The sequence below is a fragment of the Musa acuminata genome, chromosome BXJ3-10 (genome assembly GCF_036884655.1).
Source record: "Musa acuminata AAA Group cultivar baxijiao chromosome BXJ3-10, Cavendish_Baxijiao_AAA, whole genome shotgun sequence".
Taxonomy (NCBI): Eukaryota; Viridiplantae; Streptophyta; class Magnoliopsida; order Zingiberales; family Musaceae; genus Musa; species Musa acuminata.
The window spans coordinates 16,868,633-16,987,861 of NC_088358.1; the positions used below are offsets into that span (position 1 = coordinate 16,868,633).

Below are 119,229 nucleotides of genomic sequence, written 5' to 3' on the forward strand. Positions count from 1 at the left end.
CAAGTGGATCTTTAAGAAAAAGATCGCAGTAGATGGAAAGATAGAGACCTATAAAGCAAGGCTAGTGACTAAGGGGTATCGTCAAAGGCAAGGTGTTGACTACGACGAAACCTTCTCACCCGTAGCAATGCTAAAATCTATCAGAATTCTATTGGCTATTGCAGCACACTATGATTATGAGATCTGGTAGATGGATGTGAAAACTGCATTCCTCAATGGGAACCTCGAGGAGGAGGTGTATATGATGCAACCTGAGGGATTCGTGTCCAAGAACTGCTCAGATAAGGTGTGTAGGTTGCTTAGATCCATTTATGGACTAAAGCAAGCTTTCCGAAGTTGGAACATAAGATTTGATGAGGCAATCAGATCTTATGACTTCGTTAAGAATGAAGATGAGCCTTGTGTGTACAGAAAGGTAAGTGGAAGCACTATCACCTTTTTGGTGTTATATGTGGATGACATTCTCATCATTGGGAACGATGTAGGAATGCTATCCACAGTAAAGGCTTGGTTATCTAGACACTTCTCCATGAAGGACTTAGGGGAAGCATCCTATATCTTGGGGATTAGAATCTATAGAGATAGATCCATGAGGATGCTTGGCTTGTCCCAGTCCAGGTACATAGAAACCATTGTCAAAAGGTTTGGCATAGAAAATTCCAAGAGACGTCTCATACCGATGAGACATGGGATATCGCTTTATACGAGTATGTCCCCAAAGACTCCAGAAGAAAGGACGAACATGAATATGATACCTTATGCCTCAGCAATAGGGTCTATCATGTATGCTATGCTATGTACTAGGCCTGATATAGCGCATGCTCTGAGTGTCACAAGCAGGTATCAGGCGGATCCAAGCTTGGAGCATTGGAAAATAGTAAAGTGTATCCTTAAGTACTTGAGAAGGACTAAGGATCTTTTACTAGTATATGGAGGTAATAGCCTTAAGGTTGAAGGCTACACTGACTCAAGTTTTCAATCTGATATCGATGATTGCAAGTCGAATTCAGGGTATGTGTACACCTTGAATGGAGGAGCAGTGTGCTGGAAGAGTTCCAAGCAAGATACCACTGCTGACTCGACCACAGAGGCGGAGTACATTGCTGCATCAGATGTAGCAAAGGAGGGAGTTTGGGTGAAGAAGTTCATCACAGATTTGGGAGTCGTGTCGAGTAGCGAGGAGCCGACTTCCTTATATTGAGACAATTATGGGGCGATTACTCAAATAAGCGAACTCGAGTCTCATCAGAAGTGTTCTGAGGAGGTTCCAACTTATCAGAGAGATCGTAACACGAGAAGATGTAGCAATGGAAAGAGTTCCATCCGAAGATAACATTGCAGATCCACTAACAAAGCCGTTGTCTCAGATTATCTTTGAGCGTCACAGGGGGTCTGATGGGGATCAGACACATAGGTGATTGGCTTTAGGTCAAGTGGGAGATTGCTAGTCATAAGTGCCCAGCAAGCCAATCACGTGAGTGATGGCACGTGTGACTTGATATAGAATCTTTTTGCTTATTACATTTTGGCATATATCACTTTATAACTATTGCATAAATGCATATATATATATATATATATATATATATATATATATATATATATATATATATATATATATATATATATATATATATATTGTGATGTCCTTGGATTTGTGCAATAGGAATCGAATCGTGATGAGATCACGATAATGAGATCGATTCACCTTTAAACACATATCCTAAATAATCCCGGTCATAGGTTACTCGAGAGGGACATCGTGATAACCAGACAGACTGGTGTGCTGTATACCCGTCCATATGATGGATGCAGTTGGTCCCATAGCTGCTCGTGTAGGGACACTAGGGATACAGTACAGGTGCTCATTGGAGAATGAGTTCACTGATTGATCCGCTTACGGAATGCTGGATGGTTGATGATGTCTTATTGTCAGACAGCGATTCCGTAGTCCTAGTGGTGTATTTGGTCCTTAGATTTGAGACACCAAGGATGTCTTGTATGAGTGCTCCACTCTTTGATACCAGACTTATAGATTTGGTTGTCCCAAATCTAGTACAGCTGGTCATTGGGAGTGGTAGTCGACCTTATGAGGGCTATTGAGTGTCGATAGAGGATCATCCACTCTCGGCATCATGAGAGGAATATCCCATGTGTTCTTGCTCAAACAAATCCCTGGCCAGGGTCATTCGGGTTGAGAGAGAAAGAGTTCTCCGGGAGAATCCGATTAAAGCGAGACTCAAGTAGAAACCGTATGGGTCTAACAACACCATGCTCGATATACGGTCTCTGGGATATTAGATGGATGAGGGACTATAGGTACATGATAACTGAGGACAGACAGGTCCAATGGATTGGATTCCCCTGTATCGTCTGGGGACTACGGCATAGTGGCCTAGTACGTCCATAGTCGATGAGTCAAGTGAATTATTATAGAGATAATAATTCACTGAGTTAGAAGGAGTTCTGACAGGTATGACTCACGGCCAGCTCGATATTGGGCCTAGAGGGTCACACACATATGGTAGGCATTGCGATGAGTAGAGGTTCGAATATGAGATATCCGACGGAGCCCTTGTCTTATTGGATGCAGATCCAATACCGACTAGGGGAGGACCCATTAGGGTTTGATAGGGGACCTCTATAAATAGGAGGAATTCAGAGCCTCATAGGCTAGAGTCTTTGCGTGTCTTTCCTATTCTCCTCTCCCTCTCCACCTCAGAGCAGGCCTGGAGTTTTGAGGAGCATTGTCGCAACCCTACTGTGTGGATCACCGCTAGAGAGGAGGATGCTTGACCTCCTTCACCCTCTCCTAAGGATCTGCAAGGAAACAGGAATATACGATCTCCCTAGGTAACACAATCTACTCTATACGTAGTTTTAAGTTTCGTGGATTTTGCGCACCAATCTTCGCATGACGACGAACATCTTTTTGGGAATCGGAGATTTTGTTTTCTTGTTCTTCCGCTGCGCATGTGATGTCGCCCCCAAGATTTCCCAACACCTTTATGCAATATAAACTAAATCAATATGAACTAAATCAATAACATCTAATCTTCTAGATGATGGATATGTCTGAAATGCAACTCTATGTGTTTTTCCAGCTAAGCAATGATCATAAGATTTAAGATATGTACCTTGCAACTCTGGTAAGAACTGCTTTCTAGCAAGAGTTTGAAGTCTCTTCTCACTGATATGACCAAGCCTCTTGTGCCAAAGATCTATACTTTCACCTTTTTGAATTGCATTAATCTCTCCTTTGTGTAGCTTAGCTTCCATGACATCAAAGAACCTTTAGTGAGTTTCCATTTGCTTTCACCAAAATAGTGTGCAAAGCCCTCATCATCAAGTCTACCTGTAGATATCAAGTTAAGACGAATATCTGGAACATGTCTTATATCTTTGAGTATCAATTTGCTCCCAATACTGGTCTCCAAGCAAATATCTCCAATACCCATAATCTTATATGTACCACTGTTTCCCATTCTGACATTACCAAAATCGCCAGCAGTGTAAGATCTAAAGAAATCACCATGAGAAGTAACATGAAATGAAGCACTAGAGTCAATTACCCAATTACTGTCCTGAGCTACAAGACTAACACAACCTTCATCATAGACAATAGTGATATTACCTTCAGCAGCAACTGTATTGGTCTCTTTCTCATTTTTCTTCATTTCATTCTATTCTCGCTTCCAAAACCTACACTCTTTTTTCATGTGACATAGCCTATTATAGTGAAAACATTTGATATCTCTTCTAGACGTGGATCTTCCTCTATAACCATATGGATTTCAGCTATGACTTCTTCCACGTCTTTCTTATTTTTCAGTAACAAATGCACTAGAAGAAGATTCACCCTGTTCTTTCCTTCTAGTATCTTTATTTAGCAAACTGTCTTTAACCATATCTATAGGTAGAGTCCCCTCTAGCGTGGAGTTACAAATTGTCACCACATATGTTTCCCAACTTTCTAGTAAAGAGCTGAGAAGTAGTAATCCTTGCATCTCATCATCTATATTCATTTTCATAGCAACCAACTTGTTTGCAAGACTCTGAAATAGACTTATGTGCTCAACAATGTTACTACCATCTTTATACTTCAAATTTACAAGCCTTCCGAAGAGAGAAATTATATTTCCCACTATCTTTTTCGTAAAGAGGTTTTCTAATCTTTGCCAAACAACATCAGCTTTGGTTTCATCTGAAATATGCTCATGCAAGTTTATATCCATCCATCTTTTAATATAGGCAATAGCTTTTCTATGTTGAACTTCCCATTCTTCATCGTCCATAGTAGAAGGTTTATCTTTAACCTTGATAGGCTTATACAAATCTTTGCAATAGAGCAAATCTTCCATCAGACACCTCCAAGTGGAATAATTTGATGAGTTCAATTTAATCATACCATTTGATTGCTCCATTTCAATCACACAAGAAAAAACTAGCACCAAACAATCTGTTGCTCTGATATCACTTGTTGGGAAAAAACATGTTAAAACAGAATATTCTTTTCCCTCTTTGTGTATCAAAATGGGTTCCTCATCAAAATACCAACTTGATATCCAAATGAAAATATCAACCAGTACAGCATAAACAATAGAGCAAAACTTCAATCACAAAGTGAGACCAAATCTTTTAACATGGAAAACCCAATGTGGGAAAAACCACGGGACCGTAATCCACCTCAAACTTCCACTATCAATTATAATGATAACAGATTTATAGTAGGTCTTCTCTAGAATAACTAAAGGATCAGAATAACATCAAAAACATAGATCTTGGCTCTAGCATATCATCATATAGGATGAATCTCCTCAAAAGAGAATTCTAGGTCTCACAGAGTAGATATAGCAAGAAAGTACCTTAGAGAGGGTAAACTACAGATCAACACCATTAGGATTGTAGAGTTTGCTGCAAGGATTCTCCACATAAAATTTGAGCCGAAATTAACAACGTTTGGCCATCGATCGTCAAGTAGAAAACTCAAAAACCTAATCTTTCTCTCTCCTCTTTTCTCTACACGCCGCCGCACGCTACACGCTGCACCCCCTCCTGCACACACGCACACTGCACTCTATTTCCTATCTCTCTTTTTAATTTCTGCCTTCAATTAGTGATTTGGGCTTAATAGACCCAATTGTCCAAGCTCACATATGGGCTGGACCCAACAAGTATAAAGGCTCTTTCTTGAGCCTGTGAAAAGGAGAAAAAGTTATAAGGATAGTTGATATTCACTCATTAGAAAGAAGATCATTAGTGGATGTAGATCATGACGATTGAACCACTATAAAACTCGGTTTGTATTTCTATTTTGTTATTTACCTTTATTGTAAATTGCTTTACTTGCTCGTTACATTCTAAACATTTTCAAGTTAAATATATTTCGGATACGATTTTATCGAATGAAAATTTTGAATCGACGTAACTTTTTTGAAAGCACTAATTCACCCCTCCCCCCTCTCAGTGTCAATTCGATTGTAATAGTTGGTATTAGAGACAAGGTTTTTCTCGTTTGGTTTAACACCCAAGAGGAATTGCTTTTACTAGTAATCAAAAGGATCTTTCTATCACTCGTCCTCCTATGTTCAATGGGACAGAATACACTTATTGGAAAACTCGAATGGGAGTTTTCTTGCTTTCTATGGATTAGAATTTTTAGAATATTGTTGAAAGTGATTTTCATAAGTCTTCTAATGTGCTCTAGATAAAAATGAATTTAATCGGGTTTCTATATGCGAAACTATGCATGATATTTGGCATACACTCAAAATCATATATGAAGGCACAAGTAGAGTTAAAGAGTCTAAAGTTAATCTTTTGATGCATACTTTTGATGCATCTTTTGATGACATGTACACTAGTTTTATTGACATCGATAATAGTTTGAAAGCTCTTCATAAATATTTTTCTAATCTTGAACTTATAAACAGGATTCTAAGATCCCTTCCAAAAAGTTGGGATCCAAAAGTAACGACAATACAAGAAGCAAAGAAGCAAATGACCTAAACAAATTTTCACTTGAAGAACTTATCGGGTCTTTAATGACCAATAAAATAACTTGAATTGAATATGATGAACATGAGAACTACCTTCCAAAGAATATAAAGGATTTAGTACTTCGAACAATAGAAGACCACTCAAGCGAAAGCTCAAAGTGATGATGACCTTGAACTCCTCACAAGAAAATTCAAAAAATTCATAAAACATGAAACTAAGAATAAAAATAAATTTAAAAAGAAGAAGCTGCTAAAGAAAAAAAAAAGCTCTCGAGGTTATTTAGGACAAATCGAATATATCTGAAGACGAGGAGCAAACCGATGAAGACAAAGAGGCAAACTTTGCATTAATGGCTCTCGACGATAAGATAAATAACTCAATCAAAATGTCTTTATCTTATAATGAATTATTTGATTCATTCAATGATTTGTATGATGAATTTAAATTAGTTGGTAAAAATTTTAAATTGCTAAAAAAGGATTATGCTTCTCTTTCTAATAAATTTAAAAAATTTAAAAATAAGCATGATAATTGCATGTTAAGCTCTTGCACTAAATGTGAAGAGTTATATTTACATAAATAGGAAAATTTATTCTTACAACAAACTTTAGAAAAATTTTAAATTGGTAACAAATCTTTAAACATGATTCTTGCTAATAAGAGTCATATTCATAGAAAGGAAGGAATTGACTTTGTGAGTAGCACTCAACTAAAGCCAACTATCTTAGTTAAAGAACCCACATTACATGTTTCCCATAAAAATAGATGTAATTTTTATGGTAGATTTGGACATTATGCCTATAGATGTTCATTTAAAATATATAACTCACATAAATTGGTTTGGGTTCCTAAAGGAACCATAAATGACCTTATGTCAAGAAACAAGATAGGTAGATCTAAACATAAGGGACCCAAAGTAAAAGGGGTACCTATAGCAAATCCACCTTTTTTTATAGACAACTCTACAATCGAAAGCTAAGAGCAAAAATAAAATTTTGATAGTGGATGCTCAAGGCTTATGATCGGAGATCCAACATACTTCACAAAGCTCACTAGCCGAAATAAAATGATTTTGATTGAAAATATTTTATATTTAATGAAATCATGCTTGATGATTTAATTATTTAATGATTTAATTATGCATGATTATTTGAAGTAATGATGATTTTTGTGATTTATGGTTTATTGAGCTTGATGATTTTTTGATAAAACTTATTTTTTAGTTTTAAATAATGATGCATGTTTTGATTTAGCATAAAAGACAATGACATGCTTATGTAAAATAAATCATATAAATTGAAACACATACAAAAGAGGAATGCATTATTCTTGAAAATGTCTCTATCCCTAAAATCTTATTAAGTTTTCAATAAGAGATTAATGAATCTATTTATATTTTTTTGAATCTCTTGAAAGTGATTTTGATGATTTGAATTTAAATAAGTTTTTATGCTAATTGTGATATTGATTTCTTGATATTTGATACTAGAGATTTTTTTTGTAAATCAAGTATCTTATTTGATCTCTTATGTTTCTCTTTGCTATTTACTAAAGATGAAAATTATCCATATGAATCATGGTTTCTCTTGATTTCTTGGAATTATAACTTGAGAATTTTTTATGTATAAAGATCTTTTATATCCTATGTTTCATTTTCACTATTTACAAAAAGAGAAGTACTTAAATAAATCATGATTTTTCTTTTGACAGTGACAAAGGGGAAGACAAAATTACTAGCTTATACATCTCAAAAGAGAAGCAAGGATTGCTAGCTTGCACATCGTAAAGAAAAATAAAATTACTAAAATGATATAAAATTTAGTAGCTTGCATATTCTATAATGATGTAAAACTTACTAAATTTTCTAGCTTGTAAATTGTAAAAGAAAGCAAAAATTACTATGTTACCCATTTCAAGAAGCAAAACTTGTAAACTTATTTCAAAAGAGAAACAATAATTGCTAGCTTGCAATCTCAAGAGAAGTAAAAATGCTATCTTGCCCATCTCAAGAAGCAAATAATTGCTAAACTTGCACATCTCTAAAACTTGCTAACTTGCATGTTCAAAACTTTCTATCTTACTAACTTGCATATTTCAAAATTTTGCTAGTTAAACTTTTCTCCTATATATATATATATATATATATATATATATATATAAGTTATTTTTGTTGGGATCAAAAGCACTGGGGGGAGGGCGGGGTGGGGGGGTGTGAATTAGTGTAGCGGAAAACTTTCGTCGATTAAAACGACACTCGTACGATGAAATCGTTTTCGATGAAAACTGTTTCAGAAAGTTCTTCAACTTAAGGCTAAACGGAAGTATAGTTGACGTACAGTAACAGAGGCAGTTTGCAGTTAAGATAAGGAGCAGAATGTAAATGCAAACCGAGATTTAGAGTGGTTCGATCAATCTTGACTTACATCCACTTTTGGCTTCCTCCTCCGACGAGGTCACTGACGTCCACTAGAGGCCTTCCTTCAATAGGCGAAGGCCAACCACCCTTTTACAGCTTTACTCCTTTTGACGGGCTTAGGAGACAACCCTTACAGATTTCCACTCCTCTCTTGAATGATCAAAACTTAGAAGAAAAGAGGGAGAAGAACTTCTAGCCTTTTACAACACTTTTAAGCTCTCAAATTCTCAGAATAAACGTATGATTTCGGTTTTCTTTCATGCAGGAAAGGGTGGGGTTTATATAGGCCTCAACTGGTTTGAATTTGGAGTTCAAAAGTGCTATCTCCCGGATTTTCGGGGTCTTGGCGGTACCACCGCCAGAACTGGGCGGAACTACCGCCTGACACTGCTCGGAGACTGAGCTCAGGTGGTACACCACCTGACAGGGGTGGTACCACCGCCTGACTTCGCTCAGAGACTGAGCTCAGGTGGTAACACCGCTTGACTTCGCTCGGAGACTGAGCTCGGGTGGTACCACTGCTTGACAAGGGCGGTACCACTGCCTAACTTCGCTCGGAGACCGAGCTCAAGTGGTACCACCGCCTAACTTCGCTCGGAGACCGAGCTCAAGTGGTACCACCGCCTGACAGGGGTGATACCATCATTTGACTTCGCTCAAAGACTGAGCTTCTGGGTGGTGCTACCGCCGACCAGGAAATCTGGGTCCAAATGGGCTGATCCATTCGGCCCAATTTGGGTCTATCAAGGGCCCAATTGGCCCTAGATTAAGTTAATTGGATCAACTCCCATTCCTAACTTAATCATCATGCTAATTATGACATTTAAGATATTAATACTGTAACTCGTGTTCCGGTGCGTCAATCGCTTCTTCCAACAAGCTTTCGGCGAACTTCCGGCAAACATCTAACGAACCCTCGGCGATGCTCCGACGGACTTCCAGCAAACTCCTGGACTTGTGATGATCCTCTTGGTGAGTCCTGATAAGATTCTTTGTCAAGCTCCTGGACTTCTCGGATTTGTTCCCGTAGAACCTCCGACGACCGTCCGAACTTCCGTCGAACTCTCGAACTCCCAATGTGATCTTAGTCTTGACTCCGGCACAATAACTACTGCATGTCTTACTACCATCATAGTTAATCCTGCACATGTAAAACAAACTTCGATCTAGACAATTAATACTAAGCATTAATCAAGTTGTCCAGCATGTCATTAGCCCCTCGACACTTCATCTGATTCTTCGGCGCATCGTCCTCTCCTACGGCCTATTGCCCAATCGGCCAGTTGACTCCGCAACTCCGATATCCTTGGCACAATACCCGCTCTTCTTGGCTCGATGCCTAAATCCACGACCCGAAGCCTTCTGTCGATACGTCGACCGATCCACCGGCTCGACGTCCAATTTTTTGACATGTTCCTCCGGCCCAACATGATTTTTCTTACTTTAATTGTCTCATCCTGATCGAAGCATCCCATGTCACTTAAAATGTAGATTAAAATATAAACACAATTATCAATTGGTTTCATCATCAAAATATGAGATTTAACAATCTCTCCCTTTTTGATGATGACAACCAATTGATGACGGAGTTAAACTTAACTCCCGGAGTTTAAACAAACTCCCCCTATCAATATGCCATATTGATAGAAACTCTTGGATTCAAAAATCCAAGCAACATGTCACGATAAAATCATGACATATAATCAACATACTTCTCCCCCTTTGTCATAAATAAAAAGGAGAAGTACCACAATCAAGTGTTTATGATATAAGTTCAACTCATTGCATGAAAAACATAATATCCATTTTTACCATCATGCAAGTTTGCTATCATCAAAATACAAGCTAGCAAAGAAAAAATTTCAACATTTTAAAACGTGCAAGCTAGCAATTTTGAGATGTTCAAGAAAGCAACTCTTGCTTCTTGAAATATAAGTTTTGCTAGATGTGCAAGTTAATTTTTTACTTCTTGAGATAGGTAGCACTCCTTGGTAATGTTCAAGATAGCAATTTCTTCTCTTTTGAGAAGTACAATTTTTTCTTTCTTCTTGAATTATGCATGCTAGCAAATTAGCTTTCTAGCATATTTTACTCCCCCTTTGTCATTGTCAAAAAGAAAGGAAGACCCTTTATGTTAATTTCTAAATTATGACAAAGGTAAATAGCATAGATGAAAATTCAAGTTATGAATGTCAAAATAATTATTTTATCATGAATATTTCATCATTGCATGCATCATTATCATAAGTTAAAGTATTGAATGCATAATTCCAAATCATCATGTATATAAAATCATCATTACATGCGTGATTCCAAATCATCATTTATTTCATATCATGATGGTATCAATTTTGTCAAATTACATCCTACTATGCATGATCGAAACTTCTTATTTGTATACATCAAAACAAATTAATGAATATTTCATGTATTCATATCATCACATAAGGAATATCAAAAAGAATTATTGGGTGATGAGATAAATATTTTATGAACACAAGGAATTATATAAAAATCATATCATGAAAAGATAAAATCATGTGAATGCTAAAAGACATGATTCATTTTGATACATCTCCTCTTTAAAAAAAATGAAAGGAATTTTTAGGAGATCATGATATAGATAAAATTCATTCAATCTTGTAGGAGAACAAGAAATTAACTCAAGCATATAAAATTTCTCAATTCATTATGAATCATAAAAAAAATTGTGGTTCCGAAAAATCATGATTCATTTAGGAAAATTTTCTCTTTAGTACACGACAAGAAGAAATATAGCAATGATACCAATCATGATTCATTTGGATGGTAGATGGCAAAAAGAAACATTGAGGATAAAAATCTTGATTTTTATAGAGTAAATCTCAAGTAATAAATCTCGAAAAATCAAGATAAAGCTCATTCAAATTCAAATCATCAAATCAAAATCATTTTCAAGAGATTCATAAAAAGATGATAAAATAGATTCATCAAAGTCAATAACATAGAGAAAAAGAATTTTGAAGAAAAATACTTTTCTCTATTTAGTTGTTTCATACAAGCATGCCTTTGTCCTTTTTATGCCAAAAAATATATATATCAACAATCGTTTAGGATCAAAAAATAAATTTCATCATAAAAACCATCAAGATCAATAAACCACAAAAATCATCATGTATAACTTTAAAATCTCATGCATAAAATCATCAAATCATAGTATCAAAATTTTAATATTTTCATTACAACTTTAAAAGTATACAATCGTCATGACACTTACATTATTTCATATAAGTATGCCTATTTCATTTATGTCAAATCAAAACATACATCATTTTTTTTAAACTGAAAAAGCCACTTTTATTATCATGAAAATCGATAATCCATAAATCACAAAAATCATTATGCATCATTTCGAAAAAAAACTCATTAAGCATGATCATTATGCATTACTTCAAATCAAACATGATTTCATTTATTTTCAAAATATTCATCATGATAGGACATACAAGGCAAAGAAATCATTAAACATCAAGTATATTCATCAATCATGGTTTCATTGAGCATAAGATATTTTCAACCAAAATCATTTTATTATTTGTTGTAGTCATGCATTTTTCTTTTTAGGTGAATCTATCTTTTCATGCTTAGTTTTTCATACAAAAGCTATGCATCATCATTAAGCATGATATTAAACTTCTTAATATTTTCATTAAAACATCAAGCATGGTTTCAATCAAAATCGAAAATCATCAAGATACACATTTTTTTCTTCTTAAGAAAAACATACATATGATCATTATATTTAAATCTAACATTTTATTTCATTAACATAAACATGTAATTTTTATTATTATTTTTAAAATTACGAGCATGATCATATTCTTACATTTTAAATTTTTTAAACATATAATTTTTAAGAAAAATAATTATTCAAAAAAGGAAAATACATCATGGATAACATCCAAGTAATTTCAAAATAAATTAAGGGGTTTTCGATTACCTCATCATTGAATGTCGTTAAGGCGTAGTTTGCCACCTTGCCTTTCTTGATTTTCTCATCATCTTCGGAGGAGCTTGATTCATCCTAATTTTTATTTTTCTTCTTGCGTTCAAAGTAAGTAGTTTCGTTCTTTTTGTTCTTTAATTTTTGTTTCATTAACTTTTTAAATTTCTTAGTGAGTAGTTCTTGCTCACCATCACTTGGGCTTATGCTCGAGTGGTCTTCAAATATTCTATGTCCCAAATCTCTTTGGAAAGTGGTTTTGTTCATCATGTTCATCAAATGCATTGTGCACGATTTCATATGTCATCAATGTACTGATAAGTTCTTTAAGTGGAAAAATATTTAAATCTTTTGTTTCATGTAAAGCTGTTACTTTTGAATCCCACTTATTAGAAAGAGAACGCAAAATCTTGTTCATGATTTCAAAGTTTGAATAATTTTTACCAAGTGCTTTTATACTATTGACGACATTCGTAAAACGGATGTACATGTCTCCAATAGTCTCTCTTGGTTCCATATAAAACATCTCAAAATTATGCATCAAAATATTTATTTTAGAATTTTTTACACTACTTGTACCTTCGTGTGTGATTTCAAGAGTACACTAAATATCGAAAGTCGTTTTGCACAAAGAAACCCAATTAAATTTGTTTTTGTCTAAGGCACAAAATAAGGCATTCATAGCCTTTGCATTTAGAGAAAATATTTTCTTCTCCAAATCATTCCAATGGTTCATTGGAAAAAAAGACATTTCAAATCCGTTTTCAACTATGTGCCATAAATTCAAATCCAAAGAAAGTAATAAAACTCTCATTCGAGTTTTCCAATCAGTATAATCCGTCTCATTGAAAAAGAGAGGATGAATGAGAGAGTAACCCTCTTAAAAGCCGAAATGAGCTATTTCTCTTGGGTGTTAAACCAACTGAGAAATAACGAGGCTCTAATACCAATTGTTGGGATCAAAAGCACTAAGAGGGGGGGTGAATTAGTGCAGCGGAAAACTTTCATCGATTAAAATGACGTTCGTACGATGAAATCATTTTTGATGAAAACCATTTTGGAAAGTTCTTCAACTTAAGGGTAAATGGAAGTATAGTTGACGTACAGCAACGGAGGTAGTTTGCAGTTAAGATAAGAAGTAGAATGTAAATGCAAACCAAGATTTAGAGTGATTCAGTCAATCTTGACCTACATCAACTTTTGGCTTCCTCCTCCGACGAGGTCACTAACATCCACTAGAGGCCTTCCTTCAATAGGCAAAGGCCAACCACCCTTTTACAGCTTTACTCCTTTTGACGGGCTTAGGAGACAACCCTTATAGATTTCCACTCCTCTCTTGAATGATCAAAACTTAGAAGAAAAGATGGAGAACTTCTAGCCTTTTGCAACACTTTTAAGGTCTCAAATTCTCAGAATAAATGTAAGCTTTTGGTTTCCTTTCATGCAGGAAAGGGTGGGGTTTATATAGGCCCCAACTGGTTTGAATTTGGAGCTTAAAAATATCATTTCTCGAATTTTCGGGGTCCTAGCGGTACCACTATTAGGATTGGAGCGGCACTAAGAGGGAGGGGTGAATTAGTGCAGCGGATTAAAACTTTAGTTTTGATAAATCTTTCGTACGATGAAAAGCAATATCAATGGAAACCGATTTTAGAAGCTTGATAACTTAGAAACGTATGGAAGCGTATTAACTAAGTAGAGAAGTTTGCAGTATGTAAATGACAAGAGTAGGATGCAAACCAGATAACATAGTAGTTTTTAAAGTGGTTCGGTCAAAATGACCTACATCCACTTGCGAAGCCTTCTTCGAAGAGGCTTCAAACTTCCACTAGCAAATTTCTTGTAGGGGAAGGACTAATACCCCTCTTACAACCTTTGCTAGTGGTTCACACTCTTACAATTCTTTTCAACAAGATGGGAGGAGGTGAACACTTAAGCAATATGAAAAACAAGGCTTGCAAAGACTATTCTAAGGCTCTTAACTCAAACTATTCTTTTCAAAAGGTTGTAATCTCAGCTGAGATTTGAGAGGTATTTATAGGCCTCAAGAGGATTCAAATTTGGGCTCCAAAATTTGAATTCTCTTTGGTTCCCGATGCTAGCGGTGCCACCGCCCAGCCAAGCGGTGCCACCGCCCAGCTCTTGGGTACTGGGCGGTGCCACTACCTGGCTCTCGGGTGCTAGGTGGTGCCACCGCCAAATCTGGTGGTGCCACCGCCTACACTATTTCAGCTCACTTGTTGGGCTCCAAAATTGGCTCAAACCAGTCCGAACTAGAGCCCAATTGGCCCCTACTTGGTTTATAGGATTAACACCTAATCCTAACCCTAAGTAACGTGCTAACTATGAATTTAAAGACATTTTCTAAGCTATTACAAAGTCCGTAAGTCAAGACTTCTTCCGGCGAGCTTCCGGCGAACTTCTGATGGTTTTCTGATAAACTCTCGGAAACCATTCTACGGACTCCCGGCAAGCTCCTAGACTTCACGATTTGATATTGACGAGTTCCAACGAGCTTCTTCGGCAAGCACCGATCTTTCTCGGCGAGCTCCGCGAACTTCCAACGAACCTTCCGGCGAGCTTCCGAAAAACCTTCGACAAGCTCCCTACTCATTCTCGGCTAGTTCCGGCAGCATTCCCGACGAACCTTCGGACTTCCGTCGAACTCTCGAACTCGTAACGAATCCTTCGTGCTTGACTCCGACACTTTGTTTTGCTTTATGTCTTCGTCGTTATCGTAGTTAATCCTGCACACACAAGCTAAAACTCTACTCCGATCTAGACAATTATTACAACGCGAATTGACATTCTGTTGCCCGGCACATCATTGGTTGGCGCTTCGTCCGATTCTTCGGTGCATCATCCTCTCTTGCGGCTTATTGCCTAATCGGCGGTTGACCTCCGCAACCCCGATATCCTTGGCGCAATTTCGCTCTCCTTGGCCCGATGCCCGACGTCCGAAGCCTTCTGCCGTCCAATATCTTGATGTGATCTCCTCCGGCGCAACGTCAATTCCTCCTGCGTTAACTGTCTAATCCTGATCGAGTAGACCCGCATCACTCAAAATGCAGTCTAAATTATAAACACATATCAAGTGGTTTCATCATCAAAATACAAGATTCAACAATCTCCCCCTTTTTGATGATGACAACCACTTGATGATGGAGTTAACTTTAACTCCCGGAGTTTAAACAAACTCCCCCTATCAATATGCCATATTGATAGAACCTTGAATTCAAACTGAATTTAAGTCATTGCAATATTCATCATGAATACTTGCAACACATCATCATGAACATATATATAAACTTATGCATCACATGTCATGTCATCAACATACTTCTCCCCCTTTGTCATCAACAAAAAGAAGAAGTACCACAATCTAAGTGTTTGTTATATGGGTTCAACTCATTGCATGAAAAACATAATATTAAATTTTTATCATCATGCAATCTAGCAATTTTACAACATTTTAGAACTTGCAAGCTTGCAATTTAGAGATGTTCAAGAAAGCAACTCTTGCTTCTTGAAATATGCAAGTTTTATAAGCTAGCAAATTCAAATATATGCAAGTTGGCATATTTGCTTTTCTTGAGATAGGCACGATAGCACATTTTTGCATTTTCTTGATGTTTCAAGCTAGCAATTCTCGGTGATATTCAAGATAGCAATTTCTTCTCTTTTGAGAAGTATAATTTTTACTTTCTTCATGAATTGTGCAAGCTAGCTATCTCCCCCTTAGTCATTGTCAAAAGGAAGGGAAGACCCTTTATGTCAATTTCTAAATCATGACAAAGGTGAGTAATCATTCTTATTTAAAAATTCTATAATTGAGATAAACCTTGAATTCAAATTAGGCAATATTAATCATGATTCACATCATATGTAATACATCACATAAAAAGCATAAGTATTGCATGCATCATTTTAGCAACAAATCGTAGCATTTCATCACATGACAAGATATCAGCAAGTAAAATTACAATGCAAGTTCTTGATATCTTAATATGATGCAAACATGGCATATGGCAATCATAGCATTTTGATTATCAATTTACCATATATTTCGATGCAAGCTTCTTTTGATATCTTAACATAATTCAAATTCAAATATGGCATTCTTTTGATATCTTAACATAATTCAAATTCAAATATGGCACTTATAGCATTAATTCATATATTTATCATTCAAATATGGCACTCATAGTATCAATTCATATGTTTCTCCCCCTTTGTCATTACCGAAAAGAAGGGAGAAATCAGTGGCCAAAAGATTTTAATCATTATACAAGCCAACTTACAAAATCATGTCATGATATCAAGAAAATTCAAGAAGGACATGATTCATTCAATAAATCCTTTTAATAGAGTAAAAGAATTATACAATCAATATATCAATATCATAGATCAAGTCATGATTCGTGATTCATCATAAAGCAAATTAATTTTTAGTCATCTCATAAGGCTTTTAAAGAATTTTTGAAACATAGGAGAATGATTAATTTAAGCATGCAATGTTTCAATCAAATTCAAGTCATGAATACCAATACTTTCATATTGTGAGTATCAATTCATGAATACCAAAAGATATTATTTGTGATTCCAATTTTGCAAGATCAAGATTATGATTTAAATAAAACTTATTCAAATCAAATCGGTAACTTGAAACTCATAATCAAGTCATCAAAATCAATTTCAAGATTCACAAAATATCATAAAATCATTAATCTCGATCAGATGGGAAAAGCATTTTTTAAGTGATTCTTTTTCATCTAAGCATGCCTTAGTCTTTATGTGCCAAATCAATATAAGCATGAAAGTTCAAGACGTAAAGGCAAAATCTTATAAGACAACTCATTTATAAAATATTCATCATGTATATTTTCATGAGATTCACAAGATTGGTAAAATAAATTCATTAATCTCAATAGGATAGAAAATTATTTCCATTTCATACAATTGATTTCATGAGGGTATTCAAGTCTTTTTGTGAAAACAAGTATCATCATTTAAAATTGAAATATAAGTTTCATCATGAAGCCGTTAAGACCAAACACATCATGATATCACGTCTATCATCAAAAGACTATCAAGAAATTCATACATAGATGTACATGCACTATGTCATCTTAATATGTCATGAGAATGTCATCTTAATTCATCATAAAAATGATTAGACCAAAAGCATATTAATCTAAAATGAGAAGTTCAAATCAACATTTACTTCAAAAACTCATGCATGACGTATACATATGTATGGATTAATCCTAAGCATTATCACATATCATATTATCATCCCTAATATTGCATCATTCAACATTTCAAAACATAACATGCATGAAACCTTTGCAATATACTTTTCATGATCAAATTTTTTAATTTTTCAAAGATGCTACAAAGAAAAACATGATATGATTTTTTAAAAACAATTTTTTTATTTCCTATTCCTACTATCTAAATTAAGCACTCATGAAGGGCTTTAAGTAATTTCAAAATAATTCAAGAGAGTTGAGTTACTTACCTTGTAGTCGAAGCCCATCAAAGCCCAATTCGTCGTTTCGCCTTTGGAAGTTTTTGATTCATCCTTGGTTGCCTTCCTCTTCTTTGGCATCTTCCTCCGTTCAAGTTCATTGTTTATTTTAGATTTTTGTTTAATAAACTTATTAAGGTTTAGTGTTCGAAGTTCAAGTTCAACATTGTCCTCATCACTTGAGTCATCGCTCAAGTAGTATTCATTTGTCCGGAGTTCCAAATCCTTCCTGTTCTTTGGAAGGTGATTTTATTCATCATGTTCATCATGTGTATTGTGAACCATTTCATGTGTCATCAATGAACCAATTAGTTCTTCAAGTGAAAAAATATTTAAATCTTTTGTTTCTTGTATTGTGGTTATTTTAGGATCCCACCTTTTTGGAAGGGATCTTAAGATCTTGCTCACGAGATCAAAATTCGAAAAAGATTTACCAAGAACACTTAGATTATTGACGACATCCGTGAAACGGGTGTACATGTCGCCTATAGTCTCGCTTGGTTGTATTCGAAAAAGCTCAAAATCATGCAATAAAATGTTAACTTTCGAATCTTTGACTCTACTAGTTCTCTCGTGCGTGATTTCAAGTGTTCGCCAAATATCAAAAGCCGTTTTGCACGTTGAAATCCGATTGAACTTAGTTTTGTCCAAAGCGCAAAATAAGACATTCATAGCCTTTGCGTTTAAAGAAAAATACTTCTTCTCCAAATCCGACCATTCGTTCATCGGTTTAGAGGGAAGTTGAAAACTGTTTTCAACGATATTCCATAAATCCAAATTCATAGAAATCAAGAAAACTCTCATTCGAGTTTTCCAATAAGTGTAGTCCAATCCGTTAAACAACGGTGGACGAAAAACCGATAAGCCCTCTTGAAAGCCATGAAGAGTCATTTCTCTCAGGTGTAAATCAGAAATGAGAAATACCGGACTCTGATACCAATTGTTAGGATCGGAGCGGCACTAAGAGGGGGGGGTGAATTAGTGCAGCGGATTAAAACTTCGGTTTTGATAAATCTTTCGTACGATGAAAAACAATATCAATGGAAACCGATTTTAGAAGCTTGATAACTTAGAAACGTATGGAAGCGTAGTAACTAAGTAGAGAAGTTTGCAGTATGTAAATGGCAAGAGTAGGATGCAAACCAGATAACGCAGTAGTTTTTAAAGTGGTTCGGTCAAAATGACCTACATCCACTTGCGAAGCCTTCCTCGAAGAGGCTTCCAACTTCCACTAGCAAATTTCTTGTAGGGGAAGGACTAATACCCCTCTTACAACCTTTATAAGTGGTTCACACTCTTACAATTCTTTTCAATAAAATGGGAGGAGGTGAACACTTAAGCAATATGAAAAACAAGGCTTGCAAAGACTATTCTAAGGCTCTTAACTCAAACTATTGCTTTTCAAAAGGTTGTAATCTCAGCTGAGATTTGAGGGGTATTTATAGGCCTCAAGAGGATTCAAATTTGGGCTCCAAAATTTGAATTCTCTTTGGTTCCCGATGCTGGCGGTGCCACCGCCCAGCCAAGCGGTGCCACCGCCTAGCTCTTGGGTGCTGGGCGGTGCCACCACCTGGCTCTCGGGTGCTAGGCGGTGCCACCGTCAAATCTGGCGGTGCCACCGCCTACACTATTTCAACTCACTGGTTGGGCTCCAAAATTGGCCCAAATCAGTCCGAACTAGAGCCCAATTGGCCCCTACTTGGTTTATAGGATTAACACCTAATCCTAACCCTAAGTAATGTGCTAACTATAAATTTAAAGACATTTTCTAAGCTATTACAAAGTCCGTAAGTCAAGACTTCTTCCGGCGAGCTTCCGACGAACTTCCGATGGTTTTCTGATAAACTCTCGGAAACCATTCTGCGGACTCCCGACAAGCTCCTAGACTTCACGATTTGATCTTGATGAGTTCCAACGAGCTTCTTCGGCAAGCTTCGATCTTTCTCGGCGAGCTCCGCGAACTTCCAACGAACCTTCCGGCGAGCTTCCGAAAAACCCTTCGGCAAGCTCACTACTCATTCTCGGCTAGTTCCGGCAGCATTCCCGACGAACCTTCGGACTTCCGTCGAACTCTCGAACTCGTAATGAATCCTTCGTGCTTGACTCCGACACTTTGTTTTGCTTTATGTCTTCGTCGTTATCGTAGTTAATCCTGCACACACAAGCTAAAACTCTACTCCGATCTAGACAATTATTACAACGCGAATTGACATTCTGTTGCCCGGCACGTCATTGGTTGGCGCTTCATCCGATTCTTCGGTGCATCGTCCTCTCTTGCAGCTTGTTGCCCAATCGGCAGTTGACCTCCTCAACCCCGATATCCTTGTCACAATTTCGCTCTCCTTGGCCCGATGCCCGACGTCCGAAGCCTTCTGCCGTCCAATATCTTGATGTGATCTCCTCCGGCGCAACGTCAATTCCTCCTGCGTTAACTGTCTAATCCTGATCGAGTAGACCTGCATCACTCAAAATGCAGTTTAAATTATAAACACATATCAAGTGGTTTCATCATCAAAATACGAGATTCAACAACCACTGCCAGAACTGGGCGGTACTACCGCCTGACACTACTAGGAGACCAAGCTCAGGCGGTACCACTACTTGACAGGGGCGGTACCACTGCCTGACTTCGCTCAGAGACCGAGCTCAAGCAGTACCACTGCCTGACAGGGGCGGTACCACCGCCTGACTTCACTCGGAGACCGAGCTCAGGCGGTACCATCGCTTGATAGGGACGGTTACCACTGCTTGACTTCACTCAAAGATTGAGCTTCTGGGCGGTGCCACCGCTGGCCCTAATAGTGCCACCGTCGGCCAGGAAATCTGGGTCTGAATGGGCTGATCCATTCGGCCCAATTTGGGTCTGTCAAGGGCCCAATTGGCCCCAGATTAAGTTAATGGGATCATCTTCCATTCCTAACTTAATCTTCATGCTAACTATGATATTTAAGATATTAATACTGTAACTCGTGTTCTGGTGCGTCAATTGCTTCTTCCGGCGAGCTTCCGACGAACTTTCGACGAACATCCGACAAACCCTCGATGATGCTCCGGCGGACTTCCAGCAAACTCCTTGACTTGCGACGAACCTCTTGGCGAGTTCCAACGAGCTTCTTTGGCAAGCTCTTGGACTTCTCGGATTTGTTCCCGTAAAACCTCCGACGACCGTCCGGACTTCCGTCGAACTCTCGAACTCCCAACGTGATCTTGGTCTTGACTCCGGCGTAACACCTGCTACATGTCTTACTGCCATCGTAGTCAATCCTTCACATATAAAACAAACTTCGATCTAGATAATTAATACTAAGCATTAATCAAGTTGTTTGGCATGTCATTGGCCCCTCAATGCTTCGTCCGATTCTTCGGTGCACCGTCCTCTCCTACGGCCTATTGCCCAATCAGCTAGTTGACTCCACAACTCCGATATCCTTGGTGCAACACCCACTCTTCTTGGCCCAATGCCAGAATCCACGGCCGAAAGCCTTTTGTTGATACGTCGACCGATCCACTGGCCCGACGTCCAATCTTCTAATATGTTCCTCTGGCCCAACATGATTTTTCCTACTTTAATTGTCTCATCCTGATCAAAGCATACTGCGTCACTTAAAACGTAAATTAAAACATAAATATAATTATCAATTGGTTTTATCATCAAAATACAAAATTCAATAATTTTAAAATAAGGCAAATACATTTCGGGTGAGTTACATACCTCATTGTGAAAGGCCACCTCTTCTTTGTTGGTTTACTCCTCGTCTTCGGATGCACTCAATTTGTCCTTAAGTGGTTCCTTTTTCTTTGGCAACTTTTTCTTCAATTTTATATACTCAACTTTGGAGTGCCTCGGCTTATTGCATTCATAACAAGTAGTAGTGTTCTTTTTAAGTTTGTTTTTATTCTTTAATTTTTGTTTCATGAACTTTTCAGATTTTATATTGAGGAGTTCTATGTCATCATCATCACTTGAGCGCGCTTAAGTGGTCTTCTTTTATTCTAAGTGCAAAATCCTTCCTGTTATTTGGAAGGTTGTTCTCAAGTTCATCATATGCCACATAAGTCATTTCACAGGTCATCAAAGACTTATGTCTAGTATGGCAGTTACTTTTGAATTTGTTTAAGTTCTTCAAGTGAAAATTTATTTAATTCCTTTGTCTCTTGTATGGTAATTACTTTTGAATTCTAGTTTTTAAAAAGAGAACATAAAACTTTATTCACAAGTTTAAGATTTAAAAAACTTTTACCAAGTGCTTTTAAACTATTGACGATATCCGTAAAACGGGTGTACATGTCAACAATAGTTTCGCTTGGTTTTATATGAAACAACTCAAAATCATGCATCAAAAGATTAATTTTTGAGTCTTTAACTCTACTAGTACATTTGTATATGATTTCAAGTGTGTGCCAAATGTCATGCGCAGTTTCACAAATGAAAATCCGATTAAACTCGTTTTTATCCAAAGTACAAAACAAAGCATTCATAGCTTTTGCATTCAAGTAAAAAGATTTTTTCTCAAAATCACTCTATTCATTCATAGATTTAGAAGGTGTTTAAAAACCAAATTCAACAATATTCCATAAATCAAAGGTTATAGAAAGTAAGAAAACTCTCATCCGAGTTTTCCAATAAGTGTAGTCCGTCCCATTGAACATAAGAGGACGAATGATAAAGTAACCCTCTTGAAAACCGAAAAGAGTCATTTCTCTTGGGTGTTAAACCAAATGAGAAAAACGTGGCTTTGATATCAATTGTTAGGATCAAGTCGGTACTAAGAGGGGGGGGGGGTGAATTAGTGGTTACGATAAAAATCACATCAGTTCTAAAAACCTTTGTTTCGATAAAAACCGATGTCGGAAAGATGAGTTTAACTTGAAAACTCATTCATAAGTATAGTTAAAGCAATAAACAAGTAAGACAATCTTTAGTAAAGGTAAATAGCAAGAATAGAAATACAAACTATGTTTTATAGTGGGTCGATCTTCGTGACCTACATCCACTCCTGATTCCTCTTCACTCGAGGCTACTGACTTCCACTATCAATCATCTTTCAATAGGTAAAGATCAACTACCCTTACAACTCGATTCTTCTTTTGACAGGTTCGAGAGAGAACCTTTACACCTCTACTACCTCCTCTCTTAAACTTCACCAATACTTAGAGCTTGAAAGGAGTTCTCATAAGATTACAATAGCATTTCTCTTTCTTTTTGCTCTCAGTTCTTATGTAATCTAAGCAGGGATGAGAGGGGTATTTATAGGCCCCAAATGGTTTCAAACTTGAGTCTAAAAGTGTCTCATCCCTAGTTTTCGGGGTACTAGCGGTACCATCACCTGTGTTGGGTGATACCACCACCCAATCTAGCAGTACTACCACCTGACAATATGGAAAAATGTACTATTGACTTTTCCAGCTCATGGGTGGTTCCTCCTAACTTTGGGTGACCGAATGAGCCTTCCACTTGGCCCAAAACAGTCTCAACTCAGACCCAATGGGCCCCTAATTGAGTTGAAAGGGTTACACCCAAAACAAACTCAATTATGACATAAACTAACTTGATCTAGACAAATTATTACAAAGCACGAATCATCTATTATCCGGTATGTTATTAGTTCTTCTAGTGCTTCGTCCGATCCTTCGACGCATTGTCCTCTCTTTAGGCGTATTTATCCAATCGGCATGTTGACTCTCGCAACTTCTGATCTCATTAGCGCAATGTATGATCCTTCGACCCAATGCTTGAATTCACGGCACGAAGCCTTCTGCCAACACATCGACCAATCCTCCGGCCCGACGTCTAATCTTCTGACATGTTCAACTCCGGCCCAACATCTGATTCCTCCTACTTCAATCAATTTTCCTCTCTTTGATCGAAGCTAGTCTTGCGTCACTCAAAACGCAGATTAGATCATAACATTATTAATTGGCTTCATCATCAAAATCCGAGATTCAACAGTATATAGTGAGGATGAAATGTAAGGTTCTGAATTTTTGCATGTTTTAATAGTGCACAACATATTGATATTTTGATATGATATATTGCATTTGATCACTATGATCGAAAGTGTTTAACTTGAATTCAAAGGTTGTGATTGCTTATGAATTTAAGTTTGTTTTATCTCAATGTAGCATATAGATAGGGGGTGTTAAAGTTAACTCCGTCATCAATTGATTGACATCATCAAAAAGGGGGAGATTATTGAATCTCAGATTTTGATGATAAAATCAATTGATAAATTAATGATATAATCCATGTGTTGAGATAAGTATTATAGGATTAACTACGATACTGGATAAGGCATAAAGTAGATATTGGGTCAGAGTCAAAGATCAGATGATATGATAAAGATTCGAACGATGTGTCGGAAGCTCGCCGAGAGTTCGTCGGGAGTTTGCTGAGAGTTCATCGGGAGTTCGTCAAAAGCTCACCAAGAGTTCATCGGGAGTTCGCTGAGAGTTCGTAAGGAGTTCGCTAAGAGTTCATTGGGAGTTCGCCAAAAGCTAGCTGAAAGTTAACCTGAAGTTCATCGAGACTTTGCCCGAAGAACGATTGACATACCGAAAAAAGATTGCTTAGTTAATACCTTAATTATCGTAGTTAGAACTTAGATTAAGTTAGGATTGAGAGGTAATTCCACTAACTCAGTTACGGGCCAACTGGGCCCAAGATAGGGCTGAGTTAGGTTGGATGGAAGGCCCACTCGGCCACTTAGAGCCATGCCAGGCGGTGGCACCGCCTAGGGCGGGCGGTGGAACCGCTTGAGGCTCAACCTCTGAGGTGGTCTGGGCGGTGGCACCGCCGACAGTTAATGCTATCAAGTGGTGGTACCACCCGGTCAGGCGGTGGTACCACCAGAGCTCAGTCTCTAAGGCTCTATCAGGTAGTAGCACCACCAGACTGGGCGGTGGTACCATCCAGTGTCAGAGTGTTAAGCAATGGTACCACCCAATAATGGATGTGGTACCGCCAATACCTCGAAAATCCGAGAAGAGACACCTTTTTGCTCCAATTCTGAAACCTTTAGGGCCTATAAATACTCCATTCCTTTCTGCATGAAAGGGTAACAAAGGCTATAACATAGTATAAAAAAAATTTTGAGTGTTGGGGGGGGTGTAAAAGTATTGTAAAAAGAGCTAAGAGTCCTCCTCCTCTTTCTTCAGCTTTGTAATCATTCAAGAAGAAGTGTGAGGGTTGTAAGAGTTGTCTCCTAAACCCGTGAAAAGGAGAAAGCTTTGTAAGAAGAGAGTTAGTCTTCGCCTATTAAAGGAAGACCATTAGTGGACGTTGGTGACCTCAACGGAGGAGGAATCGGAAGTGAATGTAGGTCACATTGACCAAACCACTATAAATCCAGTGTGTTCTTTCCTTACTGCTTTCTTTCACTACTTAGCTGCATTCTACACTTTGCATTTACTTTAAATCATTATTTTCATTACTTTCAGATATAGGCTTTATCGAAATGATTGTATCGAAAAAAAATTTCCGAATCAATGAAATTTTTCTCTCATTCTAAACTTTTTAAGTTCTTCTGGGGTGAAGTTACAAAAACTATAGTGGACTTAATCAACCTTTCTCCTACCACTCGATGGAGATATGTCAGAAAGAGTATGGACAAGGAAAGATGTTGTTGAATCTTATATTTTGATGATAAAATTAATTGATAGTATTTATCTGATTTATGTTTTAAGTAATGCAGAAAGTTTCAATCAGGGAGAGACAATTAAAGTAGGAAGAATCATATTAGCCAGAGTGGAACATATCAGAAGATTGGACGTCGAGCCGGAGGATCAATCGACATATCGACAGAAGGCCTCAGGCCATGAGATCGGGCATCAGGCCAAGAAGAGCAAAAATTATACTAAGGAAATCGGAGTTGCGAATGTCAACTAGCTGATTGAGTAATAGGTCATAAGAGAGGATGACGCGTCGATGAACCAATGACATGCTGAACAACATTTGATTGACTTTGTAATAATTGTCTAGATCGAAGTAGGTTTTAGGCATAATTGGGTTGGAATTAGGCCAACTCAATTAGGGACTAGTTAGGCCCATGTTTGGTACCGCCCAAACACATCATAGCATAGTCTCCGAGATTGTGTCAAGCGGTGGTACCACCCAAACACAATCTCCGAGAGACTATCAGGTGATGGTACCATCAGACAGGGAGGTGGTATCACCCAGTGGCAAGGTGTCAAGCGATGGTACTACCAGACTGGGTGGTGGTACCACCCAGTGTTAGTGCTGCAGGCGGTGGTACCGCCAGTACCTCGAAAACCGGGGATGAGACACTTTTAGGCTCCAAGTTTGAATCCACTTGAGGCCTATAAATATCCCTCTCATCCCTTGTTAACTTACACAAGAATTGAGAGCCAAAAAGAAGAAAAACGCTGTTGTAATCTTGTGAAAACTCCTCTAAAAGCTCTAAGTGTTAGTATAGTTTAAGAGAGGAGTAAATGGGGGTGTAAAGGTTATCTCCTAAACTTGTGAAAAGGAGAAGAAGAGTGTAAAAGGGTAGTTGATCTTTGCCCATTGAAAGAAGATCATTAGTAGATGCCGGTGGCCTCGACGGAAGATGAATCGGTGGAATAGATGTAGGTCACGACGACTGAACTACTATAAAATAGTTTGCATTTCTGTTTTGTTGTTTATCTTTATTGCAAAATGCTTTACTTCCTCATTACTTTTGCTGCACACCCTTTCGTATGCTTTCAAAGTTAAACTCACTTTATTGAAATGATTTTATCGAACGAGATTTTTGAACCAACGTAATTTTACCACTGCATTAATTCACCCCCCTCTCTTAGTATCAACTCGATCCTAACAATTGGTATCAGAGACACGATTTTCTTGTTTGGTTTAACACCTGAGAAAAATGACTCTTTTCGACTTTCAAGAGGGATTTTCTATCATTCGTCCTCTTATATTCAATGGGACATACTACAAATATTGGAAAACTCGAATGAGAGTTTTCTTGCTTTCTATTGATTTAAATTTATGAAACATTATGGAAAACAGCTTTCAAAAGTCTTCTCTTCTAATGAACAATTGGAATGAGTTGGAAAAGAAGACTTTCTCTTTAAATGCCAAGACTATGAATGGCTTGTTTTGTGCTTTAGATAAAAATGAGTTCAATCGAGTGTCTATTTGTGAAATGACTTTTGATATTTGGCACATACTCGAAATCACTCATGAAGGCATGAATAGAGTTAAAGAGTTTAAATTTAATCTTTTAATGCATGATTTTAAACTATTTTGAATGAAGCCAAGCGAAACCATTGTTGACATGTACACCCATTTTACGAATGTCGTTAATGGCTTAAAAGCTATTGGCAAATGTTTTTTGAATCTTGAACTTGTTAATAAAGTTTTACGATCTCTTTCTAAAAATTAGGATCCTGAAGTAATGACCATTCAAGAGGCTAAGGATTTGAATACTTCTCTCTTGAAGAACTTATTGAGTCTTTGATGACCTACGAAATGACTTATGTGGCACTTGACGAACTTAAGAACAACCTTACAAAGAACATGAAAGATTTTACATATAGAACAAAAGAAGACCACTCGAGTGAAAGCTCAAGTGATGATCAACATGAACTTCTCATAATAAAGCTTAAAAAGTTCTTAAAATAAGAATCAAAAAAGAAAAACAAACTTAAAAAGAACACGACTACTTGCTATGAACGTAAGAAGCCGGGTCACTCCAAAGATAACTATAAAACTGAAGAAGTTGTCAAAGGATGAATCGAGTTCATCTGAAGATAAAAAACAAACCAACAAAAGCAAGGTAGCAAACTATGCCTTAACGGCTCTCGACAATGAGGTAAATGACTCACCCAAAACTCCCTTAGTTTATTTTGAAAGTACTTAATTCTTTTCATGAGTTGTTTTTAAATTAGTTAGTAAAAATTAAATAAAAGGAGATCATGCTTTTCTTTCTAGTGTTTTAAAAAAATTAAAAAAAATTGATCATGACAATTAAAAAAAGTTAGATTCACTTAAAAAGAAAATTGCATTACTATAACAAATAAAATAATTTTGATTAAAAATATTTCATGTTTAATGAAATTATGCTTGACTATTTAATTATGCCTAATGATGTAATGATATAATGGAAATGTTAAAAAGTCTTAGTATCATGCTTGACGATTTTAGAATTATGCATGGTGATTTGAAGTAATAATGATTTTTGGGTAATTTATAGTTTATTGAGCTTAATGATTTCTATGATTTTTGTATTGCTTTTCGATTATAAATAATGAAGCATGACTTTTGTATGAAAGACTTGAACATGAAATCAATCACAAAATTTTGAACCAAAAGAATTTGAGCTATCTTTAATTTTATAGGAATCTATCTACGTTGCTTTCATTGAATTTTTTGAAAGGTGATTTTGATGATGATTTTGGATTCCTTTTTGTATGATTTGTTTTAATGATGAGATGATATATCCAATCGAACCGTTTATCGATGTTTGTGACTTGAGGTGTATTTTATATGAAATATTTTTTCTTGATTCACATATGATTTACTTGTGAGAAGATTTATTTAAACGAATCTTGATTCTTGACATTAATATTTGAGATTTATTTGAATCAAAATATCTTATTTGATCTCCTATGATTCTATTCGTTATTTACTAAAAAGAAGATTTGTCAATATGAATCATTCACAAATTGATCTTTCATATTAATATCCTTTATATCATGATTTTTATATGACTCATTTGTAATTATGATTTGTATATCTCATAATATAATTGAATCATTGATGAAAAAAAAAGGAGAGATTAATGAATCTATCTATGTTTTTTTTATGAATCTTTTGAAAATGATTTTGATTTGACGATTTGAATTTGAATAAGCTTTATCTTGATTTTTTGAGATTTATAACTTGAGATTTCTTATGCATGAATCAAGATATTATATCATTTGATCTTCTATGTTTCTTTTTGCTATTTATAAAAGAAGAGATTTGTTGAAATAAATCATGTCTTGTGACATTCATGATTTGATATTAATATATTTTATGTCATGATTTATTAATGATATCCCTTTGTATTCATAAATTATATATCTCATCACAAAATTAATTTTTTTTTATGATGACTTGAACATTTTCACCATTATGTTCTTCCCTTTTACTTTCTTGTTTACAATGACAAAAAGGGGAAAGAAAATAGCTAGCATCTCAAGAGAACCAAATTTGCTAGTTTGAATGATAAACTTAGACATGTTAGATCTCCCAAACACATAAATTTTTCTTATATATTTTTCGGATCATGATCTTGATTTCTCGATTTTTAGACTTGAATCTTCTTTTTGAATCAAGATTGCTTCCCTATCATTCCTTCTATATACAAAAGAAGAGATATGTCAAAAAATCATGACTTAATCTTTCATTTTTTATGATTGAAAAAATGATTATAATATTGATGTAAATTTGTTATTTATCTTCGTCATGCTTTGAAAATTATTGTAAAGGAAAAAATAAATTATAAAATTGTATTCTTCCTTCTTTTTGACAATGACAAAGGGGGAGTAAAATTTGCTAGCTTGCATATTCTAAAAATGATGCATTGCTATCTTGCTAGCTTACTATCTTGCATTATTTTTCAAAAACTTGTTAGCCTTCATACTTCAAAGAGAAGTAACACTTGCCAAATTACTAACTTGCATGTTGTAAAATGATGTAAAATTTTACTAGCTTGCGCTTTGCAAAGGAAGCAAAAAATTACACTTCTCAAAAGAGAATAAAGAAGCAAAAAATCACTATCTTGAACATCACCAAAAATTGCTAGCTTGTCTATCTTAAGAAGCAAAAACACAAACTTGCAAAATTTACAATCTTGCACATCTTTAAAATTAAATGATGATTTGGTGATTATGCATGATGTAAAGTGATGAAAAAATTTGCTTGCTTGTATGTTGTAAAACTTACGTATCTCAAAAACTAGCTAGATGCACTTCTCCTTTTTGTTGATGACAAAGGGAGAGAAGTTATTATGACAATCCTGCATGGAATGATGTATTAAAATTTTGATTGTGCATGATTTTATGATGATATGTTGCTTGGATTCATGATTAAATTTGCTTTAACTTGAATTCGATTTGAATTCAATGTTTCTATCAAATGGCATATTGATAGGGGAGTTAAGGATCAATTGATTGTCATCATCAAAAAGGGGGAGATTGTTAAATCTCATATTTTGATGATGAAACCAATTGATAGTGTTTATATGATCTGCATTTTGAGTGACGCATGAAGCTTCGATCAAGGAGAGAGAATTAAAGCAGGAAGAATCATGTTGTGCCGGAGTGGAACATGTCAGAAGATTGGACGTTGAGCCGGAGGATCGGTCGACGTATCAACAGAAGGCCTCGGGCCATGAGATCGGGCATCGGGCCAAGAAGAGTGGAAATTGTACCAAAGAAATCAGAGTTGCGGAGGTCAATTAGCCAATTGGGCAATAGGCCGCAAGAGAGGACGATGCGCCAAAGAATTGGATGAGGCGTCGATGAACCAATGACATATCAGATAACATTTGATTAGCTTTGTAATAATTATCTAGATCGAAGTAGGTTTTAGGCGTAAATGGGTTGGAATTGGGCCAACTCAAGTAGGGGCCAGTTGGGCCCAAGTTTGGGCTGTGTTGGGCTAAGTAAAAAGGTCCAAACAGTGACCCAACAGGTGGAACCATCTTGGCACAATCTCTGAGACTGTGTCAGGAGGTGCTACCATCGGTTTGGGTGGTGGTATCGCCATACTGAGTAGTGGTACCACCCAGTGTTAGTGCTGCAGGCGGTGGTACCGCCAGTACCCTAAAAACCGAGGATGATATATTTTTAGGCTCCAAGTTTAAATCCACTTGAGACCTATAAATATCCCTCTCATCCATGGTTAACTTACAAAAGAATTGAGAGTAAAAAAGAAGAAAAACGCTATTGTAACCTTATGAGAACTCCTCTAAAAGCTCTAAGTGTTAATACAGTTTAAGAGAGGAGTAAGTGGGGGTGTAAAAGTTGTCTCCTAAACCTATAAAAAGGAGAAGAAGGGTGTAAAAGGGTAGTTGATCTTCGCCCATTGAAGGAAGATCGTTAGTGGATTCCGGTGGCCTCGACGGAAGAGGAATCAGTAGAGTTGATATAGGTCACAACGACTGAACCACTATAAAACGATTTACATTTTTGTTTTGTTATTTATCTTTATTACAAACTGCTTTACTTCTTCGTTACTTTTGCTGCACACTATTCCCTATGCTTTCAAAGTTAAACTCACTTTGTTAACATGATTTTATCGAACGAGATTTTTGAACCGACGTAATTTTACCGCTACACTAATTCACCCCCCCTCTTAGTGCCAACTCAATCCTAACATATGTTTTTTATAATCATTTAAAAATATTTGTTTGTAGGACATTTGTTCACATTCCAAAAAGATAAAAGCTTGATGATAAATATAAACAATGTATTTTCTTATATTATGTATATGGAAAATTTTGTTACAAATTATGGGATCTTGAAAATAAAAAAAGTGATCGTAGAGATGTGGTATTTCTTGAAGATCAGACTGTTGAAAATTTTAAAAAAATTTAGAAGCCAAAGCCATTCAATAAATATTCTTTAGATCTAAGTCTAGTGCCTCCTCCACAATAGTCAGTGATGATGGTAGAAATGTACAGGAAGATCATAGTGATATGCCCTCAAATGATGATACTAATAAATATGTTAAGCAAAGCATTAACCACAAATTAAACATTAGTTAAGAAAATCCACTTAAGAGAATCGATCTTCTTGAAAGGTATTCTTCATAAGAATGTGTTATTTATTGATGAAGGAGAACAAGAAAGTTACCAAGAGGTTATTACATGAGCAGAAAGATAGATGGTTGGTGGTTGACTATCATACAAGAAAAGATGAAATCCTTATATGAGAACCATATATTTGACTTAGTAAGATTACCTAATGGGAAAAGAGTATTAAAGAATAAATGAGTGTTTAGGTTGAAAAAGAAAGAAAATTACTCCCAGCCTAAATACAAAGAAAAGTTAGTTGTAAAAGATTTGGTTGATTTTGAGAAAATTTTTCCGGTGTTTAGATGTTTTTTATTTGAGTTATTCTTGGGTTGAAGTGAAAACTGTTTTTCTTCACCGTAACTTCGAGGAGGAAATATACATGGAACAACATAAAGGGTTCAAAATTAAGGAAAATCCGACATACAAGTTAAAGAAGAGTTTGTATAATCTCAAGTAGGCACCAAGATACTAGTATAAAAGGTTTAACCTTTTTATGATTGATCATGGGTATAACAAGACTACTTCTCACCGTGTTTATGTGAGATATTTTTGGATGATAATTTTACTATTCTCTTATTATATATGGATGATATATTACTTATTGATCATGATACTTAGAAAAATACAAATCTAAAAGGAGAGTTAAGTAAGACGGTTACTATGAAAGACTTAGGTCCGACTAAATATATTCTTTGTATAAGTATTATTTATGACAAGAAGAATGATAAACTTTGGTTATCTCAGGAGAGATATATCGAAAAGGTTCTTGATAGATTTAATGTAAGCAAGTAAAAACATGTTTACTAGCCATTTGTAGATCATTTCAAGTTGAGTTGAAGTAGTGTCCTATAAATGATAAAAATAAGAACAAAGTACCTTATGCCTCAAGTACCTTATGCTTCAACATTTGATAATTTGATATATACCATGGTATACACAAGGTCAAATATTGCTCATGCAATTTGTGTGGTTAGTTGATTTCTTTCCGATCCTAAAAAAGTCCCTAGACAATAGTTAAATGGATTTACAGGTATCTTCGAAGCACTTCTAGATTATATTTATATTTTGGCACCGAAAAACCTATGTTAGTTAGCTACACAGATGAAATTTTAGTTAGTGATATTGATTCTAGAAAGTCTACCTCTGGTTAGAGGTAATATCTGATAACAGAGATATTTCCTTTGATAACAGAGAGATTTTCTCAACTGTATAGCAAATAAGATTTTCTCAATTGTATGAGGCAATCTCTCTGCTCAGTTAAAGAAATCTTATCTTTCACTATATATAAATAGACTTCATATGATACTAATTGAAGTTATCTTTCACCATGTATAAATAGACTTCATATGAAACTAATTGAAGTGTGTTTTTCTTCATTCTCTTAATTCTTCATGGTATCATAGCAGAAATTATGAGGAGTCATCGCTGTTATTTGTTGTCCGACATCACACCACTACCAAATTTCTCCTCGTATGTGGCAGTCCCCCCTTTCCAGATCCTAGGTGGATCTGCCCCCTCACTCGCCGCCCACAGTCGGTCGTTCGACGGTAGCTTTCCTGCTTCCAATCTCGACCATGACTACCGCACTAAGTTCCAAGCCTACGGTGCAGCGCTAAGCATTTGTTGGGCCCAGTCAACGCATTTGGTGACTTTGCATCGCAAGGAGCACACACTCTTGGTTCCTTCTTACTGCAGAATTTTTTTTTATTCTTCCTCCCTCCTTACCATAGAAAAGTGCCAACACTTCTTACTTTTTATTTTTCTTCCTCTTTACTGTAGAACTTGTTGATTCTTCTTGCCTTCTTACTGTAGAAGTACCAACACTTCTTCCTTTTTATTTTTCTTTTGATCCTTGTCATTGCTACATACTTCTACTTGCTCCCACATAGTAGTCCATATCTTCCATATGTCTTCATCATCTACCATTGTTGCTCCACTTACTATTCCAACAGGGAATCATAGTACTTTCCCACATACAAATCTTCTCCATAAATATAGCAACCCTCATCCCCTTCAAATTATCTAAAGGTGGCAATTACGCATCCTAGCGTGCTCAATTTTCTAATCTTCTATTTAGCTATGACCTTCTAGGCTATGTCGATGGCTCTCTTCCTTGTCCACCAGCGATGATCAACATTACAGGAGCATCCAGTCCAGTATCAAATCTGGACCACAAACTATGGTTACACCAAGATCGTCTCATTCTTCAAGCAATTCAAGCTTCAGTCGCTAGATCCCTCGCCCGACTCATATCTTCGTGTGACACTACTGTCGAAGCTTGGTGCAAGTTGCAAACCACCCTGGGAAATCGTTCACGAACTCGCTTAATCTCCTATCCGGACTTATGAAAACAAAACAAGAGGGAAGTATTGTTATTAATTATCTGCACAACATAAAGATTATTATCGATAACTTAGCCTTGATAGGTCATTCCCTTAGTTATGAAGAAGTTACTATCCATATCCTTAATGGCCTAGGAGACGAGTACAAGGAATTGGCAGCAGCAATACGGGCACGTGATTCACTAGTGTCATTCGAAGAACCCTACGACAAGTTGACTGATTTTGATATATATCTCAAGCGTGAGGACAAATTGTTAGGACCATCCATCACGGCTCAAGTCAATCAAAAATCCATGAGGAGAGGCTATCAGTATAACAAGACTATCAACAAAGGTTCAACAAAGATACCTTCTGAACCTTTGAGTTCCGACCAAACCCCTCCTCCACATCATCAACATTTCAATCACAACAACCAAGGTGGCTACTTCAATCATCAGCAGTCCTGGCGCCCTCAACACACAAATCAACGAAGAGTTGTCTACCAATTATGTGATAAAGTCGGTCACTCTGCAAAGGTCTGTCGATCTCGACCCCGACTTCCTGCACAATCACATTTGCCTCAAGCAAATCTCGCAACTACTCCAAACACTACTGATGATAATTGGATCGTGGACTCTGGCGCATCCCACCACATTACCTCTGATCTAGAGAACTTGTCGATCCATAACAACTATAGTGGACATGACGATATCATCATCGGTGATGGTAAAGGACTTCCTATTACTTATATTGGTTCCACAATGCTTAATTCACCTACCACAACTTTTACACTCGATGATGTTTTGTGTGCACCTCACATTAAACGTAATTTTATTTCTGTTTCTCAATTTTACAAACAAAATAATACCTCTATTGAATTCTTTCTTAACTCTTTTCTTGTCAAGGATTTGAACACGGGGGTATCCTTGGTCCAAGATTAGAGTAAGGACAATGTTTATGAATGGTCGTCCGTTCCACAACTCAAACAGCCCACTGTTTACTCCTTAGTGGCAGCTCCAATCGATGTGTTGCATCGTTGTCTCGGTCATCCCTCTCTCTCTATCCAAAATAAATTACTTTCTCGTTGTTCTCTTTCTACTCCTACAAATAATAACTTTTATTGTGATGTCTGTCTCAGTAATAAAAGTCATAGACTCCCTTTTAGTTCTTCTTCCATATCATGTTCTGCATCATTTGAAATTATTTATATTAATGTTTGGGGTCCTGCTCCCGTCACTTCCTTTGATAAGTTTAGATTTTATATCATTTTTGTAGACTATTTTACTAAGTACACATGGATTTATCCTCTCTGTCATAAGTCAGAAGTTTCAACAATTTTTACCAACTTTAAAAAGTTGGTCGAAAACTTCTTTCAGTCTACAATTAAAATAGTTACTCTGATGGTGAGGGTGAATATCAAGCTCTCACATCCTACCTCTCAACCTGTGGTATCCAATACCTTAAGTCACCCCCACACACTCCTCAACTAGTTGGTTCTACTGAACGCAAACATCGACATCAAGCCTCCATGCCAGCAACCTTTTGGTTTGTAGCCTTTTAAACTGTCGTCTACTTTATTAATCGTCTGCCCACTCTAGTTCTCCAATATTATTCTCTATTTGAAAAACTATTTTCTAAATCCCCAAACCTTCAAAAACTCTGAATATTTGGTTGTTTATGTTATTCGTGGCTACGTCCCTATGCCATAGCGCCAAGATCTACACCTTGCATATTCATAAGATATTCTCTTGAACATAATGCCTTTCGATGCTACGAACCAAAAACTCAAAAAGTCTTTATTTCACGTCATGTTGTTTTTGTGGAGTCTGCCTTTCTATTTCAAAACCATGAGTATATCATGCTAGCTACTCCAACAAACTTCTCGGTTCAACAACTTCCCACTCCCTCCATTCTTTCTCATCTTCCTTCTTCACAAGCCTCCCCTACTACTGACATAATATTCTCAGAATCACAACAACCTTCTTTACCTAGTACCACTGATATATCTCAGCCTATCCCAACCCCTGTCGATGCCTCTCCACCACCCATACCAATACCACAATTTCTAGTTCCTAGACATCCAATGACAACATGCTCAAAAAGTGGTATCTTTAAACCACGTCAGGTTCTCGACCTGCATCCTATCACCAAATCCTCTCTTGAGACCAGTGAACCCACCATAATTGCTCAAGCCCAAAAATCTCCTCACTGGCGTAAAGCCATGTGTGAAGAATATGATGTTCTTCTCCATGACTCCATATGGACTGTAGTACCTTTTCATCCTACACAAAACTTCATCGGGTGTAAATGGGTCTTCTGAATTAAGTGGAACCCCGACGGGTCCGTTGCTCGATATAAAGCACGATTAGTAGCCAAAGGGTTTCATCAACGACCTGGAGTTGACTTCACAAAGACTTTTAGTCCTGTAGTTAAACCCATAACAATTCGGCTTATTCTAAGTTTGGCCATCACCAAAGGCTAGCACTTACGACAACTGGACGTTAACAATGCTTTTTTACAGGGGACTTTAATTGAAGATGTCTTTATGCAGCAACCCATGGCTTTGTTCATCACCAGTATCCGAGACATGTTTGCAAATTATAAAAAGCCATTTATGGACTCCATCAAGCTCGTACTGAACTTGGATCGTTTCTAATATCAATTGGCTTCATCAACTCTAAGTCTGATACCTCTTTATTCCTACGACAACAACATAGAAATACAATATATCTTCTAGTATATGTAGATGATATTATTATTACAGGCAATGATCCCTTGGAGATTCAAACATTTTTAAAGCAATTGGCTTATCGATTCTCCCTCAAAGATTTAGGACCCTTGAGCTACTTTCTGGGAATGGAAGCAACATTTACATCCTCAGGTCTCCTCCTCTCACAGAGAAAGTATATTCAAGACTTATTATCAAAGACAAATATGCAGGATACGAAAGAAGTTGCTACTCCTCTCTCTACTGGTGAATCACTCAAATTATGTGATGGTAGCCCTACCACAGACTCAACTCAATACCGATAAGTACTTGGCTCCTTATAGTATTTGGCTCTCACCCATCCAGATATCTCATTTGTAGTCAATAAATTATCTCAATACATGCACCAGCCTTCTACTATGCATTGGTCTGCGATTAAATGAATTTTGCGGTATCTTAAACGGACCCTTAATCATTGTCTCTTTCTCCGCAAAACCACTCAACTTCATCTTCATGCCTTTGCTGATGCTGATTGGGCGAGAAACTTTGATGATAAAACCTCCACGTCAGGGTATGTGGTCTTTCTTGGGTCTAATCCAATCAGTTGGAGCTCTAAGAAACAAAAGACAGTGGCTCAGTCTACAACTGAAGCTGAATATCATGTTATTGCTACCACTGCTGCTAAACTCAATTAGGTCACAAATCTCCTCAAGGAACTCAAAGTCAGCTCTACCCATACTCCTACAATATATTGTGATAATGTTGGAGCTACCTACTTATGTGTAAATCCATTGTTTCACTCACGCATGAAACACATTGCCATCAACTTTCACTTCGTGCGAGATCAAGTTGTTAGACATCAATTTCGTGTCTCTCATGTTCATACGGCTGATCAACTAGCAAACTCACTCACGAAACCTTTAGCCCGCAAACTATTTTTGTTACATCGGTCCAAGATCGATATCCTTAATAGGAGTTCGATCTTGCGGGGGCATGATAACAGAGAGATTTCCTCTAATAACAGAGAGATTTTCTCGAGAGATTCCTAACTGTATGAGGTAATCTCTCTGCTCAGTTAAAAAAATCTTATCTTTCACCATATATAAATAGACTTTATATGATACTAATTGAAATATGCTTTTCTTTATTCTCTCACTTTTTCAGTGTCATGATAGTCAAAACTATAAAAATATATTGTTTCGTCTTCCATTGAAGTTGAGTATATAGTCACATAAGTTTATAAAAAGGACTATGATAAAAAGGTACCAAGAAAAATTGGGAGTAGATCTTTGATATTTCTTAGTTTTTCTCGTTGATTTCTTAAAACTCATTTGAGTGCCTAAATATCTCATAATTAATCTAGAGAGAGTGACATTATAATCTCATTATTTTATATTGAAAGATTGATTTGGTTTGCTCCTGATTTTTTTTTCTTCATGTTGAAGGGTGTTTTCACATATATTTTTTTTCATAATTTGTTTAGTATTCTATCACTAATTAGATTAACTTATACTCTTAGATTATTTATAATAAATTTAATGTTAAATTATATCTTATTTTATTTATATAGAAAAATTATATTATGTTGTTTATCGCTTTCATAGATTCAAAATTTTATATTTATTTTTTTCTAATAAATATCAAGAATGGAGTGTCCGATCACTTTGAGAAGCATGAAGACGTGTAGAAAGTTTACTAGGTTGGCGATTAGTTGTGTGCGGAGGGAGAGGTAGACATGACATGACACCCTCTATATTGAGAGAGAGAGAGAGAGAGAGAGAGAGAGAGAGAGAGAGAGAGAGATATGGAGAAGAGGACTTAATGATTTCACAAGTCTTAATTTAAAAAAATAAAGGGATGAGAAGGCAAAAAAAAATAAGGGTACGAAAAGAGGTTTGCGAATGGTTGCGTGTGGAGAGATAAGCACGACACTCTGCTTATTCAAATGGGAAATAGGACTCATTTCACAAGCCTTAATTGAATGACCAAACTGCATCTTTAAAATTAAAATTAAATTTAAAAAAATTATTAGATTGGATTAGACCACTAAAATGGGGTGTATCGATTCATATTAATAATATATTATATCTAAAAACTTAAGATGTCTTAACCCAACAAGTACACATTAATTAAGAAATTATTTTATCAAAATAATCTGCACAAAAATTGAACTCAGCACCATTTCACCTTAATGCCAATGTCGAATTTTTTTTATGAACACAACACTATTATTATATGTAAAAACCTAAAGTCACTAAAGTAGACATTATTTTAATTTGTATTCTGTTCTTAATAGGATCATTTTGTTCCTTTCTGCTGTTGAACGGTGGAGGGCTGCTCTGCTCATTACAACTCCCCACAAGTTCTTCCTGCTACTTGCTAATCCTTCAAACTGGTCTCGAGAGGTTATCGGATCGATCCATGCTCGATGGTGTCCGAGTCCAATAATTTTTGGGCTCGGATCTGCATTTGATCCTACGGTGACACGTTTCCTGGATGGATCCGACCCGATAACACCTTGCGAACGAAGGATCAGCTAGCCATCTGCCAAGCGGGCACGGCACGTGCGTCGTTCTGCGAAGGGCACAAACCCACCGCAGCGCTCGCGCTCGCTTCTCCTCTCTCTCGCTCTCTCTCTCTCTCTCTCTCTCTCTCTCTCGCTCGCGCGCACCGTTATCATGCTCGGTCGATTAGTTGCGAGGAGAACAGCAACCAAAGCTCTCCTACAATGCCCCAAAACCATCCCACTGCCCGTCTCCGCAGCTCGGTGCTTCGGGACCGGCGGCGGAGATGCCTCCTCCTCTCAGGAGCGACTCGCCCTCGACATGATCCGCTACGCCCTCGGCCACGCCAGATCCCAGAAATCAGGTCCCTGACCCTTCCCCTGTTCTTCGATTGTTCCCCCGTTCGTTTATTTTGTAGATAGTTTTCAGGGTTTCTGGCGGCTCGACCCGTTTATGACTTGTTTTGGATTTGCAGGTGATTCGTATGCCCACGCGATGCTGGTTCTGGAGCAAGGGTTGTCCAATTTGAGGGGAGTTGTCGGAGCCGGAGGAGCTGTGGATGGGGCTGGTTCGAGCGACAACGCCATGGTCATGCTCATGCTCGCCATGTCCACTTTGCACTATGAGAGGTTATTACTTACTCTTCTCGATTGCGGTGGCTAATGTTGCTTATGAGTACTCCTTAGATGTGGAATGGATGATTGCGATTTCATGTGCAGAGGGGAGCTTCGAGATGCTGCCGAGAAGCTCGAGATGGTTGGCCAGTTGGGGCGAGCCTCCTTGGATCTCAGAGGTCCGCCGCAACTTGATTTTTGTCTTCAAAATCTTGTTTTAAGAAAATTGTAAATTCATCGATTAGCATTTTTTTCTTGTGATGTCCTCATAGCCGCATTCTCAAAGTCCTAATATTTGAATTCCCTTGCCAGGTATTGTTTTCTTTACGTGATAAGCAAATTTATGTTTTTATTTTTAGTTTTTGGACAACTTCATTCCACTGTATTATGAAGTCAGAGATCAGCAATACAAGCTAAATTTCTTTGCTTAATTTAGTGATAATAAATTTGAGCAAGGCCTTTTCTGATGGAAAGCCTATAAAGGCTTTACACGCTCATTTGGATTTGTATCTATGATCTAAATAATTGCATTAGTACTTATTTATCCTTTTCACTTTTTACCTTCTGAATAAGCAGTTGCAGCTTGGGAGAGTCGGGTAGGGTTAAACTTGGAGACAAGTGAGGTATGTAATTTGAACTGCCTTTTTTCTCAATAATCTTCCGATAGATTCATTTAAAGATTTTCGTGCAATAGGATGTCACTTCAAAGCTGGTCGAAGATGATTGTTCCCGTTTGCTAAGAACCAGCACAGAGAGTGGTTTACCTGTGTCGGAGGTCACCAAACTTCGTGCTAAATACATTAAGGGTCTTGTTGATCTTGTAAACGGGGATGTCAAATCAGGTTTCTTTTTCTGAGTTCCTCTTGGAAAATTTAAATATTTTTTTATGATTGAAGTTAAATGATATAAAGAGTCAAATGAGAAGCGAGATAACTTGTTTTCTTTTTCTCAGCGGAGTTATCTTTTGGTGGTTCTAAGGACTGTGGCCTGGAAGAAGGTGAACATCAATTTGTTAAAACATGGCTAACATCAAATGAGTAGAAGGAAAAAAAAAAGCTTTCCTACTCGACTAACATGAGATGCAATTTGCCCTTGATGTAGGAAACGGCCTTCTTTCTCGAGGGGAATTTTCACATTGCACTGGGAATTTCTCATTTGCAAAAGAGTTATATGAGAAAGCACTCTTGACTTCCGAAGCCAGAGAGACTTCCAGCATTACTTATCTAGCTGCTGCTAATATGGTTCCCGAAGAAGTTATAATCGGAGCTACCTGTGCCTTGGGGCAGCTTTTATCTCATTCAGGGTAATTTAGCCGTTGATCTAAAATTTAGCTTTCAACGTCTATATGATTAACTTCATATATAAAAAAGTCATTCAACTGTAGCTTGTACGTCAGTATGTATTATAACCCAGGGCATATAGAATTCTCGTTGTTTATATAGTTTATCTTGATTGTATTGTTTCAAATGATATACAATTTTTAGCCCTACTATCTTGTGATTCACCTTAATCTAGTTTGCTTATCCACTCAGGAAATTTGAAGAGGCAGAAGAACTGCTGACAAAGGCTCTTGTTAAGGCTGAAGAACACTTTGGTTTGTCGTTTTTGCCTTCTTTAATTTTTTTAATAGTTTATCTGCTTTCTGTTTGCCACATAGTGTTCTTCGTTTTGACTTAGGTTCAACTCATCCAAAGGTTGGTGTTGTGTTGACTTGCATAGCCATCATGTATAAACATAAGGCACAGATGGAAGCATCGAGTTCTATACTGATCCAGGAGGTTAGCTGATACTTATGCTGCATATAATGATTTTGAGTTCTTTCCCCTTTGCTTCAGACAAGAAAATATTGTGTACATAACATCTTAAAATTAAGCTCCCACTTTGTCCGATTCTCCCTTTCACTTTCTGAAGATATCTCAAAGATAACCAAACCCTGATGATATACTCAAAATCTTACCGAGCATCCAAACCATGATATACTCAAAATCTTACTGAGTAGGAAATTGTTCACTCCCTTTTTTGCAACGAAATTTATACAAGTTGAACCATCAATAATCATTTTGTAGTTAGCACTCATTTCAGAGCGTTGCAAGCTATATCTTAAAATGCATATGTTTTCTAGTAAACAAGAACATACATCCCACTGTACAACATATAACTCTGTCCACTATTGACCAAGTCTAGGATATATAAGGGTTTTGTTTCTTCAAGTCAGTCGAGGTCTTTTGGTTATGAGCATGGCTAAGCATTGATGGGTATCGAAGGGGACTTTGACTTCTTTGTATCTTTTCTTAGTATGTACTTTGATAATACGATTTGCATTGTTTGCTGAACCATTTATATTGACAAGTGGTTACATGTTTTGACAGGGACTATATAGGAAGGCCACAGATTTGCTCAAAGCCCCCTCCTTGGATGGTGAAGGTACATGATATTTCCTTTATGTTCATTTTTTATTTAGATTGTTTGAGTTTTGACCAAGAGAACTTTTTTTGTATTTGTGCAGTTGATGTGCAGGTAGATGGATGCGACATAGTCGCCCTAGCAAGAGGTAGCACCCTGGACAATCTTGTTTGTTTTGTTATGATAGTTGCTATTCATTCATATTGGTTTTAGTTCTAAACTAAAGCCTATCTTGTAGAAAAGTTTGACTTTTATGAGATCCTGTCCATTCTTAATCTATGATGATTCAGTGCATTAATTTCCATCCTTCAAACTATCCAATCTATCGAGAGAAGCTTGTGTAAAACTCTAGTTTCTCATAATTTTTGGTGAAAAGCATCCAAACAGTGGGACTCACTTTCCTCCCACAGTATGTGTATGAATTATCTCTTTCTAATTTTGACATGTTATTGTTCATTGCTAGGTTTGACTAATCTGTTTCCTGTTGATAAATCTGAAGGTGGATATGCAGATCTGTTATGCATTCAACAAAACAGAAAGCAAGAAGGGGAGCGAATGAAGAAGTGGGCTGAGTCTATGTGGAGGAACCGACGATTATCTCTTGCAGAAGCCCTGGAATTTTCTGAGCCTTCAAAATCTGCAGTTGTCGACACCCGAATATGCCGAGTCCTGTAGATCAGCAAAGCTTATAGGCTATCTAAAATGAAGAAGTCACTACTGGATAAAATTTCAGTAAAAGATCCAGTGCAGTTGACCCCCTATATCATACCGTCAGTTTCAAGGACGATGACCATTGCCCCTCTAAAATGGAGAAGTCACTACTAAATAATGATTCATCGTGTTTTTTATACTCTCACGGTGACAGACATCATCAGAAATTGCGTATCATGACGACTTTTGTATGTGATAATGTGGTGGATTTTGGAAATTTCTGCTACGAGTATGAAACTGAGATACACTGTAGTTGTGAGCTTCTTCTTTCTCCGATTCATAAACTATCGTGACAGAAAACTCTTATCAAGCTACGATTACATGATCTTAAAGACAACTTCCAGCTGAATGATGTGTTTGTTTCCAAATAAACAATCTGATGATTCATGGAATGCTGTACATTTGGATACTTGGAATCAGGAAAAATGCATTCGTGTTGGATCTCTGCTTCTCTTCCCTCTTCTGCTTCTTTCAATTTGGGTCTGCTTCTGCTCCATGAGGAACGCACTGAGCCGTTCTCAAGTAAACCACAGAATGCGTGCGTATGGAGAGCTCATCCATCATCTTCTGGCATCCATTAACCTCCCCCTTCATGAACAGAAACGAGATAATGTAACTCGTGGAAATGAAGACGTCTATACATTGCTAGATTTGTCCTACCGTGTGTTGCAGAGGAATCAAGAAGGGGAGCATAGAGAAGAAGAAGCCGGCTTCGCTTCCTGCGATGGTTTTGAGAGCCGACACTGCCACGCTCGACGGATCAAAACGGAGGAATTCGCCCTCTAGCCATTAGATTTCCATGTCAGAAGCCGTGCAGGGACATGGGTTGGGGGACGGCCGTTCACTGTACCTGATAAAGCGCAGAGGAGGAGCTCGATCGTGCGAGCAATGCACGGAGTGCGTGTGTGCTCCGAACCCCACGTCAGGACTTCCACGTACGACAAGGGCGTGATGCATGCGAGCCGCCAGTCCAGCCTCTCGAGGACCATCAATTCCATCTCTTGGATCGTGCTCGCCGCAAACGAATGGCTCAGGTCCTCCATCTAAATGTGCCACCAGCACGATCACCACCACCACTAAATTACATGTTAGTTCATCATGTGGTAACACTAACCTGGAGATCATACCACGACGGAATGGAGACCTCGTCCATCTTGGAAGCAATGGAGAGGCAGGCGACCGATAACAGGTCCACCATCCACTCTTCCCACCTCTATTCCAATTCAGCAACAAAAGAGTCATCACCGCAGTTGCTAAATGTCATCAAGAATACGGTGATGTAATTACCATGACACAGTTCATGGAGATGAATCGATCGAGGTAGTTCACAGCGCTGAAGGCGGTGCCGGTAGCCAGGTTTAACCGGCTGCAAACCTGAAGAAAAGAGAACGAATTCAAGATCAAGTATTATGGTTCACCAAAGAAGGAAGACGATGGCCTCCTTTACCTGTGCGATGTATCGTACTGCTCTGGTTCTTGCAGCGGAGAGATTGGAAGACTGCCGCAGGTAAGCTAAGTAGCCACGTCGGGGCGCATACTGATGCTCCCTCTCCAGGAGATCACGCAGGCTGTTATCTCGGTCTTCGTCGGCGTTGGGTGGAGGTGAAGAAGAACGTCTCGGTGATGGTGTGGGACTAAGAAGGAAGGGCTCCTCGTCGCACAAGAGGCACGGACCGCTGCTCTCCATCAAGGGAAAGAAGAGGTTCTCTGACATGCGAAGTAACTCGACGACGCCAACAGCCAATCTGCTGCAGCTTTTTATAGAAAGAGGAGAGAGGAGCTCTGCAGCGACAAGTACGCTATCGGTGGAATCTATAGTAAACCTGAGACTGCTACAGCTGCGTCTTCTCAAGGCTTACAGACATCGAAGGACGTCGATGCCGATGATGGATTGATGCCGTCTGAGGATTAAGGCCGAGCATGCGTGGGATGTGGCCAGTTTGGTGGGGCTTTAAGATGTGGGAGGGCGGCCCTCATGAACAGGAGTGAATGCTTGGGAGTATTTATATAGCGCTTCACATAAAGGGTTTGACCAATGGCGTGACGGTGCACGAGATGGGCCCTTCTCCTCGCAAGCAGTAAGTAGTAGCGGCGTGGTTGGGTTGGCACAGCCAAGCTAACACACGTTTGGACACCTCCTCTACAGCTCTACCGCCTGCGCAGAGTTTGTTTGGGTAGGAGAGACGGAGGGCAGATAAGGTGTTTGCTGAAATGTGTAACAGGGGACCATTTCACGCGGTTTGGTCTGGTCTCTCGTGGATCGTATGATTCCGTCAACTATAGGCGAAAACACCAAAACCTCGCTCGATATATTTTACGCTTAAATATTAATAATATATTTACACATAAAATATTATTGATCTGATAGTAATTTACTACCACACCAACTCATCAAAAACTGATTAGTAAATATTGCTGATCTATCTATATATCAACTTAACCTAATACATTAAAAAAAATTCAAATATAATTTTATTATAAATCATGACCTTAATAAGTCTTGAATACAAAGGTATTTTCCTCTTATACCAATTTAAATTTTTATTAGTGTTATTTTATCTAAAAGTTTATGATATATTATTTATATTTTTTGAATAATTATAGCAAATTTATAATGAGCCTGATTTGGACCCAATTTAATCGATTCAATGCTACTATAGTAATTTAGACCCATAACTTCCAAATCTCAAACCAAAAAAACAAAAAAGTTTATAGATTTCTAAGGTTGCATTTAATTGATTAGATGCATTAAACTAAGGTTTCAAATTATCTCTATTGATTGGTATTTATAGGTCCGATCAATGATCGATATCAGGCCATATAGCTTAATACTAATCAGTGTCATTATTTATGTATAAGCCAAATTTTAAACCTTGTGTTGGATAAATAATTTGCACCGACAAAGTTCATCATAAGCCTCGTTCTCATCATGTCTGATAGATTTGAGTCCAACCCACAAAACGGTAGAATAGCTTAGATGTGCGAAGAAGACACAGGACATGATGTCAGTATCACACCGTCCAAAAACAATACCTCCTCAGAAGGTTACTCACAAGCACACAAGAGACGCCCAGTCCGTCCTGCTTTCAATGTGGTGGTGGATTAATCTATATGACATCCTCACCATCTGAGATGAGTGATGACGAATGAACAGCTGAACTGTAATTTCCCTGATTTTTCTGAGGAATTAAATGTAAATTAAAATTATTTCGGGGAATAAATTGTAAGAGTATAAAATAAATAAGGGTTTGCTCTCTACCGTCTCTCATGTCTCTCTTGGAAGGAAAACAGACGTTGCGTCTGTGGGAGAGAAGGGAAGAACAGATAGAAAGAAGAAAGAGGTCTCGACTGTGAGGAGGAGGAGAAGAAGAAGTGGAGAAAGAAGAACTAGAGAGAGGATCTCGGGGATGGAGCAAAAGGAAGAAAAAAATAAATGAGAGGATAGAGAGAAAAATTAATTATTATTATTATTAAGAAAAATATATTGAGGACTCCTTTTGATGCAAAATGGATTTAGATTAAGCTCAGACAAATTATATTAGGTATGATTTTGAACTATTTTTGTATTCTTATTATTTATATTTATGTTTTGAGTTATAAATTATCGAATCATGATTTCTTAGTTAATTAGATATTTATATTGTTAAGGAAATAAATAATAATAATAATGATATTGGAAGAATAAGGAAAGAAAAGATGATAATATGTTATATTGAGGATATGCCATAAATATCTGATAATTGTATGTCTTTAGAAATTATAATTATATGTGATTTATATGTTTTATAGATTTTTGTACCATTTAGGAGTCTTACAAAAGAATTTAGACGTTTATCATTTGCAAAAGCACATGATTTAAATAATTATTTTTTTATGTTATAAGCATCTATTGATTTATGTTATCTAATTCGTATAAAAATATCTATTCAACCACTATATTTGAAATGCATTAAATAATATTAGTTTTGAAATGATGTATTAGTTTTAAAATGATATGCGAAAATAGGATTTGATAAAACTCTTAATTTTGTAAGAAAGTAATTGATATGTTATCTTTTATGATAATTGTCTAGTTAGTTATGACGCAAGGAGATATATGTTATCTACACGAAAGGGGTTAAACATAATTGTGAGCCTTGTCACGAGATATAACGTAGTTGTATCCATTAATACTATTATAAAAACATGACATTAATTATATTTATATTCTCATTATGAAAATATATTTAAATGCGTCTTATGCTTTGAAAAGTATTATTAGTAAACCATAATTTCAAATGCATATGTAAACTTTATAAACATAAAAAATATTTAATATTTATATATATTTCAAAAGCATATGTTAAATATATAAAAAAATTAATTATTAAAAAAAATATTTATTTATAATAAGTTTTAACTTAGCATATGAGTCGTAATGCTTACTAACATATGGTTTGCTCATAAAATTATCTCTAATTTTTTTAGAGTACGTAATAAAATTGATTATTGATTGAATTATATAATTTATTTATTAAAATTACTGTACATTATAATTACTTTATAAATATATATGTATATATATTATTTGGATTGAAATATTATAAATTTTTAGAGTTGTTGAATATATTAATTGTCCTATAAGTAGATTGATTATGGGCTGAGTTGTGCGATTAATGTCATGTGAGTTGATTAATTAAGTAATAATTATTCTGTAGAAATTATTTGTTTTGGTTCTGATCTTACATTCTTAAATAGAAACATGTAAAGTTTTGACATTGTACCATTTTCAACCTTCCGTTAGATTTAGAGCGTTACATTTTCAGCAATTTTCTCTCAAAGACAACAGTCTAAACATCTAAGATCTCATTCCTTTTGGCATGTAACAATCTTACAAGTTCTAAACAATGGGAGATGGAGCTATTATTAATGTTCCAAGGTCCAAAGCAAGCGCACTACAAGCAGAAAAGCACTGAAGCCAAGTTTGACCAAACCAGAATGCACTAACCAAAATGCTTTCTTGGGATGATAGTTCACCTAACTTGAGAAGAAAGGAAAGGAAATCTGAGAACCTCTTCCTTTATAAGCTGTAAAGGACCTTTAGCCATGGAGGGTAAGGTATCACTATCATCCATGTCAATGAAATATTTCAGCTTCATCATCTAGTCGGTATACAAGCGATCATTAGTATAGTACATGATAACATCCAATTCAATCGAGTAAAGCAAAACATATGATGCATATCCAAAAGCCTGAAAGGACTGCATGTAGGCAAGCACACGCAGTCTTCCATCATTGCAGAGGAGGTGATGGCGAAAATACTCATCCTCACTCCACATCTTTCACTTGAGCCTTCTGTATTGAGCTCAAAGAGTGCAGCACAAAGCTAAACACAGGTACGGGAAGCTTCTTGTCCAAGAGCAGCCGAACCCTTGGAGATCTTCTCGGAGGAGGCAAGGTAGGAATGCACGAAGTCGTCGAACCCGCCGTTGCTCTCGCCGGCGTCGTATTCCTCCGGGGGTCCGGCCAATGGCGGCACCTCCGCGGCGTCTCCACGATCGAGGTAACGCACCACCTCCCTCGTGCCTGGCCTGGCCGCTGCTGAGGGGTGGGAGCACCAAAGCCCCACCTTTATAGCCACCACCGCCTCTTCGCGGTCGTAGTCGTCGCCCAGCCGGTGGTCCACCACGTCCGCCCACCGCCCCGAAGTCCACCGCTCCCATACCCAGTCCACCAGCACCAGCTCCTCCGGCAACGCCTTCGGCTCGACAGGCCGCCGCCCGCACACCACCTCAAGCACCAGGGCGCCGAATGCGTACACGTCGGAGCTGGTGGTGGCTTTGCCGGTGCGGGTGAGCTCGGGCGCGAGGTAGCCCAGGGTGCCCACCGCGCGGGTGGTGCTGGGGTTAGCGCCGTGGTCGTGGAGCTTGGCCAGCCCGAAGTCGCCAAGGCGGGGGTTGAACTCGGCGTCGAGGAGGACGTTGCTGGCCTTGACGTCTCGGTGGATCACGACGTTCTCCCACTCCTCGTGAAGGTAGAGGAGCGCGGAGGCGACGCCGCGGAGGATCCTGAAGCGCTGTGGCCACGAAAGGACCGGCCTTGGCCGCTGGCCGAGAGAGTCGTCGCGAAACAGGAACTTGTCGAGGCTGCCGTTGGGCATGTAATCGTACACCAAGAACAGGTCTCCGCGGCGGCGGCACCAGCCCCGGAGCTGGACCAGGTTCCGGTGGCGGAGCCGCCCCACGCTGGCTATCTCCGCCAAGAACTCGCGGATCCCCTGCCTTGACTCGTGGGACACTCGCTTCACCGCCACCTCCACCCGCGAGCCCGGAAGGGTCCCCTTGTAGACCTTTCCGAACCCGCCGAAGCCCAGGAGCTGTTGGTCTCGAAACTCCTCGGTGGCTCGCTTCAGCTCCTCGTAGGAGAAGCGATGCGGGCCGCAGTTGAGCTCCCACGCCTCGATCACATCGGCATTCTTGATCCAGTAGAAGAGGTAGGCTGTGGCGGCGGCGGCAGCGATCAGTAGAACAAAGGTCGTGACAGAGATAGCGACAGTCAAGGTGACATTTTTCTTCTTCGGTTGAGGCAGCGACGGCAGGGAGGAGAGTTCGAGGGATCGACAGGCGCCCTTCATCTTAAAACTCCATCCGAAGAGGTAATGGGTGCTCGCGAGCAGTCCAGTTGACGCCGAGAAGCCCACGAACATGTCGTCGAGGAGGACTGGGGACAAATCCACCTGAAACGATAGCAGCGGAGAACTCGGCTTCGTGGAGAAAGGGGAAAGGGTGACGTTGAGGACCTTCTCGGCTCCGTCGTAGTCTACCCAAGCCTGGATTGTGTAACCACCCTTGAGATTGAGGTCCTTCTTGACGCCATCGTTGCCATAATAAGCGGCAGAAGCTGTCGGGTAAGAGACCAAGCTGTTAACGTCGACGCCGACGTGGTTATCGTTGACGTCGTCGAACTCGAAGTCCTGGACGGTGTCGAACTCCACGGCGAATACGTGGTTGGTGGCGTTTCCGACGTCGGAGGCATTCATGAGGCCGAGATACTGGCTGGGCAGGGCCCCCGGGAGCTCTTTGGTCGGCGCAATGGTGAAGGCGAGGCCATGGCCACCGAGCTTGGGGTACTCGGGCACGATGGCGAACGCGAAGGTGGTGGAGAAGGAAAAGGCTACGCCAGTGGTGGCGTTCCGGAACCGGAGGGCCGCAGGGTAGAAGGCGTGGCCGATCAGCCGGCTCGTCTCGTTCGTCAGCCGCAGGATCCCGCTGTTCTCGATCTCCGCCACGTCGTTCAAGCTCATGTTGCTTCCGCCGCCATCTGCATCGCCGGAGAAGCCTATGTAGACAAATTCATCTTGCTGGGCGGAAGCCGAGAGGAAAAGAGAGAGGAGAAGAGTGAAAAAGATTGGACTATTAGGCATCGCAGAGAGAGAGAGAGAGAGAGGATCTGGAAAACTCCTGTGAGGAGCTTATGTAGCGACTTGGAAGGAGGAGCCACTGTCGTGATGTGGAGATGATGGTGCCCTGTAGTGTAGCCACTGTCGTGTTGTAGAGATGACTTTTCGACTGTTGGATTATCACAGGATATTAGAGCAACGGCCAAGATCACAGGAACGACACGAACCGGAGGATGCCAAGGAATATTTCTGCATTCAAAAGCTGTAGAACAGTGTCGGGGCGCACGTGATCCCTTTTGATGCCCGCTCTCTTACTCATCGAGTCCGAATTCACCGACAGCGGGACGGTCGACTCCTGAGGGGGCCGGAGTTGCGGGAATCAATTCCTCAGGTGGTGGGCCTCAGTTACGGGGGACGAATAAGTTGGAAGGGCATCAAAAGGTCAACGTCTGGGCTAACTGGTCAGAAGTCATCATCCATATATCCGTTGACCTCAGAATACTGCCACAGTCTCCACGTTGATGCGTGTTTTCATGTTCATTAAGCTTGCTCAGTCGACCAATGTTCTTATATGACTAATGTATAGCTTGTCATCTGTGTGTTAGACAAGGATATGCATAGATATAATGATCCAGCTTAAGGCTTATAGGGAGGATTATGGACTTTGCCCTCTCAGTGATTGCTTGAGCCATCAGCTCATCTTCCGATTGTTCGTGCCCTGATGCTGGCTGTAGCTATCAGGCAAGTACATGTTGCACATGTTTCACAAGATTGTGGTGGCAATCCCAATTCCTCCACCAATTCCAAGACACATGCAAACGGATTACGTTGATCAGACTGCTGAAAACTATGACACCACTTCACCAATCGACCTAAATGCTTGTGGCAGCAAAGTTTGACTTCCTGTCACCGAGTTTTCTTTAGCATATCGGGAACAGAATTCATGAACACAAAGCAAGATAACTTTTACACCATTAGTATGGCACAGAATGTGCTGCTGCTAATCCATCGCATGCATCAAACACTCGAACAGATGCTGCAGGCTTAACCATAGAAGGATCCAGTTTTGATGGCATCCGCATTGGCGTCGCCGAGTGCAGCCTCGCTCAAGTACTTGTCCGCCAACTGCACCCTCTTCACGTTCTCCTGCTCCCTCACCAGCATGTTCCCATACTCCATCAGCTTGTCGAGCGTCATCTTGGGTTGCTCAAACGTCGGCGGCCCTTCGAGCGAATTGACGAGCTTCTTACCCACCTTCTCGACTCCAATCTCCGCCACCCATTTCCTCACCTCGTCATCGTAGACCCTGGCTCTGAGGGCACCGAAGAAATCTGCATGTTTCCAGCACAACACAGATAGTCAGATGTCTTCTCTTTTGTTGACAGTCGTCCAAATCTGCATGAAGGCTTACCGATCGACTGGCCTGGGAAGGCATCAACGAGCTTGACGATGTCCTCCATGGGGACGTTGTCAGTCCTGAAGATACCTAAGCAGACACCGATCCGGTCCTCCCTGGTCGGTGCCCAGTAGAACTTCTCCATGCGACCGTCGCGAATGAGAGGAGCATACAGCGTGGAGAAGTCATTGCCGGTGACTATGATCGGGACGCGGGCGTTCTCCTGCTTGTTGTACATCCCCGGGAGCTGCACGTTGGTCGGGTTGTCGGCGATGTTCATCAGGGTGGCGTTCACCATCTGGTTGTTGACGGTGTACTGGGTGGTGCCGCCCAGCCTCCCGGCACCTGCGTCGAGATCGTTGATAAAGAGGCAGCACATCTTCCCCTTCTTGATGATGTCTGCCGCCTCTCGGTACCGTTGCCTGATCAACTTTGCCGGCTCTCCCGCGTTCCCACTCTCCAGTTCTCCGGCACTCATCACGATAGGACTGCAAGCAAACGTCGAAAGGGTAGTAAGAGATGTGAAGAGGTAGAACATAAGCAAGCAGGAAACACTTACTTGATCCCCATCTTGGCAAAGACGAGCTCGCACTGGAACGATTTCCCCTGACCTTTGCCACCCCATATACCCAAAATGAGCGGAACCTGTTCGACGTTAAACCAGTCATCATCTCATGGCAGGAAAGAAGCATCAAAGAGAGGACGAGCTGGAATGCTGGACTGCTGACCTTGATGTTAGGCAAGTTCATGAAGTTCTTGGCGATGTGCACGACAAGCTTGTCCATGAAAGCTGGTGCGATGTAGTATCCGTCCATGGTGTTGTCGAAGTTGTACCTGTCACATATCATCACCACGTACAGTCAAGATTATTAGCTGTCCTAAGAACAGAGTACGTTGGTGTTTTGGTTCTTCTTACTGGCGGAGACCCTGGCTGATGTACTCGTAAGAGCTCATAACGGGGATGTGGGTTCCGTCGCCCATGGGAGCTTGGAAGAGAGTGTCGACCAGCCCCTTCCCTCTTGTGATATCCTGCTGGTCATCGGATACATCGGACGCGAGGCCTGCCCATCTGTCGCTGCTCGTCTGCTTCGACTCGTCGAGATCGGCAGCCAAGACCTTGAAGCTAGCAGTCGAGACCCGTCCATGTCTCAGGCCGGAGTTGGCTTTCTTCAGAGCACTCCCGAAGAAAGCCGAGCTGGGGACAGAAGCACCTGAGCTTGACCCATGCGGGCTTAACTACACGTAACAAAAGTGCGAGCATCAAACGAGAAGAACTCTACTCCTTCATAAACAAAGCAAGATGTGAAGCCTAGTGCTGTTTGGTACCGGCACTCGGTTGACAGCCCCAACGGTGGAGACGGCGGCGGCCATCTGACAACCAAAGGATCAAACGGTGAGGAAGAGCTGTTCGGGGTGCACCAAGGATGTTGAAAACGGGAGCTTATATAAGGCAGGAGATGGAAGAAGCGATGTTTCCCGTGTTTGGTATCTTGTGGTTTTGGTTCACAGGCTTGGACGGCCACAAACTCGGGATTGGTGTGGATTAACGTGGCGCCATGGCGGCCGGCTGATGGATCTCGGAGAAGCTGTGCCCTCGATGTCGTTTCTTCCCTTCCATTCCTTGTCCTTGTCTACGTTTCCTCACCATCAGTTCCTGAAGAACGACTCGCGTGTTCTGAGTGTCGGAATCATCCTGTTCACTTGTGCCAAGTTACCAGCTCTTTCTCTTTTGTTTGTTTCGCTTTCTGGTTGTTTCCGGGCTGTTCTAAGAGGGATTCGGCGTCCTTTTGCATTAATCTCTGAGATCATTTCACAGGCATGCACGCATTGATCATAAAACCATTTGCCTTCGAAGCAACTTCTTCAGCGCGGCTCTTTGCATCATCGATCTGTTGATTCCATTGCTTTGCCCTTAATGGTTTCAGATGACCAACTTTATCTGTGAATTCATCTTTTTCTTTCACGTTCATAAAAGGTTGGAAAATGAGAAGCATAACAACACCTCCTGTAGCAGTTGACACCTTCAGGTTGGAAAAGGTTCTACAAAAAGAACCAAGTAGTTTCTTAGCAGAGCCTATAGGAAAGTAGTACATGCTAGATGGCAGGATCAAGAAGCACCTCATTTCCAGAATTCTCAAATAGAGTTTTCTTTTCTAATACCTAAAATATCCTCACTCACCAAATTTTTTTTTTCATTTTTTTCTTCTTCTTATGGATTAGTCCACAGGGTAAACTAGTCTAATTACAATATTTATATACTGCATTACAGTGTTTTCAATAATAACATAAAAGTATTTTAACATTGTATTACAGTGTTTTTCTAGTATTATTGAAAATACTGTAATGTAATGTAAAAACACTATAAAATATAATATTTTATAAAATTTGTATATTATGTTATAATATTTTAATTTTTTTATATTACTGAAAACACAATAATTTCTTCTCTTTTTTTCTTATGGACTAGTCCAGAGGAAAAACTAGTCTAATTACAATATTTATATACTGCATTACAGTGTTTTCAATAATATCAGAAAAGTATTTTAACATTGTATAGCAGCATTTTTATATCATGTTACAATATTTTTAGAATTATTGAAAATAAAAATATTATGTTATAGTATTTTTTTAACTCTTTTACAAAGTTTTTCTAGTATTATTGAAAATACTGTAATGTAATGTAAAAACACTATAAATATAATATTTTTTATAAAATTTGTATAAAAATTTTATGTTATAATATTTTTATATTACTAAAAACACAATAATATCTCTTTTTTTTTCTTGTGGACTAGTCCATAGGAAAAACTAGTCAAAATACAGTATTTATACACCACATTATAGTATTTTTAATAATATCATAAAAAGTACTTTCACATTGTATTACAGTATTTTTTGTTGAAAACAAAAATACTATGTTATAATATTTATAACTATGTTACAATGTTTTTCCAGTATTATTCAAAATACTGTATTGTCATGTAAAAACACTATAAATACAATATTTTTATATTATATTTTCAGATCTTTGAACGAAAAAACTCAAAAGCTTTTTCTGAGATATAAGAAGAAAATTCTTTAGAAAACAACCCATGGTTTCCAAGCACAGTGACCGATACATCTGCATGCTGGAAGGAAGACGTTTGTTTCTGTGCAGGAGGTCTGAATCCGAGATTGCTCACCTGCTCCGGTTTCTGCAATACAGGAAGATGAGCAATAAACAAGAAGCATACAGTCAAAATAGTTTCAAGAATAAGCTTCAAAATACCTCATCTAATATCTCTAAAAACCCACAAAACACTGCATCTCGTAAGCTGTTATCGAATTTATTTAGTTTCAATTAATTCATGAAACCCCTCGGAATTAACTGAAGCGTGCATCTTCTATATGCATATCATCAGCTCCAGTCAATCACCAAGAACAGAAAGAAATATTGACGATTAGAGGAGGGTGAGGTCAATTATATGCATGTTTTATTGTGTTATGGTATGTATGTCACAGTGATATATTCATAATAATTATAGTATTTTTTATAATATATTCATATCATTTATTATTTCATTCTATATCGAAACTAGTTTTTATCAATGGTGTCATCTTAGCACTATAAACTTTTTATATAATTATTTTAAGGATCCTAAAATGCAAAAAGAACGATTAGAATTACCAAACTGATTTGTAGAGGATTAGAGGGATAATTAATCACAATAATTCGATACAATTGTTCTTCTTTTCTCTTCAGATGCGAGATCTAATATAGAAAATGGATTTACCGGTACAGGATACGCTTGCCGTAGATCTGGTCGTCGTGCGTAGAAGACACCTGCAAAAGGATTTTGATTGGGAGTCGCATCTCATCTCATTGAAGCTAAGGGAAAGGGAATGTATCTGATCAACGCTGCTGCATTTGAGATGTCAGTGTTCGTGTATTATATTGCAGCGACCGGGTCGGAGTGCCGGCCTTCAATCATAATTAACGGTGACCTACAATGCCACGTTTTGCTTTAAGATTAAAAGAGATTGCCGGCGTCGGCTCTTAAATTAACTCATTGTGGGCCAAGAAAGAAAAGCCCACATAGGCCCAACCCTAAGAATAGATTTCAGTGGGAAAAGAAGATTTACTCGAGTGAGTGGGTTATCCAAGTGAACCATATACTTGTTATTTTTCTCCTTATTTTGTGGATCCTATAGTTTGTTGGATTAGTGTCAGGTTTAAGTTGTTAAGCAAGAGCTCAGTGTATATTAAACTTTAACATACCCTCTCATCACTGACAAATTAGATGTAGTTTGACATGTGAATTAAATCTAAGTGAGAGAAAGATATTATATAACTATCAATTAATCATAGATAAAATGGATATTATATAATTATTAAACGATGAGTTATACCATTATAAATATTTTGATTTGATTCGTCACAAATCCCAAAAGTATTGAGTGGTTGAGAAAGGGCTCAATTAATTACTTAATTTTCTTCTGGATGAAAAATTAATAAAATTTGGCATCAATCATGAATGAAATAAACAAAGCTAATAATGACACGTCAGAGTCAACTTTGCATCGATTAGCAGCCATTTATTTCCACTGCAAATTTATGGCTATGATTTCTTGATCCATTGGAAGGAGGAGACACCAAGTCCACTAAGGTTCTTCAAATGTACATCCCAACTACTGCTTGACCTTTTCCAAACAAAGCATTTCCTTGTCATAGAACTTAACTACATAAATTGTTGTGGCTCAATTGTCTCTTCGGAACTGTTCTCTCTCTCTCTCTCTCTCTCTCTCTCTCTATCCCTCTTCTCTACACTTTTTATAATTTCCTTGTAAAATGACTTACATGTCTTCTTCTTAGATTAGCTTAACACAATTCTTTGCTTTCATAAATTGTATTAGTTCATTGATTGTTAATTCAAATTACGAAGATAATCCGATATAGAATTACGTAACACTTTAATAATTAATTTAACAATATAAATCTTGAGGAGGAACTATATGGATAGAAAAATTCTCCGAGGGGTATCGAATGTTTGTGCCTCTATAAATGACAAAAAAATAAATTTTAAATAATCTCTTGTTGGATTAAAAAGAAATATTTATTAAAATTTGATGTGGCTACCTAACATATAAAGACATCCAAACATGGAGTCTTAATTGGAGGGTGAATGAATATTGACTTTGTACAACAATCAAAATGTGAAACAAAATATTGTGAGAATGAGACATGAGTCTCTATTCACACACTTAATTCTAGTCTCGAGTCTTTATGACTCGAAGTAATAGCTTTGTTTTCCACAAAAGTAGATCTGCTGCTGCTGCCAGCCATAAAAATTGAGAGGCTCACAATGGAGTGGTTGTGCTTTCTAAAAAGAATAACAATAATGAAGACGACAACAATCGTATATTATTCAACACAGTTGTTTTCAACGGTTTCGGTGGGCAGTAACTGCTGCTGATTGACTCCATCCACATACACACTTGCTTTCTCCACCCTCCCCCACCCACACTCGCTGCAAAGAGATTGGCAGAGTAAAGTAGGTAGGAAGGACGAGGAGAAAGCGACGCTAATGCTGTCTTCTCTCCTCGACTTCGTCTCTCCCGTGATATCATGCGTCGCTCAGCTTGATATCACAATGACTTCAGGTATTTCTCTCTAACTGTATATGATTAAGAGATGATTGTTTTTTATCATATTCAACGTATTATGAACATTTCGAATTATAATGATCCGATTCGATATATGTTCGACGCATATTTTATCGATTGTAAAAGAAATTATTTAATATAAATATGGATTATTAAGAAAAGTATATATATATATATATATATATATATATATATATATATATATATATATATATATATATATATATATATATATATATATATATATATATATATATATATATATATATATATATACACACGACTCCACCAAGATCCCGTTGAAGAGCGGTGAGATCGAAGTGAAGGACAAGTGCGACGCTGGAACCAACCCCAATCCATTCTTTCTTTATTGGCACCTCCATGCCTCGTTCTTCATGCACGTGGGGGGATTGGGATCGAAAAACGAACCCCGATCGACGTTTCCTATCACATCCCGAATTTATAAAAAGAATAATAAATCAAAAATTTGTTATCCATAATTTATATAATAAACTCCCTCTTTTTCTTTTCATTCGTCTTTGATTTCAAATCATTGTCTTTACAGTAGTAGATATTCTATTAGCTAGAAAAATAACATCTTCTTCACAGAGTTACAAGTCTCTTCCACCCAAGCTTCAGATCTATTACACAATAGTAGATTACTCTGAAAATAAATATAAAATAAAAACACATCAGCAACCATACATGCTGGTAGGAACCTTAGAAAAATCATAAAAATAATCTTCAATATTCATGAAATATAAACAAATATCAATAATTCAATATGAAAATATATCTATTCATCATAAAACTTATGCATCAGAAAAATGATTATAATTTCTTGCATAATAAACAAAATCATGCATCAGCCACATGCAACACATACATAATAACAAAGGCGTACATCACCCAATGGTGCGCTCTCCCAACAGCGGATGGAGAGGCATATTCCACAGGATGGATTCCTCCCAACAGCGGATGAAGATAATCCATATCGTACTCCCAACAGCGAATGAAGTGGTATCCCTCACCCGCCCAAGTGGGGACACGTTCCTCCCAACAACGGATGGAGGAATCGTCTAACCATCACGTCTGACGGCTTGCTAATCCCTGAAGGGAATCGCCATACCTGCCCTCGGCAGGGATACATAAACATCCATGATCATTCATTTACACTCATTCAATCACTCATGCATACATCAAGAAATCAATATGATTAAATATTATGAGAGACTATACTTGATGTAAATCTACTAGACTATGTTCATTGGTGGCTCCGCACTATGATGGGCCCGTAGCTCCTTTCACAGGTTGCACTCCCAATGTGAACTACTAGTCTAGTCACATCTACTACATGATACTTATCATATCAATATCATAAACATAGAAAACCAATAATCATTTTCAAATGACATCTTCAGATAAAACCTTTAAATTCATCATATCATAAAAGCATTAAATATCAATATCTCAATAGTCCTCAATCAATCAAAACCCTAATTGGAATAGCTCAATTGACTTAAATCAAACTCAATTCGATTATGATCTAACGGAACCAATACCAAATCCTTATGAACCAGTCTGGAATCACCCTAAACCGGTCTAATTTAGATTTGATTGATCTCGATTAGGTCAAATAGGTTTGAACCAATCAAGTTAGTTTGGAATCACCTTAAATCAGCTTTAACTGATCAAACCTGTTTGATTTCATCAATTAATGAGCTCAAACCAATAGAGAAAGAGATTGGACTATGTCGTATAGTACTAACCCAAACCGAACCAACCCACCTGAGTCTTGGGCGGGTCATATACATTGCATATACATGTTCCAAATATTAGGTTGAGTTGAGGTACGACGGGCTCTATAAAAGGAGCGACGATATGTCTAATACCAATCGCGTAGCTGGGCAGGCTTAACTTCATGGACTAGGCTAAGCCTCACTTATAAGTTGGGCTGGGCCTTACCATTGAACTAGGTCATTCTTGGCTCACGAATTGATCATAGACACATGAGTTGGGGTCGTATCTGACCACTTAGACTGAGTTGTACCTAGCCACATAAGCTGGCTCATGCTTAGCCACATGGTTGGGTCGTACCTTACCATATGAGTTGGGCTATACATGGCCACATGGACTGGATTGTATCTAGCCATATGAGCTGGTCCATGCTTAACCACATGGTTGTGTCGTACCTTACCGCATGGGATGGGTCATACATGGCCATATGGATTAGATCGTACCTAGCCACATGGGTTGGGTCATGCCTGACCACATGAGCTAGGTTGTACTTAGTCACATAAGCTAGGTTGTACATGATCACATGGTCTGAGTCGATTCGATCTGATCGATCAACTTCGATCAACTTGACTCAAGTCAGACCCCAATTAGACTCCTCTTATCAAATTAGATTTTAATATTTAAAATTATTAAAGAATTATTCAAATACATTAATTAAATCTTTAAATTCATGATCTAAAATTTAAAACTAATTACATTACAGAAATTCATACATAATTCTTGAAATATAGATATAACTAATTAAATAAATTAGAACTATTATACTAAATAAAAATTTTAATAATTAAATCAATATTAAAATTCACTTAAGCTTAAAAGATCAATACAAATCAAATAATCAGTCTAACATCACAAGTCAATTATTATTATTCAAAAATCATAAAATTTCGAAATTAAAACATCATTATTCATTATAAAATTGTAACAATCTTAATGTCAAGATTTCAAAACACAAATCAAAGCTAATTAAAAAGAAAGGATCCTATCTCTTTTTTATTATCCTTTCCTTGATATCATCTCCCAGATATCTCCCAGATATCTCCCCGAAAGGTAAGTAATAATTTAATTTTTATTTTTAATTTATTTTACATTTACTTTCACATATAAAAAAGTAATATAATATTTATTTCTTATAGTTCACATATAAAAATGGAATGTAAATTATTTACTTCCTAAATATCAAATCACTCATTAGGAAATAAATTAATTAATAAGTTAAATGATTAGTAGGATTCCTAACTTATCCAAATGATTAAGAAATCAAATTTAATCATTTCCTTAACTATAATACATAAATATAGAAGTTAATAATAAAGTAATATATCATTTATAGTAATTAATTTATGTTAAGAGAAAAATTATCGGTGATTAGATTGATCTACTCCCAAGTGGTCGGCATGATGTGGGGAAGACACCGAGGCAGGAGAGCCACCCAACGCTCACCAACTCCCTCCCCCACAAATGGGTGATCTTTTCTCTGTTCATGTCACATCGTTCGTGAGTCTATAAGAAGACCAGTCTGGTTCCCGTCTCTGCGTGTCTTACGCAAGAAGAATCTAGTCTCCTTCGACAAGAAAGAGAAGACAACCATGGCGGGTGTGCAGAACGGCAATTGCAGCAGCTTCGCCGACAGATGGTCTCTGGTTGGAGCCACGGCTTTGGTCACCGGAGGCACAAAAGGAATCGGGTACTCCCTCCTTCCTATCTCAGCCTTCGTATTCTCTGTCTCCAACCCAAGATGAGCCTCGATGACATTCTTCTTCTTCTCCCAGGTTCTGCATAGTCGAGGAATTGGCTGGATTTGGGGCAGCCGTGCACACCTGCTCCAGGAACGAAGCGGAGCTGAACAAGTGCTTGCAGGAATGGAAGAAGAAGAATTTTAAGGTCACGGGCACCGTCTGCGACGTCTCCTCTCCGGCCGACAGAGAGAGGTTGATCGAGGAGGTGAAGACCGTCTTCGATGGCAAGCTGAACATCCTCGTAAGCCCGCGACCACATCTTCTGTTCGACGAAATGACGATGCGGAAGGATTGATTTACCGAGTCCTCGTTTGTGCAGGTTAATAATGCGGGAACGGGGTATCCGAAGCCGGTCACGCAGTGCACGCCCGGAGACTACAAGTTCATGACCACCACCAACGTGGAGTCAGCCTTCGCTATGTGCCAATTGGCTCACCCGCTCCTCAAGGCGTCGGGAAGAGGCAGCATCGTGTTCAATTCCTCCATCTCCGGCATCATGGCTTTGGAGTTTCTATCCATCTATGGGATCACCAAAGGTAATACATAGTAGCGGTGGACGTGAGATGTATGTGGATTTGTCTCTATGGCCGTCGTCCTCAGCTTCTGCTTGGGCTTCTTCCAGGAGCACTGAACCAGCTCGCCAGGAGCCTCGCGTGTGAGTGGGCCAAGGACAACATCCGCGTCAACAGCGTCGCCCCCGGTGCCGTCGACACCCCGCTCATGAAGCCCGTAAGCCCTCCCTCGATTCATAGCCGCACACTAGTTGCAGTTCCCCATCCGAAACAGCTATCGATTTCTTCTTCTCCTTCTTCTGCAACAGGCGTTCGAGAACAAGGAGTTCGTGACAAGGGAGTCGCACAACGTGCCGCTCGGTCGCCTTGGCGTGCCGGAGGACGTGGCACCGGTGGTGGCCTTCCTCTGCCTCCCCGCCGCTTCCTACATCACCGGCCAAGTCGTCGTCATCGATGGAGGTCGCACTGTGAATGGTTACTACTAGAAATGCCCAAACAGTGTGTGGAATTAATTACATGTTTGCTGAGTTCAACCACGGACTGTAATAAGCAGATCACATCGTCTTGCAACTTCCATTTATCTATGCAGACTCCATGGATTTGTAACCTTATGTTCTTACTTGATTCCATTTCCTGTGTTCTAATTACAAAATGATGGTGTCATTTGCTGGTCTCTCATTCGAATGTTGTCTTAATCAGATAGGCATTGTGGTGGTGAGTTCTTTTTCGTTTTCTATCAAAAGAAAGATGAGAGGTGTGAGATCCACCTGCCTAATTATATAATAGTAGAATGGATTTGCTCCACCGACCAGTATCTAATCCTATAATGATGGAGTGAATTCCATCTTCTCTGAGTCTAACACTCCAAGTTTCCAATAAGAATCTTAATTTGGAATCATTATAATCATCGAGTCAGAAATGAATCATCCTAAACCTAGTGGATTGATATCCGAATTAAATATGATTTAAAATTCATGTATAAATCATCATTTTCAAATGGATAACTACTGTTTGTCCCAAAAACTTGGGACTATTAGAAGTGGATCTCTGAATGGAGAGAGGAAAGATCTTGTAGATGAATCGAATCACCCTCATGTCATCATCTCCCACTCACCAACTTGATGAGCAAGTCAAACACAGATCAATCCAACAAAATTGATGGGATGTTAAAACATTATCTAAAAGAATGAGTCACGCTTCAAAACATTGGGTATGATTGTAGGTTGGTGAACCAACTTACATCCATGCTCATGGCGTTAGGTATACTATCACTTTTGTCTGGGGACAATGATAGAAGCAATATCATCATTAATTTATTTTCTAAATAAGAGATTTAAATTGGTTGGTCCATGATTGCACGATTGATTAATCGTAATAATTGATGTAATAGTTTCTTTTATTTTTATTTTTAAAGATACTTTGATCCATATTGCAGTAGCTTATCAACAACACATTGGACGTATTCTTATAATTGAAAAAAACATACATTACTACTATATATTCTTATATATATATCCACTTTCAAACATGATTAATATTATTGTTTTTGTTTTAAAAATATAAATATGTGAAATATGAAAAACTTATTTTTTTAGTCCTCGATATGTGACATATCGAGGTATATGTCAAATTAAACATATACCTCGATATGGATGCTATGTTCTTATTATATGATGCGATGGGTCCCATCTTCCCTTATTCTATTGTGATGACAGACAGTGAAATCGATCAAGACAATGTGCCATACATCCACCATCAATCAATTGATTCTGGGAACTAATGAGATCTTATTAATACAAATCTAAGTCGATTTTTTTGTATGTAAATTTCTTAAGCTTGAACTCATTAAAATTTTTGGGTCAAACATTAGCTCCTAATTTTGACCAAACTTCGAAACATGAATATGTCGCGTTCAAACTTGGATCCACGGCGGTGATGCGTCCTCACCAACCCTAACAACGATGCGTCCACAGAAGTGCTCCAGCTTTGTTCGGTGGGCGGTCGCAGCTTTCGGTGGCTTTCCTCCAACCACCGAGAGGAACACCAGCCAACGTCCGACACTTGCAGCAAAGCGATTGCCTCTGATCTCTTCATCGCAGGAGTCTTAATCCTCCATCTACCGACCGATGCATTTTGCATTTGCTTGATCGATTAGTTCTCGAGGCGCAAACAAAGTCTTCTAAGCCCTAATTATTGAGCCTTACCAAACGACACAAGAAGAAGACGAAGCGCCATGGAATCCCTACCGACTCCCCCTCCCCAATCCTTTTCTCTCTGACCGTTCTCTCCCCCTTCTTCCTGACTTCTTGTGTATAAGAACGTTCTCGTTCGTCTCTCCGTGGAAAAGTAGTGCTAAGAAAACCATGGCGGACGGGGAGAACGCAGCGGGTAGATGGTCTCTTCTCGGAGCAACAGCCTTGGTCACCGGCGGCACCAAAGGAATCGGGTACTAACTACTATTGCTATTACCGCTGCTGCACAAAGAGCGTGCATAGAATCTGCTATGTTCTTTGCTGCATGGTTGACCTAAAGATGCACATCGTTGACCTTTCAGGCATGGGATAGTGGAAGAATTAGCGAGGCTCGGAGCAGCCGTCCATACCTGCTCTCGGAATGAAGCCGACCTCAACAAATGCTTGCAGAAATGGGAGGCGGAGGGGTTCAAGGTCACGGGATCCATCTGCGATGTCTCATCTCCAGATGAGAGAGAGAAGCTCATGGAGAAAGTTAGGTCCACCTTCGACGGAAGGCTCAATATATTGGTGAGTGTGCCGATTTCCTTTCGTTTAATTCTGCACATATATCTGATATAGAGATGGATTCAACAGATATCTGTGTCTCCTCTTCCGACTCACCAAAGCTGGTTTCTGGTTCTCCCATGTTCACAGGTCTGCAACGCTGGAACAGGCATCCTGAAGCCGGCTACTCTTCAGACCCCGGAGGACTACAGATACGTGATGAGCATCAACTTGGATTCTGCTTTCCATCTGAGCCAGCTCGCCTACCCTCATCTCAAGGCTTCAGGAAGAGCCAGCATCGTGTTCATCTCTTCTGTCGTAGGCTTCATGGCCGTGGACTATTTGTCCGTCTACGGAGCCTCCAAAGGTAGGTACTTCAAGATATGTGTGCGCTATCAGATTCTTTGTGAGCTCTTCAAGATGTGCATCACCTTCTTCTCCAGGAGCACTGAACCAGCTCACCAGGAGCCTTGCCTGTGAGTGGGCAGGGGACAACATCCGAACAAACTGTGTTGCGCCTGGAACCATCAGAACCCCACTCACCGAACAAGTAATGCCTTCCCCTCTGTTTTATCTCAATTCCTCTCTCGACCCATCTTGATCTGTCTGCTTCTTTGCGTTGCTTTGATACCTGAGACAAGAAGCGAGTAGAACACAGAGTAGCAGTTCGATTCGAAGGTTGTGTGACACAATACAGTTCTTTGGATGAAAACAGGGACTTCAGAACGATGATTTCGTGACGAAGGAGACGCATCGGATCCCGCTCGGGCGTGTGGGAGAGCCAGAGGAGGTAGCTGCTCTGGTGGGCTTCCTGTGCCTCCCTGCTTCCCGCTACATTAATGGCCAAGTTATTTGTGCTGACGGCGGCCGAACTGTGAACGGCAACATATGATCGACCCACAGTTGCTGCTGCTGCTGCTTTCTCCTCTCTGAGAGTTCATGCTGAGATGTGGTTGTCATGGTTGTCGTAATAAATTTACTGGCTGCATTGATGTTTGCACAACATTTAGTCTGACAAAAACAGACCCTATAATGCATGTGATTGCTAAGCTCCAATAATATGAGGATTTTGATGCCATTTGTCATAATTTGACACATTAGTTTATTTAACTCAAATTAGTTCAATAAACTCTTATATGGAAATCTATATGAGTAATATTCTTTTTCTAAAATGCTTGAGCTCAAATAAGAGGGATTTACAATGAAAAAGAAAAAAAATGAAGGTTAAAGGAATTAATATGAGAAATAAAATATTTCAGGGACCAATATGCAATTATGCATCTCCTTTTCCGTTTCGATCGGTTTGTCGTGCGCTCGCTTGCCACTATCTCCCTATCTGTCTCTCGACTCAATAGCTGCTACGGTGGACCAATCGTTTGTCGATCCATGGCCGGAATCGCAACCACTCCGCTACGGTTCCCGGCCGTTACCCCGCGTATCTCGGCGACACTCTCACGCCGGCGTATCGCAACGACTCCGCGCTTCTTCTCCCATCCTTCCGCTACTACGACACCCCCTCCGCTCAAGGTACGCCCCTCATCTGAACCCTGGGTTTTGGAACCCTAATTTACCCTCCGTTTCCCTGTCCGGAACTCTAGATGTCGACCCGTTGGCTCCCGTTGGGCTGCTCCGCCGCGAGACCCGACACGGCGACGGAGGAGAAGCCCGTCTCCGATGAAAGGATGCTGGTTAGATCTTGTCTGTTTCTCCTCGTCGGAGATGTTCTGGCCTCTGTTGTAATGATTTGAGTTTGGGCGCAGGTCTTTGCTCCGCCGCACCCGTTGATCAAGCACTGGATCTCTGTCCTCAGGAACGAGCAGACGCCTTGCGCCATCTTCAGTGAGTAGCTCCGGACGCCTTTTCTTAATCCTGTTGAATTGGTTGTAGCAACTTCTTTGGAATGATAGCCAAAGCGTCCTTCAATCATGCGTGTGCATTTTGTTTTTGGTTGTTGATCCTAATAAGGTACTTGCCCAATGCCTGATTGTGTTTTTATTATTTATAACCCCATCCATATTAAAAATTTTAAATATTCTTAAGTTATCTCTTTGTAAATAAACATATATATCCTCAATTTATAACTTAATTCTAATAAAATTTTTTTTCACTCCTTATATCCCTTTTCTTCCCCCTTTTTCCATTCTTTTTTTTTCTTCTTCTCCTCCTCCTCTGCGTCGGATGAGGTCGGCGACAATGACGTCCGCAGCCAGCAAAGCCGGCGGCGACCGAGGGGGGAGTGTCGGTGGCAACGAGCGTAGGCTAGGAGTGACGAGCAGTGGGGAGAGTCTACAGGGTGCACAGGCAGGCTGGAGGCGATGATCGACGACAAGAAGCAGTGGGGAGGTAGGCTGGGGGTGGTGATCAGTGACAGCGGGCTGTGGGGAGAGTTGGCGGCAGTGACCGATGGGGAGAGTCGGCGGCCGGAGGGTGCAGGTAGGGGCTGTGGGGAAGGAAAAAGAGAAGGGTAAACGCGGAATTAGAGGGATTGTGAATAGTAAAATATTATTCTACTAATTTTTTAAGAGATTGTGCATATTAAAAAGGAGCTCTAAATAGTAAGTAAGCTCCTTCACTCAATAGTTCAATAGTCAGAACCTTCTTTTGTTTTCCTTTTTAATTAAAGCTTCTGAATAATGATACTACATTGCCTGATATTATATATAACATGCTATATCCAGAGGACAATATGACAATACCTTCATTTACTTTATTGGAGCCTTAACTGCAACTGCTGATGTTTCTAGTGGCATTATATCGCATTCAAAGACTTAACTCAGAGGCTTTGATGAACGAAAACCTTTTTTGAAGACACTTTATTCAGATTCTTTTATTCATTCAAGGTCAATTCAAGAACTGCTAATTGTACCTTGGTAAATGTTATTTTTCCAGAGAGCGCCATGGCAGAACTTGGGAGATTGCTCATATATGAAGCATCCAGAGACTGGTTGGTAAGTCTTTACTGCTGCTGGCTACTTGTTATATAGCTACAGCCAATGATTTGCAGATAATCTTTAATCTATTGACTGGTATTATTTGCATAACTAGTGATGTCTCAAAGAATTACCTAACGAAAATCACAAAATAAACAAAGACATGGTTGGTCTGTCACAATTTAGCATCTGGCTGGTGAATTTAATAGAAAAAAATTAACATGCTCATGGCGCTACATTTTCTTATTGTAATCTTTGTACAAGGTACAAGCCTCAAATACATAAGAATTGTTTTCTTGTCCCTAGCAAGATTCCTTGCTGGATTGGTCTTCTGTCAATGTCATCTTGTGAATCTAAAAGCATCTTTCACAATGTAAATTTTTCAGGAACTTTATTTGTTGATCTTATCATGTTTCTTCCATTTCTATCTTAACAACGATCAACCAACACCCGTTGTCATGCCAAGCCATGTGCTTGAAGATATCTGATGCATATCTTTACATGTTGCATCTGTGCTAGTACTTATTGTAACTGCATAGCTAGTTCATGGCATTGTCCATGAGGAGCTTGTTGGGGCTTTTTGCTGTAGCCTAATGATATTGTATCTATGCATATACATAAAAGAGTGCATAACCATCTTCCTATTTTAGGTTCATAAGCTCAACTGGAATTATTTCTAGTGTTTTCATTAATAAATGCTTCTTATTACCACATGTGAAAGTCTAAGGTCTGATACTCTAGATTAGTTCAGACGAGCCAGCTCAAAAAAAAAAAAAAAGTCTCTGCTCATTTAATTTTGGAGTTTAAGTATTCATGATGTCTAAAATGTAGCTGCACTAGTGTTGATAATCAATATCTTTTTTGTTGGTTACACTCAACCAGTTGAGCAATTACATAAATTTGGTAAATCTGTTTTTTTAACAAAATGTTATGCCATTTGCAAGCTATTATGTCAGCCTCCAATCTTCTGTCCATTATTAGCCTTAGCTATAGTCCTTTTTACTTGCAGCCTACTATCAGCGGGGAGATACAGTCACCAATGGGTGTTGCTACTGTTGAGTTTATCGATCCACGTGAACCTGTGATGGTCTGTAAACTTTTTTGATAACTATCCAGATGCTTTACTTTAGTAAATAACATGATCTAGTTTAATTTACTTACTTTTCTAATGGTTTGGTGGCTTGAAAAGTTAATCTGCTCTATGTTTACTTATGAATGGTTTTTATCACTTATCAGATTGTACCTATCTTGAGAGCTGGTCTTGCTCTAGCAGAGCATGCCCCCTCAGTTTTGCCAGCATCAGTAACGTACCACCTTGGTGAGGAGAAATTACTGAATATCTGAAAGTTGCTAATTATGATGCTTGCTTAATCATTTAAAGGTCCAGATACTAGGCAACAACACAATGTTGTTTATCAATGTGTAACAATTTGGCCTCTTGTCTTGCTTATTTAGTCTCGAATAGACTTCCTTCATTTGGCTGTTGTTACTATGCTTTGGTTGTATGATAACTTTTCTTGTTACTGTACATGAAGGCATGCACAGGGATGAGACCACTCTAGAACCATCAGTATATCTCAACAAGTAAGAACATGTTGTCTTTACATTTTTAGTTGAAGAAAAGACATCTTTTGCATGTTATCTAGTATGATATTTTTCTTACTCTCCTCTTTTTGGGATGTTACCTTTGTCTTGCTTCTACAAGCTATTTTATCATCGTGTGCTTCAATGTGGTGGTCTTCTAGGTTCTGTTTATCTCCAAGTATGATAGTTAACATGAAAATCTCTTAGTTAACTCTCGTAAGTGCACTCGTCATGCAAGGACAATGATATGAAAATTCTGAACATGTAATTCTTAACTTCTGGACTGATTGAGTCTTGGAGTCGTTGGTATTAATTACTTGTAAGTATCCATTATTAGGTCTAATTCTTATGTTATACATGGACTTTAACATATGCTCTTTTTGTAGCATTTGTTGTTTCAGGTCAGATACAGATGATCTTGAAACTTGATGTTGTAGAGCAGAAGTGTGTGGGTCTTTAGTACAAAATTAGTTCCCAACAATGATGAATATAGAGCCCAAAGTTTGCTTAAATTTTCTATCTAAATCTGATTTGATGAAGAATATAACTCAAAGGGACTAACAGCATGATGGCATATGATTTGATGAATACTTGCTTAAAATAGGAACTAAAAACTAGAAAAAGAAATCTTTTAAAATATGAAAGAATACATGTATATGCACACACAATTTAGACGCTTGATCTGAACTTATGAAGGCTTATCATCAACCACCTTAAACCTCATGTTCCTGCATCACTTGTCTGCCATTGTCATGTATTCTTTCAAATAGGGGTAGGAAGCAGACCAAGATTATGACATACCTTGCGTCCTCACATCCCCATATTGCTTCTTAAATTGTCATTTAGAAATCTCATATAAAAAGCACGCAATAAATCTACAACTTAGCAATAGAAACTTATAGCTGACAGATATACACGAGGGGGAACTTGTATATTACTTGAAGACTTAGGTGATGTTACTTGACATTTTGAGTGTGAGCAAAGGAGGATAAACCTGCAAATGTGATCTTTATTATTGTACACTAACAATAGATTGATTATATGTTGTTTGCTATTATTACAGTGTGTCGTGACCGGTACTGGTCTGACAAAAGACCCATATTGAACCATATGATTCAGTACCGATCAATATTTTATCATTTTGTTGATTTTTTCAGCTGGTACCAAGCGAGCTCGATATACTGTCTGGTTCATATATAACATACTGTTGTGGTAGATTATCAAAATTGATGCTTGACCAAGATCTAAAACCTTGATTTGTTTAATGTCCATTTTTCCTTATGTAACTTCTCAAGGAAAAGGAAACGAGAAAAATCTGCTTGTTTGCTTTTATCCTTGTAAAGGAACCCAGAGTTTTCACATTGCTCATTTTTTTGTTATAAGATTTCTCGTGGAAGTTGCTAGTAGTCATTTTAGGCATCCCTAATTACACAACTTAGGGAACTGTCAATTGTCTAGCCATCAGCATATAGGTTAGATAGACATGTTATAATCAGCTGAGAAATAAATCAAGTGGAAGTTAAAAGTTTGTTTTGTATTTTGTTGCAGCTTACCGGATAAGTTCCCGGAGGGGTCACGAATACTTATAGTGGATCCTATGCTCGCAACAGGTATCTTTCTTTCTTGGTGAAGCAATTATTTTTTTTGTTATATATCTCCTTCACATAATTTAATGTAGCTCTACATGTTTGTGTGTTTAGTTTTTAGGTTAATAAAAAAGCAGGCACCATATTTTCCTTGTTGTTCCTCTTTAATTTAGTTCCTATGATTTATTAGTCAAACCATTGCTTTCTACAGTGTCCATCTTAATTGACAGCTTAATACATCATTGAAAACATTCCAAGTCATCTACCAAGCAAGAAAAATCATACATCCTTAAGCACAGTCTGATTCTAAACTTGTAATAATTTATCAACTGTTCTGTATCAGTTGGCACCCTAATATTCCTGCCTAGCATAAAATGCATTCTCAAAGAAAATAAAACTCCATAGGTATAAAGTTATTCAAGCAGACTCATGACACTGTTATTGGTGGAGTTCCGAAGTTAGGTGGTAAGTGGTTTTGTCCTCGAAGAAAAGCAGAATAAGGACCTCTTTTGGAAGGCTCTTTATGATACAATTCCACGATGTTGTTCTCTGCTATCTAACAGTTGGCCACGAAGAAAAGCAGAAAAGCAGAATAAGGTATTAAACCAGTGAGCTCTGCTGCTGGCCTCCAGCATACCATGTATGTGTGGCCAACTGTTATTTGTCAATGTTAGCATGTTGTAGGGAAATTAATACCTGACTAAAATTTTTCCTGGCTTTAATACCTTCTTTTGCTCAAGGCAGACTTTTTCTTGAGTGTAACTATGCACTTCAAAAGTGCTTAGCAGTTGTGCCTGTGGCCTGATTTATGGCATAACTCTGTGATCCAGGTGGTACAATAGTTGCAGCCATTGACTTGTTGAAAGATCGTGGAGTTGACAACAAGCAAATAAAAATCGTAAGTGCCTAAAGCACAATCAGTTTTATTCCATCTTCATATTCGGTTCTCGTGTCATCGACTCATACATGCTCTTTATAGATATCTGCTGTTGTTGCACCTCCAGCACTGCAGAAACTTAGCAAGAAATTTCCGGGGTAAGTAGATATAAGTGCTATAGTACGTAATTCTCTATTACATATTAGTTCAGTTACAAGTGTCTTTTTTCCCAGGCTTCATGTATATGCTGGAATGATAGATTCAGTTGTAAATGAGAAAGGGTAAGTAAATCTTCTGATCACTGTGCTTATTACTATTCCCACACCAAAGGGAAAGTACCTAAAAGGATGTACCAGAACTCTATACGGTTCTTTGCTAGCATCAAATAAGCATGCACTCCATTTCTCAAGTTCGAGTGCTATGAGTTTTAATTTACTGTGTTTTATCACCAGGTTCATTATCCCTGGATTGGGAGATGCCGGTGACCGCAGCTTTGGTACCTGAAAGTTTGCATACCACGATTCCTCTAGGAAATGGCAATGGTTCCCGACGAGATATTTTGAGGATTTCAGGATGGGGAGATGCCAGTGACTGCAGCTCTGGTACCTGAAACTTTACATGGCACGATTCCGCTATCCTATTGGTAAACTTCTGATACTTCCAACATTTTCAGGATTTCTGAATATTTTACATGTTACCTCCGAGGGCAGAATGCTTAAGGTTTAGATCAGTTTTGTTTCCGGGAATGCATAGAAGTAAAATAGTTTGAGAAATTTTGGCAATTGAAATTTTAGTGGTTCTTTCAGCATATTTATAATCATAAAATACTGGTCCCTTTGAATTGTAATGTAGGAATACTTGTGAGTGGTAACTTTGTACAGGAAAGCTATCACATGCTGGGCCTTTTGAATTGTGATGTAGGAAGGAATACATGAAGGTGGTACATTTTTCATAATAAAGAACAGATAATGAATGATACATTCTAATTTTGATAGTATTCATCCTGAATAAGAAAATAAATCGTCGAAACATTTAAAGATACTTACTCATCACTGCAGTCTATAATTATAGCTCACTATAATTGCACGAAATTAGGTGATCTGAAGCTTGCATGAAGCATTGTTGCAACACAATGCAACCAATTAATATGGGACTTATCAAAATATTTATGCCTAATAACAGACAAATGCTAAATTATAGTTACCTAGCAGTCCAATGCTGAGTGCCCAAAGCACTGTAAGGAGGCTACAGGAGGTCAGTCTAAGGATGCAACTAGCTGCAATGGAAATTAGGACACAAGTGAGATTTATGGATCAAGTGTTTTGTCATCGAATTAGATGTTAGGAGTTTCAGGATTTCCTAGCTGAGAATGTCAACACAGAAACCCAACGATGCTTTCCACGTATAAATTTGGTGTGTGCTCTCTTTTTGCTCTTCATTATTGTTATTCTCTGTTTTTAATTGCTTATTACGTTTACTTCAAGTGAAACACACTTTCGATATCAATTCCGATACGGGTTTCATTGAATCAAGCTTTTCAAATTCATTGAAGTTTTTCGAATCAACGAAACTTTTATCATAAGCACTAATTCACCTCATCTTAGTGCCAACTTGATCCTAACAAATCGTTGTTTCTCAATGACAAAAAAATGTTCATGTAGCTAACCTGAAATAATTAGGAAACTATAATATGTAGTTTAGCAAGAAAGTAGAAAAAGAAAAATAATTTACTTGTAGTTGAAATAAAAAATAATAAAAATAAAATTCATAAAGAAAGATTTCATCCACTTGTACTGATAATAATGACATTTGTTCTTAATTTCTCTTGGTGTTGGGCAGTGGTGGTGACCTGCCACCTGTTGTTAGCGATGTGGAAGGAGATGTTAAGCTGTATTGTGCTATAGAGAGGGAGCGGAGGGGTATTGTTGGAAGAGGTGTTTTAAAGCTGAGAGATGGATACCGACTTTGCAGTTAGCTCAGGTGGAAATGAAATCAACTCCAGCTAAGCCCCTCTACTATCTGTATGGTCTTTAGAGGTGACAGGCATGTGGTGAAAAATGGACACCGATTTTTTAGTCACTTGAGGTGGAAGAGGAAACAACTACTGGTAAGCTCAAATAACCAATATGGTCTTTAATCTTTTTATCACCTAGCCATTCTTAAAAGAATACTAGAAACCACTCAAAACATAAGGAACTTCATAATAAATGCACTTGCAGATGAAAAAACCAAACATCCAAGGATAGGTTATCAAGTGATGCTAAGAACTCATCTGCTAATGTATGTATCCAAATAAATAAATAACTTGCTGCTTGAGATGTTCTCATATGCTCTAAGTCTATAACTGGGCTCTAATTAAGCATTTAATACTTATTTTCCAGTCAACATATAATAGATTACAAAAAATAATGTCAACTAGTCATGGTGTTTAAGCAATCTTAAACAATATGACAGAGACCTTACCTTTCATCTAAGAATGGGATGCTTAGACCTGTGAGAAAGGCAACAACAACGGCAAGAGGCTTCGAAAGAAACCCCATGGCTGCATTAGGAGTAAAAGAAGCAAAAAAGGGGTATTAGAAACATCGGAGCAAACAATAATAGCTGCACTATTATTAAGAATATAACCTAATCATGAGAAACGATTGAGTTCCCTTACCCGGAAGGAACATGATCAGAATGAAGTAATTGGTCCTTCGCTGCAAAAAGAATCGCCCGGAAGAGAGATATCAGTATCGCATCCATCAAAATCAAGACAAGACAGATTCCAAACACTCGAGAATCCCACGAATCAGGTACGTCGAGTCTACCCACCAAAAAGGGCACAAATAATAGTCATCGAGAAGGGACTTATCCACCCTATTTGATGACTATTTGAGCACAAGAGCTTTCGCCGGACTCACAAGCGAACAACAATACCCTCACTAGAATTTTACAGCCGTAAGAACTAACATCAAAGTGAATTAGGTTCGGGATGGTGATCTTACTAGTAGAGGTTGCACTTGAATCGACTATTCCATTTGGAGTCGGATCGATCCGGGAAGGTGAATCGGATGAAGAACTCTGAGTTGTGGAGGACATCGATCGGGTACACAACGATCACGTTTCCCCAATCCATGGCGGTCTTCTCTAACCGTGCTCTACTGATCGAAACACTAGAAATCGAGCCAAGACCTGAAATCAATTAGCCGCCGGGGAGGAAATGCTCTCAAGGCGACAGCGAGATTGGACGAAACGGCTAAAAATAGAGATCATACTTTCTCTTATCGGAGAATAAAGAAAGGGCGGAAAAGCAATGTTTTCGTTGCGCAAATGGGGATTTTTTTTGTCGCCAGTATGAATGGGAGTGTGGGTTCCAAAAGTACCACCGTTTACCATGTCAGGGCAAGATATATATATATATATATATATATATATATATATATATATATATATATATATATATATATATATATCCCAAGGAAGCCAATTAGGGTTACAGTTAGGGTTTGTTGAAGTGGTAGGAGAAGGTTGAGGTGGTTTAAGCATAAGGTCACAACTAGTAGTGTGGTGCCTCACTTTACCGCATCTAAAGTAAATGTTAAGAATATTTTTAAAGGTAGAGATAGGAGGACCCAAATTTGATGCAAATACACTAAGGAATGATCGTTAAGAGATCGATGACACAATTATGAGCAACTTCACCCGAGTTTGAGCAAAAGTAATTTGATAGATTTTGAGAAAGGTTCTTATTTTTGTAGCAATATTTAAAACGATGTTCGGTCTTAAAAATTGTAAGGAATGATTGAATTTGGGCCCAAATGGGGATAGACTTGGTTCTTACTAAGTGAGGTTGAAAACAGGGATTTCATACTAAAAGGACAATAGGGTCCTAAAAAAAATCAAAGGTTGTTAAGTAAAACGAAATTTATTTTTTTATAAGAACTAAATTAAAAATAGAAAAAATTAAAAACTAATCACTACATCCGGACAACCCAAGGCAAGATTCCATATATTATGGATAATAGATTTTATAATTTTAAATAAAGAACACTAGTCATAGGTGTCCTACAAATCAATCACGTGAGTGATGATATGCATGATGTGACATGCACTTGTTTTACTTATTATTATTCTGGTATTTTATTATTGTATATTACTTAATACATAAGTATATTGTAACATCCATGGATCTATGTAATAGGAATCAGATCATGACGAGATCATGATGATGAGATCGATTCACCTATAAACATAGACATTAAATAATTCTGGTCATAGGATACTCGAGAGAGACATCGAGATAATTGAACATACTTGTGTGTTGTATACTCATCCATATAATGAATGTGATTAGTCTCATAGCTGCTCGTGTAGAGACACTAGGGCTATAATGTATGTGCTCATTAGAGAATAAGTTCACTAATTAATCCGCTCACGGAATGCTGAATGGTTGATGATACTTCATTGTCAAACAGTGATTCTATCATCCGAATGGTATACCTGGTCCTTAGACTTGAGATACTAAGGATATCCTATATGAGTATACCATTATTTGATTCCAGACTTATATAGACTTGGAAGTTCCAGATATAGTACATCCAATCATCGGGAGTGACAGCCAATCTTACGAGGGCTATTGAGTGTCAATAGAGGATCATCCGCTCTCGGTATCATGAGAGAAATATCCCATGTATTCTTGCTCAAACAAATCCTTGGCCAAGGTCATTCGGATTGAGAGAGAAAGAGTTCTCTAGGAGAATCCGATTAGAGCGAGACTCGAGGAGAAACTGTATGGTTTTGACAACACTATACTTGATACGTAGTCTCTAGGATATTAGATAGATGAGAGACTATAAGTATATGATAATTGATAACAAATACGTCCAAAGGATTGGATTCCCCTATATCATTTGGGGACTACAGCATAGTGGCCTAGTACGTTTGTAGTCGATGAGTTGAGTAAATTATTATGGATATAATAATTCACTAAGCTAGAAGGAGTTTAGACAAGTATGATTCATGACCAACTCGATATTGGGCCTAGAGGGTTATACACATATGATAGGTGTTGCGACGAGTAAAGGTTCAGATTTGAGATATCCGATCTCCCTAGTGTTGAATCTCGGATTTTGATGATGAAATCAATTGATAAAGCTATGATCTAATGTGCGTTTGAATGATGCAGGACTAACCTCGATCAAGGAAATGAAATTCGATTAAAGTAGGAAGAATCAGACGTTAGGCTAGAGTAGAACATGTTAGAAGATTGGACGTCGGACCAGAGGACTAGTCGACATGCCGGAAGGACTTTGTGCCATGAGTTTGGTCATCGGGTCGAAAGATCGGACATTATGCCAAGGAGATTGGAAGTTGCGGGAGTCAACATACTGATTGGGTAATACATCGAAAGAGATGACGATGCGCTAAAAGATCGGACGAAGCGTCAAATGAACAAATAACATGCAGGACAACATAGGATTCATACTTGTAATCATGTGTGTTTAGATTGAGTTAGTTTATGCCTAATTGAGTCGATTTTGGGGTGAAACAATACTAACTCAATTAGGGCTCATTGGGCCTAAGTTGGGGCTATTTTGGGCCAAGTGGAAGGCCCATACAATGACCCTTAGTTGGCCTAAACAGTAGTACCGCTTGAGGCTCGACCTCCCAAGCTATCTAGGCGGTAGTATCACCTAGACACAGTCTCTTAGATTGTGTCAAGCGGTGGTATTGCCCAATGTCAGACTAACAGATGGTGGTACTGTCAGTTATCAGTTTGGTAGATGATGGTACCGCCTAGCACAAGCGGTGGTATCGCCAATACCCCCAAATCCCGAGGATTTAAATTTTAACTCTACTTTTTAAAGTCATTTAGGGTCTATAAATACCCTAGTTATTCCTGCTTAGAATAAGCAAGAATTAGAGTAGAAAGAGGGAAAGAATCATTGAGAAAAAATATTGTGTAAATCTCTCTAGTTAGTGAGTATCTTCCTCTAGAGTTAGAAGTTTTTTAAGGGAGGAGTGAGGTCTAAAGGAGATGTGTAAAAGTTCTCTTCTAAGCCTATAAAAAGAAGAAAGAGTTGTAAGGGTAGTTGATCTTCGTCCATTCAAAGAAGATCGATAGTAAAAGTCGATGGCCTCAAGTAAAGAGGAATCGGGAGTGGACGTAGGTTGGGACAGCCGAACCGCTAAAAAGTATGGTTTGCATTTATTTTATGTTTTTCATTTACATTGCAAACTGTTTTACTTGCTTATTACATTCTTACAAATGTTTTTAAGTTAATCATATTTCCGATATAGGCTTTATCGAATAAAAATTTTGAATTGATGTAATTTTAACGAAAACACTAATTCACCACTCCCCCCCCCCCCTCCTCCTCCTCCTCCTCCTCTTAGTGCTGAAACAGTCCTAACAGTTGGTATCAGAGCCATGTTTTTTTCTCGATTGGTTTAACACTCAAGAGAATGACTTTTATCGATAATCTAGAGGGTTATTCTATCACTCATCCTCCTATGTTCAATGGGATGAACTAGGAAAACATGAATGCGAGTTTTCTTGCTTTCTATAAGCTTTGATTTATGAAATATTATTGAACTTGGTTTTCAAACATCCTCTAAACCTATGAATGAATGAAATGATTTAAAAAAAAAATCTTTATTAAATGATAAATCTATGAATGTTTTGTTTTGTGCTTTGGATAAAAATGAGTTTAACCATATTTTGATTTGTGAAACTGCACATGACATTTTGCACACTCTTGAAATTACACATGAAGGCATAAGTAGAGTTAAAGATTCTAAAATTAATCTTCTGATGTATGATTTTGAATTATTTTGAATGAAACCAAATGAAATTATTAGAGACATGTACACCCATTTTACGGATGTCATCGATGATTTGAAAGCACTTGATAAATATTTTTTAAATATTAAATTTATTAATAAAATTTTATGATCTTTTTCTAAAAACTGAGATTCAAAAGTAATTGCTATTCAAAAAACAAAGGACTTGAATTGTTTTTCTCTTGAAGAATTCATAGGGTCATTAATGACTTATGAAATTACATGCAAGACATATGATGAACTTGAGAATAATCTTCCAAAGAATATAAAGAATATGACACTTATAACAAAAGAAGACTAATCGAGTGAAAGCTGAAGTGATGACGATGACTTTGAACTCCTAACAATAAAGTTTAAAATGTTTATAAAATAATAATTAAAGAATAAAAATAAACTTAAAAAGAAGAGACCGCTAAAGAAAAAAAAAGTATTCAAGGCAACATGAGATGAATCGAGTGCATCCGAAGACGAGGAGCAAATCGATGAAGACAAAGTGGCAAACTTCACTTTGATGGCTCTTGATGATAAGATAAATGACTCACCCAAAATATCTTTACCTTATATTGAATGATTTACTACATTCAATGATTTATATAATAAATTTAAATTAGTTGGTAAAAATTATAAATTACTAAAAAAGATCATGCTTCTATTTCTAATAAATTAAAAAAATTAAAAGAAAATTTTGCTATTGTAACAAACATTAGAAAATTTTAAAATTGGTAGTAAATCTTTAAACATGATTCTTACTAATAGGAGTCATATTTGTAGAAAAGAAGGTATCGACTTTGTGAGTAACACTCAACAAAAGCCAACCACTTTTGTTAAATGACCCACATTATATGTTTTTCTTGAAAATAAATATAATTTTTATGGTAGACATGAACATTTTGCTTATAAATATTTATTTAAAAAGTATGGCTTGCATAAATTAGTTTAGGTTCCTAAATGAATCATAAATGACTTCATGTCAAAAATCAAGATAGATAGATCTAACCATGAGAGACCCAAAGTTAAATGGATACTTAGAACCTGTTATGATCGAGTCGGCACTAAGAGGTAGAGTGAATTAGTACAGTTGATACAAACGTCGATTTTGAATATCTTCGTTCGATGAAAACGTATCAGAAAAGAGTTTAACTTCAAAGCGTACGTAAGCGTAGTGAATGTAAAAATTCAGTTTGCAATATAAGGAAATAGCATGAAGGAAATGCAAACCAGATTTTTATAATGGTTCGGTCGTCATGACCTACATCAACTCTTGATTCCTCTTCCGTCGAGGCCACCGACATCCACTAGCGGTCTTCTTTCAATATGCGAAGACCAACCTCCTTCTTACAACTCTATTCTCCTTTTGACAGGCTCAAGAGAGAACCTTTACAAGTTTCACACCTCTCTTAGAATGGACTATAAACTCTAAGAAATGGAGAGGATCACTCAACACTTTTTAATCTTTTTCAACTCTTTTTCGTCAAGGATTCTTTCCCCCTTTCTACCTAATTCTTGCTACTTCATGCAGAAATAGTTGGGGTATTTATAGACCCCAAATGACTTCAAAATTAGAGCAAAAAAAGGTCTCATCCCGGGTTTCTTGAGTCCTAGCGGTATCATCGCTTGTAGCACTGACATTAGATGGTACCATCGCTTAGTCTGATGGTACTACTATCTGACATAGTTTGGGAGACTATGTTTGGGCGGTACTGTAACATCCCTCATTTTTTTAAAATTTTATTAGGGCCTATTTGTAATGTAAGGACCTAAATATAAATATTAGAAATATGATATGATTTGTGAAAGATTCATATTAGGTTTTAAACTAAAAAAAAAAAAATGGTGGACATGTGTCACTAGCTAACCTAAGGTTGGTGCCACCTATGTTTGTTCTAAGGATGACACCTAAGCCTCTTTCATGCATGCTTGCCACCTTGCAATCCTTATATTAGCTAAATCTAATACATTAGATGAGAAATTAATAGAAGAAAACTTAAAAGCTGCAGCCAATGTGGGTTTGAGAGGAGAAAGGAAAAGGAATTGAAGTAAGAGAAGAAGGAGAAGAAGCTTTGCTTTGCTTGAGGTTTTGCATCAATTCTCCATATTTGGGAATCAAACTTTTCTAAGGCAAGTATTATAATTCCTTCCTATAGAACCTTGATATCTCATTTCTTCTTAATTCTAAAAACTTTGGAAGATTTTGGCTTCATACTTGATATTTCTATCGTTTGGGATTAAAACTGTGAATCTGAAATTTTTTGAGATTTGACTTTCTGTATTGTTATATCCATAACTTTCTCTGTGGATCTTATATTTAGGAGAAACTAGATTCATTCGAAAATAGACTCATAGCTCGTTCTTTTGATACCAAGATTGATAAATTTGGATTCTATTTACCTATCAAAACTGTTATTTCAATTGACCCTATGAAATATATAAAATAGAGATTATCGGTTTTGACCTTTCAGTACTATCTTGCTTATAACTCTCTGTTGAAAACTCTGAATTATTTGAAACATAATTTATTAGAAACTAGACTCATAGACCTTTCTGTGAATATCTGATTTGAAAGATTTGGAGCATAAATGCCTATTGATTTATCTATTCTAATCAACTCTATGAATTTTGTAAAACAGAGATAATATTCTATAACCTTTGGTTACTAAATTATTTATAACTCCTTGTTGGAATCTCCAATTCATACAAAACTTGATTTATCAAAATTTAAATTGATATATCTTTTGAATGACACCTAATTTATGTAAATTGGAGCATAACTGATTATCCAAACAATTCATGCAATGTGCCTCTCAAATTCTATCAAAATCGAGCTTTGATCGATTTCGCTTATTCTTGTTTCGTCTATTTGGAAATTGATTTCAGCTAAAATTCTTACTTCAGTTGAGCTTTACATTATTGCTTTAAATTTCTATATACTCTTGTCCTACAAGTATTTTCATACCTGAATCTATTATATAAACTTCATGTTTGTATCACAATGTTCCTTATAGACATATGCATTCTGTTATTCTACGTGTGTTTCCGATATGTCCCAATTTATTGTTCACATTACCCTTTTGTACTCTAGTGTTTATGGGATTATTTGGACCTTTGCTAGAAATAGTAAAATGATTGTTTGGACCTTTGCCAGAAATAGTAAAAGGATTATCTGGACCTTTGCCAGAAATGATAAAGGGTATATGCTTAGAGCCCACGATGCTCTATCGGCCCCCTCTAGCTTCATCCAGACGTGGATGGTGTTAGGAAAGGGTTCGACACTAAGAGGGGGGGTGAATTAGTGCAGCGGAAAGATAACGACGGTTTAAAAACTTTCGTACGATAAAATCGTTTCCGACGTAAAACCGTTTTTGAAAACTTAACTTGAAAGCAAGTTCGTAAAGGAGTGCAACAAAAGTAATGAGGAAGTAAAGCACATATGGAGGTTTGTAGTAAGGTAAATAGTAGAAAGTAAATGCAAACCGAGATTTATAGTGGTTCGGTCAATCTTGACCTACATCCACTTTTGGCTTCCTCCTCCGACGAGGTCACCGACGTCCACTATAGGCATTCCTTCAATAGGCGAAGGCCAATTACCTTTTACACCCCTCTTCTCCTTTTACCGGGTTTAGGAGATAACCCTTACAAGTACTCGCACTCCTCTCTTACAGATTTCTAACACTTAGTAGAGGAGGGAAATCTAAAGAGATTACAGCAGTGTTTCTTTACTTTTAAACTCTTGGTGCTTGTGTGCTTTAACCAGGGATGAGAGGGGTATTTATAGGCTTCAAGTTGATTCAAACTTGGAGCCTAAAACTTTCCTATCTCGGGTTCCCTGGGCACGGGTACCACCGCCTAGTGTCAGTCTGACGCTGACACTACCCTTAGCGGTACCACCGCCTAGGTCTGGCGGTACCACCACCTAGGGGCAGTGCTGGACGGTACCATCGCCCATACTGGCGGTACCATCGCCTGACACCCTGCCAGGGGTGGTACAACCACCCATATTGGCGATACCATCGCTTGACATAGTCTCGAAGACTATGCCATGACGGTGAGACTCTTTGGGCACTGTTTGGGCTTCTTATTGGGCCCAACATAGTTCTTACATGGGCCTAGTTGTCCCTTAATTGGGTTGGCCCAAATCCAAGCATAATTACGTGCTAACTATGATTCCTAAGACATATTCTATGCTAAACAAGTCCTTAAGTCTTGGTTCTTCCAACGAGCTTCCGGCGAACTTCCGACGATCTCTCGGCAATGTTCCAGTGGACTTCCGGCAAGCTCCTAGACTTCACGACGATCTTCTTGGCGAGTTCAAACGAGCTTCTTGGCAAGCTCTGCAACTTCTCGACTGGTTCCGCCAAAACTTCCGATGAACTCTCAAACTCCCAATGATGTCGCATCCTTGACTCCGAGACTTCATTTTGCTTCATGTCTTGCTATTATAGTTAATCCTGCACATGTAAAACACACTTCGATCTAAACAATTAATACTAAGCAATAATCATGTTGTTCGGTATGTCATTGGTCCCTCGATGCTTTGTCCGATTCTTCGACGCATCATCCTCTCCTATGGCCTATTGCCCAATCGGCCAGTTGACTCCGCAACTCCAATATCCTTGGCGCAATGTCTGCTCTTCTTGGCCCGATGCCCGAATCCACGACCAGAAGCCTTCTGTCGATACGTCGACCGATCCACCGGCCCGACGTCCAATCTTCTGACATATTCCTCTAGCCCAACATGATTTTTCCTACTTTAATTGTCTCATCCTGATTGAAGCATCGTACATCACTTAAAACACTGATTAAAACATAAACACTTATCGATTGGTTTCATCATCAAAATCCGAGATTCAATAGATGGATGACGCTCCCAAATGTGAGAGATTATGTTTGGGATCCTACTTCACCTTCTATCTATTTGATATGATATCCAGAGCTTTGGTTATGTGCTTTTATATATGCTTTGGATAAGAATGAAATGTGTGCAACGTCAAATACGACATTTGAGCTTCTGTTTCGTATTTGTTCTTTGATATGCTCCGAAATGCTTCATATGCCATTGATATGTTTCGAAGCATTTCATCCGTCATTGATATATTCTGAAATGTTTCATTTGTTATTGATATGCTCCGATTTCATACATCCTTCATATGCTCCGAAACATTTCATACGTCCTTGATATGCTCTGAAATGCTTCATATGCCATTAATATATTCCGAAGCATTTCATCCACCATTGATATGTTCTGAAATATTTCATTTGTTATTGATATGCTCCGAAACATTTCATACATCCTTGATATGCTCAGAAATGCTTCGTATGCCATTGATATGTTCCGAAGCATTTCATCCGCATTGATATATTCTAAAATGTTTCATTTGTTATTGATATGCTATGAAACATTTCATACATCCTTGATATGCTCCGAAATGCTTCATATGCCATTGATATGTTCCGAAGCATTTCATCCGTCATTGATATATTCCAAAATGTTTCATTTGTTATTGATATGCTCCAAAATATTTCATACATCCTTGATATGCTCCGAAATGTTTCATATGCCATTGATATGCTCCATAATATTTTATATGTCATCGATATGCTCTCAAATGCTTCCTATGCCATTGATATACTCTGAAATGCTTTATATGTCATTGATATGCTTTGTAACATTTTATATGTCATTGATATGCTCCAAAATGCTTCCTATGCCATTGATATATTCTGAAATGCTTCATATGCTATTGATATGTTCTGAAGCATTTAATCTTCCATTGATATGTTCTGAAATGTTTTATTACGTCAATGATTTGCTCCAATTAGTCTTTACTCTCTTGTTATAAACAAAATATGCTTCGAATGAAATGACATTATAATTCCGCATTCATTGAGCAGCTATCTATGAACTCTTATATCCCTGTCTTGTATTTGGTACCTTATTTGTTTTGAAACTATCCTTTTTCGCCATTGATATGTTAGTCGCTTACTGAGCTTTATGTGCTCACCCCATTGCTATATAATTTTTTCAGGATAGCTTGTCATTCACTAGAATATTTAAATTGAGCTACGATAGTGGAAAGCTAGAAGACTTTAGGCAAATCTTTAGTGGATGATATGTTTTTGTTGTATAAGTACACTAGGTGTCTAATGGAATGTTGATGGTAAATATGAACTTATGAGTTTTGTAAAAGTTTAAAGAACCTCTCATGTTTAGGATTTTGGAGTGTTAAGTAAATTTGTGTAATGATGTGAACATGTGGTAAATATTGGCTTTTGTGATTGTATAGAATACCACACTTGTGGATTTATGAGGTGGTTATTGTCTTAGTGAGTTGGTTTTAGATTTTACGATTTATCGAGCAATGTAGTATATGATTTTAATAGGTCTTATGAATTATGGAATATACAGAAATGACTTAGAATGTTTTCTCAGTGTCCTTAAATGTGTGTTTGGATCCTAGAATGGATTATTGATCTGAATTATAATATTGATCTAAATTCGAGGGGCGTGACAAGTACCACCGCTTGACACAATCTTGAAGACTATGTCCGGGCGATACCACCGCTTAACACAATCTTGAATATTGTGTCTAGGTGGTACCACCGCTAGACTCTACTACAGGACCTTGAATAAGCCAAACAATAAGCCCAATTCAACATTGATTCAGGCCCAATTGACCCCTAATTGAGTTGCCATTGTTTCACCCAAATATTGACTCAATTAGACATAAACTAACTTGATCTAGACAAATTATTACAAGCATGAATCCTATGTTGTCCGGTATATCATTGGTTCATTTGGCGCTTTGTCCGATCCTTTGGCGCATCATCCTCTCCTTCGGCATATTGCCCAATTGACATGTTGTCTTCCCGCAACATCCGATCTCCTTGGCGCAATGTCCGATCTTCTTGGCCTGATGCTCGAACTCATGGCACGAAGCCTTCTGTCGATACGTTGATCGATCTTCCGGCTCGATATCCAATCTTCTGACATGTTCACTCCAGCCCAATGTCTGATTCCTCTTGCTTTAATCAATTTGCCTCTCTTTGATCGATGCTAGTCCTGCATCACTTAAATACATATTAGACGATAAACACATCAATTGATTTTATCATTAAAATATGAGATTCAACAAAACCAACCTACATTTCTTGTAGAAATATCTACAATCGAAAGGTAGGAGCAAAAATAAAATTTTGAAAGTGAATACTCAAGGCTTATGACCGAAGGTCCAACACACTTCACAAAACTTACCAGCCAAAATAAAATGATTTTAATTGAAGATGCTTTATGTTCAATGAAATCATGCTTGATGATTTTATATTATGCATGAGAATTTGAAGTAATAATGATTTAAAATCTTATGTTTTGGAATAATGTGTTATACTTTTGATCTTAATGATTTTTGTAATAAATTTTAATTTTTAATTTTAAACATGATGCATGGTTTTGACATAAAAAACTTGGGCATGCTTGTATGAAATCAATTGCATAAATTAAAACAATTAAAAAGAGAAAAGTATTTTTTTAAAAAATTTCTCAATCTTTATCTTATCGAGTTTTTCAATAAGAGGTTGATGAATCTATTTATGATATTTTTGAATCTCTTGAACTATGAAAGTGATTTTGATTATGTGAATTTGAATGAGTTTTAACAAAATCATGATCTTGATTTTTTAATATTTATAACTTGAGATTTATTCTATATGAATAGATCTTTTAATCTCTTATGTTTCCTTTTTGCTATTTACTAAAGAAGAGTTTTATCTAAATAAATGATAAATTTTCTCTTGATTCCTCAGAATTATAATTTAAAATCTTTTATGAATCAAGATATTTTATTATGTGTTCTCATATCATTCATTCTTATTATTTAAGAGGGGATTTTTTTTATATGAATCATGACTTTCTTATGAATTCTAGGAATTATAACTAGAGATTTTTTTTAAATATATGAATCATGATCTTGACAACTTGAGATTTCTTATACATGAATCAAGATATTTTTTTCTCCTATGTTATGTTTTGATATTTACTAAAGAGAATATTTTTTTTCGAAATTCATAACTTAAGATTTCCCTTACTATTCGATCTTCTAAGATTTTTTTTATTTTTATTAAATAGATCAAAATGAATCATGTCTTTTGGTATTTACATGATCTTTGATATTTTATCTTCCTTAACATAATTTTCATTATATAAAATTCTTTTGTATTTATAGTTGTATACATTACATGATGCTCAGAGCATTGATGTAAGAAGAAAAATTTATACCATTGTATTCTTCCTTTCTTTTTAAGAATGACAAAGGGGGAGAAAGATTTGCTAGCTTGTATAATTCAAGAAGAAAAAACTTAGAAACTTGTAAAAATTTCGAGCTTACAAAGAAAGGATAAACTTGTTTGCTTGCTCATCTAAAAAGAAAAGTAGAGTTTGCTAGCTTGCACAATTCAAGAAGAAGTAAAAACTTGTAAACTTGTAAAAATTTCTAGCTTGCAAAGAAAGGAAAAACTTGCTAGCTTGCTCATCTCAAAAGAAAAGCAAAGTTTGCTAGCTTGCACATTTCAAGAAGATGCAAAAAATATGCTATCTTGCACATCTCAAAAGATGCAAAAATTTTGCTAACTTTCATATTTGAAAAACTTACTAGCTTGCATGTTCAAAACTTGCTACCTTACTAGCTTGCATATTTCAAAAAATTGCTAGTTGCACTTTTCTTTGATAAAAAAGGGGGAGAAGTTATGATGATGATATGAAATTATGCATAAAAATACTCATGATTTTATGATAATGCATACAATGAGAAGTTACGATGATCATGTATGGGAGGATGTAATGTGCTTTAATATTTTGATACCATAATGATTTGAAATATTTATGATTTGGAATAATGTATGAAATACTCATGATGCATGCAATGATTTTATGAAATTCAACCTTATTTCATATGACATATTGATAGGGGGAGTTTAGTTTAAACTCCACAATCAATTGGTTGTCATCATCAAAATGGGGGAGATTGTTGAATCTCTGATTTTGATGATGAAATCAATTGATGAAGTTATGATCTAATATGCGTTTGAGTAACATAGGACTAACCTCGATCAAGGAAGAACAATTTGATTAAAGCATGAAGAATTAGACGTTGGGCCAGAGTAGAACATGTTAGAAGATTGGACGTTGGACTAGAGGACTGGTCGATGTGCCGGAAGGACTTCGTGCTATGAGTTTGGGTATCGGGTCAAAGGATCGAATATTGCGCTAAGGAGATCATAAATTATGAGAGTCAATATGTCGATTGGGCAATACGTCGAAAGAGAGGACGATGTGCTGAAGGATCAATCGAAGCACTAAATGAACCAATGACATGCCGGACAACATAGGATCCATGCTTGTAATCATATGTTTAAACCGAGTTAGTTTAAGTCTAATTGAGTTATGTTTGGGATAAAACAATATTAACTCAATTTGGGGCCCATTGGGCCTAAGTTAAGGTTGTTTTGAGCCAAGTGGAAGGCCCATACAATGACCCTTAGCTGGCCCAGGTGATGGCATCGCTAGAATTGGCAATGGCATTGCTTGAGGCTCAACCTCCCAGGTTGTCTGGGTGGTGGTTCTGCTCAAGCACAATCTTCTAGACTATGTTAGATGATGATATCGCCAAATTGGGTGGTGGTACCACCTAATATAGGACTAATAGGCAGTAGTACTGTTAGTTGTCAATTTGACATACGGTAGTACCGTTAGTACCCCAAAATCATGAGGATTTGAATTTTGGTTCCACTTTTTAAAGTCATTTGGGGTCTACAAATACTCCAGTTATTCATGCTTAGAATAAGCAAAAATTAGAGTGGAAAGGGAGAAAGAATCCTTGAGAAAAAATATTATGTAAATCTCTCTAGTTAGTGAGTCTCTTCCTCCTGGAGTAAGAAGTTTTCTAAGGAATGATTGAGGTGTAAATGTTCTCTCCTAAGCTTGTGAAAAGGAGAAAGAGTTATAAGGGTAGTTGATCTTCGCTTGATGAAAGAAGATCAGTAGTAAAAGTCGATAGCCTCGATGAAGATGAATCAAGAGTGGACATAGGTCCGGACGATCGAACCACTATAAAATCTAGTTTGCATTTACTTTATGCTTTTCATTTACATTACAAATTGCTTTACTTGCTCATTAAATTCTTACAAACATTTTCAAGTTAATCATCTTTCTGATATGGGCTTTATCAAATGAAAGTTTTAAATCAACGTAATTTTTTAGGAAAGCACTAATTCACTCCCCCCCCCCCCCCCCCCCTCTTAGTGTCGAAACGGTCCTAATACCTAGGTAATTATCTTATTCGTAGTTTTCAGTTTTGCGGGTTTTTGCACACTAATATTTGCACGACGATGAACACCTTTTTTGGGAAATCTAAGATTTTTATTTTCTATTTTTTTGTTATGCATGTAATGTCACCCCTAGATTTCCTTATAGTGGTATTAGAGTTAGGTTGTTCATGCGAAAGATTGGTTTTGAACTATATTTGTTGTATTTTAGAAAAGATTTTAACGTCAAAATTATTAATGCAAAAAGCCAGAGATGGCAGTAGTTGTTGCTACCCTCATAGGTTGGCCAAAGGCTGTTTGCAGCCTTGGTTGAGAGCTCCTAAGGGAGATCTCAGCCTGGCCACTTGCGTTCAGGTGGCTGATGGCCTACAACTAGCCACTTGCGGTCGGTGGCCTGCGAGCTATAGGTAGGCAACCGCATTGGCCACGCCCACGCGTGCTCATCCACGGGCATGAGTTGCCTGTAGGCGCTCGCCTGCAAGGGCGGTGCCTGTAGGTGCTACGCCCGTGGGGGCAGCATCGCCCGTAGGTAGAAGCGCCCACGAGCAATGGCATGAGAACATAGAGATGTTATTGATGACCTGAGAACATGGTATGCTTTGTCGAGTCCCTTGAGGCCATATTATCGAATCAAACTCATCTTGTAACGACGATGATGACTTTACCAAACATCATGGTTGGTCAAGTCCCTTGAGGCCATGGTAGTTCGAAGGCTGAATAGGATGAGAATCACAATGAGTTGTGATCGACAAGAGTTGCCTACCTTTTTGAGCTTAGTGTGATTGGTCGAGTCTCTTGAGGTTACACTAAGATGTCGATTGGATCCTAATTCCCACTAAAAATCTACCGGAGACTTTCATTTCATATGTTGAGGGTGTCACGTGATTCATTAGAAAAATAGTGGGAGCACGTCAAGATAGAAGTTCATATCTTGATTATTTATTTTTCTATAAAATCTGTATGTTATTTATTTCTACTACATTCTTATTTTCAGAAAAATATCGCTTTCAAATCCCTTTCGTGGCATACTTGATGTCAACCACCTCACTGGTCTAAATTATATGGATTGGCTCCGCAACTTGAGAGTTGTTCTCATGACGGAGAAAATCGCGTACGTCCTTGATATAATGATGCCTTTGCCTAAGGAAGGGGTAAGCGAAGATGAGATCCCTCGTTACGTGAAGTACATAGATGACTCCACTCTTGCTCAATGTTACGTGTTTGGCTCCATGACTCTTGAGTTACAGAGACAAGATGAAAAGATGAATATTAGATCCATTCTCCTGTATCTTCGTAAATTGTTTAAGGAATAGGGAATGACTCAGCGATACGAGATAAGTCTTTTCTTTGCTAAGATGATTGAGGTGAATTTTAATATGAATAAGTTTATAATGAATTTTAATATGAATAAGTTTGAAGTGACTCTCTCTAGGCTCCTAAATATGTTGAGGAAGACAAAGAGCACTATCAAGAAAGAGAAGTCAGTTCTCTATATTAGTGAGACTAGAAAGAAAAGGAAGACAGAAAAGTCCCTTAAGAAGGGCAAGGGCAAAGGCAAACTAGATAAAGCAAAGGTTGCTAAGAAAGACCCGACAAAAAACAAAGGCCAATTCTTCCACTATGGCAAAGATGAGCACTAGAAGAGGAACTGCAAAGAGTACCTTGTAGAGAGAGTGAAATAGAAGCTTTGAGAAGCTTCAAGTACATTTATGATCAGTCTCCATTTGTTATAATCTTATGATAACACATGAGTATTGGATACTAGCAGTGCTTCTTACATCTATAATTTATTGCAGGTTTTAGCAAGACCTAAGAGATTGGCGAGAGGTGAGATGGATCTCAAGATAGGCAATGGAGCAAAAGTTGCTGTAGTAGCTATTGGTGAGGTCACCTACATCTGCCTGGTGGTGTAACATCCCTCATTTCTAAATGTTCGTATAAGTTTCTAGTTGTAATATAAGTATCTATTTTAAATTTGATAAAAGAGCCAAAGTATGAATCTGAGAACTTATTTATAAGATTTAGGGGATTTTTTCAAAAAAAAAAAAAATCTGAGGACCTATATGTAAACCCTAAGGACCTAATCGTAAATATAATAATACAAGGACTAAACTACAAAATATATAAAATTACAAATTCCACCATTTAAGCCCTCTGCCTTCGTTCTTAAGGAACCAGAGAAGGCGGCTGCGTGGAAGAATAGAGAAAGAAAGAAAGAAGAAGAAGAAAAGCTTTGAGGTTTCTTGCTCAAATCTTCTCATTTAGGGTCATAATTCTCAAAGGCAAGTGTTCTAATCCCATCCTATAGAATTATTAGTCTTTGATCTCATATTTATTCTAAATTATTCGAAAGATTTCAGCCTAGAACATGATATTTCTCTTGTTAGATACAAAAATCATGGATCTGAAATATTTTGGTAAACTGACCCCTATACATTGTTTCAGCCATAATTTTTAGCACCAAATGTGGATTTAGGCAGGACCTTGTTCATTTGAAAGTAGACTCTTATACCTTTCTTTTGACACTGATTTTGAAAATTTTGGACACCGAATACTTACCCAAACATCTGTTTCAAATGAGCCTATGGATGCTGCAAAACAAGGATCAAAATTTCTGACCTTTCGATACTAAAATACCTATAAGTCCCTGTTGAAAATTCTGATTTATACCAAACTAATTTCATTTTAAACTAAACTTGTAAACCTTTCTTTTGATATATAGTTTGAAAAATTTAGAATTCAAATGCCTATTCTGCTATCTGTTGATTCCGTCCTATGGATTCTGTAAAACAGTGATTTTGTTTTTGACCTTTGGTCACTAAATCAATGGTAACTCCTTGTTGGAAACCTTGATTCGTATGAAACTTATTTCATCAAAAAATAGATTGATATATCTTTTGATAGTAGCTTTCTTAAGGATATTGGAGCATAATTGATAATCTAAAGTATTTGTTCAATGTGCCTCTTGAATTCTGTCAGAAATCGAGCTTTGGTCGATTTCGCGTATTCTGTTTCATTCGTTTGGAAATAGATTCCATTCAGTCCCCTTCACTCAATTGAGGCTTATGTTGGTGCTTGAATTCTGGTTTGATCTTGTCTATAGATTATTTACATTCTTGAATCATTTTGTGCAACGTTTATGCTATATCGCATTGACACATATAGGCACATGTATATCCTATTGTTTCGCATTTGCTTTCGATATGTGCCTATTCTAGTTTCATTCATTTGGATATTGAATTCATCTAACCTTCTTATTTGACTTGAGCTATATATGATTGCTTGGAATCCGTGTATACTCTTTCTTTTATTTCATTCCAAATCTGAATACATTTGTGAGATATTGTTGCTTGCATCGTATTTGACTCGTAAAGGCACATGTATGTTTGTTGTTCCGCGTGTGCTTCCGATATATGTTATTTATTGTTCATACTGTCCTTTTGTACTCTAATGTTGTGGGATAATATGAACCTTACCAGAAATGGTAAAGGGAGTTATGCATAGAGCCTGCGATGCTCTACCGGCCCCCTCTGACTTCACCTAGATGTGGGTGGATGGAGCTCCCAAACGTAGGAGACTTCTGTCTGGTGGTCATTCAGAAATGGATGAATCACATTCTGTCTGTGGTCTCACTACACCTTCTGTATGTTTGATATGATATCCAGAGCTTTGGTTATTTGTTTCTGTACATGCTTTGGATAAGAATGATATGAATGCAACGTCAAATACAACGTTTGAGCTTCTGTTTGGTATTTGTTATTGATATGCTCCGAAATGTTCCATACGCCATTGATATGCTCTGGAACATTTCATACGCCACTGATAAGCTCCAAAACATTTCATTTGTTATTTATATGCTCCGAAATGTTTCATTCATTGTGGATATGCTTCGAAATGTTCCATACGCCGTTGATATGCTCCGGAACATTTCATACGCCATTGATAAGCTCTAAAATATTTCATTTGTTATTGATATGCTCCGAAACATTTCATTCGTTGCTGATATGCTCCAATTACTCTATGCCCCATCTATTATGAACCAAATATGTTTGATTGAAATGACATTTGTGATTCTACCCCCAATGATATTACGTCTATGAATTCTTATATTCTGCCTTGCATTTTGAAACTTTATCTCTTTGGAAATTATCCTCTTTTGACATGGATATGTTAGTCACTTACTGAGCTTTATATGCTCACCCCGTTGTTGTATAAATTTTTCAGGATAGCTTGTCGCTTGCTTGAATGTTAAGATTGGGCTGAGGTAGTGGAAAGTTAGAAGATTTTGGGCAGATCTTTATTAGTATATATGTTTTTGTTGAATAAGCCACTCTGCATCTAATGAAATGTTGACGATGAATCTAAGCTTGTGGATTTTGTATAAGTTAAAGGATCTCTCATGTTTAGGATTCTGGTATGTTAAGTTTAATTCGTGTAACGATATGAACTTATGGTAAACGTTGGTTTTGTGATTGTACAGACTCCCACACTTATGAATTTATGTTATGGTTATTATTTTGGTGAGTTGGGTTCAGATTTTATGAATCATCGAGCGATGTGTTGTATGTTTATGAACTGCACAGGGTTTATAAATTTGTAGATTATAGAGGTGAAATTTTGATATGAATGTTTTCTTAGTAACCTCAAATGTTAGTTTGGATCCTGGATTGGTTTGTGATGAAATTTTTAATATCATGGATATTTTGAGGGGCGTGACAGGTGGAGCTATTATTGCATTGGATGCATGCTATTTTGTTCCTTCTATTATCAAAAATATTATTTCTATTTTATTTTAACAGTTAATGGATACAAATTAGTTTTTGAGAACAATGGTTGTTCAATATTACTAGATGATAAGATCATCATGAAAGTAATATTACATAATGATTTGATTATGCTAGACACTACTTCATATATTATGACTGTAAGTGAGTCTAAGAGAAAAATGAGATGATGTGAACAGTACATATTTGTGGCATTATAGGCTATGTCATATCCATGAAGGAAGGATTCAAAAATTGCTAAAGGATGGATATATAGATCCATTCGACTATGAGTCATATGTAACTTATGAGTGTTGTCTTCGTGAAAATCTAACCAACTCTCTATTTAGTGAAACTGGAGAGAGGGCCACTAAATTGTTGGAACTCATACATAGTGATGTATGTGGTCCCATGTCAACTCATGTCATAGGTAATTACTTCTACTTCATTACTTTTACTAATGATTTTTCAAGGTATGGACATTTGTATTTGATGAAGTACAAGTCCGAGGCCTTCAAGAAATTTAGGGAGTTTAAAAATAAAGTGGAGAAGAAACTGGAAAGAGTATTAAGACTCTTCGATCAGATCGAGAAAGTGAGTACTTAAGTATATAGTTCACTCAATTCCTCAAGGACCATGGGATTCTATCCCAATAGACATCTTCTTATATATCTTAGCTCAATGGTGTATCTGAGAGGAGGAATCACACAATGTTAGACATTATACAATCTATGATGAGTTTCGTCGACCTACCCATCTCATTCAAGAGATACGCCCTAGAGATTGCAGATTGCAGCTTACCTTTTGAATAGAATTCCAACTAAGTTAGTAGTGTCTAATCCATATGAGATATGAAAAAGAAAAAAGCCCGCTCTTAAGGTTGTTAAGATTTGAGTCTACCCTGTCTACGTTAAGAGACTCAAACCCGACAAGTTAGAATCTAGGATGGAGCAGTACAAGTTCGTGGAATACCCCAAGAAAACTTTGTGGGTATTATTTCTATCACCTAGATGACTAAAAGGCCTTTGTAGCCAAGAGAGCAATATTCCTTGAGAAGAAACACATTATTGGTGGAGATAGTAGGAGCGTGATAGAGTTAAGGGCGGTTGGAGAACTTAGCTCAAGCACCACTCCACTACTCAAGTTTGTTCAAGTACCTAGCACATAGGTTCCGACTTTACATAGGTTCGACAAAGTATCCCATCCTCCTAAGAGATATGTGAGATATATTAGAGGAGATGATGTTGATGATATTGATCATCAAACCTACGAAGAAGATATTACGAGTATAGATTCCGGGAAGTGACAAGAGACCATGAATTCTGAGATGGATTTTATATACTCCAACAAGATTTGGAACCTAGTTGATGCACCCAAGAGTATTGTACCCATTAGTTGCAAGTGGATCTTGAAAAAAAAAATCGGAATAGATAAAAAGGTAGAGACATATAAAAAAATGCTAGTGGCTAAGGGGTATTATCAAAGACAAAGTGTTGATTACGACAAAACATTCTCACCCGTAGCTATGCTAAAATTAATCCAAATTCTATTGGCTATTTATAGTAAAATATGATTATGAGATCTGACATATGGATGTGAAAATTATATTCCTCAATCACAACCTCGAGGAGGAGGTATATCTGATACTTCTAGTCATAAGTGCCCTGTAAGCCAATCACGTGAGTGATGACATATGTGACATGATACACATTATTTTTGCTTATTATTTTTTGACATTTTTATCAATTTATATTGCTTATTACATATATGTATATATATTGTGATGTCCATGAATCTATGCAATGAGAATTGGATTGTGATGATATCATGATAATGAGACTGATTCACCTTTAAACACAGACCCTAAATAATCATAGTCATAGGTTACTCGAGAAGGACATCGAGATAATCGGGTAGACTGGTGTACTATATACCCATCCATATGATGGAGGCAGTTGGTCTCATAACTGCTCGTGTGGGGATATTAAGGATACAGTACAAGTGCTCATTGGAGAATGAGTTCACTAATTGATGCGCTCACGGAATACTAGATGGTTAATGATGTCTTATTGTTAGATAGTGATTCCATAGTCTCGATAGTATATCTGGTCCTTAGACTTGAGACACTAAGGATGTCCTGTATGAGTACTCCACTCTTTGATACTAGATTTATAGGTTTAGAAGTTTCAAATCTAATATAGTCGGTTATTGGGAGTGACAACCAACCTTACGGGGGCTATTGAGTGTCGATAGAGGATCATCCGCTTTTGGTATCATGAGAGGAATATCTTATGTATTCTTGTTTAGACAAATCCTTAGCTAAGGTCATTCGGATTAAGAGAGAAAGAGTTCTCTAGGAGAATCCGATTAGAGCGAGACTCGAGGAGAAATTATATGGGCCTGATAGCACCATGCCCAGTATATGGTCTCTAGGATATTAGATGAATGAGGGACTATAGGTACATGGTAACTAAGGACATATAGGTCCAAAGGATTAGATTCCCCTGTATCGTTTGGGGACTGTGGTATAGTGGTCTGGTACGTCCGTAGTCGATGAGTCAAGTGAATTATTATAAAGATAGTAATTCACTGAGCCAGAAGGAGTTCTGATAGGTATGACTCATGGCCAACTCAATATTGGGCCTAAAGGGTCATACGCATATGGTAGGTGTTGTGACGAGTAGATGTTTAGATATGAGATATCCCTTAGAGGTCTTATCTTAATGGATATCCAATAAGCCCTTGAATTATTGGATCCCATGGATGAGATCCAATAAGAGCTAATAAGATATTATTGGGTAGAGACTCACTAATCTAAGAGGCTTGGATAATTAGATGGAGATTCAGTACCCAATAGGGCATGATCCATTAGGGTTAACTAGGGGGCCTCTATAAATAGGAGGGAACTAAAGGTCCATAGGTTGGGGCTTCTTGGTAGCCACATCATATTGTCCTCTCCCCTTCTCCTCCTCAAATAGTAGGCCTGAAGATTTAAGGTGAGTCGTTACAACTTTGCTATATGGATCACCGCTAGAGAGGAGGACGCTTGACCTCTTTCATCTACTCCTACAGATTTATAGGGATTCAAGGTTATATGATCTCCCTAGGTAACACAACTATCTTTCTAACAAGTAGTTTTTGATTTTACGGATTTCATGCACCAATCTTCGCCCGATGATGAACACCTTTTGGGAAATTTAAGATTTTTGTTTTATTTTCTTCCGTTGTGCATGTGATTTCGCCCCTAGATTTCCCTATAGATACAGCCTGAGAGATTCGTGTTATAAGATTTAATGAGATGATCAGATCTTATAACTTTGTTAAGAACGAAGATGAGCCTTATGTGTATAGGAAGGTAAGTGGGAGCACTATCATCTTCTTGGTGCTATATGTGGATGACATCTTGATCATTATGAATGATGTAGGAATGCTCTCCATAGTAAAGGCTTGATTATCTAGATATTTCTCCATGAAAGACTTAGGGGAAGCATCATATATCTTGGGGATTTAGATTTATAGAGATAGATTCAAGAGGATGCTTAGCTTATCACAATCCAGGTATATAAATACTATTGTCAAAAGGTTTGGCATAGAAAATTCTAAGATATGTCTCATACTGATGAGATATGAGATATCGCTTTCTAGAAGTATGTCCCCAAAGACTCTTGAAGAAAGGGTAAAAATTAATAGGATATCATATGCCTCAACGATAGGGTCTATCATGTATGTCATGCTATATACTAGAACTGATATAGCGTATGCTCTAAGTATCACAAACATGTGTCAGGCGGATCTAGACTTGGAGCACTAGAAAACAATAAAGTATATCCTTAAGTACTTGAGAAGGACTAGGGATCTTTTAATGGTATATGGAGGAAGTAGCCTCAGGGTTGAGGGCTACACAAACTCGAGATTCCAGTCTGATGTCAATGATAGCAAGTCTAATTCAGGGTATGTGTTCATCCTGAATGGAGGAGCAGTATGTTGGAAGAGTTCCAAGCAAGATACTATTGCTGACTCCACCACAGAGGCTGAGTACATTGCTGCGGCAGAGGCAACAAAGAAGAGAGTTTGGATAAAAATGTTTATTATAGATTTGGGAGTCGTGCCGAGCAACGTGGAGTTGTTTCCCTTATATTGCGATAATAATGAGGTAATTGCTTAAGTAAAGAAACCCAGGTCTCATCAGAAGTCAAATCATGTTCTGAGGAGGTTTCACCTGATTAGAGAGATAGTTGCTCAAGGAGATGTAGTAGTGGAAAGAGTTTCATCCGAAGATAATATCGCATATCTACTAACAAAGTCGTTGTCTCATATTGTCTTTTAGCATCATAGGAGTCTGATAGGGATCAGACAGTAGGTGATTGGCTTTAGGTCAAGTGGGAGATTGCTAGTCATAGGTGTCCTATAAGCCAATCACATGAGTGATTGCACGTGTTACATGACATGCATTCTTTTTGCTTATTATTATTCTAGCATTTTATCACTTTATATTACTTAATGCATAAGTATATTATGATGTCCATGGATTTATGAAATGAGAATTGGATTGTGACGAGATTACGATAATGTGACCGATTTACCTCTAAACATAAACCCTAAATAATCCTGGTAATAGGTTACTCGAGAGGGATATCAAGATAATTAGATAAACTGATGTGATGTATACCCATCCATATATTGGAGGCGGTTGATCTTGTAGTTGCTCATGTGGGGAAACTAAGGCTATAGTGTAAGTGGTCATTGGAGAATGAGTTCACTGATGATCCGATCATGTAATACTGGATGATTAATGATACCTCATTGTCAAACAACAATTTTGTCATCCCAATGGTGTATTTGGTCCTTAGACTTGAGATACCAAGGATGTCTTATATTAGTACTCTACTCTTTCATACTAGACTTATAGGCTCAGAAATTTCAAATATAGTACAACCGATCATCGGGAGTAATAGCCAACCTTAAGAGAGCTATTGAGTGTCGATAGAGGATTTTTCGCTCTCGATATCATGAGAGGAATATTCCATGTGTTCTTCCTTAGACAAATCCTTAGCGAAGGTCAATTGAGAGAGAAAGAGTTCTCCAAGAAAATCCAATTAGAGCGAGACTCGATGAGAAATCATATGGGTCTGACAACACCATACCCGGTATACAGTCTTTAGGATATTATATGGATGAGCGATTATAGGTACATGATAATTGAGGACAGATAAGTCCAAAACATTGTATTCCCTTATATTGTTTGGGGACTACGATGTAGTAACCTAATACATCTGTAGTCGATAAGTCGAGTGAATTATTATGAAGATAATAATTTACTAAGCTAGAAGGAATTTGATAAGACCCTAAAGTCTTATCGTAAAATGCTCTGATACCAAATGATAAAACTCTAAAGTTTTATCGTAAAAGAAATGGAAGAAAAGGGGATGATCATTTCGAGGGGATCAGCCTCCTTGATCGCTTCGAGGGGATCGGCCTCCTTGATCACTTCGAGGGAATTAGCCTCCTAGGGTTTGGTCCACAGATTAGAATAATATTTCCTTCATTGATTAGTTCATTGATTGATCGATTGAAAGAAAGGGTTACATCACTATTTATAGAGTTCCACCTAGAGTCCACTATGACTTGTACTCTTAATAATAAATAAATATTAAATAAACTTCTACCTGGCTCTAATTGAACTAAACAGACTCAATAAATATTATTCAAAGCTCATAAAATAAAAGGATCCTAACAATTCCTCCCTCTTCAAATCAGCCTTATCCTCAAGGTTGAGTAGCATCAAACACGGAAGCTTCTCTTTCAGCACTTCAGCTATAGGCTATCTGCAACGCATCACAACCCATTGATCAAGTAAGTATGGTCTCCACTTTTTGATAGTGTAAGCAATATGTTTGTCTTTTAGTGTAGTAAGTATTGCAAGAAACTCCTGACCCTATATAATCAATTTTATCTTTGAATATTTGCTATCATAAGTTAAAATACATCCATCAACGATTTTTACTTTGAATTTGTCATGGCCTTCAATGTGATAGGCCAATTGGTCAACAGTCTTAGTGTCCATAAATTTGTTAATGCTACCAATATCAATCAAAACTATAACATACTTATGTACTAGAGTTCCACCAACTTCCATAGTTTGCGGGTTAGAGTAGCCGGCTAATGTATGCATTGTATGTATGGTAGTTCCAACATCTTCATTAGAATTTATACCTTTATGATCAAAGTTCATATTCTTAGCTTTCGGTTCCTCTCCAATTAGTTCAATCATCAGAAGTTGTCCTTGTTTACATCGGTGCTCCATACTCCACTTTTCATCATAGTACAAATCCCTTACTGATCTTTCTTTTGCTAATTTTTTTCTCATGTAAATGTGCGAATGAGATTGCTGCTATCATAGTGCGGGGTTGATGAGACTTAACTTCACACCGAATCTCTAGAATAAGTCATTCAATAAATAAACCTAGAAGTTATCGTTCTAACCGATCTCTAGCTTGATTTGATAATTTTTCAAACCTACTATGATATTCCAACACTGTAAAAGTTTGATGAATTATGGCGAGCTGGCCATCAATATTCTCATATTTGGATGGGCTAAAGCGAACAAGAAGCCCTCTTTTGAACTGCTCCCACGAATGAACTCCGTGGCAAGTTTAATACCAATCGTACCACTGGATTGCATCTCAATGGAGCTGGATTGATGCTACTTCTACCTTGGATTCTTCTGGGATTCTGTGAAAATGGAAAAAATTTTCTGCCTTAGAGATCCAACTGGTCGGATCTCCGTCTTCCCATCTCGAAAATTCCACCTTCTTGTGTGAGTAGTTTGTGTCATAATCCTAGGGCCCTTTTCCTGTATTTTCAGATCTATGCAACGTAGAACTTGAACCCCCATTTTGTTGAAATTTGTTGAGGCTTTCCAATAGGCTCTTTTTGAAATCATTAAGTGTTTCTTGCAGTCGATTCTCAATTCTGATTTCCAATGCTTTCATTTGTGTTTTTACTGAGTTATAAGTGGTCATTGCGTAAGACTGCAAATATGTAATCTCAACTCCTATTTTTGATGTCGATCAAGGGCATCAACACCGTCGATGTGAAGTTGCCAAGGAAGTGGATGCTGAGGGTAGTGCTGTGGTCCCTACGTTGGAGGAAGAGTTGCTACCCTGTTTCCGTCGCTGCGTGTGGTGAAAGCGTCGGGGCTGGAAGGCGACTGCGTCGATGTGGCTGCAGCTCCTATGACCGAAGGGGTGATCGCCGAGAAGCGGGGTTGAGGCTGCGGTGATGGCAACTATGGTTGTGGCAGAAGATGCTAAGGAAGGGGGAGGCGGCGTTAAAGCAGTCGGGGTTGAGAAGAGGAATCGGTGGTGCGTGCGCTGCTAGGGTTGAGGTAGGGCAACGTACTTACTGTGGTTACTGTGTGCACTGCTAGAGGGTGGCTGCTGCAGAATGAGGGGTTGGTCATTGGTCGGGAGCAGCGGTGGCAGTGGTTGCTGGTCGGGAACTACAGTGATCGGTGGCTGCGGTAGAAAATGCAAAGTTGCTCTGTTGTGGTCGCGCCGAGGAGGGGAGGTCGAGCGGCTACGGCTGTGATGGTTGCGACCCAAGGGAAGGCAGCGACGGTGGTGCGACTGGGGGCAGTGCCGCCAAGGGCTAGCCACCGCGGTGGCTGCGATGGTGCGGATGGGAGGCAACGATGCTTGTTGCAGTCGATGCGTGGAGGGATCACTATTGCTGAGGGCTAGGAGGCAGCGATGGTGGTGTGGCTAGGGGCAACGCCACTACGGTGGCTGCGACGATGAGAATGGAAGGCAGCGTTGCTCTATCTCTGTCGCACTGTTGAAGGAGGCACTAGTGACGCCGAGGGATCACGTGCGGTTGAGGAAATGGCGGTGGCTATAGTGGTCGTGGTTGCCTTGTTTTGATCGCCGCAAGAACGGATGACCGAGCGACTACGACCCAAGGGGGAGCAGCGATGGTAGTGCGGTTGGGGCAGCATCGCCGACGGTAGAAGCGATGAGAGGGTGGTCCACTGGCTATGAAGTAGCGGCCGTGGCCCTTCTCTATTGTTCAGGGTGGAGCAGCAAGGAGGAAAGGCTACTGGCCGGGGAGCAACGACGATGGTGGTCACTGGCCGGAATGCAGCAGCTGCGGTGGGGCTGACCGAAAGCAGGGGAGGCAGGGGCCCCTTTCGACCAGATGGGCTTCAGAGGGGAGAAGATGTGGTTGTGGCAATTACGGCGCAATGAGGAGGGGAGGTTGCTGGCTAGGGAGTAGTGGCGGTGGTGGTCCAGCGGCCAAGAAGCAGCGGCGGTGGTGGAGAAGGAGGAGTCTGCAATGTCATGGTTGGGAACAAGGGCAACCGGTGAGTTGCCCTGTTTCTATCACTGCAGATGCAGAGCAAGGGGGACCAGTGGCTGGGAGGTGAGCAGTGGTCGTCGCACGGTGGCTGGCAGCAGTGGTGGCTCGGTAACGAAGGAGGGGGGTGGCGTTGAAGTGGCCGGGAAGCAGCGGCAGCGGTGGAGGCAACCAGCGCCTGCGGCGGCAGAGGGATCGGCGACTACTCTGTTTATATCACACCACAGAAACAGCGACGCCGACGGATAGCGCGACCGAAGCTGCAACCAAGGGGAGGCAACCTCCCCTCCTCGTTATGCCGTAACCGCCACAACCACATCTTCTCCCCTTTGAAGCCCATCTGGTTGAAAGGGGCCCCTGCCTCCCCTGCTTTCGGCCAGCCCAACCGTAGCTGCTGCATTTCGGCTAGCGATCACTATCGCTGTTGCTCCCCAACCAGCAGCCGTCCCTCCTTGCTGCTCCACCCTAAATGAGCGAGAAGGGCCATGGTTGCTACTTCATAGCCAGTAGACCACCCCCTCATCGCTTTTACCATCGGCGACATTGCCCCAACCGAGCTACCATCGCTGCCACCCCTTGGGTCGCAGTTGCTCGACCATTCGTTCTCACGATGATCAAAATAAGGCAACCATGACCGTCATAGCCACTGCCATTTCCTCAACCACACGTGATCCCTTAGCATCACTAGCGCCTCCTTCCGCAGTGCGATAGAGATAGAGCAATGCTGCCTTCCATTCGCATCGTCACAGCCACCGTAGCGGCGCTGCCCCCAGCAACACCACCATCGCTGCCTCCCAGCCCTGCGATAGAGACAGAGCAACGCTGCCTTCCATTCGCGTCGTCGCAGCCACTGTAGCGGCGCTGCCCCCAACAACACCACCATCACTGCCTCCCAGCCCTTAGTAGTAGTGATCCCTCCACGCAGCAACCGCAACAAGCATCGTTGCCTCCCATCTGCACCGTCGCTGTAGTGAGCTATAAAAAAAAAAATTATGTGAGGAAGGGTGAAACCGGCAGCCACGAATTATCATAAACGATCGTTGCGCACCCGTAACAACTCCGTTCAACGAATCATTTGTCGCTCTAATCTACATGTACAGCTGCTTGGCAACATGTTTTGGTTTAGTTTTAAGTCCTTTTGCTTGTAAAAATATAAGTTCGAACAAGTTACAATGCTATAGTGCGACCGCTCACCGAACCGAGCAAAATAGCCCCAAAACAACTCCGTTTTCGCGTGCCATGGGCTGATTTCTACAACTGCTGCACGCAAAACGTCAGCCATCTCAGCACCCTGGAACCACCCGGGTGGCATAAGGCTAGATGGGGCTTCGGTATAGTGTCGAGCATTGAACACTCTTTCGCAAGTTCGCATGTTATCTTGACGGGAACTTGTTGTTGCGTCCGACACTCGATGAGCAGCTATTTGTGGACTTGCAACTGTTTGTTCAACCTTCTAAAGTCCTTATTTTCCCCCTCTCCCTCTTTTCTCTTATGTACGCAAGGTGCTCGTTGAATTGCTTGTAAAGCTTCCCCTTTTCGCGAGACATCGGGACTTGTCCGTCGCTCGTTCTTCGAACTAATCAACTTTCTCTTTTACAGGTCCTTTGAGACCTACGAGAGGTTGCAAGTAGGCTGATCTTTGCGGATGCAAATCGCAAGGGTGAAGCACGACTTAGGCAACGCAAGCTAAGTTCGCGTCTTTGCCACAAGGGTGCCTCACACCTTAGGCAATTTCAGCTAAGGCCGTGACATTGTGGTATCAGAGTAGGCAAGCACTTCGAGTGAGCAGCGAAGGAACTTCGTAACTTCGCCATGCCAAAGCATCATGGCTAATCAAGCAAGACGGGGAAAGCCGGACTCTTGCCCCAAGCAACCGCAGGTGGGCTGCAAGTGCACACTCGCTCTCAAGCTATTGGAGCTGCTCAAGAGGAGCGCGGCAGCGAACATGATGAGCGAAAAGTTGGCTACTCTCCGCAAGCGGAGGAAGCGTAATATGGAGCGCCAATGGGGGAAAAAAGTCATAAGGAGAGACTCACAACGATAGAAACCCGTTTGGATGTTCTCGAAACAAACTTGGGGGAACTCTACCATGGCCAACGAAGGCTTGTTGGGGTAAATAGCTCGTAAGAAGAAGCGGAGTCCGGGATCGACAAGGTTGAGGCCCTAGTCGACCGATTGTCAAATGACACCAAAGACTCCGTGCAACACCTGCAGGAAGTTATGGCGGAACTCACTTCGAGGGTGACCATGCTTACAAGGGCACTAAATGCGGGAGGAAGCAACACCCGCGTTGCGCCGCCACAAAACTTGAGGGCACCCAAGCCTCATGGTTATGGAGGGGCCAGAGATGCAAAAGAGCTCGAAAATTTCCTGTTCGATATGGAACAATACTTTCGAGCTACGAGGCCTCATTCTGAAGAAACCAAAGTCTCTATAGCGACCATGTATTTGAATGGAGATGCAAAACTTTGGTGGTGAACCCATTGGGAGGAGATCCAACAAGGTCAGTGTTGAGTTGACACATGGGAGGACTTGAAGCGGGAGTTGAGAACTCAGTTCCTACCGGAGAACACCGAGTTTGTCGCAAGAAGAAAATTGACACAACTCCGCCAAAATGCTTCTATCCGAGACTACGTGAAATAATTTTCTTTGCTAATGCTGGACATCTAGGACATGTTTGAGAAGGATAAGCTGTTCAGCTTCCTCAATGGTTTGAAGCCATGGGCAATTACTATCGCAGAAAGGCTCACCGACTTCATTTCCTTTGAAGACCCGGGAAGAAAGAAACAATCTTTAAGCAATCACCCTCCAAAATATTCTCGAGGGAAGGAGCTCGGGGGCGAACAAAATAAGAAGAGTTCCCACAAAGGGCTAAGCCTGAAAGGCAAGGCCCCGAAACCTGGCGGATGCTTCTTGTGCGGAGGGCCGCACATGGTGAGGGAGTGCCCACAAAAACAAGCACTCAATGCTTTAATAGCTTCCATCCATCCCCCCAAATCAGACAAGGGCAAGGCTGTCGCTCTTAGTTCGAGTAGTTCTGAATCTAGTAGTGATGATGAGGAGTTGCAAGGACCCCGGATAGGAGTAATGCATTTGTTGAATGTCATGCAGGGTCAAGTGAGGGAGAACACGAAGACAAAGCTACAAAAAGCAGGAAGTGGTGAGCTGATGTATGTAGACATCAAGCTAAATGGCCAAACGACCCATGCAATGGTGGACATGGGTGCTACCCACAATTTTATTGCTGATCGAGAAGCAAAGCAACTTGGGCTGATCTTGGAGAAGAGCCTAAGTCGAATGAAGGCGGTGAACTCAGAGGCCAAGCGAATCTCCGGGTTGGCAAAGGGAGTCCCCATCAAGATTGGAATATGGAGCGGGAGCACAAACATGATGGCAGTGCCATTGGACGACTTCCAAGTGATCCTTGGAATGAAGTTTATGAATGCGACGAAGTTGGTGCCAATGCCATTCCTAAACACCCTATGCATGATGGGGGGTGACGACCCCTATGTGGTTCCTGTCTCTCGGAGAGGAACCAAAGACCCTCAACAGATATCGACATTACAACTGAAGAAGGGGGTACGAAAAGGCAAACTAACATTCGTGGCTGCTATGAAGCTAGACCCACTCGACGAGAAGGCCATTCATGAACTTGCTATGGTGGCGAACGTCCTGAAAGAGTTCACTGACGTTATGCCACCTGAGTTGCCAAAGACTCTTTCGCTACGCAGAGGCATGGATCATAATATCAAATTGGAGCCAAGAGTGAAGCCTCCAGCGAGACCACCCTACCGCATGCCCCTGCTAGAGTTGGTAGAACTCAGAAAGCAGTTAGGTGAACTGCTAAGCGGTGGTCTCATCCGTAGTTCGAAAGCACCATTCGGAGCTCCAATTCTCTTTCAAAAGAAACAAGATGGGAGCCTCCGACTATGCGTCGATTACCGAGCCCTCAACAAAGTGATGGTGAAGAACAAGTATCCCATCCCGCTCATCGCGGACTTATTCTACCAATTGGGCAAAGCCAAGTATTTCTCAAAACTCGACCTTCGGTCGGGGTATTGGCAAGTGCGCATTGATGAAGGCGACGAAGCGAAGACGACCTGTGTGACCAGGTATGGAGCGTTTGAGTTCTTGGTAATGCCTTTTGGCTTAACTAACGCTTCGGCCATGTTCTACACTCTCATGAACCAACTATTCAAAGAGTACTTGGATAAGTTCGTGGTCGTCTACTTGGACAATATCGTCGTCTACAGTCAAACGCTCGAGGAGCATGTCAAGCACTTTCGGACAATTTTCAAGGTTCTCGGGGAGAACAATTTGTTCATGAAAAGGGATAAACGCTACTTTGCTCAAACAGAGATCTTATTCTTGGGGCATCGAATCGGTAATGGCTCCATTTAGATGGATAAATCGAAGGTGCAAGCAATTGCAGAATGGCAAACTTCAAAGAAGGTGCCAGAGTTGAGATCCTTCCTTGGTTTTGTCAACTACTATCGATGCTTCATAGTGGGGTATTCAAAGCGTGCAACTCCACTGATGGAGTTGGTGAAGGAGTAGTCTTGGAGGTGGCCTGATAAGTATGAAATTACATTCCAAGATATGAAGGCTACCATTTTGGAAGAACCGATGCTCAAATTGTCGGACTATGGGGAGCCCTTTGAAGTCCATATAAATGCTTTAGACTTCACTATTGGGGGAGTTGTTGATAATTGGGAGCCCTTTGAAGTCCATATAAATTATCAACAGGGTGGGCAACATCTTGTAGGAGATGTTGCCCACCCTGTTGATAATTGGGAAGGGCCATTTATACTTGTGCACCAATCCTTTATATACTTTATTCCTAAAGAATTGGAGTGATGCTGGTTGGAGCTTGACCAATACCAAATCGCCGATCTTGAATTCTTACAGTCGCCTTCCCAAGTCTACCCACTTCTTCATTCTTTTTGCCGCCTTCTCTAAGTAAGCCCACGCTGTTAGGATCGGAGCGGCACTAAGAGGGGGGGGGTGAATTAGTGCAGCAGATTAAAACTTCGGTTTTAGAAAAATTTTCGTACGATAAGAACGGAACTTGAAAGGCTTAACTTGAAGGCGTATTCTTGAAGTTGCGCAGCAAAGGTAATAAGGAACTAAAGCATGTAAGAAGGTTTGCAGTAATGTAAATAGCAATAATGAAATGCAAACCAGAGATTACGCCGATTTTAGAGTGGTTCGGTCAAATGACCTACATCCACTTGCGAGGCCCCTCTTCGATGAGGCTCCCACCTTCCACTAGCAAATCTCTTGAAATGGAAGGGTAAATACCCCTCTTACAACCTTTTACAAGCAGTTCAACCTCTTACAAATTTTCAATAAGAAAGAACGAGGAGAACTCTCTAGCAAATTGAAAACAAGACTTGCTAAGACTTTCTTAAGACTTTTTCTCTCAATCAAATGCTTCTCAAAAGTTGTAATCTCAGCTGAGATTTGAGGGGTATTTATAGGCCTCAAGAGGATTCAAATTTTAGGCTCCAAAATTTGAATTCTCTTTGGGTTCCCGATGCTGGCGGTGCCACCGCCCAGCCAAGCGGTGCCACCGCCCAGTGCTCGGGTGCTGGACGGTGCAACCGCCCAGCCCAGGAGGTGTCACCGCCCAGCTCTCGGGTGCTGGGCGGTGCCACCGCCCAGCCAGGCGATGCCACCGCCTGGCTCTCCGGTTCATTGGTTTGGCTTAATTTTAGCCCAAACCAAATCTGACTTTGGGCCCAGTTGGCCCCTAACCAGGATATAGGATTATCTCTTAATCCTAATCCTAATTACAAGTGAACTACATAACTAAACACATCCTAAGCAAGTTTTCAACCGTGAACGTCGAGTCTTGTTCCGGCGAGCTTTCCGACGAACTTTCTTCCGACGGACTCCCATCAAGCTCCTGATCTTGTGATGACTTTAACGAGTAGCCGAGCCTTCTCGGTGATCTCCGTGAACCTCCGACGATCTCTTCGGTGAACTTCCAAAAATTCCGATAGGTTCCCGATTTCTTCTCGGTTGGTTCCAGCAGTATCTCCGATGATTCTTCGAACTCTTAAACGTCCATCGATCTTGACTCCGGTATTCTTGCTTTGTGTTTTCTGGTTATCGTAGTTAGTCCTGCATACTTAACTCAATAATATGGATTAGATCAATTAACCCATCAATTGATTTCATCATCAAAATCCGAGATTCAACAATCTCCCCCTTTTTGATGATGACAATCAATTGATGACGGAGTTAAACATAACTCCCCCTATCTATATGTCATATTATGAGAAGATGAAAACACTTGAATTCCATCCATAGAATTCAAGCATAAACCGATAAGTTCTAACCGTAGAACTTATCGTCATTCTCATTAAGCAATAGTAAATACAAAACTTTGATGAAAATCATGATAAGAGATAATTTTTACTACGATAGAAGATAAAGATTTTCAACATGAATTTCATGATGTAAATGTAAGGCATGCCTTCAATATGATCAATCAATCTTGCGATATTTTCAAGGATTTTGCAAGGCATATAAGACATTCATATCACACAAGTTTTTGTAATTCATATAAGTCATGCTATTGTTATGGTGTAAGTCATCACTTCTCCCCCTTTGTCATCACCAAAAAGAGACAAGCCAGCTAATTGATGATCATAGAAAAAAAGGTTTAGCATTTAATAAGAACCAAAGTTCATCATTCAAATTTGCCAGAAATAGTTTATCCAAAAGACATCATCATTTATGCAGATCAAAACAGTAGTTATCTAAAAGGAATGATCAGTTATCGTTCAATCGATGACAAACTTTGAACTTGTTAAAAGCAAATAGAACATAATAAAAAGATACATCAATTTAATCCTTAGGAGGTAATCCACAGTGCTGATATAGGATATCTATTTTTTCATTCATTTGTCGTAGTGTCTTCAAAATTTCAACTTGTTGATTCTGAATTTGTACTTGCTGTGATTTGATCTGAGACAGTTCCGCCATAATGAGATCTTCAGAGGAGGAAATAGGAGCTGAAGGTGCTGCGCCAAAGGGACTAGGAGGAGGAGATTCATTTCCCATAAGAATTGGTGTTTCGGGGTGTTCTATTAGTGGAGGAATTGGATTCATCCTTCTAGGCTGCCTAACCCATATGCCATTACTAAAAGTGCACCTAAGTCTTTTCAGTAGGTTTTTATTTATTATGTTATATCGATCATTTTGAATAGATTCTTCATCGGGTGGAATGCAAATGTTATAGGCATGAAGAAATCTAGTGATTAACCTCCCATATGGTAATATAGTATCTTTAGCCATAATATCCTGCATGTGTTGGCGAATTAAGTACCCAAAACAATTATGCTAACCGGTCATAATCCAATACATGGTTCCTATCTCTATTTGACTTATTTCGTCAAGATGAAATTGTTTGGGGAATATGATGCTTGTGATAATGTGATGAAGAATTTTAGAGTTGAAAGGCAGTAGGTGTTCACAGCTCTTGGGTAGGAAGTCAAGGTTTGGATTTGCAAAAATTGTTTCTACGACTTCGGTATAGGTTGCTCCTATTGTGTTGACGTCACATTTACCTTTAAAATAGCATCCCCTATCTTTTTCAGTTATGCCAATTAGCTCACAAATAGTGCTGTCAAATATTCTAATGGGTGTTCCTAGAAGGTAAGTGCTTAGGCTATCGTTGTCCTCATATAGGTTGGCATAGAACAATCTAACTAATCGCGGATAGATTGGTTCATCTATTTGTAGTAGAGGTAGAGCTTCTAGGTGTGCAAACCACCTAATGGGTTCTAAGTCCTCTAGTTCATCCAGATCAACGTATTTTCCCTTATGGATACATCGTGTTTCAAATTTTGGAAAGCTAAGGGCTACCTCTTTTGATCTAAAAAGATCATGGTCAAATGAATCTCCTTCAATCCTTTTTCCTTTTGATCTCTTAGGAGCCATTATCTAGACAAGATGATGATGAAATTGTGAAAAATAAGCAAGGGAAAGAGGAAGGAAAAGAGGGAATGGGATACCAAAAAGAGGGATTTCAAGTGTTACCTTATGGAGATTATGTTGAGAGATGGAAAGCTTGGACCACCAAGAATCCTTCTCCAATGCTTCTAAGAGTTAGAATGAGGTTTAGAAGGAATGGGAGAGGGTTTTGAGAGCCCTTTTTTCGGGTTGGGGGCGGTGTCACCGTCGGCCCTAACCCCTCGGGCTAATAAGGGTCGCTCGGTCGGTGCCACCGCCAAACCGAGCAGTGTCACCGCCTGGATCTGGCGGTGCCACCGCTGGCATCCCACGGAGGAAAGAAAAAAAATTTTTCTTCCTCCCTTTTGTTTAGCTTCTTCCCTCAAGATCATAAGTTATACTTTAGTGGATCATTTTGAATTGAAGAAGAAGGAAGAAATCAAATCCACAAAAGAAAGGAAAAGGACGAGTCATTTTTCGTGAAGCTCATTTTAGGGACAATTTAACATGCCTAATTCCCTTCTAATGAATTCAAATTAATCTTCGTTCAAAGCTTTTGTAAATATATCTGCTAATTGATGCTTTGTGTCAATGAATTCTAGAACAACATCATTGTTAAGGACATGATCGCGTATGAAATAATGCCTAACGTCGATGTGCTTAGTTCTAGAATGCTGAATTGGATTTTTAGTAAGACATATGGCACTAGTATTATCACATTTTATGGGAATGTTTTTAAAGTGAATTCCATAGTCTTCTAATGTATTTTTCATCCAAATGACTTGTGCACAACATGCACTTGCAGCAATGTATTCGGCTTCCGCCATAGATAGTGCAACTGAATTTTGTTTCTTGGAAGTCCAAGAAACAAGTGCATGTCCTAAAAATTGGCATATTCCGGATGTATTTTTTCTATATATCCTGCATCTGCCAAAATCGACATCTGCATAAGCTATTAGATTGAATTTTTCAGATTTTGGATACCACAATCCTAAATTTGGAGTTCCTTTAAGATACCTAAATATTCTTTTAACACTCTTTAGATGAGATAATTTAGGATTAGATTGAAACCTAGCGTAAAGTCCTACACTAAACATAATATCTGGTCTAGTCGCGGTGAGGCAGAGTAGACTACCTATCATTCCCCTATATGTTTTTTTATCGAAATTTTCACTATTTTCATCCATATCTAACTTAGTCGCAGTACTCATAGGGGTGTTTATTGCTTTTGAATTATCCATGTTAAATCGTTTTAACAATTCTAATGTATATTTGGATTGGTTAAGAAATATACCATCACTAAGTTGTTTGATTTGTAATCCTAAAAAGAAAGTTAATTCACCCATTAAACTCATTTCAAATTCATGACTCATACATTTGGCAAATGATTCACATAGTGATTCATCCGAAGAGCCAAAAATAATATCGTCAACATAAATTTGCACAATAAGAAAATTATTTTCAAAATATTTAATAAACAATGTAGTATCAACCTTGCCTTTGGTAAAATTATTTAAAATAAGAAAGGAACTAAGCCTTTCATACCAAGCTCTAGGAGCTTGTTTCAAGCCATAAAGAGCTTTAGTCAATTTGAATACATGATTAGGAAGAAGAGAATTTTCAAATCCGGGAGGTTGTTCGACATATACTTCTTCGGAAATAAAACCATTCAAGAAAGCACTTTTGACATCCATTTGAAATAGTTTAAAATTATTACTACTAGCATAGGCAAGGAGCATCCTTATGGCTTCTAATCGAGCCACGGGAGCGAAGGTTTCTTCATAATCGATACCTTCTTCTTGGTTGAAACCTTTGGCCACTAATCTAGCCTTGTTTCTAATCACGATACCATTTTCGTCTTGCTTGTTTCTAAAGACCCACTTAGTACCTATGACTAAGTGGTCACTTTGTCTAGGAACAAACTTCCATACCTCATTCCTCTCAAATTGGTTCAATTCTTCTTGCATTGCAATGACCCAAAAATCATCTTTTAAGGCTTCGTCAATACATTTAGGTTCAATTTGAGAAAGGAAAGCGACGTTAGCACAAAAATTCTTGAAAGAAGAACAAGTTTGAACCCCTTTTGTTGTATCTCCTATAATTAGCTCTTTTGGATGAGCATCTACATACTTCCATTCTTTGGGTAAAGAAATTTCGGAAGAAGATGCATTCAAATGGCTATTTTGAGGAGAGGGTTCGTTTAAATTCAAATTATCAAAACCAAGATCATCATCAAAATCATTTTTCTTTAAATCAGAAATTTCATTAAAAACTACATGAATAGACTCTTCTATTACTAAGGTCCTTTTGTTAAAGACACGAAAGGCCTTAGAAACGGAGGAGTAGCCAAGAAAAATGCCTTCATCGGATTTAGCATCAAATTTACCTAGGGCATCCTTTTCATTTAAAATGAAGCATTTACAACCAAAAACTTTAAAATAAGAAATATTTGGTTTTTTGTTATTCCATAATTCATAGGGAGTTTTTGATGGAGATGGTCTTATTAGAACCCTATTCATGATGTAACAAGCCGTATTTACGGCTTCGGCCCAAAAATATTTGGGTAAACTATGTTCATTTAACATAGTTCTTGCTATTTCTTGTAGGTTTCTATTTTTCCTTTCAACTACTCCATTTTGTTGAGGATTTCTTGGAGTTGAGAAGTTATGATTGTACCCATTAACTTCGCAAAAATTTTGAAAGTCACGGATTTGGAATTCACCACCGTGATCACTCCGAATTGATGAAATCATGAAGCCTTTTTCGTTTTGAGTAAGTTTACAAAATTTAGAGAAACACTTGAAGCAATCACTTTTGTGAGCTAAGAAATAGGTCCAAGTGTATTTAGAGTAGTCATCCATAATCACAAAAGCATATTTGCTTCCACCTAAACTTGTTGTATCAATTGGTCCAAATAAGTCCAAATGGATCAATTGTAATGGTCTAGTGGTGCTAATTTGATTTTTTGGTTTGAAGCTTGTTTTTATTTGTTTGCCTAGTTGACATGCATCGCATACCTTATCCTTAATAAACTTCATATTCGGAATCCCTCGTACTAATTCTTGAGATGAGATTTTAGATATTGTTTTCATGCTTGCATGACCTAATCTCCTATGCCAAAGCCAAGCATCATCATTTACGGTGGAGAAACATATTTCATTACTTAGTTCATCAAGATTGATGGTATAGACATTATTTTGTTTTAAAGCAATCATAGTCATGTTATGATTTGGTTTTTCAATAATGCACATATTTGATTCAAATCTAACGATATAACCTTTATCGCATAGTTGACTAATACTTAAGAGATTGTGTTTCAATCCATCAACTAGTAAAACATCATCAATGGAAAAACTAAATTTGTTACCAATAGTTCCCTTGCCAATGATTTTGCCTTTGTTATTGTCTCCGAAGGTGACGTACCCTTCTTCTTTGCTAGTGAGCATAGAGAAATGAGATGGATCTCCAGTCATATGTCTTGAGCATCCACTATCGAGATACCATCTCTTGCTCCTAGCTTGTGGGTTTGTCTACAAAAGAGGATGATTTTTAGGTACCCATTTGATTTTGGGTGCCTCAAAAATTGACCCACTAACTTTGTTATTTATTATTGAATCCTTTATAGTTCCTTTAGGAACCCATATTAATTTTTGTGAACTAATTTTCCTAAATGGACATTTGTAGGCAATATGTCTGGATTTGCAACAGAAGTTGTATTTCATATAAGAGGAAACATGTAATGTAGGTCCTTTTATGAAAGTGGTAGGATTTTGATGTAATCCTTTTACAAATCCAATTCCATTTCTATTTGCGATGTGACCCTTGTGTGCAAGGATCATATCTAATCCTTTGCTACCAACCTTAAACTTGTTTAAGGTTTCTTTAAGAAGCAAATTTTTATTTTTTATTGCTTCTAAATGCTCACACTTAGAGCATGGAGGAGTTTGAAGATTCTCAAACTTATCTTGTAGCAAAGCATGCTTTTTCTTTAAGATACTTAACTTCTTGCTAACAGTTCTACATTCATCAAATAATTCATGAAAAGCGATAGAGAGTTCTTCAAAAGATAAATCTTCATTAAATAAATCACATACCTCTTCTCCTAAAGCCATTAGCGCGTAATGAGCAACTTGCTCGGTGTTGGACTCCTCTTCTTCGGACGCGCTTGAATCATCCCACGTTGCCTTGAGCGCCTTCTTCTTTGATGTTCTCTTTTTGGCTTGAGGATAATCGTTCTTGTAGTGGCCTGGTTTTTTGCATTCATAGCAAATCACTTGGTCATTCTTTTGTTCAAATTTATTTTTTATATTATTTTTAAATTTGTTCTTTCTTAAATATTTTTTAAATTTTTGAGTCAAAAGTGCAATGTCATTGTCACTGTCCTCATCACTTGATGTTCCTTTCAAGTGGTCTTCTTGTGATTTGAGTGCCATATCCTTCCTGTTCTTTGGAAGGGGGTTCTCGAGCTCGTCATGAGCTTGACATGTCATTTCGTAGGTCATTAGAGACCCAATGAGTTCTTCAAGAGGGAATGCTTTAAGGTCTTTGGCCTCTTGAATGGCCGTAACTTTTGGATCCCAACTTTTAGGGAGGGATATTAAGATTTTAGTTACTAGTTCAAAGTTAGTAAAATCTTTACCAAGAGCTTTGAATCCATTGATGACATCCGTAAACCGGGTGTACATGTCTCCGATGGACTCACTTGGTTTCATTCGGAAAAGTTCATAAGAGTGCACAAGGATGTTGATTTTGGACTCTTTCACTCGGCTAGTGCCTTCATGAGTGACCTCAAGAGTTCTCCAAATATCAAAAGCCGAATCACAAATTGAAACACGATTAAATTCGTTTTTGTCTAGTGCACAAAACAAGGCATTCATAGCCTTTGCATTTAAAGCAAAAACCTTCTTCTCCGATTCATTCCATTCGCTCATCGGAAGAGAAGATTTTTGAAACCCATTCTCGACAATAGACCAAAGCTCAAAGTCCATAGAAATGAGGAAGATCCTCATGCGAGTCTTCCAATATGTGTAATCCGACCCATTAAACAAAGGTGGTCGTGCAATAGAATGACCCTCTTGCATGCCGGAGTAAGCCATCTCTCTTGGGTATTAAACCAAATATGAGAGATAACCTTGCTCTGATACCACTTGTTAGGATCGGAGCGGCACTAAGAGGGGGGGGGGGTGAATTAGTGCAGCAGATTAAAACTTCGGTTTTAGAAAAATCTTTCGTACGATAAGAACGGAACTTGAAAGGCTTAACTTGAAGGCGTATTCTTGAAGTTGCGCAGCAAAGGTAATAAGGAACTAAAGCATATAAGAAGGTTTGCAGTAATGTAAATAGCAATAATGAAATGCAAACCAGAGATTACGCCGATTTTAGAGTGGTTCGGTCAAATGACCTACATCCACTTGCGAGGCCCCTCTTCGATGAGGCTCCCACCTTCCACTAGCAAATCTCTTGAAATGGAAGGGTAAATACTCCTCTTACAACCTTTTACAAGCAGTTCAACCTCTTACAAATTTTCAATAAGAAAGAATGAGGAGAACTCTCTAGCAAATTGAAAACAAGACTTGCTAAGACTTTCTTAAGACTTTTTCTCTTAATCAAATGCTTCTCAAAAGTTGTAATCTCAGTTGAGATTTGAGGAGTATTTATAGGCCTCAAGAGGATTCAAATTTTGGGCTCCAAAATTTGAATTCTCTTTGGGTTCCTGATGCTGGCGGTGCCACCGCCCAGTGCTCGGGTGCTGGACGGTGCAACCGCCCAGCCCAAGAGGTGTCACCGCCCAGCCAGCGGTGCCACCGCCTGGCTCTCCGATTCATTGGTTTGGCTTAATTTTAGCCCAAACCAAATCTGACTTTGGGCCCAGTTGGCCCCTAACCAGGATATAGGATTATCTCTTAATCCTAATCCTAATTACAAGTGAACTACATAACAAAACACATCCTAAGCAAGTTTTCAACCGCGAACGTCGAGTCTTGTTCCGGCGAGCTTTCCGACGAACTTTCTTCCGACGGACTCCCATCAAGCTCCCGATCTTGTGATGACTTTAACGAGTAGCCGAGCCTTCTCGGTGATCTCCGTGAACCTCCGACGATCTCTTCGGCGAACTTCCGAAAATTCCGATAGGTTCCCGATTTCTTCTCGGTTGGTTCCGGCAGTATCTCCGACGATTCTTCAGACTCTTAAACGTCCATCGATCTTGACTCCGGTATTCTTGCTTTGTGTTTTCTGGTTATCGTAGTTAATCCTGCACACTTAACTCAATAATATGGATTAGATCAATTAACCCATCAATTGATTTCATCATCAAAATCCGAGATTCAACACACGCAATATCTGCATTTCGGTGCCACTCCCTTGCAAAATGATAGGCTGATGGACTACTCCCAGTATACCCAATTACCATGATGTGAGGAGTTGACGGTTGTTGCCCTGTAATAATCTCGAAGGGGCTCTTGTTGGACGCAAAGCTCCGCTGCAAGTTGTTGGACAATGTCCAACAACTTCACCCAATCTCATTGGTTGGCACTCACGTAGTGCCGAAGATATTGCTTTAGGAGCGAGTTTATCCTTTCAGTCTAGCCATCCGTCTAGGGGTGGAGACTTGTGGAGAAGTATAACTTCAACCCTAACAATTTGAATAGCTCGGTCCAGAATCATCCTAGGAACCGAGCATCTCGATCACTGATGATATTATGCGGGACTCCCCAATATTTCACCACATCCTTCATCATTAGCTTGGCCGCCTCCTCTGCTGAACAGTGTAGGGGAGCAGCAATGAAAGTTGCATACTTAGAAAATCAATCGACCATCATGAGTATCGATCCGAGTCTCTCTACTGCGGGCAAGCTTGATATGAAGTCCAAGGAAATGCTCTCCCACAGCCTTTCTAGTATGAGCAATGGCTCTAAAAGTCCCACTGGCTTTCGTTGCTCCACCTTCTCTTGTTGGCAAGTGAGGCACGTTCGGACATATTCCTCCACATCAGTCCCTATCTTCGGCCAATAGAAGGCCCTCTCCATGAGAGCCAAGGTTCTATGAATGCCTAAATGTCCAGCCCAAAGGGAATCGTGACACTCTCTTAAGAGTTCACGTCTCATATTATCTACTCGAGGAATATAGACCCTATTCCCTTTGGTGTAAACGAGTCCCTCCTGGACCCAAAACCGTCGTGCCTTACCTTCTTTAATGAGTTGTATCAGGGCTTCTGCCTGGGGATCACTGTATAGTCCATCCCTGATCTTGGAAAGGAAGTTAGAGTGCAATTGACTTGCTTGGCCTTTGCCCTCTAATTGTACGATATTTACATGCTCCACTTTCCGACTCAATGCATCGGTCATGACATTCGCCTTTTCGGGCTTATACTCCATTGCCATATCAAACTCAGCTAGAAAGTCCTACCATTGTGCCTGCTTTGGGGAGAGTTTTTTCTGAGTTTGTAAATAGCTCAGAGTGATATTGTCTATTCTCAGCACAAATCGCAATCCGAGGAGGTAGTGTCGTCAAACTCGTAGACAGTGGATCACAACTTGCTGTTATCCTTTCGAGGAGGTTCCGCTGCATAAAATTCATCAAGCACAATCATAGAAACATAAGACATTTTAGCTCCAATATGCTGCAAAAAAAGAACATAAACTTACCGATCATATCTGGAAGTGAACTGATAGGAACTGGTCCCCAAAGACTAACATAATAGTTACCCCAATCAAAGTTGCCAAAGAATTCTAGAAAACGATATAAGACCTGTGGAGGCAAAATTTGGGACTAAAACTATGTATAAATTAAGTGGTGAGCAAAATAGAAATGTTTAATGCAACTAAATTTAGGTCACCTCAAGAGGGCCAGCAAATGAACTATTGAAGACATGAAATATGTAAAGAACCAAAGTCTCCAGGGCATATGTAGATATAAGTCCACAAGATGCTTCCTGAAGTGTTCCAACTTGGCTACCCTTCACCATAGCCTCCTACGAGAAGCGAGTTGAAACCATTCTAGTGAACCGCAAGATAAAGCTACCCACTGGAGCTGAGCAGATAGAGTACTTGGTGAAGTGGTGAAAGCTTCCCCAAACTAAAGCCAGTTGAGAGCCTGAAGACCCCCTATGACATGAAGAAGCAATCATCAACAACTATCAATAAGCATCGATAAGGGAATCGACAATTTAAGTGGGGGAGAATGTCACGAACGGTCATCGCGGACCCGCAACAACTCCATTCAACGAACCGTTCGTCACTCTAATCTACATGTACAACTACTTAGCGGTATATTTTTGGCTTGGTTTTAAGTCATTTTGCTTGTAAAAATATAAGTTCGAATAAGTTACAGTGCTACAGTGCGATCGCTCACTGAACTGAGCAAAACAGCCCCAAAACAGCTCCGTTTTTACGTGCCACGAGTTGATTTATGCAGCCCGCTACTGCACGCGAAACGTCAGTCATCTTAGCACCCTAGAACCACCCGGGTGGCATAGGGCTAGATGGGGCTTCGGTATAGTGTCGGGTGTTGAACACTCCTACGTTCGCACATTACCTTGACGGGAACTTGTTGTCGTGCCGGCACTCGGTGAGCAGTTGTTTGTGGACTTGCAACTGTCTGTTCAACCTTCTAAATTCCTTGTTTTCCCCCTCTCCCTCTTTCTCTTATGCACACAAGGTGCTCACTGAATTGCTTGTAAAGCTTCCCCTTTTCGCGAGACGTCAGGACTTGTCCGTCGCTCATTCTTTGAACTAATCAACTTTCTCTTTTACAGGTCCTTCGGGGCCTGCGAGAGGTTGCAAGTGGGTTGATCTTTATGGATGCAAATCGCAAGGGCAAAGCGCGACTTAGGCAACGCAAGCTAAGTTCGCGTCTTTACCGCAAGGGTACCTCATGCTTTAGGCAATTCCAGCTAAGGCCATGGCAGAACGCCAATCCTTCTTAATCGAGAAGGGACCTTTGGGTCTCGGCCAGTGATCACCATTGTCCCTTCTCCACCACCGTTGTTGTTGCCTAGCCAACAACCACCATCGTCGCCACTACCCCCTCACTGCAGTTATCTTCATCTTTAAAAAAAAAAAAAAGAAAGAAAGAAATAAGAAGAAGAAGAAGAAGAAGAAGAAGAAGAAGAAGAAGAAGAAGAAGAAGCCGCAGCTTGCTTCCCTTGCTTCCGGCCAGCCCACCCGCCGCTGCTACTCTCTGGCCAGCGACCACCATCGCCTCGCTTCTCGACCAGAGGCCATCGCCGACCGTCGCCTCCCACCCGAGCCACCATCGCTGCCAGGAGACGACGCTGCCAGTGTCCCATCCTATCGCAGCCCCTCTCCCCTTCTCCACCATCGCTGTAGGGCAACCCATTCTCCACCACCGCCGTTGCTTCCCGACCGCTCGATTCACCTCCCAACCGTAACCTAGCTCTGATACTAAATGATAAGATCCTAAAGTCTTATCGTAAAATGCTCTGATACCAAATGATAGAATCCTAAGGTTTTATCGTAAAAGAAATGGAAGAAATGGAAGAAAAAGGGATGATCACTTCGAGGGGATCGACCTCCTTGATCGCTTCGAGAGGATGGACCTCCTTGATCACTTCGAGAGAATCGACCTCCTAGGGTTTGGTCCACAAACTAGAATAATATTTCCTTCATTGACTGGTTCATTGATTGATTGATTGAAAGAAAGGGTTACACCACTATTTATAGAGTTTCACCTAGAGTCCACTAGGACTTGGACTCTTAATAATAAATAAATATTAAATAAACTTCTATCCGACTCTAATTGAACTAAATAGACTCAATAAACATTATTCAAAGCTCATAAAATAAAAGGATCATAATAGAATTATGATATATATGACTCACGATTAGCTTGATA

The 119,229-nt window shown here is 38.8% G+C and overlaps 7 protein-coding genes and 1 long non-coding RNA gene across 9 annotated transcripts; 4 read left to right on the forward strand and 4 right to left on the reverse strand.

Annotated features, from left to right (window-relative positions):
- The first annotated feature begins 39,324 nt into the window (after positions 1-39,324).
- On the forward strand, positions 39,325-43,227 carry LOC103999630 (uncharacterized). Its single transcript, XM_009421430.3, has 12 exons — positions 39,325-39,611; positions 39,723-39,876; positions 39,967-40,040; positions 40,438-40,484; positions 40,556-40,703; positions 40,814-40,858; positions 40,963-41,164; positions 41,394-41,455; positions 41,539-41,639; positions 42,231-42,285; positions 42,368-42,412; positions 42,764-43,227. Exons 1-12 carry the CDS (start codon positions 39,422-39,424, stop codon positions 42,937-42,939), a joined length of 1,299 nt encoding a protein of 432 aa, XP_009419705.2. The 5' UTR covers positions 39,325-39,421; the 3' UTR covers positions 42,940-43,227.
- LOC135650400 (putative cyclin-D7-1) lies at positions 43,228-45,225 on the reverse strand. The gene is made up of 6 exons (XM_065169680.1): positions 44,423-45,225; positions 44,263-44,349; positions 44,090-44,188; positions 43,826-44,018; positions 43,636-43,757; positions 43,228-43,563 (listed from the first exon to the last, which is right to left on the reverse strand). Exons 1-6 carry the CDS (start codon positions 44,687-44,689, stop codon positions 43,447-43,449), a joined length of 885 nt encoding a protein of 294 aa, XP_065025752.1. The 5' UTR covers positions 44,690-45,225; the 3' UTR covers positions 43,228-43,446.
- Positions 45,226-48,090: 2,865 nt separating this feature from the next.
- Positions 48,091-50,378, reverse strand: LOC135581900 (L-type lectin-domain containing receptor kinase S.4-like). Its single transcript, XM_009421433.3, has one exon. The coding sequence runs from the start codon at positions 50,375-50,377 to the stop codon at positions 48,341-48,343; it is 2,037 nt and encodes a 678-aa protein (XP_009419708.2). The 5' UTR covers position 50,378; the 3' UTR covers positions 48,091-48,340.
- An 842-nt stretch (positions 50,379-51,220) lies between these two features.
- On the reverse strand, positions 51,221-53,173 carry LOC135651014 (ribulose bisphosphate carboxylase/oxygenase activase 2, chloroplastic-like). Its single transcript, XM_065170781.1, has 6 exons — positions 53,076-53,173; positions 52,666-52,985; positions 52,478-52,583; positions 52,309-52,394; positions 51,765-52,237; positions 51,221-51,684 (listed from the first exon to the last, which is right to left on the reverse strand). Exons 1-6 carry the CDS (start codon positions 53,118-53,120, stop codon positions 51,398-51,400), a joined length of 1,317 nt encoding a protein of 438 aa, XP_065026853.1. The 5' UTR covers positions 53,121-53,173; the 3' UTR covers positions 51,221-51,397.
- A 7,543-nt stretch (positions 53,174-60,716) lies between these two features.
- Positions 60,717-62,118, forward strand: LOC135650826 (noroxomaritidine/norcraugsodine reductase-like). Its single transcript, XM_065170443.1, has 5 exons — positions 60,717-60,876; positions 60,962-61,169; positions 61,248-61,464; positions 61,551-61,657; positions 61,749-62,118. Exons 1-5 carry the CDS (start codon positions 60,779-60,781, stop codon positions 61,923-61,925), a joined length of 807 nt encoding a protein of 268 aa, XP_065026515.1. The 5' UTR covers positions 60,717-60,778; the 3' UTR covers positions 61,926-62,118.
- Positions 62,119-63,386: 1,268 nt separating this feature from the next.
- Positions 63,387-65,256, forward strand: LOC103999636 (tropinone reductase homolog At5g06060). Its single transcript, XM_009421437.3, has 5 exons — positions 63,387-63,886; positions 63,995-64,202; positions 64,329-64,545; positions 64,622-64,728; positions 64,894-65,256. The coding sequence occupies exons 1-5, from the start codon at positions 63,804-63,806 to the stop codon at positions 65,068-65,070; spliced, it is 792 nt and encodes a 263-aa protein (XP_009419712.2). The 5' UTR covers positions 63,387-63,803; the 3' UTR covers positions 65,071-65,256.
- A 145-nt stretch (positions 65,257-65,401) lies between these two features.
- Positions 65,402-71,963, forward strand: LOC135650824 (uracil phosphoribosyltransferase-like). The gene is made up of 12 exons (XM_065170442.1): positions 65,402-65,705; positions 65,777-65,866; positions 65,939-66,017; positions 67,068-67,126; positions 68,118-68,195; positions 68,345-68,426; positions 68,644-68,692; positions 70,241-70,302; positions 71,109-71,176; positions 71,258-71,313; positions 71,389-71,436; positions 71,608-71,963. Exons 1-12 carry the CDS (start codon positions 65,454-65,456, stop codon positions 71,657-71,659), a joined length of 975 nt encoding a protein of 324 aa, XP_065026514.1. The 5' UTR covers positions 65,402-65,453; the 3' UTR covers positions 71,660-71,963.
- Positions 70,561-74,511, reverse strand: LOC135650827 (uncharacterized). Of its 2 annotated transcripts, none has more exons than XR_010501639.1 (4): positions 74,143-74,511; positions 73,815-73,854; positions 73,619-73,697; positions 70,561-71,293 (listed from the first exon to the last, which is right to left on the reverse strand). It is a non-coding gene; the product is annotated as an uncharacterized LOC135650827 (long non-coding RNA). The 2 variants fall into 2 exon arrangements; XR_010501640.1 differs by having other exon boundaries at positions 70,561-72,431.
- Positions 74,512-119,229: the final 44,718 nt, after the last annotated feature.

Bases quoted from the DNA above. Each gene is read 5' to 3' on its own strand.
- LOC103999630 (XM_009421430.3), top strand. From the start codon at position 39,422: ATGCTCGGTCGATTAGTTGCGAGGAGAACAGCAACCAAAGCTCTCCTA. The intron at 39,612-39,722 runs GTCCCTGACCCT...TTGGATTTGCAG, and splicing joins CGCCAGATCCCAGAAATCAG to GTGATTCGTATGCCCACGCG. The intron at 41,165-41,393 runs GTAATTTAGCCG...TTATCCACTCAG, and splicing joins CAGCTTTTATCTCATTCAGG to GAAATTTGAAGAGGCAGAAG.
- LOC135650400 (XM_065169680.1), bottom strand. From the start codon at position 44,689: ATGTCAGAGAACCTCTTCTTTCCCTTGATGGAGAGCAGCGGTCCGTGC. The intron at 44,350-44,422 runs GTAAAGGAGGCC...TCTTTTCTTCAG, and splicing joins CAGTACGATACATCGCACAG to GTTTGCAGCCGGTTAAACCT. The intron at 44,019-44,089 runs GTTAGTGTTACC...TGGCACATTTAG, and splicing joins CGTCGTGGTATGATCTCCAG to ATGGAGGACCTGAGCCATTC.
- LOC135581900 (XM_009421433.3), bottom strand. From the start codon at position 50,377: ATGCCTAATAGTCCAATCTTTTTCACTCTTCTCCTCTCTCTTTTCCTC.
- LOC135651014 (XM_065170781.1), bottom strand. From the start codon at position 53,120: ATGGCCGCCGCCGTCTCCACCGTTGGGGCTGTCAACCGAGTGCCG. The intron at 52,986-53,075 runs GTACCAAACAGC...TGTTACGTGTAG, and splicing joins GGGCTGTCAACCGAGTGCCG to TTAAGCCCGCATGGGTCAAG. The intron at 52,584-52,665 runs GTAAGAAGAACC...GATATGTGACAG, and splicing joins ATCAGCCAGGGTCTCCGCCA to GTACAACTTCGACAACACCA.
- LOC135650826 (XM_065170443.1), top strand. From the start codon at position 60,779: ATGGCGGGTGTGCAGAACGGCAATTGCAGCAGCTTCGCCGACAGATGG. The intron at 60,877-60,961 runs GTACTCCCTCCT...TTCTTCTCCCAG, and splicing joins GGAGGCACAAAAGGAATCGG to GTTCTGCATAGTCGAGGAAT. The intron at 61,658-61,748 runs GTAAGCCCTCCC...CTTCTGCAACAG, and splicing joins ACACCCCGCTCATGAAGCCC to GCGTTCGAGAACAAGGAGTT.
- LOC103999636 (XM_009421437.3), top strand. From the start codon at position 63,804: ATGGCGGACGGGGAGAACGCAGCGGGTAGATGGTCTCTTCTCGGAGCA. The intron at 63,887-63,994 runs GTACTAACTACT...TTGACCTTTCAG, and splicing joins GGCGGCACCAAAGGAATCGG to GCATGGGATAGTGGAAGAAT. The intron at 64,546-64,621 runs GTAGGTACTTCA...CTTCTTCTCCAG, and splicing joins CGTCTACGGAGCCTCCAAAG to GAGCACTGAACCAGCTCACC.
- LOC135650824 (XM_065170442.1), top strand. From the start codon at position 65,454: ATGCATCTCCTTTTCCGTTTCGATCGGTTTGTCGTGCGCTCGCTTGCC. The intron at 68,196-68,344 runs GTCTGTAAACTT...ATCACTTATCAG, and splicing joins ATCCACGTGAACCTGTGATG to ATTGTACCTATCTTGAGAGC. The intron at 71,437-71,607 runs GTAAGTAAATCT...TTTTATCACCAG, and splicing joins TCAGTTGTAAATGAGAAAGG to GTTCATTATCCCTGGATTGG.